The following is a 141,258-nucleotide window of genomic DNA, read 5'->3' on the forward strand; positions in this document are numbered from 1 at the left end:
GAGAAACGAATCTGCCCAAAAACGACCGGTCGTTACTGTTCACGACCGGTCGCTCATCACACGTTTATTGAAATTTCGACTCTGCCGAAAAACGACCGGTCGTCACTGTTCACGCGACCGGTCGTCACTGTTCACTGTTCATGTCACTGTTCACGGCACTGTTCACAGGTGATAAACAGGTGATAAAATGGCGATAGAAAGTGCTGTTTGTGTTTTTCTCTAGTTTTCTTGTGTTGTTCCATTTCTTTTACACTTCTTTACTCATTTCTAGTTTCCCTCTTTCATTTGTGCATTTGTGGTGTGTTAAATAAGTGTTCTTTATGTACTCAAATTAGAACTTATAGGAAGCCGACAAGTTCTTCGTGGGATCGACCCCGTACTTACATAATCTATACTTCGATAGATTCGTGCACTTGCGGGTATTTTTAATTGGTTGTTTGCACATTAATTTGTGTCCTCTTAGGAATGCAACAGTCCTTGACCTGTAGCCTACTTCACCCCCCCTCTGTAGGCTTTTAGAGCTTAGGGCTGGTTTTTCAATTGGTATCAGAGCGGGCACTACACCTTAAGTAGTGTAGATCCGACTCTAAGTCATCTCTATGGAAAGAGATAGAGCTCATGACTCTGTGGCTCACCCACCATTATTTAATGGTGAATACTACTCTGCTTGGAAACACAAGATGCGTGCCTTCTTACTTGCCTTAGATTCTAAGGCTTGGAAAATGACTACAGATGGTTGGAATCCTCCAACCACCATTAATCCCTTTGGGGAACGTGAATTAAAAGAGGAGGATGACTGGACTATTGAAGAACAGACTCTAGCAAACTCAAATAGGAAAGCCTTGAATGCCTTGTTTGTTGTTGTGAACCCTGAACAATTTGCCTATATTGAAAACTGTGAAACTTCTAAAGAAGCTTGGGATATTCTCAGGCTCACTCATGAAGGAGATGCAAAAGTAAAAGAAGCTAAGTTAGATATGGTTAGCGTTGAGTTTGAGAGTCTTAGAATGCAAGACTCGGAAACTATCCAAGAATTCTATGCTAAGTTCAGTGCCCTTGCCAACTCCTCACACAACCTAGGTGAAAAAATCCCCAAAATAAATTTGATAAAGAAATTCCTTAGATCCTTGCCTAATAGCTTCGATGCTAAGAGAACTACTTTTTCTGAAATTAGAGATCTCACAACTGTTAAACTTCATCAGGTCATCGGGTCATTTAGAACCTATGAAATGGAAATGAATATGAACCTCTCTAAGAAAGCCAAAAATATTGCTCTCAAGTCTGTCAAAGAGGAAGAAAGTTCTTCCTCTCTAGATAATCTTGTTACTGAGGACGAGATGGCTCTTTTTAACAGACAGTTTAGGAAGATTCTCAAATTTAGAAAACCAGGGGGTAATCAAAATAATTTTCAATCAAACTCTGGCTTTGACAAAAATAAGAATGCTGCTCATTTTGATTCCAGAGAAAAGAAACCAAGAGGTTCCGTTAAATGTTATGAATGTGGTGGAATAGGTCATATAGCTCCCGAGTGTGCAAACACTCTTAAAAAGAAAAGTCAGTCAAAAGACAAAGCCTTAAAAACCACCTGGAGTGATAGTGACAGTGAGTCTATAAATGACTCAGATGATGATGAAAGTGTCGTTGCCCTTATGGAAAAATCCACCACTGAGCCTTATGAGGATCTTGAGGTAGAACTCATTGATAGTGAAGAAGAGTTAATTCAAAAGTATGAAGAACTTGTGAAAGTTTCTTACAATATAAAGAGGCAAAGTGTGCATCTCTCAAATAAAATCATTATGCTTCAACAAGAAAACTCAGATTTCTCTATTCATGTAAGTCAACTTAAGCAAGAAATTGAACAGTTGAAATTTGATTTAGAGCTGTCTAGAAAGAGAGAAATTAACTTCACTATCGGTGCTGAGAAAATAGACAATATGATAAACTTAGGAAAACCTTATGGTGACAAGTCTGGTCTTGGTTACACCTCAAAAACTGATAAGATGAGTGATAAAGTAAAATTTGTAAAGGCAGTGGATTCTGTTTAGATAATGGATGAGTCCAAAATCTCCATGGATCAATACAAGTCAGCCTCTGTTCAAAACATCAGTTCGACGGGTCAATCCATATATGACAAGTACCAATCCACAAAAGTCAAAAAACCTACAGGTTTTCCCTCTGGATTAGATTCCCCTAAGAGAAACTCCTTCATCCCGGTGTGCCACTTCTGTAACAAAAAGGGGCACATTAGACCAAATTGCTTTAAACTAAGAAAGAATTCTCTTGTCTTGGAAGATCAAATCCAAAGTCTCTTAAATGAAGTAGCTATCATCTCAAAACTTCTAAAGCCTTATCATAAGATTAAATCTCCAACCAAGAGGATATGGGTAAAGAAAAATAATGAAAACTGTCTTGTTGTCTTAAATGCCTTATCTGTTCAAAACTCTAATCTTTGGTATTTTGATAGTGGCTGCTCTAGACACATGACTGGTGATAAGAGCTATTTCTGTGAATTCTCTCCCATATCCAAGGTAGCAAGTCTAAAATCTTAGGTAAGGGAACCATATCTGCTCCAGGGATTGATAAACTTGAGAATGTCTTGCTTGTTGAAAATCTAAAGTCAAATCTAATAAGCATAAGTCAACTCTGTGACCAAGATACTTGTGATGTTCGTTTCACTAGAGAAAGGTGTGCTGTCTCAAATAACGAAGGAAAAACTATCCTGACTGGCTTAAGATCGAGTGATAACTGCTACTGTGTGGAGACTAATCTGTTTCCCAAAAATGTTGCTTGTAATCTCTCAATTGACAACTCTATGACATTGTGGCATCAAAGACTAGGCCATGTCAATCTCAAGGACCTTGAGATTCTGTCTAAAAAGGAAATAGTGAGGGGTATTCCTAAGTTTGTTAGTTCCTCAAGATTCGTGTGTAGTGGGTGCCAACTAGGAAAACAAACAAAGTCTGGTCATGGAATTGTTAACTCCATGACTACCACTAAACTCCTGGAACTCGTTCACATTGACTTGGTTGGACCTATTCAAACCATTAGTCTAGGAGGAAAGAAGTACATCTTGGTAATTGTTGATGATTTCTCTAGATTTACTTGGATAGCTTTTCTAAAAGATAAAGGAGAAACTTTTGTTCACTTTAAATCTATCATGAATAAAATGCAAAATGAAAAAAAATAGAAAAGTGAAACTCTTGTCTAGAATTAGGAGTGATCATGGAACTGAGTTTGATAACTTATCCTTCATTGATTACTGTGATGAGTTAGGAATTAGGCATGAGTTCTCATCTCCTATCACACCTCAACAAAATGGTGTAGTTGAAAGAAAGAATAGGGTCTTAATTGAGATGGCTAGGGTAATGCTCTCTAGTAAGGAATTGCCCAAACATTTTTGGGCTGAGGCTATTAACACTGCTTGCTATGTAATAAATAGAGTGTATCTAAGGCCAATGTCTAGCAAAACTCCCTATGAGTTATGGAATGATAAGAAACCTAACTTAAAGTACTTTAGGGTCTTTGGCAGTGTGTGTTATATTTTGAGAGATAGGGAGCATCTAGCAAAATTTGATTCCAAGAGTGATGAAGGTATCTTCCTTGGTTACTCTTCCAATAGTAGAGCTTATAGAGTTTTTAACAAACGAACAAAGACTATGATGGAATCTAGTAATGTTGTTATTGATGACTCTTTGAAAACTTCAATGCCTTGTTATGATGATGATGTTAGCTTGTTTGAAATGGAAAAGGAAAACCCCGTGTCAGTTGTCAATGAACCACCTCCACCTAAATCTATTGAGGCTATATCTCATGAGGTTGTTCACACAGAACCTGTGGAACCTAGTCCTGCTCCTTCGGTTGGTAGGAACCATCCTAGTGATGTCGTCGTAGGTGACCCCACTACTGGAGTTAAAACAAGAGAACAATTAGTTGAAGAAATCAGTCATGTGTGTTTTATGTCCCAAACTGAACCAAAGAACATTAAGGAAGCTCTCTCCCTTGATGATTGGGTAATTGCCATGCAAGAGGAACTAAATCAATTCAAAAGGAATGATGTGTGGGATTTAGTCAAAAGGACAAAAGAGAAAAACATAATTGGAACAAAATGGCTATTAAAAAATAAATCAAATGATGAAGGAAAAGTTGTGAGAAACAAGGCTAGACTTGTTGCTCAAGGCTATACTCAAGTCGAGGGTATAGATTTTGAGGAGACCTATGCTCCGGTTGCTAGATTAGAATCCATTAGACTTCTGCTTGCTGTTTCCTGTTACATGAATTTCAAATTATTTCAAATGGATGTCAAAACAGCGTTTTTAAATGGCATTATTAATGAGGAAGTCTATGTTGAACAGCCAAAGGGATTTGAAGATTTAGATTATTCCGATCATGTTTATAAACTGAAAAAGGCTCTCTATTAGGCCTGGGCACAGTCCGGTTCGGCCCAATTTTGAGGCCAAACTGGAACTGGAACTGGTACTGTGCATACAGTCCGGTCCGGTCCGGTTTTTGTACAAAACTGATAGTAGAACCGAACCAAACCAGACTGGTTACAGTCCAGTTCGGTTCCCGGTTCTGAACGGTTTGGGCCTGCTTGAAGGCCCATTTGAGTTTTTTGGGTTTTTAAACTTTAAAACAACCTGAATTTTTAAATTGTTGGGCTTACATCATAATTGGCCCAATTTTTACACCACAATTGGCCTAAATATTGAAACTTTAACAAAATAAAGACATAAAATGATAAGTTCAGCAGTTATCAAGTCTGCCAAATTAAATTACAGCAAAGTTCAGCAGTAATCAAGTCTGCCAAATTAAACTACAGCAAAGTTCAGCAGCAAATTAAATTACACAAAGTTGGCAAAGTTGAGCAGCAATTTAAATTACACAAAGTTGAGCAGCAAATTAAATTACACAAAACAAATACACAATTGGCTCCATTATGTCATCCATTATCAAGTTGCCAAAAATTTGAGTAGCAAATCTCATATCACAAGGTTTACCAAGCTTTGCTCTAGTTGGATGAACTGCATTCATTCAAACAAAATCTTAAATTAACACAATTATTTTCTTGTTTTATAATACCATGGACAGATAAAAAAACATACCTCAAGACAGAAACCACACTCAAACAACCATGTAGTCTCATTGGAAAGTTGCATGAGTTGAATTGGTTGGTGTGCATGGCCTCCTAAGATCTAGAAAATATAAACATAAAAACATAAATCATATATCCACCACTAAATCACATTAAAAAAAAACAGAAAAATATATCATTAAATCACAAAAAGAGAAAGAAAAATAATACCTGTCTCAATCGATTCATAAAACTCCATCTCTTGAATGCTTGGCTCATACTCTAAAGAAGAGATGTCATCGGACCGCATTCCTCTAACCTTTGTGGAGAGGATCTTACATACTTAACCGCATTCCTAATACACAATATGCTTTTGTCCAATCTTTTCAAGCCATCTCTCACAATCAAGTTCACTATATGAGCACAACACCTAACATGCAAATACTTTCCCCCCAACACAACCTTACCATTTCTCCAATGAATCATCTTCGACTTCAAGTACTCTAGGGCCTTTGTGTTTGAAGAAGCATTATCAGCTGTGATTGTTAGTATCCTTGTCAAACCCCAATCAAACAAACAAGTCTCAAGAAGCTTACCAATTGAGTTCCCTTTGTGATTAGAAATCACACAAAAGTTCAAAACTCTTTTGTGCAAGTTCCACTCACTATCTATAAAGTGTGCCGTAATCACCATGTAGTTGATGTTTTGAACGCTTGTCCAAGTGTCCGTTGTAAGACATACCCTATGTGGTGCTAAATCTTCTTTCAATTTTTCTTTCATGGCATAATACATGGTCATAAAATGCCTCACAAGTGTCCTACGAGATGGCACTTGGAAATAAGGATTCAAGGATTCACAAAACTTCCTAAACCCCTTACCTTCAACCACGCTAAAAGGTAACTCATCCATGACTACCCATTCCACACAACTTCTTAACCAATCCTCTTTAGTATGACCCATTGATGTAAGACCAAGTGCTTGGTCGAAAGACAACGTCTTTTGCCTTTTATCCTTACTAACCCTATGGGGGTATTTCTTACATTGAAACTCAATATGCTTCCTCAAAGTTGAGGTCCCATTTAGTGAGGGGTCAGCAGCATAATTAACAAGGCAATACTTGCACCTAGCTCTCTTTTTAGAGATTGAAGATTTGCTCCCATCTTCCTTGACAAACTCTACTACATCCTCATACTTATCATAGTGATCCCATACATCCGATTTATGAGGAATTGGTTTTCTCACCAATGGAGGTAACCCACAATCGAGTGGTGTTTGGGCTTGAGGTTGATTTTGAGATGGTGTTTGGATTTGAGGTTGAGTTTCAGTTGATATTTGGCATTGAGGTATGAGATTAGGTGCTGTTTCTGATATAGTAGGTGACGGTGATGAAGCGGATGCGGAAGAAGAAGTCGGATTATCACCACAAGTCAGATTATCAACAAACGCGTCCATTTATCACTTAAAAACTGACATTAATAAACAAAAACAGAAACTAATAAATACAAATAGCCATAAGTAAATCATCCATAATAACAACATAAACTAAAAATTAAAAAACAGCCTACCTAAATAAAAATAAAAAAAACAGCAATTGATAATCTAATAAAGGCCTATATTGCTAAGTATGATTATTTGGTGGAATTTAAAAAAAAAAAACAGCAATTGATAATCTAATAAAGTCCTATATTACTAAGTATGATTATTTGGTGGAATTAAAAAATAAACAGCAACTGATAATCTAATAAATATAAAAATGAAAGTTGGAAAGGCTACCCCTCGTTCAATCTTCTTCTTCACATTTTTTTAACATATTACCAGTTTGCCTAAATAAATATAAAAACAACACGACCCATAAATCATCGCATTAAAGGGGCAAATCAACACAGCCATAAGTAATAGAGAAAGAAGCAATGTATAGAGATAAACCCTACATAATAGATTACTAAAGGTGGAATCCATGTAAATAGATTACTAAATTTTTTAACAAAAGATAAACCCTACATAATACTTCAGATCACAGTAAGGATGAAAAGTAGATTTCAAATTAGCATGCACAGGCTCATGCATAGAGAGAGAGAGAGACAGAGAGAGAGAGAGAGAGAGAGAGAATAGAGTACTTACTCACATATAAGCTCTTGGTGTTCAATTATATACTTCAGAAGAATCCGGAGAAACTGCCGTCTTTGCTTGAAGCTACTCTTTGCCCATATTTTCTGTGCCTTCCTTGCTTGTGCTACCCGCTCCTTGACCTGAGAATACATATTTACAAAGCGAATTTCCCAATAGTTGTGATATATCATTAGAGCTCTGTGTCAAAATGCCTAACCAGGTGCTATGTAGGCACAAAATCAAGTTCATCACTTTAATGCCAAACAGCAGAGAAAGAAGCATATGGCTATGACAAAATCAAGTTCATCACTTTAATGCCAAACAGCAGAGAAAGAAGCATATGGCTATGACTAAGCCTCATTTCACATGTGCGTTTATATATATGTATATTTATATGGACCCATAATAAGTTTAATTGTATTAATGTTTACAGGAAGGCTACACCATCAAACCACGAGGGCTTACCAATCCTCTTTAGTTCCCTAGTTTGCTACTGAGTACTGAAATATCTTCATATAATTTCCCCTGTTGCTCTCTAACTTCAAATATCTGAACCCCTAAAACAAAACAATGCAACCCTAATTTTAAAAATCCCTAATTGAGATGAGATGAGATGAGATTTAACTTACCACCAGACAGAGGCGCCGACGACGAGAAGAACGGCTGTGACGTCGACAACTGAGAGGCGGAGCAGTGACTGGGGAGAGTGGAGGAAGAATTGGAGGCGCTATTGTCGATGGCTGAGAGAGTTTGAAAGGGAGGAGAAAAAATGTATCGCTAGAGAAAGAAAGCCCTAAGTGTTTAACACGGGCTAAAATCAAGTGTAGAAGTTCTATGTTAATTCTTTGCAACCTCCAATTATATAGCACCATGTGTATAATATAAATAAATTAATATAAATTTAATTATGCCCGATCCGGTTCGGCGCAGTCCGATTTTTTAAGTTGAAGAACCGGAACTGGAACTGGACAGCACCGGTCTGGTTCGGTTTTTTGCACTGGTGTTGACTTTTTGGTCAACACGGTTTTTTTTCGATTTTTTTGGGCCCGGTTTGGTTCGGTTGTCCGGTTCTTCGGTCCATATGCCCACCCCTACTCTCTATGGTCTTAAACAAGCCCCTAGAGCTTGGTATGAAAGGTTGTCTAGTTTTCTCTTGGCAGAAGGTTTTATTAGAGGATCTGCTGATAAAACCTTATTTGTAAAAACTTGCAACTTAGATAGAATCATTGCTCAGGTTTATGTTAATGACATTGTTTTTGGGGCCACTTTGGAAAAATTAGTAAATAACTTTACTAAACTGATGGAGAGTGAATTTGAAATGTCCATGGTTGGTGAACTCACCTATTTTCTCGGTCTTCAAGTAAAACAATGCAATGATGGTATATTTATCTGCCAATCCTAGTATGCTAAAGATCTTGTCAAAACATTTCACTTGGATAATGCTAAGAAAGCTAGAACTCCCATGTGTAGCAAAGCTAAAATCAGTGCAGACTCAAATGGTGAGTCAGTTGATCAAAAAACTTATAGGAGTATGATAGGAAGTTTGCTTTACTTAACTGCCAGTAGACCAGACATTGCTTTCAATGTTGGACTATGCGCTAGATTTCAAGCTAATCCAAAAGAATCACATCACAAAGCTGTGAAAAGGATCATCAAGTATGTAAACTCTACCATTGATCATGGTCTTTGGTATTCTAGGCAATCCAACACCTCTCTTATAGGCTACTGTGATTCAGACTATGCTGGGTGTGTTGATGATCGAAAAAGCACCTCTGGTGGGTGTTTCTTTGTAGGATAGAACCTAGTCTCTTGGTTAAGTAAAAAACAAACCAGTGTTGCCCTTTCCTCCACTGAATCTGAATATATTGTTGCAGGAAACTGTTGTACTCAATTAATGTGGATGAAACAAATGCTAAGAGATTACGGTATTTTTTAGAACACCTTTCTTGTGTACTGTGATAATGTGTCTGCCATGTGTCTTGCCAAAAATCCCATACAACATACAATAACCAAACACATTGACATCAGACACCATTTCATCAGGGATCTTGTAGAAGATAGTATTTTGAAACTAACTTATTGTCCTACTGAGCATCAACTTGCATATCTATTAACCAAGCCTCTTGATTCTCCAAGATTTGAGTTCCCACGAAAATCTTTAGGTATTGGACCACAGGATTAAAACTGCACTCTCTTCTTTTTGTTTTTTTTTTTCTTCTCTTCTTTCTACGTTCCTTTCTTTCACTTATTTCTATTTATATCTACATATTCTCTCAAAAAAAAATTTTAAAAAAAAAAAAACAAACAAAAAAATTAAAATAAAATGGTGCAGTTCTGGTTCTTAATCCTTACCTAAACTCAATGTTTCGTATAGTTTCCATTGGGCTTCATATCAAAATTTCAGTCCTGGCTATTACTGGATTAATACAGTACAAGTTGTATTAATACTCTCATCAGGACTGACACATTCCCCCCCTCTTTATTATTGTTTGGTCTCTCTCTCTCTCGTTCTTTTTTTATTCTGAGCTCTTCTGTCCTTTTTTTTTCTCTTGCGTGCTGTCCTCTTCGACTTGCGTTTGCGTTTTTTTATTTATTATTATTCTTTTTTTGTGTTTCCTTACTTGTGTCAGTTTGGTGTTCCCTAGGTCAGGCGTGTGTTTTTTTTGGGGTTTCTTCTCCTTAGTTTTCTCCGCCTCTCTTCTCACGCACTCTCTTTCCTCTTCGCTTCTCACTTCTCTTCTCTCTGCTTCAATGGAAGAAACTGCTTATGGCCCCTCTCACGTCACACACTCGGCTCCCTCAGGCTCTCAAGAGCCTCCTCCCGCTGGTCCATCCACTCATCCTTCTGCTCCGAGCGATCCTACCGCTCTGATCGTTAAAAGGTTTTCTTCTTCCTCTGTGCAAACTCGTTACGACTCTGTCACTATCTTTTAAAAAATTCTGTCTGAATGTGTGTTTGTTCTCCGCTCTATGCCTAAATATTTTCTAGCACTTATCAATAAGCTCTCTCTCAAACTTCTGTGCACACACATTCACCAATTTAATGAACACATTGTGAAGGAATTTTATGCAAATATTCCCTCTGATATTGACATAGATGATCAATATCAATCCATATCTGTCCTTTGTAGAGGAAAATATGTCTCTGTCAGTGTCCCTATCATCGATTCCTTCTTCAAACTACCCCACACCTCTGCTGCCCAATCTCTTGTGTTCTGGAATAAAGTCGAGTCAGTTCCCTTAGAGCAAATCAATTCTGCTCTATTCAAACCTGATAGTCCTGTCAAACCTAAAGGTCCCTTCACCATTGGCAATATGACCCCTTTAGGTAGATGTCTGTGTTATCTGTTAAAATCCATGTCTTTGCTTCTACCAACTGTTGTTTGGATTTCAGCTGCACCAAAATGGATTAAGCTGCATCCTCAACTTGTGATACTCGCAAGTGCACGAGCCGTTCGGTAGTATAGCGTATGTAAGTGCGAGGTCGATCCCACGAGGATTGGTGATTGAATGATCCAATTCATTTTCCCTACACAAAACAGAAATGAAAAAAAAGCAAGGAAGAAAGAAATAACTAACTCAAGCAGATAAGTTCCCAAGTTCAATTAGATTAACGGATTGATTCTAGCTAATGTATGATTAAGCCATGGTGTGTGGTCATAACCTTGTGTTCCTAATTCCCTAATTTGATCATTTGTTGTCTAACCTAAAATTAAGCATTAGGAACCCATTAAGCATAGAAGAACAATTTAAACAACCAAGCATGTATCTAATCCCTGTTGTCGAATGTCCATGCATACTCTTCCTATTCATAGTTCAATTCGAATTAAAGCATGGTGTATACTCTTAATTCAAACCAAGATAGCTAACATGCAAGTCTTAATGGTGATCAATCATTCAAACTAGCATATTAACTTATAAGCATAATGAATAAGAACATGAACCATAATTGAAACTTGGAAACTAATCAAACTTGAGACTAAAGAAAAGAATTTACATAATGAAAAGTAAAGTGGAACTAAGAAAAACTTAAGGAAAATTTCAACACAAAAGATTTCATTACAACAATTGAAAACTAGAAAGAGAAACTAAGAGAATTTGAGGGAGAGAAGGGAAGGGAGCTCTAGAGAAGTGTTTGAGAGCTCCCCCCCTTGGGGTGTGTTTACAAGCTTAGAGAACCTCCCTATTTATAGGCCTAAGGAAGTGAAAAATCTGAATTCAATATGGCTAATGCATACAACACTTGTTTTATAAAATCTGAAATGGTTGATGCACTTGTATTAGAAAATTTGAATTGGTTGATGCACTTCACCAATAAATCCCACCAGCAGCCCTAGCTCATCTTCATGTCACCATGACCAAGCTTCCAACCAGCTCAATAGCTCATGCCTAGCTCACCATGACCAAGCTTCCAACCAGAAACAATAGCTCATCCTGAGGTCAGCATGACCAGCAACTTCAAGGGCTTACTAATTGGGCTTCCCTTAAGCAAATTAAGACTTTAAGCACTCAAACTTGAAGTTCAGAATGTCTTCTTTCCAGCCATATATCATTTGGGCCAATCCAAGGTCGGAGGAGGAAGTTAAGGCCAAAACAAATTGCTAACTCGTTTTTGCGCGCTGATAAAATCCATCCTGAGCATGGCTCTGTGTTTGCTAGGTAACAGACTCCATATTTATCCAATGGGGCTGAATTTTGGATATGTTATAGTACACACCCATTGGAACAACTTTCATGAAGAATACGGCCTCATCCGAGCTGTGTAGGTTGCTGAAACAAATCTTGTAATGTGACCTACGGAACTGGACTGGCAGGGGGCTGTAGCCAAAATGAGTTTGTCTTTAAGCTCTTCATCCCTTCATCCAAATTAGGCCTTAACATGCTTGAATTGCATGAATTATGCTCTCATGCTCCTTTGGCCTATAAAACACACAAAGGGAGGCAAATAACATAGAAATCTAGGAAACTAAGCAAAAGAAGTAAGTAAATAGGGCATGTATATTTATGAAATTATGAGCTTAACACCAACAAATCCAGAATGCCGAAATCCCTTGTTGGCATGGCATATCTCATGACTTCTTCCTCAGACCCTGTGCCCATCAGCCGACTCATTTTTTACAGTATCTTACATGCTAGAGTTCAAAACAAGGATGACAAATCTACTTGGCTTGTCTTTCCCTCCTTAATTACATCTCTTGCTCTTCAAGCCGGGTGTCCTGTGTTTTTCTCTGACTCCAGACGTCTTCCTCTCACTGTGGATGCCACCACTTTCAAATGCAGTGATGCTGCTTCCACCAGATCAAAATGCCCGCCTACCACTGCTCCTTCTTCCATCTGACACTGCAATTCTTGCACTACAATCCAAACTGGACACCATGCATGATCTATTAAAAGAAATGTCCAATGCCATTTTTGCCAACCAAGCCTCCATCATTGCCATTCAAAACTTGTTGGTGTCTCATGGTCTCCAGGGTGTTGTTCCCTCTTCAATAACTGTTGTCCCTTCTTCTTCTCTTGATTCCTATGATCCTACCAACTCTGTTGAGGAAGACATTGCTGATTTTGCCTCGGATGAGGACTTCATTAGCACGCTTCTCAAATCTCACAAACGAAAATCTACTGAAGAAGCTCCTGGTGAATCTGGTAATCCTTCCCCAACTCCTGCTGCTTCTCCAAACATTCCTACGGTGAGGAGGAAGCTTCCTGCTAGGAAATGTCGGGTCTAATACTAAGGGGGAGCTATGTGCACATACTAAGGGGGCGCTATGTCCACCTGCTAAGTTGGAGCTGTTGTCCCTTTGTCTTTTCTAAGACAAAAATGGGGAGAATTTTGGGGGAGAATTTCAATTCTGTGTTGCTTTTCTTAAACTATCTGTTAAACTTATATTTAATGGCTTCTATGGATTGTGTGTATATGTTGGAATCATTTAACTCTTCTTGTGAAGGTTGTGCAGGTACTTTGTCGAAATCAATAGGTTAATACTGTTGTTGTACTAGAATTGAATCTTATGGTTTTGTTTAAGAAAAGGCCAAAGGGGCAGATTGTAAGGATTGTATTTTTAAGTTTGGCTCTTCTCTTGTAACGTTACAAAACCATTGTATTAATTCTTAGTTTCTAAGATAGATTAGAGGTTAAGCATGAAATAGATTGAAGATCATCCCAGTCCTCACGTTGCTGCCAAAGGTAAAACTCATATGCATTTTTCACTAGATTAATACATGTTCACGTGTATTGATCCAACTTTCATTTTTGCGTGTTTGCTGCAGTATTTCTCTTTATTTCAGCTTTAACGCTTTTCTAATCCTTCCTTTCCAAAAAGGGCTGACAAACACGTGAGAATAATTTACTTACTCTCAAACGGTTTTGTTCTCTAAAGATTCAAGCACATTTCATTTGTTTATTAGTTTTTAACCCATACCTCTTGGTTGTTATCTTCTTGTCTACCACCTTCTCCATGAGATGGGTTATAAACTATTCTTTTAATCCCACTCTTCAGACCTTGATTCAAAGTGCGGCTCCTTGGGTTTATTAAAAAGACAAACACATGCCTTCTGTTTTATTCTCTGAGCTTGCTGTTTGTGTCTTGCACCGCTCCTTGGTTGAAATGCTTAGGACAATAGCTTTAAATTAAAATATATTTTTAAAACTCTCTATATAAGCTACGTGTCGGACAGAATTGGGTTTTTCAAGGGAAAATCATGCATTCTGAATATATGTCACTTGCCTTCCTACTAGTCATGCTTTTCAACTAAAAACCGAGTGGGAATAAAACTTTGAAAAGAGTTTCTTTCCTTTCAGCCTAAGTTCATATTCTTGAGGGTTATGAGAATGATTGCATTCACATAAGTGCTTCCCCAAGATGACTTTAAATCTTTAATGGCTGACTGTTTTTCCTTACTTCAATCTTTATAATTGTTTTGGCTAGTATATGTTACTTGAGAGTATACGATTGATAGTATACATATAAACTTCTCCAAGTATACATTTACAAGATTTCGGCTGTAAACTATTTTTATGTTATTGTTATGTTGAATTAAACTTTATGCTTCAAATACATTACTTCTAGTTTATTCAGCACAACAATTATGTTTCATTCATCTAGCTCAATCATGCTCTATGATTGAGATAGATGAATTTGTGAAACCATAACTCACTCCATACATCAAATTACATAAAACTAGAGCTTGGTGGTCTTTAGAGGATTTGCTGCTAAGAGATGAAGAAATGGTGCTTTCTGAAAGGTTGATTGAAGCTGCCTATAGGTGATAGATTGAGCTAAGTCTTCATTCATTTTCTTGTATTTCTTAATGAGTGGATTGGATCTCTCCTAGCTTGGTACTCCCAGTTTTTTACCCACTTAGGTTTTCTGGGTCAACAACTCTTGTGTGTTGTTTACTTTCAGCTGTTAATTGTCTTACCTTGTTAATCACTTAATTGTTTGTATGTGTGTGTGTATGAATTAACAAGAACTTTTTAAATTGGTTGGTCCTTGACCTGTAGCCTACTTCACCCCCCCCCCCCCCCCTCTGTAGGCTTTTAGAGCTTAGAGCTAGTTTTACAATCTTAGATATTAGTTCATAAAAACAGGGACTTTGTAACCCATCATTAGACATGGGTTTCGAAGCCCTGTCTTTTCTCTCGCAGAATGTGTGAGCTCTCGTCTCCCTCAGCACTTCTTCTTGGTCTATTCTCTTCTCTTCTATGCTCTCATCTTTCTCTTCTCTCCTCTTCTCTTCGTTTTTGGTCCATGTGTTTAATCTAATAAAGAAAATATACTGAAAGAATCTAATAAAGAAATAAAAAATTTCAAAATTATTATGTTTTCCAGTCCAATCCAAAGTTAAGTATACCAAACAATAGAAACAAAGTTTGATCCAGTTGGGTTGCCTCAAGATTGTCTCCTAAGAGCATCCACAGTGGGGAGGTATAAATTCGGAGGTGTAAAGCCACGTTTATATCTCCTTTACACCTTCGAGAGATGCAAATGTCATTTTTGCTCCAATAGGTTGGATGCAAATTCAAAGATGTAGATCCGATTTTTTGTGTTAAATTTTTTTATGTTAATTTTTTGTGTATTAGGTTTAATTATTTTTTTCTAAGCAAATCGACCTAATTTTTTTAAAATTCCGATAAGATATAATTTAATTCAATATGATGTAAATAAAATTAATCTGAACTGTCGGCTTTGATATGAATTTATTCTTCACCACTGATCAGTGTAGTTGTTTTAGTTTCATATTTCAATTTAAATGAAATCTGGCCATACGTTAGAGAGTTGTTGGAGAAGAACTTAGTACATTTGTATCATTTTTAATGACTTCCCCATATTAATAAATCTCAGCCACGCCCTGGGCCCACCATTTTAATAACTTCCCCATCTTTTGGGCAGATTTCCTCTCTCTTCTCTTTTGGCTTTCCTGCTATGGGACTCACTTGGCTGAGTGTAAAATTAGATGTACATTTGCATCTTTTTTCCCATCTCACGGTTATGATGTATATTTACAACCATATACACCTCCCTATTGCAGGACATTCCGGCAACCAAATGTGTATATTTGACATACACCTCCATATACACCTTACAATTGTGGATGCTCTAAGTGAATTGAACTCGAATGCACTTGGGGGGGAGGAGGAGTGTTTGGCCCACGTTTCCACTCTAGTGCCACCCATGTGCATTTATTTTTGTATTCAATTGAGTCTAAAAGTTCTTCAAAAGTTTAAGTGCATTAAAAACAAAAGTTCATTGACTTTAAAGGAAATACAAAAAGAGTGGATTTCCATTTATTCTACATATATTTGCTTTCCTCTCCTTATATTTTGATAGAGATTCTTTTTCTTCGTGTCAAGATATGATTTCATCGTACATCTACTTCAACCATCTTGTCATGGCTAACACCACCATCACCACCACCTCGCCATAGCCATTTACCATCACTATCGTTACTCCCACCATCGTGCCCACAACCACCTTCACCATAATCTTAACTACAACCACCACCACCACCACTTTACCATGGTAACTACCACCATCATAGCCAACACTAGCACAACCACCTTGCCACCACCACTTTACCATGGTAACTTCAAATTTCGAGTACTAATTTGAAATTGATATGCCCCAAAAATTTGAAGGATTTATGCAGCTAACCAAAAAAAATGGTTTATTTTACTATATGTTTTTTTCATCTAAATAGCACAAACTAGAGAAGGTTCGGGAATAGTTAAAATGTCAAAATTCTCCATTGCAAAAGATATAGTTGTATATGCCATGCCTACTTACTGATTAGTGAGGATCCAATTAGTGAAATCCAACTGTTTAAGATGCGATGAAATTATATAATGTCAGATTTTGAATTTTATGCAAACTAGATATAATAATCCGATGGATGATATTAAATCTACTTTATTTGATCCAATGGTCGGTTTGAGATGAAACCTTATGTTGTCAGAATCTTATATTTTGTTCAAATACGCGATAAAGAAAACCCAACAATTCATATCAATTTTACTTTATGATCCAAGGGTTTGTATTGGATAAATAATATCTTATCATAATTAAAAAGAAATTAGGTCAATTTGTTTGGACAAAAGATTAAAACTAACACAAAATAAAAAGGGTATACTAGTAATTTACCCCCTGAACTTGTACCTAACTTTTGATTTGCCCCTTATCCTTTTTTTTAAAAGAAAATTAAGGATATGAATTTTTTTTCTTCTCCAATTTCCCCCCTGCCATCTAAATCGTCAACATTTCATCTAATTGCTGTTAAATATAAGGGCAAATTGGTCAATTTGTACATTAAAAATAAAGAAATACTAAAAAATAAAATAACATTAAATATAAAATACAAAAAATAAAAGAATTTTAATAAAAATAAACCCACCACTCCCACAGCCTTCTCTCTCTCTCTTCCTATCCTCCTCCCCCAAATTCCATCCAATTCCACTAGCCACTTCCCTAATTTAACATAAAATTGGATGAAATGTTGAGACCCGGAAAGGGGGGGGGGGGAGGCAGGGGAAATTGAAGAAAAAAAAGTTTGTATTCTTAATTTTCTAAAAAAAAGGGATAAAGGGTAAATCAAAAGTTAGGTACAAATTTAGGGGTTAAATCACTAGTATACCCAAATAAAAATTAAGACAAAAAAAACTTAATACATGAAAATATAAATTTACATCTTTCCCATTGAAATAAAAATTATGGGGTGTGTATTTATTATTAGTTCATACTTTTGTGAACTTTTAAACACTTTTATGGAACTAAAATGCAATTTAAATTTTTGAAGACTTATTAAAAGTGATGGTATTCAATTATGACTTTTAAAAATCATTAATAGTTTGGTGGTATCCAAAAAACTTATCAATTCTAAGAACTTTGTTAAATAATTGACTTTTGTAGACTTTTGAAGGTAAAATCTTGTCAATTTGCTAGAGACTTTCTAGTGACTTTGTCATATTAATGGTGGGAAGCTAAACATACAAAACAAACTTCTCCCATTCTCTTTATATCATACATATAAAGTGAGAAGCAACTTCTACACTTTTAGATATTCATTCATCTCATTTTCAGATTAGCAAATAATCTTACTGGTCTTCATGTTGAATGTTTTTTTTCTTCTCCAAAACTTGCTTCACGAAGCTCATCAGTTTTGATATCAGGACAAAGTGAGACACAAAATATTAATAAAACGGTAAAATGCGTAATCATGACTTTGCGAGGAGTAATATGAAATTTTACCATAACTTCATAGGCGCTAATATAATTAAGCATACATGTACGTGTCCCCCACCACTAGTCAGAAATATGCAAACCTTAATATGATCTCAGATATTCCAGTGAGGCATTGGTGAAGTCAATAAGACCGAAGGTACCAGCCGCTGCTTGCTGCACAGACTCACTTGAGGAGGCCACAAATCATGCTTGATCAAATTTACAATCCACTTCTCAGAAGTAATTGAAGAGATTCAGGACAGTATGATGGAATGATTGTGGTTGTCACTGTAAAAAAGACTTTGATTTGCATATTAACGTCGTGATGTGATAATGTGTGTGAGAAACCTCATTTTCAACCAATAATATACTAAAAATGTACAACAAACATCAAAGTGCCGAGCATCTGCCTGCCACCCTTACTTTCGTTCATCCCAACACAACCCCACTATGCTTTGCCTTCTACCAATTAGCAGCAAGTTGAAAATCCAAAAATCCAAAAATAAAAATAAAAGTTAAATTAAAAAAATAATAGCAATAGAATATTAACGAATCATCACATACACACACCCAAAATCAGCTAAAGCGATACAATCCTAATTCTTCATTTCTTTCTAAAAACCACAGATGCACATGTTCCTTCCTGCAACCCAATCATTCATTATCTGAGTGGTCCCCATCCTTAAAGCTAAACACAACACGTGACTGCACAGGTCAGCAGCAGCAGCGGCAGCAGCCAAGTCACCCAGAATAATGTGACTTCTTTCCATGTTCATCATGTCTTAAAAAAATCACCCAACCTACTCACACGCGGTGAATATAATCGGTTGTATACAACTATGCGTCTATTTTTCTCATAATCGATCCGTTAAGACCCATATAGCTTAGAAATCAATCATCCAAAATGCTGATATGATTTTCAATAGACCCCATAGACGTGAATTTAGGGTAATAATTTGTTTGGAGACCACATGATGAGATTTCATTAGGCCCTTAATCAACCATACTAGAGGAAATTAAATGATTATTAGGAGGAAACATTGAGGAGCTGTTCTTTTTCAGGAGTGTCTGAGGGTGTTGTTGGTGATTGAGCAACATTCTCCATCTTCTTGAGGTTTTGTTGGTGATACACTTGCCTTAGCCTCTCTATTTCCCTCTTCAATGCTTCTTGATGAGCTGCATTTTTTTTATACATAAAAAAAAATAAAAAAAAACCAAATATAAGGTTAAAATCATTCCATCATTACATGTGACTTGTGACAACCCAACCCACATTATTAAAATTTTGCACATGAGAAGTACACATGTAAACACATGCCTATAAGTTAGAGACCATTATTAAATTACCTTATCCCTAATCACTTCTCTTCCCTCCTAAACTTGTATAAAAAATAAAAATAAAAATAAAAATCATACATGTTCATGGAGCTCACCTAACACCCCTAAAAAGAATATGAAACTTTATTTTCCGCTTAAAACTATGTAATGTATTATGTATCACAATTATTGTGGACTATATTTATAATTTGATTCATAAATGTGATCTATCTAACATTACTCGTATCTTCGTCCCACCACTCTAATATGATCCTCTTTTCTACTTGCAGAGTAGAAAGAGCCACATGATATGCATCACCTCCTTAATTTTCTTCCTACTCTTAGCATGCATGGATGACCTTTTTGAGGCTGCTTTGCGCTGTGCATTGATTGTTGGTGGATCAAATAAGTCTATCTAATCTAGAGGTCTTTTTCCATTTTCATAGTTTTTGAGTTCCAAGCATAACCACCCTTTTATGGCTTGCAGCGCTTAATTTTTTTCCTAACACGGCTGAGGGAATTAATTAGATCTCAGTACACCAGTCAAAAAAGTTGGTGGCTAAGAGCTCAACTGACTGATGAAGGACAATAATGTTCTTCATTCAATTAAGAGAAATTAAAATTGATAAAAATAAATTTATTATAAAATTTGATATTTGGACACATGTGACCTAGATTGAAATTGATCCTATATGTACAATCGATAAATTTCTCTAAATTAATCTAATCTACAAGAATGGGGACTCGGAACTTGGGTGTAAGGAGTCGACTCACACCTAGCCAACTAGCCTAACCCAAGTCTGCATATGCCATGAATTTGGATTATTTACAAATATTACTAATTATGTAATTTTGTGAAGTTAAATAATTGATGATATAAAAGTGTAATTATATATACGTACCATCTTTGAAAATCTTATCCTGCGCCAATGCTGCAATTCTTTGTTTGAGAGCACTGTTGTCGACATTTAGAAGCAAGCGTTGATGGTCAAGAAACGCAACCCGCGGTGACAAAACTGAAACTTCAGCCTTCGTTTTGCAACCAAAAAAAAAAAAAAAAAAGAGTCAGTAAAATTTAGTCTAATTAAATTAATTAATCAGCTAGTAATTAAGGTATAATTTCACAACAAAATTAATTAATTAAATTCAGAATTTACATAGTTAACCTACTTGTAGAGAGTTAACGCTGCGTTCGAGTTCTGATATGTATTGCAGCTTCCTCACCCGTGATCTTTGTGCAGATTGTCTGTTTGCCAAGATTCTAATGCAAACACAAAAACACGTAATTAAAAATTTAATTCAACATATTTTTACAAAATTACAAAAGGGTAATTACGTTATTGGAAAATGACTCTGTGTTGCATGATTTACCTCTTGACCCTTTTTGGATCAATTTTCCTGTCATTGGACGTGCTCTTTGTTGCATTGTTGGGATTTGTTTGTTCGCATTGGCTTTCCACCTCTTCAGATTCGTTCTTCAGCTGCTTGTGATCAGGCGCCTCCGTTTCTTTCTCGTCCTCATTAATGCTGTTATGGTCCGAAGGCGTGGACGGGTTCGAGGACGAGCCGGTGGGGCCTGCCGCGGCGGCGGCGGCAGCAGAGATTTCATCGGTTGTGAACATGGACATGAATTGTTCGTCGTCAAACCTATCAAACTCGTGGTTGTTGGGATGTGAACCATGCGGTGCACGGCATTCGTCCTGCATTGGTGCCTCGAGGAAGGTAATGGAGTCGCTGACCGATCTCCGGTGTGACCCGCGTCTCGCCGAAGAGAAGTCGAGGAATTCGTCAACCCAACAAGGGTTTTGAGATGCGGTGGTGGCATTGACTGCGGCGGCATTTCCATTGGGTGCAAAATGGCCCATGGGAAGCATCTTTTGGTGAGAAAAGTCAGGCCAACTGGGTGTCATGCTTGGGATTTTTGGAGGTAATTGTGCCATAATGTACACAAATTAACCACAATCTCAATCAAACTTGGAATGTTAAAATGATTAAGAGAGAGAAAGGGAGGGAGAGGGAGAGGGAGAGAGAGAGAGAGAGAGAATGAAAGAGAGGAGATTAGGGATATGAGTCTGGGAAGAAACCAAACAAAGTTACAAGCTCCAACAAAGGCTCCTATATATATATACCCAAAAAAAAATACACACAAACCAGGGAATGTTGAAGGTTCAATCATGAATATTGTAGAGGAGGGGGGGTTAAGAAAGAAACCCACGAGACAACATGATTATATTTTGAGCTTCTTCTTTAATTTTTAATTTATTATTATTATTATTTATTTAATGAAATATTTTTTCTCTCGATCTCTATGGTGCAGTGGGGTCACATGGGGGGAGGGAGGGATCGGACAGCTATCGCCAGCTGGGAGGGGGTTGGGGCTCAACGGTTTTACTGGAAAGTCGCCAGTACTAGTTTTAATAACTAGCGGAATCAGCCACCACGTGCCCTCGTGCCCGTCTCTTTAGTGGGGGAGCTTATAATAATAGCCTCATTATTTTTATTTTTTCTTTCTTTCTTTCTTTTTTGCACTCTGCATCCGAAGGAACTGACCGTCTGATCCATCCACATGGGGTGGGGGAATGATCCATCCAAGTACCAACCAACCCCCATTGCTCCTAGTTGGATTCACGGCCATTCTTTCGTAAATGTGAGTTAAATTAGTTGATCAAGACTGATTGGTTAAAAAAGATTGTTAGGACTTTGGACCGATGACCCAATTATTAGTTTATGTCATTTTGTGTTATCAAAGTGACTCTAGGGGAGGTAAATAATTAACTGAAGAATATCACAAAATGTAGGTTTCATAATAAAGAGAAGTAGGGTTTAATAATCACATCTCTCCGAGTTCGGGATCCACATAAAATTGATCTCTAATTTTAGTAACATCTCTATGAGTTTGGGATACCCATGTGAAATTAAACTCTAACAAATTTTACTAACGTACGTACGTAATCGATTAACCAAAGGAAGAAAACACGAAAACCCATTCGCATTGAAGCTTGTTGGTGTGAGGGTTATGCACAGGAGGTGGAACTAGTATTATATATATATATATGTGTAGTATTAAAAGGCTGAATTAGCAGTTGTAAGATAATCTTAATATATTACTGGGATTAGGGGATTTGGGCATGATGCATGAAGGAAAGGGTGGATAGAGAAACTGTAGGGAATCACGTCACAGCTCCCATGTGAATTGTTCGGATGGATGCTGTAATTAAGCTTCCTTTGCTTTGTCCCCAAACCATACCCACATGAAGCTATATGTCCTCTTCTTCTTCTTCTTCTCTCTTTCTCTCTCCCTCTCTTTGTTTCGTGGTACCTTCCATCTGTACCTCAACTGGAATTTATGTAGTTTTTAATGAATGAGGATAAAATAAAAGTACTTGGGAGGCACTAATTATGATTAGAGGGGTGTTTAGAATATACATTAATTTGCTGCCTTTATCAAGGAAGTGCCTGCCATATTCACGGATGTACTTAATTCATATGAAAAATGAACATGGTAGCCAGTACTTCATTTGCTCTCTCTCTCTCTCTCTCTCTCTTATGTACAATTGATTTGTTTACACAAAATCAACATATTTTAGTTAGTCCAATCTAAGTGAGAGGTATGATATCAGTAAATATGGTAATAATACAGTTTTATTCAAAGATATATGTGATTGTTTATTTTCTTGTTCTTTTTAAACATGGATATAGTAACATAGTTCTCAAAACTATTCTTTAAGAAATGAAATGAGTTGCAAATGTGAGTTATGCCATTTGGTCAATGTAATGAGTTTGTCTCCCTATACCCAAGTTCGAGTTCCCCTCTCTTTAAATAAGATTACTTTAGAATAATTTTAGACTATCGCATATATATATTAGAAATGGAATGATCTTATTACAAGCTAAAACCTAAAGCAAAAGACTTAAAACACAATTGATGAAAAGTTGGGGCCGACCTGGTTTCCCATGGAATATTGAGTTATATTATCCCAGAAATTTTGAGACATATATCATCCTTATATTGATTGATGCTGATGTCCAAATCTGGTTTCAACTTTTGATGATGAAGTATGGGGTCTTCGGCAGAGATGGGAAGGTGTGGATCTTCAGCAGGGAGACTTTCGGTAGAAAAGTTGACCTGCACAAGAGGGATAAAATAAGCAGTCATCAAACTTCGAGCACCAGTGTGGTACTTACTGAAGGCTCTCCGACGCTTAAGTCAGCAAGTATGGGAGACATAGTAATTTTGGCACTATTCCCCTTTTATAGAGGAATGGAAGTGAGTATTTGCACAAAGTTTCGATGTGGGACTTTGTGCAAATCACTATGGGGGTGACGTGTGTCCAAGACTTAGGTTCTATAAACTGAACCTTCGGCAACCGCCTTCAACAGGCTATTACTACATTGGAGGAAGACGTATCTTCGAAAGCTGAGATCATGATCGGCACGGAGCCTATCAATTGGTAGGGTGAGTGTGTGTGTTGCACAAGGAGCTCTCCCTACACAATTAGCACGGTGCTTGTCGATCGACATGGGGTGATTTCGCGCATATTTCGCGAGAGTCTCCTGCACGATCGACAAGGTGCTTGCCGATCGACACAGGGTGATTTCGCATCTGTCGTGTGAGAGTCTTCGGCATGATTGGCACAGTGATTGCCGATCGGTAGAGGGTGATTTCATGTGTGTCAAGTGACAGGACCCGCCCCGAATTCCTCGAAATCCATGACGAACCCTGTGATTTTTCCGACATCAAACCGATACCCGGCCCACTTACTAACAACATCCTCTTCTTCGAAAACAAAGGAAAAGAGGGTCAAGACTTTGTAACACGTTACCTTGTAAATAGGGGTAGTTTTGGAATCCGAAAAATAGAATAAATCAGATTTTAAGCTAGATTAGGTAACTTGCTTACTTGGATCTTAGTCATCAGGTTTTATTTGAAAAAATTGGGTATTTTAAATAGAAAAATAAAGGAAAGGGTTGTAGGTGATTAAAAATGAATTTTATGGGTCTAAGCTCAATTTACTATATATTGTATTTTTTTTAGTCGACACGTGTCCAAGGCTTAGGTTCTATAAGCTGAAGCTTTGGCAACCGCCATCGGAGGGAAGACATATCTTTGGTAGCTGAGATCATGATGATGTCATCAGTATTTAGAGTTTTTCTAGGAGTATTTTCCCTTCAGCAGGCTGTGGGTCTGTCTGCGCGCTAGTCCCCTAGAGTCGAATGTGCTGGATTGATTATGTTACAAACAATTGAGTTGCTACGTGAATTAGTATCTGATGCCTGTCGTAGTATATAACTTTCCCAATGTGAATCAAATCTTTTATCAATTCTGACTTGTTGGGACTTTTGGTGTAATTGAAGTACTCCCTTTCCTTTTCTTTTTTTTTGGATAGAGCCCTTTTATTAGGAAAAAAAGAGAAAGAAAAAGAGAAAGAAAGAAATTGCCATCAGAACAGGGACATGCCAACCCCATGCAAATTAGCTATTACGTACGGTCAGCATAATACGTTAGGCTAGTACACACAATTGCAAGATTCATTATAAATAATGAGTTGCATGCGCATACATTCTTAAGAATTTTCGCACCCAAACGATACCAAGTAAATGATCAATGTTAGTTACCTCGTGGTAAAACAATTGTACATGTATCATGTAGTGTAGGTACACAACGTACTCTTTGGCTGGCCCCCCTTGGTAATAATGCTAGCTACGTATATATGTACGTACTGGACGTATATACCAAGAAGAACAAAACGCTTTGTCACGAAAACGACGTAAGCAGTCAGCAGGCCAGTGCATGAGCATGGGAAGCACGGCACTTGTCTTTGTCATGCATGAGTTAGCTTAATTACATTACATTCAAGCCCGATCTTTCTTATTCCAAAATGTTCATAGAGAGGCTAATGGTGTAGCGCATAGACTAGACAAAGTTTGGTTTATATAAAGAGGTTTCGTTGGTTTGGGGACATATGTGTTTCCTGATTTTATTTAGAACGTTCTTTTGGTAAATTCTATGTGTCGGGGGGGTTAGGCTTCATATCCCCCCATTGCAATTCTTGATTCAATAAATTTCCTCCCTTGGTCTAGTTAGGCAGATCGCGGATTGACCACGTGATCTGCCTAAATAGTGTCGATCTCACCACAAAACCCTTTTGTTTTTTGGGGTCCATGGCACTAAACCTATTGTAGGAAAGTGGGAATGCTAGGGGATCTATGATCTGCTCTTGGCCTCATAGATTCAAAAAGTACTGAGAGTTGGTCAGGTAAAAATGGCAGGTGTATAAATAAATCATCAGCATTTCTGTGGGGCTTGTTGCATGTGGCAATGGGTTTCCCATATAATCTTGCTAGCTCCTGTTCACTACACACGTTTCATGGACAATGACTTTGCCAAAGTGTGTAAGTGTAAAAGTTAGTGATCCTTGCGATGGCAGGTGAGATGGATCATACTGCACATGGCATAATTGGGGAGAGTTCTGTTCATATCAAGGACGGACTCTGGATTTCAAAAGAGGGTAGATTCAATTTACCTTATGTACAAAATTTAATTGCAAATTCCTAATTGATATTTCATAACACTGAATTGAAAATCCCTAATTTATACTTCTTGAATCTTAAAAAATCTCCAAATTTCAATAACAATAAATTAAGAAAAGAAAATTGTAAGATTCCACCAATAAAATATAATCCACCAAGAAAATTGAACACGTTGAAGGGCCGATGCGTAAAGTAGGAAAGGCTGTAGGGTGGGCTATATGTGACTTTGGGCGGGAAAATAATAAAAGCCACCTAGGCTAGCCTGTGATTGGGTCCGTCCTTGGTTCACACTTTCCATATACTCACCCAATTATATTTCTTTCTAATCAGTGACAACTCCCAGTAACTTTTCATATATACATCAAATTATTTACTATTGTTATAGAAACAAAATAAGCAAGAGAGAAATGTTTGAGGGAATTTAGAGAGTGTTTTTCCCTTTTTTTAATTATTTATTTTTATTAAACTCTTATTTTATAGGTGACCAAGTGACTAAATAGGTCATCAAGTCTTCGTCCAAAAAAAAAAGGTCATTAAGTCTCTAGTTATATATATCAAATAGAACCCTAAGCATACTACTAAGATGATTTATCTTAAATAAATACATGAAAATATTAGATGTTCACGCATCAATGATAAGCAGTGTCGGCCCTGGACAAGGACAATCAGTGCGACTGCCCTAGACTCACTGTCTAGGAGGCCCAAATTTTTTTTTAATTTTTTTTTTTATAAAGAGGTATATTATATTTATTATATATTGTTTTAATATTTTTAAAAAAAGTAACATGGGGTGTTTCAACTCTTTTAAGCTCTAATTGATTGCAAATTTGGAAGTTTTAAGTTTGTTGTTATGGAGGGGGTCAAATTCCAAGTTACGTTGTTCTTTGTTTATTATTTGAAGTATTAAAATTTCATTGGATTTCTGATTTCAAATATCAATGATTCTTGAAGAAACAACAATATGGAAGTCAAAAAAGAAAAAGAAATGATTGAATTGTTACAAGTATATATCTTGTTTATGCATTAGATTTGAATGTATCAAGCGTAGCTTCTTATTTTAGATTTTTATATATTGAAGTTTGAATTTATATAAATGATTTGTCTTGAATGGTAAATTTTTAGTTAATTTGAATAAGTTAAATCTTGATTGAAAAATGAGAATGAGTCTAGCACTTAAGTGAAAAAATATATTATATATATATAAGGGTATAATTTTTTACATTTGCCCTAGGCCCTGATGATAATTTGCATGATTAAAACATTTGCTAGGGAAACTCAGTGAGAGAAAGCCATAGTGAAGGGAAAATAGTACAACTTTGGACTGAATCATTGACATCATATTGGACGCGCTTATTGTTGCCTTGTTCACAGGAAAACCATATGAGACAAAACCCGGGTCATACAGTGCACATATATGTTCGATACATACTTTGGGTTGATTGATATCTCTCTCTCCCTAAAGCTCATGTGTATATAGAAGAAATCTAAAAATTATAGATTATCTTGCAATAAGGTTTGTTTGGCTTCGCACGTTTGACTTTCTAAAGCTCAAGTGTATATAGAAGAAATTTGCTACCCTTGATGAAACCTTCTTTGATTTGGGATGTACAATCATCATTTTATACATGATTGTTGGAGTATTGGTTGTTGAAAACTGATCATAAGTGCTTCAGATAAGATCTTAACCAAACAAATTTTCTACTCGCTTCATGGAGCGCAAGAGCTTCCAAATGATTAGAGGATAGCAACCAAAGTTTGTTTTGTAGATCGTCATGCGATCAATGTATTGCCAGAAGCACATACATACCCAGTTTGAGAGCAATCCTTGTATAGACTGGAGAGATATCTAGATAAAATTTGTAAAATTACAATTGGTTAGATTTCAAATCAAACCTTTTTACCCTCCTTTAGGTCATTTTAATGATATGGATATACAACTTTAGAATTAATAAGTGAAAGTTCGAACTAGTTTGTTATGCATGAAGGATGACATAACAACTCAAATCTAGTTTGTTATGCATGATTTAATTCATTTTATATGTTATTGAGTGTAAACAATGGTGGTTGGGTGTGCTTTAAAATGCCAAGGCATAAAGTGAACCGTTTTATACACCGTTGTGTATCTTGATCGCCTTGACTGCGCCTCGCTACGCCTTTTCGGTGAAATGCTCCGTGTGGCATGTGGAAGCCGCCTCACAGAAAGGCGTACATTTTTCGGTGAAATTCTCTGGTGGCATGTGGAGGCCCCCTCCCAGAAGACTCGCCTCATGCGCACCGTACACTGGTTGGAGCGCTTGAGAGGGCAGATATGCTAGTTTGGTTGGTTTATTCAACAATATACAAATTTTAAAACTATCTGTGAATTGCCGTCTCCAATTCAGTTTTCATTTTACAAATCTACAAATCTACAAATCTACAACCAATTGACAAGCTAAAGCTGAAGTTACAAAACACTATAACAACAAAATCACCATCCTGCAACCAACTAGTTCTTAATCTAGTCGTATTTCTTCTTTGAATCTACTTTAAAACAAGTTTCAAGTTGAAATCCATCCCATATTGTTTAAAGAAAAACCCCCCATCTTTGCATAACACTTCATGCCCATTCATCAACCTCTGACAGACTGGCACACAATCTCAAAGAACACAATCACAATTAGGGTGTAATTACTTTGTTGTATATTACTTGGAAAATAATTTATATTACCTACACTTCAGATAGAAAACAAACCACAACAAGTTCTCATTCAAATATCATGTCGTCACTCAATTCCTTACGTGTTGGGAGATTTAGCATGATCACAGCTTTTGCATGAACCTTAGCTTAATCACTTGTTAACTCCACTCGTACATGAATCTCCTTGGGACAACTTTTGTTGTTTTGGACCGAATATTGGTTTGGTACACAATATGAGGAGTATGAACACCTGTAACAATAAAACTATTTGTATCATTTCAACTCAATCGCTATCTAATGTGCCATTTGTCTAAGAAGAGAACGATCTCAATTAAAGAAATGATACATTAGATGGTCAGCAGAAATAGTACAAAATAGCAACATTCAGTCCGTAGGTTAGCATATTTAACACATCACTACAATATAACAAACTTTCCTTAACAAATTCATAAGCACCAAAGACGTGAACAAAACAATGCTTCTAAACTACCTTGAGTAGTAGTAGTATAAACAAGGCCGGAACTAAAATACCTAGAAAATGCAAACTTGAAATCCAGATTGCACTTGAGAAGAATATCTACAAGCAAACATCTTAGGCATAAGATAGTCCCAGTCTTCACCAGCATTCCAAAGGGAGACATGGAGACATCTATGGTGTTGACGCGTGCTAGCTTAACATTTTTTATGGTTTGGATTTTCTGTATATCATCTACAGCATGTTCCGAAACGTACAAGCCTCTAAGGACAGACCCGAAAGCTATGAAGGAGAGGTACGAAAGGTGGCTGCAAAAATATGGCCGGATATATAAAAATAGAGAGGAAGCGAAATACCGTTTTGGGGTTTACAAATCCAACATTGAGTTTGTTGATTTCGTAAATTCTCAAAATCTATCATACAAACTCACTGACAACAAATTTGCAGATATCACAAACTTAGAGTTTACAAACACCTTCATGGGTTTCCAAACTAGGAGTTATCCGAAAATGAGGTTCAGTTATGACAAGGATGAGGATCTTCCGACTGCAGTAGATTGGAGAAAGAATGGTGCGGTAACTCCAATCAAGAATCAAGGCCAATGTGGTATAAATTGAAACAGGCATTCAAAAAATGGATGCTCATTATTTTTCTCTCCTTTATTGCGCTCCTGAACTAGATGTTTGCTATGTTTTTTTTTATTCAGTTTTGACTTATAATAATTTTCCACTAGAAGATGGATTAGTTATTATATGCTACATGTGGACATATGATGTCTTGATTTTAGACACATCCCTGAGCTCTCTTCACACAACCAAAAAGACAGGGTAAATATGTACTTTTCTAGATTTAGGTTCAAACTTATTTAGAATTACTCAACCATGAAAATGTATATTCTATCACATTCCAAGTAAACACCAAGACGCCCAAGCCTTAAATTCAATTTTGGCTTTATGATATACACACAATTATTAAAAGTTGGGTTTGTAGGTAGTACTTACATGTCCTTATTGTTCTGCTTGCTGAAAAGGAAATATTGCAGATTAAGTAGCAACTTCTGATACTATTACACTTTCAATACACAGGAAGTTGTTGGGCATTCTCTGCGGTAGCAGCTGTGGAAGGCATTAACCAAATCAAAACTGGAAAATTGGTGTCACTATCAGAACAAGAGCTTGTGGACTGCGATGTGAAAACCGGGAATGAAGGCTGCAATGGTGGATACATGGAAAAAGCGTTTAGTTTCATAAAAGATAACGGACTCTCCACCGAAAAGGATTATCCTTACAAAGGGTCAGATGGCATATGTGATGAAGATAGTTTGAAAAACCGTGCTGTGAACATAAGTGGCTATGAAAGCATACCTGCCAATAGTGAGAAAAGTCTCCAAGCTGCAGTTGCACACCAACCTGTCTCTGTTGCAGTTGACGCTGCTGGTTATGCTTTTCAACTCTATTCTTCAGGTATCTTCACTGGCCAATGTGGTAAGAATCTCAACCACGGAGTCACAGCGGTCGGCTATGGGGAAGATAGTGGTAAGAAGTACTGGATTGTAAAGAATTCTTGGGGTCCTGACTGGGGTGAATCTGGTTATATAAGAATGACACGTGATTCGGTTGATAAGAAAGGTACCTGTGGCATTGCCATGCAGGCTAGCTACCCTGTTAAGGGTTAAGCAGTGTTGATGGGAAATTAACCTTTTCGGGAAGTACCATAGAAAGGTAGCTAAACAAGTTCCTTTTGTGTAGTAATTTCATGTAAAATCAAGGTTAAATATGCAAGTGTGGAATTCCAATAAATAACAAGTAAGGTTTATACAAAGAAAAGAGGGAAACTAAAAAAAAGGAACAACAAAGGCCACCCAAAACATAGGTCATTTCAAAAGGAGAAGAGAACTACTATTGAAGATGTTAGCAAAATCTTTGTATTAGAAACTTCGTTTCAATGGAAAAAGAGGAGCATTTCTTATTCTGTCAATCCCACCTTTATTCTGTCAACTAAAAAAAAACTTATTTAAATTTTGTTGATAATTGTTTACATTTATAGTGCTAATTTAAAATTCTGTTACATTTGGGTCCAGAAAAGTTTAAACATGCAAATTTGTTCAGTTGTAAGAAGAAGTAATTTTTCATCTCGAACACAATTTTGGCCCTTGTATGGAGAATTAACCACCATGAATTTACCATCAAATTAAAACAGACTTTTAAGAAGCTGAATAGCAGAACAAAGCAACATTGAACAAGCCAGCTCTTCTGTGCGACATAGGCAATGGTCTAAGTACCAGCTGCCTTCTATGCAAAGAACTTGAATCCATGGACCCAAAGAATAAATACAAGGAGCTAAGACCTCAAATCTCCAAATCTTTGCCTCACGGAACAAGCCAGCTTCCATTCACCAGCACCAGCCAACCTCTCAACAACCTTCTGCCTGGTCCTAATATAAGGTATAAAACCTCTCTCCGTCATCCCCATCACCACTTTCCCAGCCAGAATATACTCACCACAATCCAAGCACCCATTAACCACCAACTCATAGCTCTCAAAGCCGACAGGGTAGCCATCCCTCTCTAAGAACTCAATCATATCAACTGCTCTCCATATATCTCCGTTTGCTCGCAATGCTGCTGCCACTTTTGCAATCGTCCCCTGCCTTGGTGTCAACCCAACTTTCTCTACCATTTGCTTAATCATATCTACTGCCTCAGCTGTTCTTCTGACAGTGCACATTGCACCAATTACCGTGTCAAAACTCTCCAAATCCGGAACACATCCTGCCCTACTCATTTCCTTTAAGACTTTCACTGCCTCATTCAACTGATCAACAGAACACAAAGACGATATAAGGTAGTTGCATGTACCACAGTCCGGATGATATCCAATTGACTGCATTTCTAATAGGATCTTAGAGACAGAGTGAGATTCATTCCGGCAGTTCAGCCAAGCAGAAGAGAGGAGAAGAAGGGTTTGGGGGACAGGAGTGCAACCAGAGCGAAGAGTTCGTTGGAGGATGGCAAGAGCAAGAGGGAAGGGATTGGAGCATTGCAGTGTAAAGGACAGGAGGTAGGAATAGGTAATCTGAGGCCGAGAGCGAGGTCTTAGAGGGATGAAAGACTGCAAAATTTCATCAACCACTTGCGTTCTAAGGTTGTGGGGAAAGGTTGAAAGGAATGAGAAAGGATTCGGGTTTTGGCAAGCTTGAGCAGAGGAAATGAGAAGATCGGGAATTTTCTGGTAGGTTTTGGCTTCAACTGCATTTTTTATAGTTTCTTGGAGCATCTGTGATGAAGAGATTGAGTTGATGGAACAATATTGGAGGAGATGACAATGTAGAGGAAGAAAGGATCTGCAAAACTTTGCTGCTCTGATAGCCATGTTGTACTTCTAGAGTGTAAGACATCAACATTTGCAAGACATTGGAAGCATCTGGATTACAACAGGAAACCTGAAGAATTTGATCATCGCAACAATGTTAACATAAGGTAGCTGGAGAATCGATGACATGGTCAGCTTTTCACGTACTGAAGATGAAACCTAAATATATAAGTGTTAACATCTGGATTACAAAATGAAACCTAAAGCTGGGAACCAAATAACTTGGATAACTTTCCACAGATTTGAAGATTACCAAATATATTGAAAAGAGAGCATTGGTACATAAAATTAATGAACGAATTTGAAGATTTTGGGTCCAATTTAAGATATAAAAGTTACTTGTAAATCAACATCTTACTCTGTTAAGTACATGAATCTCAGAAAGCTTTGCTCACTAGTAATCAAAATAATATTGGCATAGGCAATTCCCCTAATCTACAAGCACGTTTTACCTCTTATTTCAATCATGGGCCATGGCTAACTACAATATAAGCTAAAACCACTGTAAATGCCATTGCTACTTTCAAAATGACCTACACACTCGTATTAACTTATTTCAAGATAATATATATGGCATTAACATAACCTGCCCTTCACACTCCTTGTCCTTTCAAATACCTCCATCCAAACGGAGCCTAAGAGAATTGATTACACAAAGATTAACAAAAAGAAGAGAACACAAAAAAAAGAAGCCCATTTCTCTCATAGGAATATTGTCAAACAGGAAACGTGCATTCAATGAATAATAACATTCAGTGACAAAGAGCAGAGCATACCAGCATCACCAAGCCTGGAAATGGGTTACAAAGAACTTGCTGGTATTCTTACTTCATGATTTCTAATGCTGCTAGAGTGCGCACAATGTTCATTTCTGATTAAGATCTTCATGCTTTTACCAGTGCTGGCAAAGATTTCGGTATGGAGACAGGTTGAAGTTTAACCCCAAATCGGGTAGAATTAGGGCTGGGCCATTCTAAATGGGTTTGAAAACCGAGGATAGTGGACTTTGGGTGCTGTCCAACAACTTTGTTTCCTGTTTTTTTTTTTTTTTTTTTTTAATTTATAAATTTAATTATTTAATTATATATATATATTTACAAACTACAATATGGTTAGAAAACTATGTCACCATAATGAGTGGCCCGTCTGGTAACGTTTTCGGAGAATGTTTTCTTAGAATATTTTCAGAGAATGAAAACAAGAAAACGAATTTGCATTTTCAGGAAATGAAAATGCGTCTGGTAGATTAATTAGAAAACATCTTCAGAAAACAAAAACAATGAAAACGTGTCTAGTAGTATAATTTGAAATAATAATATATGAGTTATTTTTATGAAAACGTTTCCCACTAGAATGAAAACAACTTTTTTATGTTTTCTACAAGTACACATGAACTTATTTTCATTTTATGAAAACATTCTCAGTGTTTTCTGTTTTTGGGCCACCGAACGTGTTTTTGCCTCATTTTTGTTCTCTGAAAATGAAAACAATCTCTTAAAACTTTACCGAACGGGCCCTCCAACTCACCAAAAATATATATTGTTCTCAAATTTATAGGAGTTGAATCGAGAATTCATAACTAAGTGGAAACAATTACTACTAGATCAAAAGTTAATTGGTTCATTTTAAGACAGAGAATGAAACGACACTTTTTTTTCTTCTTTTCTTTTTATTGATCAATGAGGGTTGGGAGTTTTAAACTTAGAACCTTTTCCAACATTGGGAAGAGAAGTACGTACCACTAGACCAAGAGCTAGTTGGTAAAACAACGCTTTCTTTTATATATGATTCAAACAAAGTGAGGGATGAGTGGCTGCAGATTTTATTCAGAAAGTTATTAGTATATATGTAATTTGCTCAAATAAATCCTAAGCTTATCATATATGTTGACCACATGATGTTTTTCAAAACCAATTTCTCTATTAAATCCCCTCAATACGCAGTTAACATTTGCTCTGTATTCGTAGATCCACTTTTGATCCTTCCTCACTGCAAAAACTTTGACATACACTTAGAAAAGTTGATGCTAATTTTCTCTACAGCCAAGCTTCCTGAAAGGTGGGAAACTACGAATTCTTCTTCATTCTTAATAACACCAGGACTCATTCCTTCTTTAAGACAAAAACGAAAACGAGGGACTTGTTGCAAGTTATGTATAGGTCATTACAAAACTTTCCATATCTTTATCCACAGAGCATTATGCGTAAATCATTCGTTGCCTAAATAGAACATCTTTCAAGGTTCAAGGCAAACAAGAAGAGTTGCCCTTAAGAATAGATTTTGAATTAGCAATATTTCTATTTACAGGCTCAGATACAACTTCGAGCATACTTTTATTTATGCCAAGTGGATCATCGATGACAGGAACCCCTACGACATCTTGTATAGTGTGTGTTGAGCTTCAGCATTTGCCGGACGAAAAAATACAAGCACAGTTGTAAACTCTTGCTATGGAACTTTTGGATCAGTGTGAAGCTTCCCAAAACTTTGTAGATTTGAGGCTCTTTTAAGGAACAAAAAACCCTCCTAGGCAAGTCAACTTCATGTATTGAAATCCTTAGACATACTTGGGAGGAACCCATGAGAAAATCAGCCATCATGCTGGTATAAAACCTGAGAAAATATTACAAAATCCCATTTTTGTAAGGTATTGATGAAAGAATAACTGGAGAAGTCGTGGATAGTATTACCAAAAGCAGAATAACAAATGTTGAATTACTTTTAGTGGTAACGCCTTCTTTTAGATCTGGCACGACGACGGAGTATCCGGAAAACTATGACAATAATAGTAATAACTACTTGTATGATTAGTAATATCTTCAAACCTGGAAACACAGAAGTGTCAACTAATGTTTACATATAATTTCAGCTATACAAAAACATAGTCGGAAACAAGAGAATACCTTTAAGCTTCTGAATCAAGTCATCCAAACTAACTCCACTTTTGGCTTGTTTTGCACCGACATGCCCTAGATCCCCAACTAGACCCCCAACTCTTGAGAAGTGATGGTCAGTTTTGTACTCAATATTCCCGCCCATTATGCATGTGTTTGGACAATTGATACTACCATCATACTCGTCGCTTCCATCACAGCAATCTACAAAGATGGTGAATAACAACAAATATTGGAAGTGGACAACACAAGAAAACACAAGAAAACACTTAAGCATCATATATCAAAATACAAAGTAGGACTATATACGGAAAGCGTACACATGATGAGACCAGAAAAATTAGAGATAAATTGGATTATTGCCATGGATTTTCTGGTCGTATTAGTGCAAAAATTTGTCTACTGGGCCAGCAAGACTTCTTGAATGGAGACAAAGGACCTGATATTTATAAGGAAGCAATAGGACTGAAGAATGCGGCCATGCCATACCAAGGAGCCATTTCATAAGAAATTCCACCATAAATTTCTGATTTGGTCCTCCATTGAACTGGCTTGCACAATGGATGTTATTCAAGTAAACACACCATCTTAGTCATCCAAAAACAATTGTAAAAAATTCTAATAATACCATTCACAGACCCACCAAGCAAGGCATCAACTCAATCCTATTTAAGGGCACATTCCCAGTATAAATTAAGCTGTTAACTCCATGAGCCATGTATAGCATACAATTAATTAAGAAAAGCCTAACTAGTTATGTGAACGAGCATTGAAGGAAAGAGGTAATCATACAGATGATACTTACCACAAAAATGATCGTTAACTCGAGATGAAAATAGGAATTGTGGTGTACTTCCTATATTTCTACAATAAAATTTGCCTGCAGGACAAGCGGAAGTTCCTGAAAATACAAAGAAGCCCAATTGAATCACCAAGACACAAACAGGGGGATCTGAAAAACTAAAACATCCAGGGTAAAACCTCGGCAAATGCAAACACAGAATGTATGAAAACCCAAGTAAAGTAGAAGTTTAGCATTATCACTAATCACTCAAGGTTGGACTCGACTCGCTTTACTGTCAAAATGGAAGCTGGATGCATCTGCTTCTACACAAATAAATCATATGACTTTGATGATTTTATGATTCACATTTTAAAAAACAAAATAAAGAAAGACAATTCAGAAACTTATATGCAAATGGTTCCAAGAAAACATGAAATCAAATTCAATGGCTAACAACTAATCTAAGTGATGTGAGTTCAGGACATTCAAAGCGACCCAATAGGCAGTAAGTAATATGACATTAAAAACCTAAACAAAAATTGAAACACGTGCAAGAGATATTATGAAAAGAAAGAAAATAAATAAACTCAAAAACTTGTACATCTCAGATGAACCGAAAGTAATATATTAATGGCTGCACAGATTAAAACACGAAAAGAGTAACCATACCAGGCTCGTCGGTTCCGTCAACACAATCACAGAAATTGTCATTGAGGCGATCTCTGCTGAAGGACTTGGAGTTGTCCTTGCACTTGATCACCTCTGAAGCAAAGTACTGCTCATCTGCATCCACAGAAACCATTTCAATTCAATAATTTAAGAAGAAAATGATAAACGAGCATCTGGGTATGTCTCAAATGGCTCTCCAGACCCACTTCCTACTGGGATTAAGAGACCCATCTCAAATTTTCTGCTTGTTTTGTGCCAGAGTAACAGAGAGAGAGAGAGAATTACCGAGTGGGTGAACTCCAAGAAGAGGTGGTTTGGAGAGAGAGCGAACAATGGTGAAGGACGAGGCCAGAAGGAAACAGGCGATGAGTAGAGTTATGAAACACGCATCCATGAGTTGGGGTCTCCTTCACCTGAGGAAGGATGGAAAAAGAAGAAAAACCTTGTTACTGTGCTGAAACTGAAACACTGACTTCCAAATGAAAGTTCATTCCACTGTGAAAGTCAAGGTCAATGAAACGCGGTCCCTAATTTTATACGAGAGCATTTTTTGGGTTAAAGTGTCCATAATTTTATACGGGTTAATTACTGTAGACGTACTTGAACTATGGCCCCAGTTGCAATTGGATTCGTGAACTAATTTTTGAGGCAATGAAATCCTTTAATTAGACAATCAGTTGCAATTAGGTCCTGCCGTAACAGAATCCGTTGAGTTTGACCATGTGAATGGCACGTGTTCTTATTGTGAGGGGTATATTGGAAATTTCATGATGGTCAGCTCTGTGTCTTGTTGTAAACCTCACGATGGCCAGCTTCATTTGCAGATCGGATGGTGCGCAACCTCATAGTAAACATTCATTTGCATATTGGGGTTCTTTAACCTCCTTTTCTCATTAAAAAGAAAAAAAAATCCAAAATTTGATTCTGACTAATGGGTTTTGTTTTTTCTCACCAAAAAAATAAAACAAAATCAGCTTGTTGTTTTCTATCTGGATTTCAAGCTTGATGAGAGCTATACACCTTGTAAGATCTCAATTCGTGCCGTGATGGCTTGCGCTTCTTGTCAAAGAAAGAAGATCGACTAGCCGAAGAACTTCTCGATCTTCTCCACGTTGCTTGTGCTTCCGTGGGTTCAAGAGACCTTTCAGTTTTACACACAGCGAGAGAGAGAGAGAGAGAGAGAGAGAGTGAGTGAGTAAATGGGGGAGTAAAGGGAGGCAAAGGGGTTGGGTTGGGTGGGTGGTCCCACTGCTGGCCTCTTCTATGTTGTCCTCGGGGAGATGGGTTGTAGGTTGGGTTGGGATCTGGGTTTTGAGGGGGTGGGATAAGGAGGGGGAAATGGGTTGCGAGAGAGAGGGAAAGACAGAGGGATTTGGGTTTTAAGTTCAAGGACGTCTACAGTAATTAACTCTTTTATACGAGAGCATTTTATATGAAAGCAGTTTTAGGAGTTATTTTCATCATATTTTTCAACACTTGACATATGTTCATATATATATATAAGAGAATCATGGTTTCATAAATATGAAATAAAAAGTTAACAATGGTTATACATGTGAACACGTGTTAAGTGTTAAGAATGATAGTGATGATAGGTTAAAATGGTGAGCAAAAATATTTCCAATTTTATACACACTATTTGTTGACCCTGAAATTTTCATCTGCACGGCTCGAAATTGGCCGTAGGATTGTTCACGTGTTGTTGTTTGCTTAGGCGTGCCATGCAATGTAAAATGCGCACTAATATAGAGTTGATTTAAATTGGCTCGGGAACTAGCCAAATATATGTTCTTCTCTATGCCTCAATGAAGAGAACTTCAATATTTTTCTAGTGCGAAAGATAGGAACCAGCAGAAAATAAAAAACAGAAATGAAAATGATAGATATTTATATGAAGATTTCATAAACATTAAACCAAGAGCAATACATGAACATTAAATAAAGTCTGAAGATTTCTCTATTCGGACAACTTGAAATAAAGAGCAAAAGTAAATGACAACAAAAAGTTTGAAGATTTTTCTATTCAGACTTGAAATCATACCAAGCAAAGAAAAAGGCAAAGCAATAAAAATAAAGAAATTCCTGAGGAGTTGTCAATTGGAAATTTCAAAGAGAAGGCAAAGTATTTCAATCTTGAGATATTTAAGTTGTTGAAGACATTGAGTCTCTTGAGAGAGTTCAGTTGTTGATTATGACTAGAGGTATCAAACGGACCAGGTCGGCGTGCCACTATGTTATTGGGGTCGTGCCAGGCCGACCCATTTAATTAATCGGGCAGTATCGTGCTAGCCCATTTATCAAAACCATTGATCCTGGCCTAACCTAAAGCCCAAGTCCACATTGAACTAGGCGGTGCTTGGGTTGGGCCTGTGCAAAGGTAAAGATCAAAGAAGATGAAACTCAGTTGGGAAGGTCCATACATGGTTAGCCGATCTAGAAGCAGAGGGAACTATACACTTGACACCCTGAAGGGAAAAGAAATTTCGAGACATTTAATGCTCATCACCTCCGAAGGTACTACCCGTGAAGCCTCCTCTTTCAAGCTCAGACCCCAACAGGCGACCAAATCGTCTCCACTACAGTTGAATGAAAGCAATTTCTAGTTTTTTTGTTTTTTTTGTTTTTGTTTTTTCTATTCATCCATTTATTTCCATTCAATAAAGCGATGTAATCACAACAAACATCAATACAAGTTCAAGTTTTTCATTCAACGAAGTGTTCGAGAGAAAACTAAGCGTCCTAAGGGATACGAAGGCCAAGCATGCCACTGTCCACAAGTGTCCTAAGAGAGACGCAGGGCAATTACATTGAAGTGTCCTAAGGGAGACGCAAGCCAAGCAAGCCACTGTCCAAAAGAGTCCTAAGGAAGACGCATATAAACATTCAAGAATTCAAAGGGACAACTCTCGCAGTTACCCAGCCAAGGCGTCAGCAGGTCATTCAAGTAGTTCACAAAACTCAATGCAAATTGAAGTTAAAGAAATAACTACAGTTTTTCATAGCAAAGTGACCGACTGGAAAAATTTTAACAAAAGAAAATGGTCAACCGAGACCAATTATTAAAACAACAAAAAATAGTCACTTTCGCCAGCAACTAGTAGCCGCTGAGATGACAGCCACCTCGCCGCCTAGGTGCAACTAGCCTCAGCTAGTCATGCAGTTGGTCGTACCCACACTAGCCTGTTGGCCCACATGACCCGAGCCGCGACGCAGCTAGGCCCAAGCCATCCTAGTGAGTCACCCGGCTTGGCCTGCGATGCAACCATAGTTAACGAATTTTTTTTTGAAAAAGGGACGTGACAGCACCGTTGCTTGCGGTTCATCACTCCAGGAGCAGTGTCACAACCAAAATCGGCCAACCGAGGTCAACTGGTCCTAATTGAGAAGAGCAAAAAAATAATCACGGAAACAATTGCTGCCTGCCGCCTGCCGCCAGCGACCGCTGTTGGCATCGCAACAGGTCATGCCAGCCACTCCACGCGGTCACGATGACAACCAGCATGGCCCACGTCAGTTGGTCCTTACAGTAAGAAAAAATTGAAGAAAAATAAAAACCCAAGCGTGACCTACCTCAGTGTGCACGACGACTCCTCTCCTCAACAAAGAAGTACACTACTTCAAGATCTCTCCCACAAGCTAGAAAGTAGAGGAAAATAGGTTTGCAATTTGAATAAGAGTGAAGAGAAGCCTTGTATTTATAAAGGTTGGGTATCCTAGGTCAAGAAGGAATCGCAAGTTTATTCCAATTAGGAGCCGAACTCCAAGAAGAAGTCAAATGCCTACTCCAATTAGGGGTCCAACTTATAAAATGTGCTCAACTCACAGAAGGAAGCCTAGATACAGTTGGAAAGCCCGATAAATATTTCTCATCTCCTCCATGTCTCATAAGCGCCATGTAGAAGTTGGGGGGCATTTGTGGGAACACATATTTTAGCAACCAATAAGAAGATGACATGTGGAAAAAGGAATATTCCTTAGGTCAAATAATTATCCTAATTAAATCCTATTTAATTAGGGAATTATTCTTGATTTAAGATAGGAATATCTCCCTTAATTAAGTCAATTTCCAGCAAATCTCTTTGATTAATTCCTATAATCTTTTTGGGGAAGAATAATCCTAATTAAAATAGGGATTATTCTTCAAACCCTAACCTACAAGGAGCTCTATAAATACATGGCTACACAACACACTTGAGGTAAGATTATGAAACCCTAGCAAAACCTTTCTCTCCCTCACGCCACTTTCTCTCTTTCTCCTTCACGGTTATGCGCCAAAACACACACGACTCTGGCCACCCGGCTCTCATCGTGGGAGAAAACTTCCATCCTTTCCGTTACTTTGTCATATCTTTCTCAAGATCCAATTAACTGACTTAGGCATCAGAGGGCCTTTGCCCAACACCCCCCGGTGTGGTCTATTTACTCATGTCTTCTTTGCAGGAACTTAGGGGGAGAGAGAAGGAATCAACGTGTAAATATTCCCCATGTGAAATTTTGCTCAAACATTACCTTCCATTAGCTCATTCTTAAAGCATTTAGTAACAAGACACTGATGAAGGCATTTTAATAGAGTAAGCACCTTTGCTACCAGAACTAAACACATGCCAATTTGACGAGCCCAAAAACAGAAAGGTCTTTGAAAGACACCACACTGGTGTCCCTTCACCTTTGTTAGGTTTTCTCTTTGTAAAAATTTCTTTTTTGTTATAAAGTAAAAAGTGAAGTCCACATAAATAAAGCGAGGGGGTATTAGTCAAAAGATAAAATTATAATGTTGGAAAGAAATCATTATGTCTCCCTTAAGAGCCTTTTGCTTTGCCTATAAATAGGTATTATATCTGCTTGTAAACACACACGAATGAGAATAAAAAGAGAGTGAGAGCAAGAGAAGAAAAGAGAGAGTGAAGTCTATCTGAAGAGAAACTATATTAGTGTAAACACCACAAAGAGCAAATATAATTCCACTCCCAATGTTTAGTGGTACTTCCTATTCTCTGATTATTTTATTTTATAACATTTTTTTAGATTTCCTGTTTATTTATTAATTGTTTACATGCTGGAGGTAGGCTCCACTTTGCCACATCATGTACTTATATTAGTGGGTAAAGGGCCCACATGTATGAAATTACACAAATACCTTTGTCATTTCAGCAATTTTAACAGACTTTTGAATGGAGTTAACGATTGGGGCAAAGTGAAACGTAAAATATATGTCAAGGTGGCAAGGTGGGTCACTTTATCTTCCAAGGGGCAACGTTAGATTTGACCATATTGTCAGGAGGCACTGTTGTAAATAAGCTTATATATATAGTTGAGGGATCCCTCAAATAAGCAGAACACATTTATAGGGCTTACTCACATTGTATTTCAATAATCCAAACCATCCATCTTTTAGGCATTCCTTTAAAGATCATCTCTCCAAGAAAAAAAAAATTCACTTGAATTTGAATCCATTTGACAACTAAATTAATAGTTGTTATTTTTGTGTTTTCTTGAATTACCATGTTCGTGTATTTTGTTGATCACAATTAGATGCCTTAATAACGTTCAATTTGTCTAATTTTATATAAAAATGATCTATGAATGAAAACTAAAAAAACAAACCATTCAAATTGTTGAAATACAATTCGTAGTGGGTTCAAAGGGTGTCCTTGAAATAAGAATCCTTCAATAATAAAAGCGGAGGTTTTTGGTTCAATACTTCTGGCCCACAGCTCTCTCTTGCTCTCCATGTTCGGGTATCATGTGATGAGAGATGCACATGCACAAGGTTTATCTTTTGAACGTTGATCCAACACGAGGATATAGTTGAATGCTCACTCCAAGTTATTTTCCCTCATCCAAATGGAGAGCAAGGGATTTCCTTTTTACAACAAGATCAACCAGCGAATGTATAAGGCTAAGATTCAGCAATATTTTAGTGCCTAATTCTTTTTAAATGTAGTGCCTAATTCTGATTACTTATTATTAAGATGAATTTGATTGTTGATTGGCTGCTCTGTTCTCAAATCCCATTTTTAAATTTCAAACAACCACCATTCAAATGTCAATTTATCTATAAAAATAAGGAAGATCAAGTGAATTAAACCTTATTTGATTAGACAAAGATGATATCCAATTTGCTGTTATGAAGCATAATTTCAAGTCTCTTCATGGGTGAGCATTGGCAAAAAGGGGGAGTTTATTATGTTTTGCGAAAAAACTCTTGCTGCAGGAGAGCTCCTCCTCTAACAACTCTGTATATAATCTACTCAGTGTGGGTAGGCAGGCACGTGTGCTCGCCCACACACTGCATTTTGACGACTTAGGAAACATTACTGTAGAGACACAAGTAAACTTTCACCATGCGTGATTAAATGAGGTGTATTTTCATTCTAATTGCTCAAGTTAAAGAGTTTCTCATCACAAGAGTCCCTCACTACAACCCCTCAAAAAATTCAAAAAAGGCCAATGATTTCCAAACACATCACATATCTTGATGCATTCGTGCCTAATACTTCTCAAAGCAAGTCGTCATTAGCCTACATTAAAAACTAAACTAAACATCTGTGATATCTCTGACGACAAGATTTATGCATCTTAGAAAGTTCAAAACATAAAAATAAAACAAAATAAAATAGCATGTTGAACATCAACATCCAATTTTATCATCAATTTCCTATGTTATACAGAAAAAGATTTTGCAAAAACAGACACAAGGGAAAGAACTACGAATGTCATGTCCATGATCAACTCAGTACATTGGTAAATTGTAGCAAATGCAAGCTCAAATTGATTCAGTCAATCAACACTAAACATACTTGATACCAAATACTTAAGGTAATAAATGCATGTATCCAAAAGATAGTCACAGTTGAAACAAGTAATAAGCAACTTACACACAGTTGAAACAACTAATAAGCAACTTACACAGCTTCATCCAACAACAAACACTTTCAGAAACTTGACACAGGAAAAATTTATACGAACCTTGAATATTTTATGACGAGTAACATCTAAGTGTGACTTTTATTGCTATCCGAACTCATCAAAAAGCCAAACTCCACAGCAGTGTCAAAACAAAGAGAATGATAGAACACTATTTTCTACGCTTGTTGGGACCAGTCTTGTACCCACCCTTTGTAGGCTTGCCCCAAGGTGTTCGAGAACCCTTTCCGTGAGAACCACTACTCTTGCTCTTACCCTCGCCTCCACCATGAGGATGATCTACTGGATTCATTGCCACTCCTCGAACTGTCGGTCTGCGGCCTAACCACCGGTTTTGCCCAGCCTTGTAGAGCTTCTTCGGCTTATTTCCTTCACTGGGGACCGTACCAATCGTGGCCCGGCACTTAGAATCAATCCACTTTTCAACACCCGAAGGCAGTCTCACTAGACACCTTGAAGTGGGTTCTTTCAAAATCTTTGCATAAGTGCCTGGTGCTCGAACTAACTTGCCACCTTGACCTGGGTGCATCTCGATGCTGTGTATTTTGGCTTGAATGTGCATATCGGCAAGCGGCATGCACCTTCCATATTGTGAATTGATATCATAGTGAAACAACTGATTACTTGCCCCACCTACATCTGTGGAAAGTGTAACAATATCAGTAAGATTCATTTTGGCAGCAACAATGTCATGAAAATACAGCTTAGTTCAACAATTCATTTATAATCTCCTCTTGGTCAAATTAACTCAAGTCAGCAGACATATCCACTTTGTAGAAAACCAAGCAACAGCACCACTTTCAAATTGGGTGCTCCTATATTCATTCGGGCATAAAAACCATCTTTTGGTAAGCTTAATACAGTAGCAATGGACAAAAGAATTAGAGTTTTTGCCCCCTCATATTTCCCCAAAAAAGAAATAGTGAAAATTAAAATCCTCATTTTTATTTGCTCCTACATTTCAGAGCAATCAAACGGCATTTTGGCTTAAATCTTGTCCTCAATGTGTTCAAAGCAAAAGCAACATTATATACTGACGAATTTTAACAGCTCCACTCAGCTAATTTAAATTGAGCTGCACATGATTTTTCCAACTGTACGATAAACAAAAAGAACACAAGGAGTTGTTTTTCTGGTTAAGGAAGATGTAATGAGGAAATATGACGAAATACCAGTGGAGAGAGTGCGACAGGCAATGGTGGTGCTGCTGATGGCGTTGAAGTGGCCGCCGAGGAGCCTATTGACCAAGGTCGAAGAAACCGCTCGAGCTCTCCACAGAGCCATTCGATCCGCTTATTCTAGCCTTTATGAAAATTTTCCGGCTGTTGTATGGGCTGGAGATGGGGTGATTAGGAGGAGGAGCAGAAGAATTTCCGGCAAAAACCGTCTGAAATGGTGGCAGGAGGGGGCCAATTTCTAGCCGAGAAGTGGAAACGTCGCGGCTGTAGAGAGAGAGAGAGAGAGAGAGAGAGGGTCGGGGCCTACGAGAGGGAAGGAGAGAGAAAATGAAGGGGTCTAGTCTAGGAGGATATGGGGTTTTATTTAGGGGGTGTATTCAATTTTGATTTTAATGGATTATTTTGAAGCTTAAAAGTACATCGGTATTCAATTAGGACTTTTAAGTAATCAATAAAAATCTGGTGGTATTCAATTAGGATTTTTAAATAATCAATACAAGTCCGGTGATATTCAATTAGGACTTTTAAATGATAAGAAAAAGTACCGTGGTATTTAAAAACTTACTGATTTTGAGGTATTTCATTAAATAATGTATTGTGTGAGACTTTTGAGTGTGTAATATAAATACCAAATCACATAACAAATCTCATCTTCCTATGCATGATTCTCATATACGCTCTCATACTTTTTTTTCCCACTATTTTTGTATGCTTTCGACTGTACATAAAAAAAAACTTTTCATAAGAGAGACGATAAAGAAACATTAACAAGAAAGACGATATTGCCTTTTCTGGAGCTAATGGGCATTTTCCAATAGCTCTTCTTTCCTTGTAGACAAGCTTATTTGGAGCAAAATTATATTTGATGGCCTTTATGCGTAGCTGCTGCACATACAGCGTACATGGCTAAATATTTTTTCTAATTCCCTGTCCCAAAACGTTTGGGACTAGGACAAAACAAAAAAAGAAAGAAGAAGCCTTACCCACAATCTAGAAGAAACGTTGATAAGGTGCAAGGTGTTTTTTTCACTCCACAGTTTTGGTCCATGCTTTGACAAAAACTAGGAGTAGTCATCGGGTTGGGCTAGGAGTTTTCAGTATGTTTCGTTATTTGTATTTCTGGTGCTATCTGTTTTGCATTAGGTGTTGGTGGTTTTGGATGTAGCTTCTAGCCTCTGCTTAAGCTTTTGTATTTCTATTGTTGGTTTCTCAATTGTGTTGTGTTTCTTTAACGTATTCATTCTGGCAATGTGTGGTTATGTTGGGACATTGTTGATGTCGGTGTACTCTCCCTAGACTAACCTTTGATGGTTATTGTGCCTCCATCTTTGTATTAACCCTGAAATTTGGGTATCTGTATCCTAAAAATTGGATATATTCCTTCAGGTTATGTATTTAGATGAATGATGATGGGTGATAGAGTTCAAGCTTGTATAGAAATATAAGCAAAATCATGTAATTGCAATCTATTAAAATCATAAGTAAAATCCTAAGTGAATTAAAATCATAAGTAAAATCATGTAATTACAATCTATTAAAATCATGAGTAAAATCATATAATTACAAATCCGCCTGAAATCCATTACATTAAAATCATGCAATTAAAATCTATTAAAATCTCAATTGAATACCCTTGGCATGATTCCGAAACTACATTGATCAAAATTCTCAATAGAGTTTATTTAAACAACATTGATCAAAATTCCGAAACTACCCTTGGCATGAAAGGGCTTTTTAGTTACCACTCCGATTCCGATTTGTGCACCGTTGGCTTTAGCAAGACTGTGAAATGAAAATGATGAGTTCCAAAGGCTCCGGCCCTGCTGCAATCTGGGAAGAAGAAATTGAGCGTTCTGAGAGGTCAATTATGCTTTAAATTCATTACCCATTTCATGCAACTGTATCATCTACCTTTCTGTCTCCAATTTGTTTTGTTTCTTGTGATTATATCCAGCTACCTTTTTTGCTCATTGTATGAGGAGGCAGCCTCATCAGCCTCCTCCATTCTGAAGCGGCTTTCTAAGCATAGTGAAGACCTTGAAGCCGGAAACCTTTTGAATTGTATGACATGTTGGAATCTGCTGGTATGGTACTTGTCCAATCCTTCAAACAACTTGGAAGGTATGTTTATATATTCTTGAAATTGCAGCTTCAATTTTTGTGGGATTTATGTAAATTACTGTGCCTGAGATTTTTATAAATTTCCATGAAAGTTAATTATTTAGTAGGCTTCATATGTGGTTCAAAAGTAATGTGTTCTTTGGAATACATACATTCATCCAGCTGTTTTACCCAACTCTAGATTCTTTGTCATTTTATTTATCATGGATGTGACTTTATTTGGGTTAATGCAGGACATCAGAAATTCTGAACGAGCTCAAACTATTATTTGCCTCTGTTCCTACTATCCCTGTTCAACTTCTTCTCACTGGGTACTCTTATCTCCAGCTGAGGTTATCCTTGTTCGGATTCTTTGCTTGACAAGTATTTAATATGCCTATTTGGAAGGTTTGTCCATTTCATATTGTTTGATTCTAAACTCTCAACTATTCATATCAATTGTCAAATTCTACCTGAGTTAAAATAATCTTCGCTGGACTTAGACTGCTCATGTTTAGGGAAATGTTTAGACTGTCCAAAAGTGTTTATTGGTTCTGAAAGTCCTTGAAGTCCTCACATGACATATTTTTAATTGAAAAGGAGGCCAACAAAACTTTAAGAAACTAATCTGAAAAGTTCTCCATTCTTTTACTGAATGAGGTTTCCATTGTTTTCTATTCAATATGTAAGTAGAAAAAATCTAGTAGATTGAAGAGTTCCGTTGGTTGGCTTATGTACTCATCCTATAAAAGAACACATAAAAGTGCGAAAGTTAATTGGTTGAAAAGTCTTCTTGTTTTCATGCAGCCTAAAAGATCACCAAATTTGTAGATATTTGCTAAAATCAGCTTTAAGTTTGAGCCAAAATTAAAAAAAAAAAAAAAAAAAAAAAAAAATCCCTTATTCACATTAAGAATATGGTAAAAGCATCAATGGAAATTGTGGTTTTCAAAATTTCTGTCTGAATTTGTTTTTCAGGGCATGCTTTTATATATCAGAAGGGTATTCTCATGGTATTCACGAATTTCTGGAAGAGTTCCTTAGCAGGTGGAGTTTTGTCAATGAACAATATGTTCTTGTTGGTACAGGAGAAAATGCAGATGATGCAGAAAAATGTGATGGGCCTTTTCTTTTGGGAGTTGATAAGTATCTAGAAGTTGTTGAGGTCTATGTTTTGAAACTTCTGGGAACCAATTTGAATGATGTTGACCTTGCATCCTCTTGGGTCGAGAATGCTAAATTACCTGAGGACAGAAGACAGGTAAGTAATCTATGCATCATATGTTTGATTCTGTACCATGAGAATAGATTGAAGTGGTAATATTGGTTAAGTTCACTCTATGTCTTTACACAACTTTTTTTGCTTTCTGTTTTGTTTTTTCTAGAAGACCTTTCTTTGTGAAATTGGATGGAAAAAACTTGCTGTGGGGTTTAGATTATCTTTCTGACGTGTAAGTGAGGTTTACTATATGGTATGGTACTACAAATAGCAGTCTCATGCTAGCAAAACTCTGTTGTCTACATCTGATGTGACTGTGATTCAGAAGATAATATCTCTACAATGTTAGAAGGGCAACTCCTTTTCCGCCTGCTGAAAGGGTCTTTAGACGCAAGTACCCAAGACATTTTCTGGTTGAACTTAATACCTGAAATTGAGCGTGTTTTTATAACAAGTTGAAATCATGTTACATATCCTATTCTTGTTTGATTGTTAAGTAGCGACGCCACTGGATGTTGCAATACATTCAGTGGTCCAAACCTAAGCTATCATTGATTGAATCTCTTAACACATTTCCTGGTGCTAATCATATGCAGTAATTGAGTGACATTTGTTCTTTTTTTTTTTTGACAAAGCAAAAATATCATATGGTTTTAAATTTTTTTGAGAACTGGAAACTTTCCAAATAATGCAAGACCTTTCACTTTTTATATTAGCCTATTTATGGGAGTTACTATGTTTTTGCCTTTTGCACGGTGAGTAGTACTCCTTATTGACTACAATAATTATGGCTCACTCACTTATTGAAGAAATTTTCTTCCCATGTGATATGAGACTGTCCTTTAACTTCTTTCTTTTTCTAATTATTGACATATTGCTGAGTTGTTTGAAATTAACTTAGTTTACAATGGTATATTCAGTTGATTGAATTCGTAAGTTAAAAGAAATCATTACACTTCAGTTTCTTCCATGTCTTTTCCTAGGTACTTCTGAGATACACTCACTGCATTCTGTTAAAGCCACTAACTCATCACAAGGATCCTTCTCATCTTTGCTGGCGAATGAAGCTCATTCAAAATGTTTGAAGCAGATAGCTGTGCTGGATGGATATCCAAAAACCAAATACCCTCCAAATGGAGAGACTGCTAAGAAGCCAGCAGTTTTTAATTCATCTAAAAGATTGGAAGCATGTGTCTGGTGGTTCCGTACCATCACTCTGAAATTTGGTAGTTCTCGGGTGGTAATATCTAATGGAAGGATTGTCCTGGGCTTCTTGATTCTGCTCATATATTATGTTTTCCGGAGAAAACAAGCTACCTTGAAGAGGTGAGATATTCTCTCTTCATAGTCAACATGCATGCATTCAATATCCATGGACGTGATATCTGCTCCATTAACTCATATTCATCATTTAAATAGTTGTTATCTGGAGATGGGTTCGCTTTCTATATGGTGTGAAACACTTGCTTGCATTAAATTAATCAATAGCCTTATTTTGGTAATATGGACCTGTTGTATGAAATTAATCAATAGCCTCTTCTGGTAAAATGGATCTGTTGCATGAACTTAATCAATAGCCTTATTGAAACCAATAGGATAATACTGAAAATGTGTTAATATTTAGGACCTCTTTGAATTTGATTTCCCCTAAGGACAATTGTTTACCAGATATATATGTTGCATCTTCATCTTTGTTTTTCAGTTTACCTAAATGGAGAATGCACTCTCATAGACTTTACCCATTTTTTGGTTAAATTATGTTTCATTTAAATAATTTGTGTTTTTTCTTTCCCCTGAGCATTTTACATTAACACAGAAATTTTGTAAAAATGTATTTCTTTGTCGCAGAATTGTTCAGAGACAAGCTTTGTCAATGAAGAATGCTCTGGTAGACTTATGGCAGCTTGCATTTTCATACCAGGTGAATCCTTTAGCTGCTGTTCAACCTCTCGCAGCTGGAACGAGGGTGGGCCAGTGATAAATTTGTAGACATTTTCCCTTGAGGATTCTTTGCTGTAAAAACCAAGTGATTGTGCAACTATAGTATGAACAAATCCTGGTACGAGTGATTGTGCTCCTGTAGCAGTGCAATGTAGCTTCAGACGTTTGGATTAATAAACCATGTTGTTTTTGCTTTGGTTGGTTTTTTTAGGTCATAGGTAGATGAAAATGATCTCTTGTTCATACGTTTCAGAGATGAACAATTTTAAATTAACGAAACATTATACAGAAAGGCCGCAACATAAAGAAAGAAAGAACATCCATGGCATTTGAAGTGGTAATTCTATTGCATCATATGAATTACCGAAACACACGAAAATGGGGTAATTTAACTCTTACCCCATTATCATTTGTTTGCCAAGTTTTCTTCAGCGCTTCATCTGTTTTTTAAATTTTCAGTGAGCAATTCCCAAATTATATCTCTCTTCAATTCTTTTCTAGATTTGCGAAGTGACCAGAATGCCTTGAACAAGAGCATCTCAATTGTCTAGCAGATAGATAAGGAGGGAGACGGAGAGGGAGAGAGCGAGTGGTGGCGGATAAAAGCCCGATAGAGACAGCCAGCAAACTGAAGGCTCTTGACATTCCCATAGCCGATCCTTTTATGGTTCACCTTGCTTTGAACTCCCTTCCTTCACCATATGGACAACTCAAGGTGATTTATAATGCTCAAAAGGACAAGTTCTCATGAGCTCATAACAGTTTGTGTTCAAGATGAAGCTCGGACAAGAAGGAAAAAAAGGTTAACACCGTTCACCTCAGCACCAATGCTCCTAAATGTCACTTCTCTAAACCAAGCTTGCATACTGCTGCTAACAAAGAGAACTCCCTCCTCCTAAAAGGTCTAGCACTTTAAATGCAAACAAAACTACTATCTTTAAGTGTTACTTCTATGACAAGGCAGGTCATATGAAGAGAGACTACACTAGGTACAAGCGTTGGGTAGAGAAAAAAGGAACTTTGGGTGAGTCTAATTCTGTCCTCATTTGTTTTGAGTCTAGCAATGTCATAGTTCTTGCTAACACATGGTGGATTGACACTGGATTATCAATCCACATTGCCAATTCCTTGTAGGACTTCGTAAGCCAGAAGAAAGCAAGTGGAGACCAAGACCATTTGTTCGTGGGGAATGAGAGTACCAGTTCAAGCAATAGGCTCACTTAGGCTTCAATTAGTTTCAGGTTTTCCTTTAATTTTAAAAGATGTTTCTTATGTACTTTTATGAGAAGGAGTTTGATTTTTATTTCTAGATTAACTAGGGAACTTTTCAGTTTTGTTTTCTCTAAAGTAGGATTTGATTTTATATTCAATAAAAGTTCAATGGGCAATGACGCTTTGATTGATGGTTTGTTTTGCTAGAACCTTACTAGTAACAATGTTGCTTTTACCATTGAATCCATAGGCCAAAAATGATCACTAGATAATGAGAAGTCTGTAAAACTATGACAAAAAAGATTAGGGCATGTGTCTAAGAAAAGAATGAAAACACTGATCCAAGAAGAAATTCTTCATTCCTTGGATTTTTCAGACTTCAGCGAGTGTGTTAAGTGCATTAAGGGAAAAATGACTAACTCAAAGAAACTAGGATCCACACGCAATCAACAACTCCTAGAGATAATTCATACTGACATTTGTGGCCCATTTCCAATTTAAACTCAGGGACATAGGTACTTTCATTGATGATTTCTCAAGATTTTGCTATCTCTACCTAATCCCAACCAAATCCAACACATTTGGAGTCTTCAAAGTGTTTAAAACTAGGGTTGAAAACCAACTTGAGTTAAATATTAAAGTGTTAAGATCTGATAAGGGAGGAGAATATTGTGACATGTATGATGAGCAAGGTAGACATCCATCATGATTGGCTCGATATCTTTAAGATTGTGGGATAGTTGCACAATGCACAAACCATGGGACTCCTCAAGAAAATGGAGTATCTGAAAGAAGGAATAGAACTTCCAAGGTTTCTATGGGAGATGCTACCAAGACAACTAACTATATCCTAAATAGGTGTCAAAGTAAGTCAGTGCCTAAGACACCTTTTGAGCTATGGAACAAGAGGGAGCCTAGCTTAAATCCTAGCTTAAATCATATGCATATATGGGGTTGTAAAGCTGAGGCCAAGGTTTACAATCTAGACTTGGGAAAATTAGATCCCAAGACTGTGAGCTGCAGGTTCAATGGATATGAAGAGAGATTTTGTTACTATTGTCCCAATCACACCAATATAAGTGTTGAGACAAGGAAGGCTAGATTTCTAGAGTATGATGAGGACAGTGAAGGGGCAAACAAGAACTTTGTTTTTGAAGAAGAATGAGAAATATGAACCAAACCTTGCAATGCAAGCAGTCCAGTTATAACCTATCCATTAACTCAAACCTTGTCACAAACGGAGGCACCAATTGAGCCTAGGAATGAAGAACAAGATGTTGGAGATATACAAGAAGAATTGAATGAAGAACAGATGCCTATAGAACCACAACCATATTAGAAGATCCACATGGGAAATGAGGACCAATACAATGCCAGATTTTGTCTATTTGAATGAAATAGACATTGAGGATTGTGACTTTGAAGATCCACTGAGTTACAAGCAGGCTATAGCTAGTGAACATATTGAAAAATAGCTTGAGAAAATGCAAAGTGAACTGGAGTATATGAAAGCCAATAATGTGCGGGAGCTAGTTGAGTTGCAGCAAGAAATGAAGCGTATAGGGTGTAAGTGGGTGTTCAAGACCAAAAGAGACTCGAAGGACTATATTGAGAGGTATAAGGCTAGACTAGTAGCTAAGGCTTTCACACAGCAAGAGGGAATCGTTTATAATGAAACTTTCTCACCAGTTTCAACCAAAGATGCCTTTAGGATCATTATGGCACTTGTGGTACACTTTGATATGTTCTTACATCAAATGGATGTAAAAACATCCTTTCTAAATGATGAATTGAGTGAGGAGATCTTTATGCAGCAACTAGAAGGATTTGTAGCATAAGACAATGAGCAGTTAGTATGCAAACTGAAGAAATCAATCTATGGTTTGAAACAAGCGCTATGTCTTAGTACATCAAAAAAGCATAATTTCCAAATCATGTTGTGTTGCCATTGCTCACAAAAAAAAATATTATATAAATAGTAATTTAAATATATCCATAATTGTCTATATATAAGCAAAATACTAGCTAGAAAGACATGTAAAATGAAGGAATGTTTAGGTCAATCAAAAAGCCATTCCAGGACATGAGTTGCCAATTCTTCTCGCAACTCATCCAATTCCATTTGGGTGTACGTGTCCTTCTGTCTAGCTCTATATTGAAAAGAGAAAACAAAAAACATGTAGAATGTAAACACAAACAATGTGTAATATGAACATAAGCTTAAAAAGTGTAAGATACTAAATTTGCATAAGATATGTTGTCACTTCAAATTAACCAATATGCAAATTTACCAAATCATATTGGTGAACATGAAAATCTAATTTGTCAGCCAATCTAATTAGATAACAAGAAGTCATTAAATAGATCCCACTTCATGTTTCAACTAGCAATTAAATGATCATGTGATGGGGTAGAGAGCTGGACAAGCACATCTAGCATTTCTTCTTAATTAACATAGACCCAGCTACCAAAAAAAACACAGACTCACATTGCTCATTCTCTAAACAACTGGTTATTTGCAAATATAGGATTTTATGCTACACAAAAGGCATATTTAAAATTAGGTGTTCACACACTAGAAGCTTATTTAGGACTATGCAAAGTTTATATGTACTATGATCAGGCTTCATCATTGAGTCTAGTTACTCAATGTGAAGCAAAGTAGACAAATGCATTACTGTGAGTATTCTACATTTGGGATAACGTATATCACTTCATTTAACATAATAGAAATGTAAGAATATTTCATGAAAATTGGTTTAATGCATATAGCACAAACACAAAATGCAAAAGCCTCTAACGCAGGAACAAATTACCACATTCCAAAATCAGATTACATTATAGTCCAAAAAACATAAGTTGCATAATTTCCATAAGTAACTTATTTCAAAATCAAAGGGAGGAATCTTCACAAATCTCCTTCATGTATCTCATCACGAAATAGCAACATGACTTGCCATGCCATATCCAATCCTTATAGGTTTGGTCAACCCCATTGAAATACAAATGCTCCCTTATTACTCTAATAGTAAACTTTCTTGTATTCCTACATCTATGGCATGGCCAATGAATGCGCCTATGATCAATAGCATTCGCTAATGCTATCCTTAGAAATTCTTCAACCCCATCTTCATACTCTTTACTTCTTCTATCTTCATGCATCCAAGATTTATCCATATCCCTTTAACCCGTTCATTTCATAAACACAAAAAATATTATAAAAAAACTTTAGCTCACATTTCAAATAATGAGGGCAGCTGCCTATTATATGAGAGCATATCAAGTTGCTTGAGATAGGAGTAGCAAGGTATACTCGGTCATTTCTTTAATATTGCAAATTAAAAACAAATATGGCCAAACAATGTAATATAAATTGAACCCTAACTAAATGTGTAACATCCCGACCCAAATTAATTATTATTTAATTATTAATTGTGAAATTACATTTTTGCCCTTAAGGGTAAGGGTGTTTTGGTCACTTTTTTTGTCCGAAAGGATTTTTGGGAATTATGAAGCAAGCACCGTTGAGTAGAGCTCATCGAAACGGGTCTGTAGACAGGTGGCACGCTTGATTCCAAATGATAATGAAGGAGGAAAGGTCTGAAAACATAAAGGGCATTTTGGATATTTGAAAATTTGTTTAAAATAGTCAAAATCTAGGTGGGTCCCAGATTGGGGTCTTTTTTTTTCCCCCCTCAGCTCTCTCTCTCTCTCTCTCTCTCTCTCTCTCTCTCTCTCTCTCTCTCTCTCTCTCTCTCTCTCTCTCTCTCTCTCTCTCCCTCTTTGCGCTGTGCGACGATCGCACATTCCAGACGACGGAACGGCGCCATCCGGCCACCAAAGTCGATGGGACCGCCTGCAAAAGGACTGGCCAGGGTAGGCGAACACGCCTTGGGGAATCTCCGACAATCCCAGTCACTCTCGGCGACGCATGAGCTCGAGAAAGCTCAGGTTTTCTCTAAGATTTCCGACAGCGTTTACGGCGGCTCCCATGATGGATTCTGTTTGAGGTATGCTTCTTCACCCATTTTTCGTGTTCTAGCTACCTGTGTAAGTGGTTTGGGTCAATTTGGAGTCTTCGAGTGTTCGAGTAGAAACCTAAAAATTTCCGATTTTTGAATTAGTTTTCCGGCCACTTCCCGACCAAATTGGGGGTTGACTCAGTTGTAAAAGTTGATCCCCTAGGTGTACTGAACATTTTGGTTTAGATATTGTTCAGTGTTTCGAGAAATTTCTATCTCCGAAAATTTCTCAAGACACTCACGTGTTGCCGGCACGTGTGGCAGAGCGTAGGCCATTGCATGGTGGCTCATTGTGTTTTAGAATTGTTCCCTCTTCGTCCCGAGCATGACGATATGCTTAGATTACAAATTGGATACCGTTTGACTATCAAACAAATATTACGCCTATTAGGCGATATCCGGATTTGATAGGTTCGGACAATTCGATCGGTCCCATTTTCTAATATGTCGTTCCTTGTATTTCTAGGATCGAGTGGGAATTGATTGATCGAGAATCGAAATCCTGGATACTCCGAACCAATGAGTTTAGGGTTAAGTAAATTGATTACCGTCTGATCGGGCGATCGAGTGTGATTCAACTGCTCGATCGAGACCAAACTCTTGGGACTTGTTGTGTAGACCTTGTGGGACCTTTAGGAACGTTCGGATTGGAAATTTGAGGTCGTGGGCCGAGTGGGCTCGGATGACCAAAATCGGGAAGTTTGACCAACTGTTGACCACAGGTCTTTTGAGATTGTCTCGTCCATTAGGAAGGTACTAGAATGGCTTTAGGACTTTTCAAAAGTTGTGTACACACGTTAAGTTTCCGGGAACTAGGGTTTGAATTTAAATTCTCAATTGAGGTTGACTAAGGAGTAGTATTGGTAGGAAACTGACTTATTTGATATTTTGGTTAATGAGGTTTTACAAACGTGCTATCGGTTCGGTTTCGGCCTTTACCATGTGACCTGAGATTTTCCGTGTGTATCTTATTATTATTATTAATATTATTATTGTTCTATTATTGTGATGGTTATTATCATTCAATTATGGTTGAAATTATTAAAATATGAATACCAATCTCTGATTAGTAATTTGTAGTCGTTGGTGGTTATTATTGCATATATGTTTTTCCTTGTTTTTATATATCGTGATAGTGTTACCCATTATTTATGAATAATTTAGTCGCTTGTATTATCAAGGAAGGTGTATTTATATTTATTTATTATTGAGTTAAGGTTTAGAATGAATTTAAAGGTTAGAGTTATGACCTCGTGAGCTGTTTAGATTGATACATGATGATTACTCATTTGAACCTCGGCTTACAGTAAGACCTCAGTGTTTGCTGGTAATCTGGAGTATGTTTCCGTTTCAGAGCTTTGACGTGCGGTTTTAATAAGTTTATGGATTCAGTTTCGATGTTTACGTTTTAGCTCGATTTTGGTACATATCCATTGGATACGCTTTTGATGTTCCATACGGCTTGAGTAGGCTGGATTTGGTTGAGTTTGGATTAGTGGGGGTTTGAGTTAAAGTTGTGGGAAAATTTAGAATTTGTTTTCAGTTGTAAGTTACCCATACGTGGCGTTGGATTTTCCAACATGTGGTAAAGAATCTGGACAGTGAATTGCTTGTCCCTACTGTGGTAGGTGTTCGGCTAGTAGATATTGCCTATACCTACGTGGGTAGGTGTCTGGCCAGTGTATCGCTTGTACCTGCAGTAAGGCCATACTACAGGTGTTCGGCCAGTGGTTTGCCTATACTTATATGGAGATTACTCTGTAGGTGTCCGACCAGTATATTGCATGTACATGTGTTTACTACGCAGGTGTTCGGCCATTGGTTTGCCTGTACCCGCTTATGTGGGTGTCCGGCCAGTGGATATTGCATGAACCTACATGGAGATCACTCTGTAGGTGTCCAGCCAGTGTATTGCATGTACCTGCTTATGTAGGTATACGACCAGTGATTTGATTGTACCTGCATTGAGATTACTCTACAGGTGTCCTGCCACGATTTTCCCCAACCACCTGCCCGATTTGTCTACATAGGTGGTTGGCTAGTTTCCCCCATCCCTTGGTGGCCTTCGAAAAACGTATTGGTTGCCTTTGGAAAACATATAGGTTTCCTTCGAAAAACATATTGGTTGCCTTTTGAAAACATATTGGTTGCCTTAGGAAAACATATCGGTCGCCTTTAGATTTGATGATATATCCCTTGGTGGGTGATAGCAGGATATGCGTTATGCGGATGGTTGCAGGTATGGTTTCAGGTACAAGGTTACTTAGTTTATTTTGGATTCGGATTGTGTTGTAATATAAAGATAAAGAATATAATGGTCAGTTACAAACTCAAGTTTGATTCTTTTTGGTATGAACGTGTGGCTTGATCCCTCGGTACGGGTACGTAGGTAACGTAGGTTAACCTAGGTGTAGCCGCAAATTAAACGGTTGAGTTATGCTTTGGAATTTTGTGGCTATTTATAAAGTAAGAAACAAATTAGTAGATTACGTTGATATTTCCCTAGTAAGGTTAAATTTGAGGTTGGAGGCCTATCTGGTAAATTGTGTGTGTTAGCCTTGTGCATGCTGAAGTTTGGTAAATGTCCGTTTTTCAGGGGAGACTTTGTCGAAATTTTGGTAGATCTCTTAACCCTTTTATCTTTATGATTGCAGGGAAAATGGTAAAATAGTATGTGAGTCCGGCATTGGTTGGATGCTGAACATGTAACAAGGTTTGACATGGATTTCGAGGGGGAATTCGGGTCAGGTCATGAGAAAATGAGCAAGGAAAATAAATAAATACTCACTTTTAAATGATGCATATCCAGTTTATCCTATAGCTAGCATTTAGAGTACTTCACAAAAAAAACCCACATTTTAAGCATGTTTATCATGAACTACATGATTCTCCTTTGGAGTTATACACATAAATAAACACTAATTAGAAGCAGCACATAAAGTTATGAGAGTGATAGTCTCTCAATTTATTGGTGGTGGACATGTAGTCGACTGCGCTAATTTTAAGCAATTATTTCATACATGATCAAGTGGCATATTTGGTCACTTTTACTACTACCAAAATAGCATGTTCCTAAACAAAAATAATAATACTGAGCTACCCTACATTAGCATGAATCTGGATACTACCAAAAGAAAATTATCATGAAAGATTATACCAAACCTTGTGAGGAATAGTAGCAGAGACAACTGCTCCAAAGGGAATGCGATAGCTGGAATTAGATTGGACTCATGCTAGACTTGTAAAAAGAGATTGTTGTAATTTTACCTAATCTCTGAAATAAGGAAACCAATTTCAACAAAGAGAATCTTAAATTTGCAACTTCCAACAAACTACCCAAACTGATATTATCTATCTTAGATAAAAGACAATCAAAACCTAAACTGACAAATTATACTTATAAAATAGCAAAACCACTTGTCAAACTAATTACATAACAAACTAAACATATTAGAAACTAAGCTAGCATAGATGAAGATCGCATTCCCAAAAACCTCGATGGCCCTGAAACTGCTGCATATGAAAGAGTTGACTGAAGTCACATGACTAAAGGTTTCTTATGGACTCTGCTAATAAGAAACCTCGATGACCCTAAAACTGATGCATACATAGGCAATAATCCCCTTGACTGAAGGATATGGACTCAATATTCCCCTTTGACTGAAGGATATGGACTCAATGCCCAAGTAACAACAACAATAGACATTACAAATTTCCACAGTTCTCGCCTTTTCTAAAAGTTACGGCTCTGCAACTCCAAAAAATTTGAAGATTTTCCTAGTATTGAGAGAGAAAGAATGTTTAACCTTAAATTTTAGTTGTGAAGATAGAAGAAAAACTTACAAGAAGAGGAGGTGTGGGGTGTGATCAAAACCCTAACTTTTGGGGGAAAAGGAAATGCTTCACTGATAGATGAAATCACACAATTGTTGACTTAAACTTCCGTCTGAGCGTCTGGGCTTGAGAAATTGTGTGAGCTGGCTTGAGAATCGTCGAATGGAAGAATGATTCTCACTATGAATCGTAATGGTTGAGCATCTGGTGGTTTTAGTAAGAATGGGGCAATGATGGAGGAGAGTGAAGAAAGAGAGAATTTCAGAGGGACTGAAAAAAATGAGAGGGCGAGGAGAGATTTTTTCAGGAGATGAAGTTTAGGGTGACAATTTGAGAGGGAGTGAAAAAATTGAGAGGTTGCTGGAAGTAATTGGGGCGAGAGTTTGAGAGGGAGATGAAGTTTCAGGCAGGGTTTATGAGGGAGAGCATGAAAATTTTGGGTTAGGGTTGACTCGACTTTAGGCATCAGAGGGATGTTACCAAAAAAATGTCCCTCTTAAAAACAAAAACTAATCACTTTAGGCATCTGTGGTTATGTAGATGATGCTAAAGGGGAATAAAGGCATCGTCATAAAATAAAAAAGAAGGTACGAGTGATAAAGAGACCATTGATTAGTGGTGGCCGAGTCATAACCCAATAGAGGCACACTTTTCGTTCAAATATAAAATTTCTTGTTGAATTTGCTTGTTAAGTTGAGTATAGCCTTTGAATATTAGGGTATCTTAGCAACATCTTGGTACAGGCACAACAGTATATAGCTATGTAGGTAAGAAATAAATATGTTTGGTTCTGGGTATATCAACAATCCTGTTGAACAATCTACTAGAATGCGTTTAACACATATAAGACAGTTGGCACGTTTAGATAGGCCGCAATTTCCTGATGGTCTTCAATTAATTTATGCTTCCAATGGTGAGCTCAGTAGATACATATTTTAAACACATTAGTACTACGCAATTTTAAGTTTATAACTAAAATCTTATACTGAAAAACCAATATTGATTAATACAAAACATAAGTGGCCGAGGATACATTACATCATCGTGAAGGCCAACACAACAATGTCATGCATGATTTGCAACATGTAAGGAGAGTGATGAGAAACTACAATTGTGCCAAAAATTATAAGGAGAACATGGGTGTCCTAGGATGTCAATTACCAACTTCCACCACATGTTTGAAGTGCAATGCGCGATTATTCCCACGAGAGACATTTAGTATGTGTTGCTCTGGTGGAAAAATTGTTCTACCTCATATACAATCTCCACCAGAAATGCTGGCTCTTTTCTCTGACCAAACAACTGAGGGCAGACTCTTCAGACAAAACATTCGTGTCTACAACAATGTTTTTTCATTCACTTCAATGGGTGTACATGTTGATGAAAGAATAAATTTTGGTGGATGTGAGATTTATACCTTTCGTGCACAAGGTGCAATATATCATAAGATTGGTGGACTTTTACCCAATGAAGGTGCTACATCGCGATTTCTATAGGCTTACATATACGACACCGAGCATGAAGTTGAAAACAAAATGACTCAAAGTGAAGTTTTAGATAGAATTGTGGTTGAGAAGAGACAACGAATTTTGAATCAACACAATCCTTTTGTGCATACATTAAGAAGTCTCGGACAACTCCAAGATTTGCCAAGGTGTAGACTCATTATAAAAGAGCAACCTTCTAATCGACGTCAATACAATTTACCATCAGCATCACAAGTTGCTGCAATTATAGTAGGAGGGGATGATATGGTGAATCGAAATGGAAGAGATATTATTGTTGAGACAATTAGTGGAAGACTTTGGAACGTCCAAGATTGTGTTGGATTCTATGACCTACTACAATATCCGTTATTGTTACCGTACGGAACATATGGATGAGATATTAATACTCATGATGATAACGGAAGATGTGTATCATGTTGTGACTATTATGCTTACATGTTACAGGTTTGTACTCAAAATATAATTTCTTTTCCAACTAAACATTGAAATATTACATCCTAATCTATAGCTAAAGACTGATTTGCAAATACGTGAGGGTGGATCATCACTTTTGCTTCGAGGGGGTCGTCTCTTACAACAATATATTGTAGATAATTACGTAAAAATTGAATCTCAGAAACTTAGATGGATGCGTTCAAATCAAGAAAAAATACGAGCTGAGCTTTACCAAGACTCTTTAAATAGAGGGGTGAATAATGTAGGTGTTGTGCGAAAACACTTCCAAGACCTTGTCGTTGATGGACTACGCAACAATCACAACACAAGCTACGCAAAGATAAATTGCACACGAAACCACAAAAGTAAACACACATAAGAACACACAAGAATTTATAGAGGTTCGGCGTCGTGCCTACGCCCTCCCCGGTGATCCCCGAGAAAATTCACTAGTATGAGAAAAATCCCTTTGGTTACAATAAAGAACTCCCTTTGATCTCTCTCTCTCTCTCTCTAGATCTCTTTTTCTCTCACCCTAGGTTTGTATATCTTGAATCTCTAACTAAACCCTAGTCTAAAGTACCTATTTATATGTATAGGCCTTTAGCACAATCATACACGGAATAGGAAACTAAGAAACCTCCCAAAAATAGGCCAAAAATCGACCTGTATTAAAACAAGAAATCGCGATCCGCTTGAGCGTCGCAGGCCCGCTCGAGCGCCTACGCCAACATGCCTCTGCCGCTCGAGCACCTGCAGGTTCCGCTCGAGCGCCTGCATGCTGGGCTGCTTCCTTCTTTCCTTCGTTTAATCGAGCCAACTCCAACAATCTCCACCTTGGCGAGCCTAAACACCTTTGTGAAAACCATTGGTCCCTAGAACATCTTCAAACCTCTTGGAAATCGTTCTAGTAACTCCCAAGAGCTCCACCTCAATCTTCAGCATGTAACAAGATTGAGCAAGCTCAAACAATGTCTGAACTTCTCAGCTGTAACTGGCTTGGTCAAGCAATCTGAAGCGTTCTCATCTGTATGAACCTTCTTTATCGCAATGTCCCCATCATTCACCCAATCCCTTATCCGATGGTACCTTACATGAATATGTTTGGATCTTCCATGATACACTTGGTTCTTGGCTAAACATATAGCACTCTGACTGTCACACTCAATCACCACCAGGTCTTGAGCTATCCCGAACTCTTGTGCCAATCTTTGCAACCATAATGCTTCCTTAGAAGCCTCCGTTAGTGCCATATACTCCATTTCAGTAGTAGACAATGCAGTGACTGATTGTAGCACCGCTCTCGAGATAATCGGTCCTCCACAAACGAAAACATACCCTGTGGTGGACCTTCTCTTGTCCAAGTCTCCCGCATAATCTGAATCCACATATCCCAACACACATGCCTTTCTTTGTTGTCTTTCAAACAAAATCCCAAACCTCTTGGTGCCCTTCAAATACCTGAAAATCCACTTCACCGCATTCCAGTGTTGTTTGCCCGGATTTGCCATGTATCTTGAAACTACACTCACAGCTTGAGCCAAGTCGGGGCGTGTGCGAACCATTGCGTACATGAGACACCCTACTGCGCTTGCATACGGAACCTTACTCATATCATCCTTCTCTTTGTCACTAGAAGGACTCTCCTGGGCACTTAGCCTAAAGTGCTCCGCCAAAGGAGTAGATACGGGCTTGCAATCCAATATATTGAATCTTTCAAGTACATTAGCTATGTACTTGCTTTGTGACAGCCACAACTTGCCCTCATCTCGGTCTCTCCTTATTCCCATTCCTAGGATTTTTTGTGCGGGTCCAAGATCCTTCATGTCAAACTCCTTCCCAAGTTGGATCTTCAACTCGTGAACCTTTGACATATCTTGACACGCAATCAGCATATCATCCACATAAAGTAGTAACAGAATGATCTTCCCATCCTTGAACACATGAGAATACACACAGCAATCCGATTCACATCTTCTATACCCAATCCGCAGCATGTAAGTGTCAAAGCGCTTGTACCACTGTCTTGGAGATTGCTTGAGCCCATACAAAGACTTCTTCAACCTGCAAACCAGATTTCCCTTACTTGCTTCAACGAACCCTTGAGGTTGACTCATGTAGATATCTTCCTCTAAGTCTCCATGGAGAAAAGCTGTCTTCACATCCATTTGCTCCACCTCCATGTCCCACTATGCCGCTATGGAGAGCAATAACCGTATAGAAGTATGCTTTACAACCGGGGAAAATATCTCATCATAATCAATTCCTTCCTTCTGTAAGTATCCCTTAGCTACTAGACGAGCTTTGAATCTAGTTGGCTCCTTCTCACATATTACTTCCTTCTTCCTAAACACCCACTTGCAGCCAATCACCTTTCTATCTTTGGGTTTAGGGACCAACTCCCAAACGGAGTTCCGGTGTAGAGATTCCATCTTTCCCGCTTCGCACTCTCAACTGCTTCTTGGAACATAGTTGGGTCTCCTTCACTTATGTTTAGAGCATAGTGAACTGCATCCGTCTCCCATCCAAACCGTTGAGGAGGTTTGATGGTTCTTTTGGGCCTGGACCTTGCTTTGGATGGCGGCTCCACCTGATCTTTAGCCTCTTCTTCTTCTTCTTCTTCTTCTTCTTCTTCTTCTTCTTCTTCTTCTTCTTCTTCATCTTGAGTCTGTTGTTGTTGCCCAAATTCCTCCACTTCAGTGTCGGACTCCACTGCTTCATGGACGTCTCCAATTGGCTGCAAACTAGGAGTACCCCCGAACACTCTACTAGATGATTCTATAATGGTTGTTTCTGTCCCAACAACATTCTCCTTCATCTCTGGTTTCTTGACTTTAATCATAGGCATAGTCTTCTCATCAAAGACAACGTCTCTATTGAGTATCTTCTTCAGGTTCACTGGATCCCCTTCACACCACTCTCAAACCCGAGGAATATGCATTCAAGAGACTTTGGCTTCAACTTGGTTCTCTCATCACTAGGTATAAGAGCATAGGCACTGCATCCAAATACTTTCAAAATAGAATACTCAATAGACTTGTTAGACCATACCTCTTCCGCACACTTGAAATCAAGATACTTTGATGGTGACCGGTTAACCAAATAGGAAGCGTGGTTAACCACCTTCGCCCAAAATGCCTCGGGCAAGCCTACATGAATCCTCATGCACCTCTCACGCTCCATGAGAGTTCTGTTCATTCTCTCTGCGGCTCCATTTTGTTGGGGCGTCTTCTTCACAGTAAAATGCCTCTTGATACCTTCGCTCTTGCAAAACTCCAGAAATTTGCTATCTTTATATTCCCCCCCATTGTCACTCCTAAGGACCTTAATCTTCCTTCCTGTCAAGATCTCTACTTCTGCCTTCCACACCTTGAATTTTGTGAAGACCTCGGATTTCTCCTTCATGAAATATACCCAAACCTTCCTAGAAAAATCATCCAAAAAAGTGATATAGTAGCGAGCTCCACCTAATGATTTAACTGGCGCGGGCCCCCACACATCCGAGTGAATATAGTCAAGCACTCCTGTGCTCCTCTTTTCCTTGTCTTGCAGCTTGAATGTCACTTTTGACTGCTTCCTCATGGTACAATACTTGCAGAACTCAAATTTGCAATTGTGCACGCCCTTTAGAAGCTTCCGTTTGTGCAACTGTTGCATGGCTCGCTCACTCATGTGCCCTAGCCTCAAATGCCAAAGCTAAGTATCATCTTTTGAGTTCTTCTTGGTAGATATAGCTACTCCACTGGTCACTGTTGTACCACATAGTCGATACAGGCAGTTAGGTTGAATCTCCCCTTTCATAATCACGAGTGAACCCTTCGAAACTATGAGCTTTCCTCCCATACATTTGTACGAATAACCATTCTTGTCAAAAGTACCCAGGGAGATGAGATTCTTCTTTAGCTTAGGTATGTACCTAACCATACCCAATGTTCTAACCACGTTGGCATGCATCTTCACCTTGATTGTACCTGTTCCTTTGACTCTACAAACTGAGCCGTCCCCCATCATAACTTCGCCGCCATTGTCCGTCTCATATGTATCAAACCAAGACTTGTTTGAACACATGTGATACAAGCACCCGGAATCCAAAATCCAATCAGAAGCAGAAACCCTAGAAGTAATAGCAAGTGCATCAGTATTAACAATGCTATTAGTAAGTAAAAGCTCACCGTCGCTCTCTTCTGCGACCTCGGCTTCATCCGGCTTCTTCCCTTTGTTTCTCTTCTCTCGCCATGTAGGGCAATTCTTCTTCCAATGATCCTTTGACCCACACTCGAAACAACCATCTTTCGCCTTGGATTTTGACCTTCCCTTATTGCTCTTCTTGCCCTCACGCTTGCTCGATCTACCTCTCTCCGGACTTGACCACAAGACCTTCACCTTGAGAGACTCCACCGGAACGTTGAACCATTCTGTCATGCATCAGGATGTCTTGCATGACCTCTTCATACTTCAAGGTTCCCTTCCTGAACATAAGCGTCGTGCGAAAGTGTTTATAAGACTGTGGCAGGGATGTCAACAACATCACGGCCTTGTCTTCCGACTTATAAACCTCATCCATTCTCTGCAAGTCAGCAATACACCTATTAAAGGCACTCACGTGCTCCATCATGCTTGCGCCCTCCTCTATCTTAAGAGAGTGAAGCTCTTCCTTCAAGAAAAGCTTGTTGGACAATGATTTTGACGCAAACATCTCTTCTAGCTTTTCCCATGTTTGCTTTGCGGTGTCTTCCATCGCATTACACAACACCTCATCGGTTAGATGTTGTTCGATGGACCCTCTAGCAAGCTTGTCTAGGTCATCCCACTCTGCATCTGTCATGGTTACCGGCTTCTTTTCCTTGCCTTCCAAAACTTTGCTGAGACCCTGCTGCTTAAGAATATGCTTCATTCTTCTTTGCCAAAGCGTGAAGTTCTCCTTGCCGGTGAACGACTTTAACTCCACCTTTGTGCTTGATACCCGTTGTGACTTAGTGCTGGAAAATTCTTCGTCCTTGTCGCCTGCCATCTTCAACACACCGTCGCTCTTAAAGTTATAAGAGCACTTGGGCATAAACCAACGCCCGCCGCAACCGCGGCTCTGATACCACTTGTTGTGCGAAAACACTTCCAAGACCTTGTCGTTGATGGACTACGCAACAATCACAACACAAGCTACGCAAAGATAAATCGCACATGAAACCACAAAAGTAAACACACACAAGAATTTATAGAGGTTCGGCGTCGTGCCTACGTCCTCTCCAGTGATCCCCGAGAAAATTCACTAGTATGAGAAAAATCCCTTTGGTTACAATAAAGAACTCCCTTTGATCTCTCTCTCTCTCTAGATCTCTTTTTCTCTCACCCTAGGTTTGTATATCTTGAATCTCTAACTAAACCCTAGTCTAAAGTACCTATTTATATGTATAGGCCTTTAGCACAATCATACAAGGAATAGGAAACTAAAAAACCTCCCAAAAATAGGCCAAAAACCGACCTGTATTAAAACAGGAAATCGCGATCCGCTCGAGCGCCTGCATGCTGGGCTGCTTCCTTCTTTCCTTCGTTTAGTCGAGCCAACTCCAACAGCAGGTACATATTTAATATCAATTGTTTTAAAAAAATATATATAAATATACAGTTCCAGGTTTGTGTAAAACATTTATTAAGTGGAAATGACAATGGATCAGGTAACATCGGTTGTAGAACCATTCTGCCATCATCCTTTGTTGGAACCCCACATGACATGTACCAACGGTATCAAGATGCGATGACTTTGGTTCAAATATTTGGCAGGCTAGATCTATTCATTACCATGACATGCAACCCAAATTGGGAAGAAATTAAGAGAGAATTACTCCCTGGACAAACGCCACAAGATCGTCCCGACTTACTCACTAGAGTATTTCGTGCAAAATTGGAGGAACTAAAAGAAGACATCAATGGGAAAGGGGTATTAGGTACTGTTTTTGCTTATGCAGACGTTATTGAGTTTCAAAAATGGGGTCTTCCACATGTGCATATGTTGGTTGTGTTAGATGAAAATGACAAGCTCAATAACCCTAATGATTATGACCAAATTGTTAAAGCTGAAAGACCAAACGAACATGAAGAGCCTCAACTTTACAATGTGGTATTAAAACATATGATGCACGGTCCATGTGGAATTCAAAATCCAGAATCTCCCTGTATGAAAAATGGAAGGTGTGAAAGAAATTACCCTAAATCATTTGCTGCATCCACTATTCAAGGGAATGATTCATATCCAATTTATCGAAGGTGAGGAAATCGCTTGCCTGTCCCACTTGATCGACAAAGAAATATAACGGTTGATAATAGTTGGGTTATTCCATATAATCCTTGGTTGTTGTTGAGGTATGACTGCCACATTAATGTTGAAATATGTGCAATCATAAAAAGCGTCAAATATTTATATAAGTATGTTTACAAAGGTCCAGACAGAGTGGCACTCAAGGTTCAGCCAGATCCTGTTTGTGATGAAATATGACAGTTTGTTGATGAAAGATGGGTTTGTGCACCAAAAGCGTTGTGGAGGATATTCAAGTTTGTAATCAATCGGATATACCCAACTGTGGAGTGCTTACAAATACATCTTCCTAATATGCATCAAGTTCGATTTCAATCTGACCAGACTATTGAAAATATTCTGACAGACGAGAGACTTAACAAGACAATGCTCACAAAATTTTTCACTTTGAATCGTAATGATGCAGAAGCAAGGAGATATTTGTACAGGGAGATCCTTGAGCATTATAGATGGATTCATTATGAAAGAGGTTGGTTTAAAAGAAAGAATCATCTCAGGGTTATTGGGCGAATATACACAATCTCACCTGCTGAAGGTGAGAAATTTTACCTACGTATACTTCTGCATCATGTCAGAGGAGCCACATCATTTCTAAATTTAATGACAGTTGGTGGCATTTTGCAACCAACGTTTAAGGAGGCAGCAGAACAACAAGGTTTGTTAGAAGGAGATGATAGTATTCGACAATGTTTGCTTGAGGCCTCTACAATTCGGATGCCATTGGCCTTAAGAAGATTATTTGTCACAATTTTGGTATATTGTGAACCAGTTGGTGTCCGAACATTGTGGGATGAATTCTATCCATGCATGATTGAATATTATGCTTTCCCGAGTAACTTAAGTTGCAATGTTGTTGTGAACAGACTTTTACGTGACTTAAACACACTTCTGGTACAGTTTAACAAGAATATCAAGGACTTTGATTTGCCTCAAATGACAACAAAAGTAGTTTCTGCAATGCCTAGATGTATTGAAGACGAACTCTCAATAGGTATTTCACAAGAAGATCTTCTTGCAATTGAACGTCTTAATGACAACCAAAAGTCTGCATTTAACATAATAATGGACACAATTGAACGATGTCAGAATTCAATTTTTTTTGTGGATGGTCCAGGTGGAACTGGAAAAACTTACTTATACCATGCATTGTTAGCAAACTTGAGAAGGTTGGGCCATATAGTATTAGCAACAACAACATCTGGAATAGCAGCTACAATATTACCTGGTAGGAGAACAACACATTCTAGATTCAAGATACCACTTAGCACATATTCATCATCTACATGTTCGATTAGTAAACAATCTGATTTGGCAAAGTTAATACAAAAGGCAAAGGCAATTATTTGGGATGAAGCAACGATGGCACATTGTCATGCCTTTGAAGCACTAGATTGAACTTTTAGAGACATAATTGATGTTGACTTACCATTTGGGGGGAAAACAATGATCTTTGGGGGAGATTTTCGACAAGTACTTCCTGTTATTCCTAAAGGAACAAAGTCGGAACTGTTCCAGGCCAGTGTGGTGAAAGCATCATTTTGGTCACAAGTAAAGATTTTGAAACTTAGACAAAACATGAGATCCAGGAATGATCAACAATTTTCACAATTTTTACTTCGTGTTGGTGATGGGGAAGAACCTGTTGTTGGAGATGATATGATAAGAGTACCTAAATGCCTGGTAATACCATGGGAGAATGAGCTATCCATCAATGAATTTATTTATCAAGTTTTCCCTAATTTGGAGGATCATATAAATGATGCAAGTTACATGGTGGAAAGGGCAGTGATAACTCCTACAAATGAAGATGTTGACATGTTGAATGAAAAGATGATCAATATGTTTCCAAGCGAAGAAGAGACAATGTATTCGTTTGATTCAGTTGAGGATGACATGAGGAATTTGTATCAGCCGAAATTCTTGAACTCAATTTGCATTGGTGCACTACATAAGTTAACTTTGAAGAGAGGTGCTCCAATCATGCTTCTCAGAAATACTGACCCAAAATTGGGATTGTGTAATGGAACAAGATTATTATGTCGTGGGTTGTACCAAAATCTCATTGATGCTGAAATTCTAACTGGACAATATGTTGGGACCAGGGTTTTTCTACCACGTATCCCTCTAAAGACAACTGAGACTGCTGGGCTACCATTTGAACTAACAAGAAAATAATTTCCAGTGAAGTTGAGTTTGCTCTCACTATAAATAAATCTCAAGGTCAAACAATACCACATGTGGGTATTTTTCTTTGAGATCACGTTTTCAGTCATGGACAATTATACGTGGGTTTATCGAGGGGTGTTTCAAAGTCGACTACAAAAGTGTTAGTGAAAAAAGGGTCAATAACCGGTCAAGAAGGCGTTTTCACTCGGAATGTGGTAGAACCAATGATGTCGATTAAAAATAAGTAAGCATAATTTTAATCACGAATACCTTTTCAAATAACCACAACATGTTTTTATCATTTATTGTTGTAACTGTTTGTTTGTTGTTACTTGACTCAAAGAGTTATATTAGTTACATATACCTATTTTGTAATTTAAAATATATATATGCTTTTTAAGAGTTAGACAATGCACATAATGCCCTTCTTTTTAGAACCTCAAGATAAATGCGATGTTTTGTACATGCTTTGGTTATTAAATTTATTTAATTTTAATTTTCATGTTATATCAATCATTTTGTATTCCAATTTTGATAGGAAAAGTGGAGTGTCATGGGCTTACAAATAGAGTTCATAGTGGGTTGGTTCAGCGTGTTAATACAATAAATGATGATAACAAGGTAAATTTTTTTAACTTTTCAATTAGTACAACATTAAAGTTATGTTTTTATAATTTATTTAAATCCTTATTTAAGAGTATGTAACCTTCCTATTGCTTATGGTTGTACATGAAAATAGTATTTTGACAAAATTGAATACTAGAATGCAGAGTGTAATAGGCATGTTTCAGTTGTCTCATCGAGTTGGAGTTATTAAGTTACAATAAACAACAGTGATCTTAGTCTTCTAATTTTGAAAGAATGGAAAAAAAAAAAAAACAGGGCATTAAGTATTGTTTTATTGGAGAAATATTTACTTTACCTACCTATAAGTTAATGATGACAAGTGACAAATATAGGTGGCGTAAAAATCGTGCACTTGAACAACTCAGACATGCAAATGTTCATCATATCATTTGGACCTACAAAACAGTTTGTCGGATTAGGTATTGTTTTTATTTAAAATTAGAAAGAAATAAAAAATCATAACCTTGATGATGATACTCTAATTTTCTAACAACATTTTTCTTTTGGTATAGGAGAAAACTTAATCAAAGACATAAAGACTTTCTATGCTAGGTACTTTATCATCACTTTAGCATCTCAAGTGAGTGAGTTTACACTTTAATTTACTTTTATACTAATTTTTGTACCAGTTTTACAAACATCATACCCGTTGCTATGTGGAGAAATTAGAGCACAAAATTAAGGTAGCAAATCATGAAACTGTTCCTTCAATCCTCTACCAATTTCTTATTAATTGTTTTATTGTTAAACTTGGCTTCTTATATAGGAACGAAATGATTTTCCCTTTGTCTCTTGACTTTTGAAAATGACTGTATTTTTTGGTACAGTTTTCTTCCAATAATTGGAGTAGGCATGTAGCAAAGGATAAACTATCAAAATTGAAGGTGAGTATACGTGTTCCCAAATAATGCTAAAATTTGTCAATTACAAATTTAAAGGTGTATGTTTAAACTTGGTCTCATCTCATGTTATTTATGTATAGTTTGACAATAAAAAAGTGAAAGATCAATTAGAGAGGAACGGGTGGCGCCAGTGGTCTTGATCGTTGCATGTCTTCCTCCTATGTGCGTATTATGTAAAACTTTATGTCCATAATCTAAAACTACGATGTTGTGTAGAATGAAAATATTATTTTACTTAAATTATTTTTGACATTTTCCTATTAATGTTGGATTTGCTTGGGATAATATTAACATGTGAGTAATTAATTGAATAAGAATCCACCTAGCTCCTAAAGTTCATTAGACTAGCCTCCCTGCACGCGCTTCCGCGCGTGTGAGAGGTTTTTTTTAATCACGTGCGCTACACACGACATCCAAAGTTTCGTAAATATTTTTTCGCAATTGTATTTATATAGATGTCCATTTCAACAGTTTCATATTTTAATTGCGCGCGTGTGATAAATCGTCGTCTTAAAAGTTTTCCTTTATCACCCGTATCTTTCTAAAAGTCCATCTTAGCAGTTTTTTTTTTCTTTTATAGCGTGTAAATTGTTAAGATGGACTTCTAGAAAGATACGGGTGATAAAGGAAAACTTTTAAGAAGACGATTTATCACACGCGCGCGATTAAAATATGAAACTGTTGAAATGGACATCTGTATAAATACAATGGCGAAAAAATATTTACGAAACTTTGGATGTCGCGCGTAGCGTGTGTGATTAAAAAAAAGCCTCTCGCACGTGCGGAAGTGCGTGCAGGGAGGCTAGTGTAGATGATGCTAAAGGGGAATAAAGGCATCGTCATAAAATAAAAAAATAAAATATATATATTTGTGCTGATGTCTTTATACATGTTTAGTATCATAATTTTTGAAATTGATGCCTAATACTAATAGCATCGATTTTACTATTTACTGATGCATATGAAGTGTTGCTGAAAGTAAAATTTGGCATAGTGAAGCCTCAAGACAATGGTATTTGAAGTTTGACAAGATAGTTACATCATATGGTTTCATTGAGAGTAGGTTGGATGAGTGCATATACTTGAAAAGCAGTGGGAGTAGGTTTATCTTTCTTGTTCTCAATGTAGATGACATTCTACTTTCTAGCAGTGATGAAAGATCTTCTCTCTTTCTTGTACTCTTTCTGTAGATGACATTCTACTTTCTAGCAGTTTTTCTTTCAACAAATTCTCAATGTCTTTCTGATTTCAGTGATGAAGCAAGGTTTTTCTGTCTATGAATTTTGAGATGAAAGATCTTGGAGAGGCTTCTTATGTCTTAGGGACTAAGATTCACAGAGACCACCCTCTTAAATCTGGCATCTCCTTTGTGCTCAATGCATCCTCTTTGTCTTTAATAATTGAGTCCGACTCCTTGACTGCAACCCAATTGCTTCTCAAGGAGGAGGCATGTTATGCGGTGGAAGGGGTCCTTGTTAAGGAAATCCGACGACTTCTTGCCTCAACATCGTCCTGTTTTGTTCATTTTATACTTCGTACTGCTAATGGTGTTGTAGATCGTATTGTGCGCTTCAATCTTAGTTAGGAGGACCTGTCTTTTTGGTTTGATGATCCACCCCCTTGGTTGAGGGAATGTCTTCTCGAGGACTGTCTTCTTAGTTTTGTTGATGTTTGACTCTCCTATGGTCTATGGTATGTGTGGTATTCTTTCCTCCTCTGGGATTTTGTCCCTCTGAATTTTGCTCAGATAAGTTTTAATGAGACCACATATATACATGTTGATGCATCTTATAATGACTTGATTATCTAATGAAATCTTATCTTCTAAAAAAAAAACAACTTTGAACCATACCTAATCAGAAGGTAAAACTGAAGCTCACATATGACTAGCGTTTTACCTAATGAAGAGGTGGACAAATGCAAACTATATACATGTGTTGGTTGGTGGTAAATGATCGAGTAGACAATCAAGATTAATTGATATGAAAGTTAGTCAAATAATCCTCCATACATCTCGTCAAAATAATAATAATAATAATAATTCTCCATAGATATGATCTTGAGAGACAAGCCTTACCAAAACCTTTGCTTACCACAAATAGTTGCAGCAACTAATGCTTTACAAATTATTGAGAGATAGAGGCAATAATAATATCCATAATCAATTACAATATAAGTAGAATATCGCTTGTATAAAAAGAAAAATACAATTGTAAAAAATAAAAAAAAATAAAAATTTAGTCCTGCGTAGCGCACCTGAAGGCCTCTCATGCATGCAGAGAGGCTAGTACTTAATAAGTGTAGGGCAAAACCCAATCTATAGGCTAACTTATCAATACACATATGTAGTGGCGGACCCACAGAAGCACAAGGAGGTGCAGTTGCACCTCTCCTCGCCGGAAAATGCATTAGAGATGCCGGAATCTGCTTGTGCCCACTAAGTGTTTGATTAAAAGCCTCAAAGAAGCTATTTTGTTGCTACTGTGTGAGACCCTGAATATTTACCTTAGATTGTTGGGCTCGATCTCACGATCATGTAGGAGAAAAAGGTTCGTCAATTGGACCTCCACAAGCAAAGTTATAAATTTGAGAAGATTTTGAAATTTGTTCACTTAAGTTGCAGACTAAGTCGAAGAAGAAGACGACTGGACATGTTTGAAGTTCGAATCCCGTGCTTCTCAACTTTAATTCCTTTTTAATATGGTCCACTATCAAGGCACCATGTGTCAAATTTTAAATAGACTAACTTTTAAAATTTATTAAAAAATCATTTGTGCTCCGAAAAATTCACCGAAAATTACCCCGAACTCGTAATCACATGTACTTTTATCTCATGACTTCCAAATAATATGTACTTTGGGTTAGATTAATTGGTATTGATTTTGGTTAGATTAATAGATGATTTCATATGAATTTTGGTAGACTAATTGTGTAATTGACATGCATTTTATTCATATTTGATATGAATTAATTGTGTAACATTATAAATTTTGTGCATATTAATTGATATACAAAATAAACTATAATCAATTAGTGTTAGACGTAAAACTCTTATTTATTTTAATTATGAATAACATTAGTATTGTTTAAATTGTAAGGCTATTTGGTTGTTTAAATTTTTTGTGTTGACCTTTATTTTAGCCTTCTTAATATTACCCCTTCCCTCTAAAAATTCTTGAATCCACCGCTGTGTTTGCTTACGTGTAATGGGTCAATGGGTTATTCCTAATAAACACTACTCATTTTGAGTTTATACCTACTTTTCTATTCTTTTATCACAACATCGATATTTGGAGAATATTTTTCGCATTTTTGAACCCCCCCCCCCCCCCCCCCCCCTAATTGCATAGCAGAACGGCTCACCTGAGGACCGTACTACATATATATTGGAAATTTATTTATTTTAGTGATAAATATGGCAATGGCTATATATATCTTGTGTTATAATATAATTGAAATATCGGAATTGCCAATTGTGACTAAATTACTGTTTACGTATCATGAAAACTCTTTTGTAAATAATTTCCTCAACCCTTACACGTCTACCTCCCATAGAAGACTGTTGCCCAATTATTTTATTCTTTCCATAGAACTCTTTTTCTTCTCATGAACTACCTAAAACCCTATTCAACCCTTACACAACTCATTCTTTTTATACCATAGGCGTGCCATCTTTACATGCTGCTTTTTAGATAGAATTAAACTTTCTTCCATTCTACCCACTTGTATTTCTTCTTATTACTTATACCAACATTGTCTTTTCATTTCAACATCAATTATATATATATATAGCACAAGGTTTGTAAAGCTTCTTGTTCCAATCTTTGTTTATGTTACTTGAATGACTTTTCGTTGTGTTTAGTTTTGTTTTTTCATTCACATTCGTATAATTTAACAAATTGTTCTTGGTGTGGTACGTATTATCTTGATTTGTTTTAATTAATAGAAGTACTTGATCTATATGTTAGGATGCAGAGGAAGAATAATGACACACCAGGAACGCAACCAGCATGTGCAGCATGCAAGCATCAAAGGAAAAAGTGTCACGATGGGTGTGTATTGGCGCCTTACTTTCCTGCTGATAGAACCCGGGAATTCCTCGCTGTGCACAAAGTTTTCGGGGTAAGCAACGTAACAAAGATGGTGAAGAATGCCAATGAAGCGAATCGGAGAAAGGTGGTTGATTCGTTGGTCTGGGAAGCTCTTTGTAGGCAAAAAGATCCGGTGCTGGGTCCTTACGGGGAGTACAGGATGGTTTTTGATGAGCTAAAGCGGTATAAAAACCATGAAATTCAAATGGTTCATCCTTCACAAGTGCAAAAGGGAATGTGTTTTAGTAAATCTTTGTCGGATTTTGTTGGTTGGAATGGTGGAGGAGCTAATGGAATCACTAATCACAACATTAATTTGGGTGGTTATCTTCATGAGAACGAGAATGTGATAATAGATTCAGCCTCATATGGTTATCCTTCAAATTGTGAGTTACAAAGTCCAGAGAAGATCATAAAGCAAGCAAAACTGGTTGATTCTGTTGTTCTTCCACTAAGCCAGCACCAGCAGCGTTCAATCAACAACATTAATCAGCAGTATTATCTTTCAGGTAATTTTCAATTCTTATTTATAATATATATAATACAATTAATAATACTTTAGACTAGGAATGAGGAAGCTGATGATATATGCAGATCAAAACATTTTTGCTTTGCTTGGCTTTGTTTGTTATATCCCAGAAAACCATTCACATCTCTCAACAGGACTTGAATTTTAATCGTGACACTCAAAAGTTATTGTTGTTTACCATTGACATCCATGGAAAACTAGGGTTTACCAAGGCATCATATATAAGAAATTGGGGGCTGAAAATACAAATTATATGGCAATATTTCTTCATAACTAATTTTCTATCCTTTTCGTTTTATTATTATTTTTTCTGGGTCAAGTTTTGTTTTATTATTCAAAATTAATGTTGTAATTTATTTGGTTTTTTTTTTTGGTTTCTTTTTGTAGGTCAACTTAATCAAATCATTAGCAAGCCCATAGAAGGCACAATATGGGAAGGAGGATCATAATACTTCGCATATATAGTGAAATCGTTTTTCTTCTGTTTTTAGTTACCACCTTCCTTCATCTTGCGCTGGACTGCTTGAGGATAGAACAAAATCAATTATGTCATTTTCTTCTTTTAATCATTCACCTAACCTGTATCAGGCATATTTCTCCTCAAGTGATAATTAAACGTTGTTAGCTATATATATCATTACATTCTTGGCCAAAAAAAGAAAAATAAGCTATATTACCTGCAAAACAAATAAACAATATTGTGTGTACATATGATATAATATAGGAAGATATATTTTTGTCATGATTGTGAATGTAGACTATTAATTAGGTCCACTGCTGCATGTTAAATTCACAATTTAGCAAGAGGACATTACAATACATATACTGGGATATGCTATTTTTGTTAAAATGTCTGGCAACATAAAATACTATCGTTTTCAAACTACGAATTTGAACCATTACCATTGATCATTTTAATTTTTACTAATGTAAGATCTATATTCACATTGGGCAACATAAATATGTGTCTCACAAAGTTATATGTCTAATAAGAGAACATTATAATATTAATATATTTTAAGGGATCCCTAAGCTTATTTGAAGAACACTCTTGTAGGGTCCACAACGCATTCTATTTCAATTATTTGAACGTTCTTTTAGGGATCCCCATTTTTGTGAAGAGTGTTGCTAAATGAACACTAAAATTAACTGAGTACATCATATGATCTAAGTACGCCCTAATATTTTAATCAAAATGTAAAATTAACTAAGTACATCCTATTTAACTAACAAAAATACCATTGGAACACCCTATTACACTCTATCACACAACACCGTAATATCAATCCTAAGTAGTTAATTTTGAGTAGTTAATTCAACAAATGATTGATAGTAGGGGTGAGTTAATTTCGTCCTGCTTACGGGTAGATTTGATTGCAGGCTTTTCCCCTTCTCACAATTCTCTCAGCCAAGGCGAGTTCAAACTCTCGCTCTTGGGTTTTTTCCTATGAATTCCAGGTTTCGACCTGAATACATGAATTAAAATTCCAATTTGATGTTAAAAAGGGTAATAAATGTATTTAATTTGATTAATTAAATTAAAAATTTTACAAACGTCCAATTTTGTGTGTGTTTTTTTGGGTTTGTTTATAGAAATGAAATGGTTTTGAGTTTCTTTTATAGTAGTAGTGGCCTAAACGGTTATGGTTATAAATTTCTATAAAAAAAATTTTGTTTTTAATTTTTTTCTGTTCCTTTAATTTTTTTTTAATGGTTTATACTTTTCCAAATACTTTTTAAAATGTATTTTTTATTTAATACATGTATGATGTGTCGTCATATCATTGGATATGTGAGGCTCACATGTGTGCAACATCATCAATTTAAGAAATTTTTGGACAGAACCTGACGGCATGTACTATTTGTGAGCACATATGTTAACTTCGAGGACCACGAATGATGCAAAAAAATAATAAGGATGCAACCTGATAGTTACATGAACCTCATGGACGTTTTGTGATAAAAAGCCTACAAAATAATGTACAACTCATTCAAGCTCGCTTTTGCTACTTTATGTACCATTTCACCTTAGGACTACAGATGGACTGATACAAAAATCATTTTTGTGGTAGATTCATTTTTTTGGCACAAAACGTACTACTTTGTGGTGTTTTCCATGATTAAAGTGGTAAATGGGTTGCAAACTAAGAAAACTAGGGCCTATTTGGTATCCTATCCAAATAGGGAACTCAAAAATTGTTATTTTTCTTAAAAACAAGGAGTTCTCAAATCCATTTTTTAAGATTCAAAAAGTTGTTTGGTATGCAACTTGAAAACTGTTTTTGAATCTTTAAAATTGTTTTGTTTTTAATAATAGGGGTCTTTTTAAGTTTGTTTTGAGATTGGGTTTTTAAAAAATGGGCTTACCAAATGAGTTTTTGGGCCTTTGGATTTAAAATCTGTTTTTGAGTTTATAAAATTGGACTCAAATCAAATACCAAACAAGCCCTTACTTTTTCTACAAACCTCCCAATTCCCTTGCATAGTCACCACTAGCGGAGCCAGCTAAGGCTTAGGTTAGCTAACCCATCTACCATATTAAGTTTATTCTTTGAAAAAACATTTTGACTCTTCTAAAGTGTTTTTGACATGTGTATTGACAAGATCCGACCCAAATTCCACTTTGGAATCCGAGCCGAACCCTGTGCGTGTCCAACACCTGGCAAGTGCCAGACACAATTGACCTGATTGCCATTTTTGTTGAAATTCCAATAAACTAGGGCTTTGACTTCATCCGAAAATTCAGCAGAGACTCCCCTGTAAAAAGACCAATCCCAAAAAAAAATCCCACCTGTCAGACAAGCACAAGAATAAAACACCAACTGCCAGCATGCAAAAATTTACATTCTAATAGTTGAATATACTTCAAGGGCAATATCAGAGCTCTAAACAGAAGATTACAAGTAGTTTAATTATACAAAACCCTACGTTCGTACAAAGAGGTGGCGGAAGGTGGGCTCGGCCCGGTGGTGGCGAACTAAAGCACGTCTACTGCCTGGGGGCGCAAAACATTAAAAGGGTGAGTGGACCAAAAACAAAGTTAGAAATAGCATATGAACATACTAACCCCTCTGTAAAAACAGTTAAGAAACTATAACATTTCCTTATTTATAATCGTACTGAAATAAATGCAAACATATTTATATATGTATCAATCATATACTTGATCACACATTAAGTCTTTGAAAACATTGAAAACACTTTAATCTACCACCTAGGTGTACCCATTTATTATTCCGTCAATTCCTTTTAATCCTTCAATTCCACTAGTTTCCGTCAATTCCATCCTCGTGCCACCGAAGTGACACGTCCTCGCGCCACCGGAGTGACACGTCCTAGCATACCTCGGGAAACACAAAGTAACCCGAGCCGCAATCCTCATGGGATTCAAGGGACATTTAGTCGACCTGACCCGCGTACCTCACTCTCACGGTCCCTGGTACCTCTTAGGATTCGCAGAGCGTAAGTCAAGCATGTTGACATATCTGAAGGCAACTGGATGTCTGTAGACATCTTTAAAACCGAAGGCAACCTTTAAAATCCGAAGGCAACATATTTAATCTTGGGTACTGTCTGCCGCGCAAATTTCACGGCCTGGAGTTCCGGGCCGAGGGGATGTGCGTTAACACGTGGTTTCCTGCTTTTGGGTGCGGTGCGGTTGTGCGCGGGCGTGCTAGCACGGTCTACCGTGTGTCGATGTGTTGATGAGTGTTGAATGGATAAGTGGTGCGCCTGTTTGATCTGTCTTCCTAGTCAAACGATTGTAGCCGAGAGAGGAACTGGTCTCAGCTGTTAGGTTCACGGCCTGAACTACAAGGCCGTTGAGTGATGGTGTTGGTGGTGGGTTTTGGGCGGTGCTCCGGCGCGCTGCTCAGGGAGCGACGGTCGTGTGATATATGGGGTGAGTGAACGAACAACAAGGATGGTGCTCCGGCGCCTTGAAAATCAAGGGTCGTATGATATATTGATGAATGGATTTTCCTTACAATCTACCACTACTCCTAGGAAAGCAAGTAAAGATATTGAAAGTGCATTACAGGAAAAAATAAGTTGCTCTGTGGGAGGCTTTGTTTTGGTGTTGAACCCTTTGAATGTAGCTCGAGTCTTGTATTTATAGGAAGAGTCCCCGGATGAGTAATCGAGGCTGAATTTACGCATAGTGGAGTCTGATAAGCGCAAGTGGGCAGTCCAATCGACATTTGGGATCGTGAAGTATGGTGGTGAGACCCCAAAAATCCCGGTGAATCTCGGCCGCCGCTCTTGATCGTGGGTTCTGAGCCTCTGGCCGTGGAGACGCATTTATGGCCTGGATAGCTGGTGAACCAATATCTCAGGCTGTCAGAATTCTTGTGAGAATGTCCACGTCTAATCACTCTGATCTCCATCACCAAATCCTGACTTCAGTCACTTCCCACCTTCCCTCATGCATTAAATGCTTCTTTGTGGCCAATGGGTTTGCTGCATTAAACAGGCACTACTTCATTAAATGAAGCCTGGGACCCTACTGCCACGTGATGATTTGCCTTTAATGCCTTGACCGTGATTTTGTTCGGCCTCGGCCTCGGCCTGCGCTTGAGGCCGAGATGATAATGCCTTAGAATTTCTTCTTTTATCTTTAGGAAGGCGAAGTACCCTGGCGAAACGCTGCGTTTCAGATTTTACGAACAAGTGCCAGGGCCGAGAGAAGGGGCTCCTTCGGCCAGCTTATGGCTGTGATTCATCAGGCACAAACATTGCCCCCACATCCCTGGATTCTTCGGCCTCGGCATGGGTAGGGGCCGAATGGATTCCAAGGGATGGACCCTTTGCATTCCTTTCTGAAGTGATTGACAACTGGGGCATTAAATGCGCAGGCCAGTCGGCGCATTTAATGCCTCAAGCATGTCGCGCAGACCATCATTGCCCAGGGCGTCGCTTCGCCTCGTCAAACGAAACGACGGTCACCATGTCTCTGTCATAACTTCGCGTGCTCTGAGTGCGCTGTCAGGCCGTTTCATCTTTCGAGACCATACCTCTATTTTGAACTCTAGCGCCAGTATAAAACCCAAACTCCTTCACATTTTCCTTCACACTCCCAAGATTTCTGAGTTCATTTTCCTCGAAGGTTCATACTGTTCTTCCCCAGTTTCATACCCCTCGTTCTTCTTGCTTTAATCGCTCTGGAACCCTTCTTCGATTCCTAGGCTTCGCCCTCCCTTATTTCGAACTGCCCTAATGATCCTTATTGCAGTTTCCTCAAAAACCAGGGCACCAAACCTGCTGAGTCACATGACTTGGCAATTTGGCCTGGTCCAGATGTCTTGGCAGTTTGATGAGGGTGAGAAGATCTGGGATAATGACCTCGACGTCGCCGAAATTATACGGCCGAATACTCGAGTCACATCCATGGCCGGAGTGACGGCCTTCACCAAGGCTGAAGTGATGGCTCCTACCATAACCGGAATGACGACCACTTACCATGTCCAAAGTGATGGCCGCTACCACGACCTGAACGACGGCCGCTGCCACTGTAGGAATGGCGACTGCTTACCACGGCTAGAGTGGCAGTGGCCTTCCGTGTCCAGAGTGACGACCCTTGCGCTTTCCACGGCCGGGAGTGAAACCCTGGCTTTAGGCTGGCCGTGGCTGATTGTGATATAGATGGCGAAGGCCCTGCCTCGGGGGAATGCATCGGCTTGTCTCGCAAGAAGACCAAGGAGTCGAAGCGCGTAAATTTAGGATGTGATTTTTCTTATGTGTGTTTGTACTCGGCCAGGACCTGGCCGTCTTCCTTGTAAACGCACCCCCCTTTTCAACCTAAATGAATAAAATGAAGTATGATTTCCTTTAGTTTGTCTTTGTTATGTTGCATACTCCACTTTGGTATTTGCCAATCTCATAACCTTTCCGCGGCCGTCTCCCACAATGACGGGATATATTTCTTCAAATATTGGCCGTTGATCGGCAAGTTGTGCCGTTCCCCATCTCTATCTTTTAACTGAAATGCACCTCGGCCAAGAATTCGTTCGATAATGAACGGTCCTTCCCAGTTGGGCGAAAATTTGCCGAACCGAGGGTCCTTTGTCCCAATAGGAAGTACGGCTCGCCATACTAGGTCGCCTTTGGCGAAAGCCTTTTGCTTAACCCTTTTGTTGTAAGCCCTCGCCGCGATTTGCTTTTGTGCCTGCATCAGGTTATAGGCATCGAGTCTAGATTGCTCCAAATCTTCCAACTCCTGAGCCATGGCATGTGCATAACCCTCCCCTTCACGCTCAGGCTGCTCGGCCACACGAAGAGACCGAACCTTTAATTCCATCGGGACGATGGCGTCGTGACCGTAGGTTAAGGCGTAAGGAGATGTGCCCGTGGCCGACCGCTTTGAGGTTCGGTAAGCCCAAAGAGCTTCGGGGAGCAAGTCGTGCCACGCCCTAGGTTTTTCCTCGATCATCTTCTCAAGGATGCCCTTGATCACTTTGTTACTTGCCTCGGCCTGTCCGTTAGATTGAGGGTAGTAAGGTGTTGAGTGGATCAATTTGATCCCCATTTTCTCAGTGTACTCCCGTGTCTCGGCCGATGCGAATACCGGGCCGTTGTCGGCCGTGATAGTTTCTGGAATACCGAACCGATGAACGATATGATTGTCAAAGAATTTGACCACCTGTGCGCTGGATATTGACCGATAGGACTCGGCCTCGACCCATTTGGTGAAATAGTCGGTCGCCACCAAAATCCAAGCGTGTTGGTTGGATGCGGCCGGATGGACTTTGCCGATGATATCCACATCCCATCCTCTGAATGGCCATGGTTTGGTAACCGGGTGAAAGGCTTTGGCCGGTACCCTTTGTATGGGGCCGTAGATTTGACACTTGATACATCCCTTTGCATACTCTATGCAATCTTTCAAAATGGTCGGCCAGTAATAGCCGTGCCTCCGAACCAACCACCTCATCTTGACCCCAGACTGGTGAGCACCACAAATCCCCTCGTGAGACTCATTCATGATGACCTTGATGTCCTCGGCACTGGGACATAGGAGTAACAAACCATCTGATCCCTTTCGGTATAGCTCATTCTGATAAATCAAATAACACTGAGCTTGGAACCGTGTAGTCCTTTCATGGCTGCCAGAAGGGTTACGCAGATACTTCACTATGGGGTAGCGCCAGTCGGCTTCGGCCGTGTCGATCTCGTCGGTGATGTCAGCCGAAGATACTTGCGCTGTCATTCCTCGCTCGGTCAAGGCTGGCAAGGTCCGCCTCTTGATTCTTATCACGCGATCATGGTCGGTGCTTGGGATGTTTACGCCAGACGCTACCTGGGCCATCTCATTGGCCTCACCGTTTTCGATGCGCGGTATATGAACAAAGGAAATTCTAGAAAATCCATCGGTCGTGTTGAGGGCCGTCACATAATACACGGCCAAATTCTCGCTCGTGCATTGGTATTCCCCAGTTAACTGGTTAATCACTAGCTGAGAGTCGCCGTAGACCAAAACACGGGTTGCCTTCATTTCTTTTAAAATCTCGAGACCAATGATGAGCGCTTCGTACTCAGCTTGATTATTAGTGCATTTGAAATCGAGTTGGAAAGCGAACTGCCACTTCTGCCCTTGAGGAGATTCAATCACAACTCCGGCTCCTGACCTGGCCTCGGTGCTGGAACCGTCAAAGTACATGGTCCAAAAATTCTTTTCCATGCGGGCCATACCGATCTCGACCTCCAACTCCTCTTCTTGTCCCTGGGCCGGGTGATGAGCCAGAAAATCAGCCAAAGCCTGACCCTTGACTGATTTCTGAGCCACGTATTGAAAAGTAAATTCGGACAATGCCATCGTCCATTTCCCAATTCGGCCGCATATGATCGGCCGGGTAAGCATATATTTGATGAGATCGGTCTTAGAGATGATTTGAACAACCGAAGGAAGCATATAATGCCGCAACTTGGTGGCCGCGAAATAAAGGGCTAGGCATAGTTTTTCGATTGGTGAATAGTTCAATTCGGCCGTGTTGAGGGTGCGGCTTAGATAGTGCACTGCTTGTTCGCATCCAGACTCGTTGTTCTGAGCCAGTAGACAGTCGATAGAGCCCTCTGAAGCCGAAATGTAAAGCCTCAATGGTTTCCCCCTTTTCGGCGGCATAAGGACCGGCGGTTGGGACAAATATTTCTTGATGTCGTCGAGGGCCGCCTAGTGCTCTGCTCCCCATACGAACCGCTCAGTGTCCTTGAGTTTGAGTAAGGGAGACAACGGCCAAATTTTTCCCGCCAGATTGGATATGAAACGCCGTAAAAAGTTCACCTTACCGAGGAAGGACTGGAGCTCCTTCTTAGTCCTCGGCGGAGGGGCCGCCATAATGGCCGTAGCCTTATTTTTATCTACCTCGATTCCTCGTTGGTGAACCAAGAAACCGAGGAAATTCCCAGCGGTGACACCAAAAGCACATTTCTTCGGGTTCATTTTTGGGCCGTGCGCTCGCATCCGGTCAAAAGCCTGTCGAAGATGTCCTACGTGGTCGACTCTGGACGGGGACTTTACAACCACATCGTCGATGTAGACTTCAACGGTTCGGCCTATAAGGTCGTGAAAAATAAGGTTCATGGCTCTCTGGTATGTCGCGCCGGCATTTTTCAGGCCGAACGGCATGACCACCCACTCATAGGTTCCGATTGCTCCTGGACATCTGAACGCCGTTTTGTGAACATCTTCCTCGGCCACAAAAATCTGGTTGTAACCCGCATGGCCGTCCATGAAAGACAGGAGTTCGTGCTTTGCGGCTCCGTCCACCAGGAGATCTAACATAGGCATGGGATATTCGTCTTTGGGGGTCGCGAGGTTCAGATTTCGGTAATCGGTGCAAACCCTCAAAGCCCCAGACCTCTTCAAAACTGGTACAATGTTGGCCAGCCATTCAACGTACCGGGCCGTTCGTATGAAGCCGGCTTTAAGGAGCCGTTCAATCTCCTCCTTGACCCTAAGCTGTACCTCGGTCGAGAAACGCCTTGGCGGCTGTTGGAAAGGCTTGAACCCCTCCTTGATTCTTAATTCATGCTTGACCAAACTTCTTGGCAAACCAGGCATCTCATGATAATCCCAAGCAAAACAGTCCTTATATTCATGGAGCAAGCCGATAACCTCGGCCGCTAATTTAGGATCCAACAGATGGCTTACAAAAAGAGGCCGTGGTTCGGCCTCGGACCCTACATTAATTTCTAACAAAGGGTCCTGGACTTCAGGGTAGTCATCCTCCATTTCGGCGGGCGCCGTTTCTAGGTCGTCCAAAGTCAACACGTCCGTTTCGTCCGCTTCGTGGAGGAATTCGATCAGGTTGATTGGTGAATTTGGCCGTAAGGACTCCGCCGCCCAGTGTTCCAGCAGACGCTCTACTAAATTCCTCACGGCCGCTACCCCCTCTTCTTTAGTGGCCTTGTCTGTCATTTAAAGACTGGTGAGGTCGATAAACACTTCGCGCGCCGAATCCTGTCGGATATTCTCGGCGCCTAACTCCAGCACTTTCTGGGCCGTCGTTCTGGTTGGACGGCCGTTTGCATCGTGGCCGGTGAGGATAACCCATCCAACATCGTCGTCGTAAATCCGAGCTTGCACGGCGTTGGCTTCAAAAGGTTTTTCGTCGGCCGGGTGTATAGACACCCTTTGGCCGTCCCAGAAGAATAACAATTGGAAAAGGGAAGACGGTATACACCCAGATTGATGGATCCAATCACGGCCGAGTAATACGTTGTAGTCGACGCTTGATTCGACCACGTAGAAGGCCGCGACCCTCGTCTGATCGGCCACGGTAATCTTTAAGGGCAATACGCCAATGGTTTTTGACTTATCGCCGACAAAACTACTCATGACCACGTCGCTGGGGATGAGGTCCTCCTTCGACTTGTCCAGCTTTCTCATTAAGGAATAGGAAAGGATGTTGACCGTCGCCCCACAGTCAACGAAAACCTTGGATATGGGCACACCCTCTATGTGAGCCGAGATATACAACGGCTTTAAGTGCCGGTATTTGTTCGGCTCGTCTCTTGGTATTACTTCGTTAAATGCTACGGCCAGCAATTCCTCCTTAGTTTTTGGCCTCTGATCAAATTGCTCCTCGGGCACGTCATCCTCTAAACCGCTGGTCTGCCCTCCCGGGGCTGAAAACTCGAATGGCAGCACCAGGACCATGTTGATGCCGACTTCCTCCGGCTCCTGCGGGTTTCCCCTACCGGCTTCCTCTTCGGTCTTAGAGCCGTCTTTGGTGAGAGCCGTTTCCTCGACCATCCCGAGGATTCCCTCATATTCTTCATCGGAGATTCCTATTGTGGGGTCGTCCTCGGCCTCATGTCCGAAGAGAGGATCTTCGAAACCCTCGTCCATAAGCCTCACGGCCCTCGGACTATCGGTTATGGGCCCTTTGACCTCAGGGGGTTCTGAGGTTTCGACCTCCTTTTTGAGGGTCCATCTAGCCTCTGCCAACGCGTCCCTGGCTGCTAGGTAATCGTCTAGGTGGCTTACTCGGCCCTTTTCCTCAGTTGTCAAACCAAAGAACGTGTCCGTCGGCGTCACAGCAAAGTACCGGCGGAGATATTCCAAATCGCCCCTGCTGAAGGGGATTTTAACCTCCAATCCGCCGAGGTTGGGCTGGTAACTTTGCAGGCCTCTTGCCCTGGACTCCCTGTTCGCCTGATATACGGCCTTAATGGCCGAGTCAGAACCGCTGGTGATGAGGAGCGCTTCTGCCTTTGTGTTCTTGAGGGCCAATTCTACGATTTCTCGGCTCTCAGGGGTCATACCGTATAGATCCACGGCCGAATGATCTTTATGGAATTCTCTGAGGAAGGACAGACCGTTGGACGAAAAAGGGGGATCCCTCCCGCGGTAGATGTCGACGACACCTTCGTCCGTTCTTTTCATGACCGCGTCCTTTGGCTGGGCTGAATTGGTCGACGAACCACGGGGACTTTCGTCTTGCCTAGGGCGCCACGCCCTCAAAGGCTTGGTGCTGGCTGCTCTCGAGGCCGGGGAGACAACCGGTTTGGATGACAGCCCGTCAGCAGTTGCCACTTTCTTTTGGCGTTTGAAGCCTGTTGCATTCCTAAAAGGACACAAATTAATGTGCAAACAACCAATTAAAAATACCCGCAAGTGCACGAATCTAATGAAGTATAGATTAAGTAAGTACGGGGTCGATCCCACGAAGAACTTGTCGGCTCCCTATAAGTTCTAATTTGAGTACGTAAAGAACACTTAATTGACACACCACAAATACGCAAATGCAAAATGGAAACTAAAAATAAGTAAAGAAGTGCAAAAGAAATGAAACAACACAAGAAAACTAAAGAAAAACACAAACAACATTTTCTATCGCCATTTTATCACCTGTTTATCACCTGTGAACAGTGCCGTGAACAGTGAACAGTAACATGAACAGTGCCGTGAACAGTGAACAGTGACGACCGGTCGCGTGAACAGTGACGACCGGTCGTTTTTCGGCAGAGTCGAAATTTCAATAAACGTGTGATGAGCGACCGGTCGTGAACAGTAACGACCGGTCGTTTTTAGGCAGATTCGTTTCTCTGTTTTTCAGTTTCGACCTCTGTCCAGTGTTTTGCCTATAACTTTCCAACCGTACGTCGAAAATTCACGTTCTTTATACGGTTGGATTCAGAACAGAAAATGCAAGAATACAGCGCGGACCAAAAGTCCAAAACAATTACGGAAACAAATAAAATTCAGTATCAAAGACACACCACGTGTCGAACTCACAACTCACACACACATTGGGGGGGGGTTTTGATTTGTTTCAAGTGACCTATTTCTATTGCATGAAAGTAAATGGACTTTGAATTTAAATGAGAAAGGCAGAGATGAATTATCAAATTGTGAAATTAAAATGTAACAAACACTAGGGTTTCGGAATCCACCCTAAACAATTCTACCAATGTTCATGGATACTCAAGTGATGAACTCTAAACGTGTTGATGAAGATGTTCGCAATCAAGACCATGGGTCGTGGCTCAAGACGCATTGATTCTCTCTAATGTATGTAAAGTGCATGGTTCGTGCTACAATACTTGTGCCCTCCCCATAACCGAACCTAGGTATGGTTCGTACTTCGATTCAATTACAAGGAGAACCCATTAAGTTCAAAGAGAATATGAACATCACAAGAATCCTAATAGCATGGTGTTTACATTAGGTATTCAAGAAACCAATTCACATGGATGATTCTTACTTCATCCATTTATTGCTTAGGATAACATGAAGATACACATAATCCCAACAATCTCAAGAAGCATGCTTTCAAAGATGGCCAACCAAGGAAAAACACACATCAAGGATAGATTAATTTGGTGAATTGGAATTCATCAACAATATCTAGAAATTCATACACTCAAGTATCAAAACAATAAGGTAATCATGTTTAGGGCTTCAACCTAAGCCCTAGCTATGGAGTTTAGTTGCTCATACTTATTCCAAATACAAATTCAAAATAAAATTAGAAAGAGTTTACAGATTTTGAGAAAATGATGAAAGCTTCAAGGTCATCAATGGTGGAAGCCTTCTTCTCCACTTTGCTTGGCTGCACCTTGGCTTCTCCTAGCTCCAAACTCTCCAAAATCTGCTCTCAATGTGTAGAATCATAGAATGAATTGGCTACCCACGTTCAAAACCTCTCCCAAAATCTGATTGCACTTTCCTTTCCATTGCCCATCAATTTCCAGCTCACAAATATAATATAAAACTCATACTTTCCTTAAAGCCTTTGCCCTTGTCCCCTTGCCATGATGAAGCTTTGTCCTCACAAAGATGCCAAAAGCTTCAGAAAATATCTCATTTACAAAGGTAATTCCTTGTTACCAAGAGTTATGGTAACAAGAAATTAAGATGACACAAAGGAGGTAAAAGCTGGCCAAATCCGGATTTCCAGAGCTGTGGTAACATGCTGGATTGGTTGGATAGGCAATACTTGTCCAATGGAGCTCAAATTTGGATATGTTGTAGTTAACATCCATTGGAACAAGTCTCATGAAGATCATGACCTCATCCGAGCACCAGAGCATGTTGATCCCAGGCCAAGAAGTTGACCTACGAAAATGAACAAAAACAGAATTTATAACTAATAATGCACTTTTAGCTCATTTTCATCACAACCAAGGTAAAATCTAAGAAAACACAAAAAAGAAGTAAAAAGCTATAAAATGTCAAGAACTAACTCAAAATAGTGGGTGAATAACATGAAAAATCATGTGTAAAAAATGAACCGAACAAAGCCCTCGACCTCGGTTGTCTGCATCCTGGCCTGCTGAACCTGCCTCTGCATTCTCCTCAGCTGGGTTTTCGTTAGTGGTTCGGCCCTGCCCCCAGGCCGTGCATGGTACCAACGGTCATCCTTTATGACTGGTGGTTTGAACGTTTTTATCGACCTTGGGGCGGCCTCTTCTTCGTGGCTGGCCGAGGCGCTGGGGTTTTGTGGCCCTAGTCGGCTGAAACCAGCTCTGTTGGTCGGCTGTCTACCATACTGACCACCGAATCTTTTCACGGTCCTTCGAGATGGCTCGGCGGCCTTCCTCTTGTTCTCCTGCGGCCCGGGCTGACCGATCTTACCCTTGCATCGTTCGCAAAGGGCCGGCTCAAGTTCGGCCAAAGGCTCCTTTCTTTTCGCCGAACCGCGAACTCCTCTATCCCCGGCAGGGAGTTGGGCGTCGACCATGTTCACGACAGGTGGAGGGAACGGCTTGGAGTCGACCTGCATGGCCGCCTTCTCCGGAAACTGGAGCTTCTTCTCGTCTATCAATTTCTGGATAACGTCTCGCAAGACAACGCAGTTGTTGGTGTTATGAGACCAAGAACTGTGGTACTTGCAAAACGTTTTCCCTTTGAGCTCTTCGGGCTTCGGAGTCTTATGGCCGAAGGACAATTTTACCTTCTTCTCGGCCACCAGCAGGTCGAAGATAGCCTCGGCCCTTGTTAAATCAAAAGTGTATGCCTTCGTTTCCCGGGTCGCGAACTTGGCGTCGGGGACTTTTGTGCGGTTATTGTCAGTTTTAACAAGCCCTTTACAAACAAAGGGTTTGTCTATGCTGACTTCGGCCGAACTCATCTCGACCTCATCGCCCTCGGCCTCTGCGGAGCCGTCTGTTTCGGCGTAGCTGACGATGGGATTCCTGTAGTAGGTCCCCTTTGAGGCCGTCTTCTTCTGCATCTCCTGTTTCAACAAGGACGCATATCTGTCCACCTTGTTGGTCAAGTCATGCATGTCCCGAAATTCGATTCCTTGTAATTTCTTCCGGTATTCGAATTCCAATCCTTCCTCGGCCATCTTGACGAACTCCCTCTCTGGTAGGTTCGTGCGGCACCAATTCCTACATGTTTTGAACCGTTGTAGGTAATCGCGAGGTGATTCGTCCGATGCTTGGCTCATTCTTGCCAACTCGGTGACCGTTATCTCTCGGTTGGTCTGATAGAAATGTTCGTGGAACACCCGTTCCATATCAGACCAATCCCTTATTGAATTCGGCGGAAGGTTTATGAACCATGAGAACGCCGCGCCGGTCAAAGAATGAACAAATAGTCGGAGTCTCTGAGCGTCCGAATCAGCCTCTCCACACTGGGCCGTGAAACGGCCGATGTGTTCAATGGAGGAGGTCTGCCCATCCCTAGAAAAAAGCATGAACTCTGGCAATCGATAGTTCCGGGGAAGGAGAATCCGGTCAATTTCTGGCGGGTACGGCCTTGTGTATCTTGGCTTGTCCGGCCGCCTCTGAGCTAAGCCGTCTTCGATCATCCGCCGGACATCTTCGAGCCGGATCCCTTGAGGTGGTGCCTCCTGTTGGGCCGCATACGGCTGCGTGGCCTGTAGCACCTCGTTATGAGGCCTTGCCTGCTGGGCCATTTGAACAAAGGGCTCGGCCGGGATGACCGAGCTGGTTGATGCCAGATGAGCACCGTGGGTTTGACCAAGATGCGTATGCGTTGTTGCTGGAACGGCCGACCCATAGTGAAGGTGAGAGCCCAACGGACACGACGACGCCTGCAAAGGTGGTGAGATGGTCAGGCTGCCCTGACCGTACTGTTGTGACGATACGGCGGACGCGTTGCTTGGGCCAGGATGGGTGTGGACCGCGGCAGTATGAACAGGGCTGAGTGGGTGGATCGCAGGATGCGTGAAGCTGCCGTGCCCTAGTGATACGGCCAAAGCATGGAGCGGTCCACACGCTGTCTTTGCCGAGTAGGTTGGTCCAGAATTCGTCCATACGGGCTGGGATTGCCCCCAGCTGTTTGTCGGTGGTAAAGAATGCTGGCCGTAACCTGATGCTTGGGTGTGGGCCGAGACGCCGAGGCTGCTGCTTTCGCCGTAAGGCTCGATTCTGTCGCGCTCTTGGCTCCTCGGTCTGGCTCTGGGAGGTGTGGCGGGCGAGGCCACCGGCATCCTCTCTTGAAAGAGCATTCGCAGTTCTGAGGAGAACCTGTCCATCGCGGCCATGAAGGATGTTTCTATCCTGTAGGCCTGCTTGGACATCAGTTCCTCCACCACTGCCTGTTCCTGCATGGATTCGGCCGTGCGATCCGTTGTTACTGGAGCGCCGGCCGAGATCCCGACCGTATATTCGGTCTCGATACTTGTGATTGGTGAGGTGGACTCAGGAGTCTCAGAAGTCATTTCGACTGCTTTGTTTTTGAGCTTTGCCTGTGCCCTAGTTTCCACCATAAGTTTTTGACAGTGTCCCACTGGGCGTGCCAAAAGTGTTTGCCGCGCAAATCTCACGGCCTGGAGTTCCGGGCCGAGGGGATGTGCGTTAACACGTGGTTTCCTGCTTTTGGGTGCGGTGCGGTTGTGCGCCGGCGTGCCAGCACGGTCTACCGTGCGTCGATGTGTTGATGAGTGTTGATGGATAAGTGGTGCGCCTGTTTGATCTGTCTTCCTAGTCAAACGATTGTAGCCGAGAGAGGAACTGGTCTCGCCTGTTAGGTTCACGGCCTGAACTACAAGGCCGTTGAGTGATGGTGTTGGTGGTGGGTTTTGGGCGGTGCTCCGGCGCGCTGCTCAGGGAGCGACGATCGTGTGATATATGGGGTGAGTGAACGAACAACAAGGATGGTGCTCCGACGCCTTGAAAATCAAGGGTCGTATGATATATTGATGAATGGATTTTCCTTACAATCTACCACTACTCCTAGGAAAGCAAGTAAAGATATTGAAAGTGCATTACAGGAAAAAATAAGTTGCTCCGTGGGAGGCTTTGTTTTGGTGTTGAACCCTTTGAATGTAGCTCGAGTCTTGTATTTATAGGAAGAGTCCCTGGATGAGTAATCGAGGCTGAATTTACGCATAGTGGAGTCTGATTAGCGCAAGTGGGCAGTCCAATCGACATTTGGGATCGTGAAGTATGGTGGTGAGACCCCAGAAATCCCGGTGAATCTCGGCCGCCGCTCTTGATCGTGGGTTCTGAGCCTCTGGCCGTGGAGACGCATTTATGGCCTGGATAGCTGGTGAACCAATATCTCAGGCTGTCAGAATTCTTGTGAGAATGTCCACGTCTAATCACTCTGATCTCCAGCACCAAATCCTGACTTCAGTCACTTCCCACCTTCCCTCATGCATTAAATGCTTCTTTGTGGCCAATGGGTTTGCTGCATTAAACAGGCACTACTTCATTAAATGAAGCCTGGGACCCTGCTGTCACGTGATGATTTGCCTTTAATGCCTTGACCGTGATTTTGTTCGGCCTTAGCCTCGGCCTGCGCTTGAGGCCGAGATGATAATGCCTTAGAATTTCTTCTTTTATCTTTAGGAAGGCGAAGTACACTGGCGAAACGCTGCGTTTCAGATTTTACGAACAAGTGCTAGGGCCGAGAGTAGGGGCTCCTTCGGCCAGCTTATGGCCGTGATTCATCAGGCACAAACAGGTATCTATGGTGGTTTCTAAAAATATGTAAAATTCTGAAAAGATTAGTGAACAAGCAAATTCATGTTTACTTAGAACTCTGCTGCCATTAAACCTGATATTTAATTGGTTTTCCTTTTCCTATATCCCTTAAGGATATCCCCCTCAGCAGCATATAAATGGAAATACTTAAAAGTAATAAGTAAATTCATAGGAATATCGATTCTTTAAATAAACTTATTCAAGGTCAAATAATAGATTAATTTGCATAAAATCATTATAAAACAAAAAGTCCACTCACTGGTGATCTGAGCTAGTTGGACCCTTCGAAGGTCCCTCCTGCGGGTCACCTGGTGCCCGGGTGCCTAATTTGTCCGATTTGGTGGCCGGAAGATGACAAACGGAGCCGACGAAAATCTGTTAAATACTGACGCGATTTCTGGTGTTTTCCGGCGAGCTTGTGGCGGCTGGACGACGGGGAGGGTCTGGGGTGATGTGCGGAGGCGGTGGCGCTCCGTTCTGGTCTGGTCCAGCCGGCTGGGTGGTGGTGTCGTGGTGGCTGGGAGATTGGTGGTGATCGACTGAAGCTGCAGAGGGAGAGAGGTCGCGCGAGGGAGAGGGAGAGTGAGGAGAGAGGTCGCGCGAGGGAGAGGGAGAGTGAGGAGAGAGAAAGGAGAAAACATATTTTAAAAATCTGATTTTCTCAAATTACGATTTTGGCCCTTTTTCTTATTTTGATTGTATTTTCTTCAATACGACTCGGATTTGAGTCCATTGCGTGTCTACGGACTCGTTTCGACGCGCTTTACGCAATGGTACAAACAAAATCTCCAAATTCCATCCCGATCAAAACGTCATCTTAAAACCTAATAAAATATTTTTAGGGTACACTTGTCTTTTCCTCTATTAAAATATTAATTAAATATTAATTAAGTTTTGGGTTGTTACATGTATGGTTGACACTTTTCTACTTGTAGCATCTCTATCTCATAAAATGGTGTTTTCATCTTCTTTATTTCATATTATAGGTTCTATAGTTTAGATATCATATGTTTATGAGAATTCCTTTTCTTAAGTAATTAAAATAGATCTATGGATGATTCCATAATTTACAAATATGATTTATTAGCTTTCCTTTTTTCTTTTAGGTAGCTTGCATGAGGGTTTGTTTTTTGGGCATTGGAGTTCTAAAATAATTTCCATCCAATGTTACAACGTGATTATTATAATTGTTTAAGGTTGACCCTCCTTAACAAAATTTCTGACTATACCACTGATAGTCACCAAAAGAGTGATAAAACAATTATGTTTAAGGTACACTATCTTTTTGTCACCGATTGTACTTATTTGTGGTGTTAATATAATGTTTAGAAAAGTTGATATAGATCCAAATTCATGTTAAGGAGTTGGGTTTAATCCTCGGATTTGGTAACTTTGATCCAAGTCCTCTGACTTATAGGTAGTCTTCTAATTTATGTTTCTAACTTATAGGTAACATGATTTATCACTGAGTATTTTTCGTTGCTAATTTTAACAGTATTTACCTGTATGTCAGGTACATAATTTAATGTGCATGCTTGTCTGATCGATTAGTATAATATGTGGGTCTTTACTTTTTATTGATTAAATTGTATTTTATCCATATATTATGAATATTATCAAGGAAAGAATTCAAAATTTAAATTCTAGAATTCAATTACAAGGAAATAATGCATTAAATTTGGATTTTCAATGTGTTTTCCTTATTTACCTCAAAGGGTAAAATCGACAACAAAAAATAAAAGTAATAAATGTCAAAGAACTTACATCTAAAACCAAAAACGCGATGACTAAACCTAAAGACAGCTAATCGTTTTGGATGTATATCTAAGAAGTCCTATAATGTTTGAAGTTGCACATGGTTTGCAAAAGAAACTAAGTACTATGGTAGATGCTACACCAAAACACTCTGTTACTTTACTTCCCATTGGTTGACAAAGAATTGGAATGGACACTACGGTGTCAATTGAATATTTGGTGGTATGAAAATGTAATTGCAATTCAAGATTGCCAGGCCTTGCCTGGTAATACCATTCTTCCAGTTGCACTTCAACAACCTACTTCTGGTAAAATGCATCCAAAAGAAGTGAAAATCTTGCCTAGGTAAGGGGAGGGGAACCTGATGAAATAAAGCCGAGGAAAATAACCAATTCGTGAAACTTAATTATAAAGAAAAATGGTAGTAAAAACGGATGCGTGGATGTTGCTAATTAAATTCGTGAATGAACTTATCATCTCAATTAGGGGCATGCATGCATGCTTTCTCTCAATATTATATAAATACCTCTATATGGTGAACAAAGGAGCAAAGTCACACACCAGTAAAAACTTTTCAACTACACACTTGTACTGTTAGTTTTTCTCTAACACTTGTACTAAAAGTTCCCAAACAAAAAACAACCAAATCCTAAAGAGAGAAAACCCTAAGAAAGGAAAGTTCACACTAATACAAAAAGTGAAAAAGACGACCAGAAAAAGATGACAGTAGAACAAAAAACCGTCATTGTGTTTAGAAAGACGACGGTAACAGAAAACCGTCGTGGATAAGTAACTTAAACAACTGAAAAATGGAGGTCTTGTATCTTTAAAAGATTCAAGACTTCTTGGCCTTAAATCTCATGATTGTCATACCTCGATGCAACAATTGCTCCCTGTGGCAATTTGTTCTGTTTTGGAGAAGCCTGCAAGGTATGCAATAACTCGATTGTGCTTCTTCTTCAATGCTATATGTGCAAAGACGGTAGATGCTTCCAAGCTAGATAAGTTGGAAGAAGATGTAGTAGTTACTTTGTGTTTGCTTGAGAAGTACTTTCCCCCTTCATTCTTTGATATCATGGTTCATCTAGTAGTACATCTTGTCAGAGAAGTTCGACTATGTGGGCCAGTATATTTTAGGTGGATGTATCCGTTTGAAAGATATATGAAAGTGCTAAAGGGGTACGTTCAGAATCGTACTCGTCTCGAAGGTTGCATTGTTGAGCGGTATATAGCTGAAGAAGCTGTAGAGTTGTGTACTGAGCATTTATCTGATGTTAGTACAATTGGAGTGCCTTCAAGCCAGAAGATGGGAGTTTCAAAGTCATTATCAGGTTGCACAGTGAGCTTAGTTGATCTGGACTTGTTGAACCAGGCACATCTATATGTCTTGGAGAATACGGAGGAAGTCCTACCTTATATTGAGTACGTATGAGTTTAATTTTTCATATTTAGCCATTTTAAATATTATTATTCATTATGTTTATCTTATATACAAGGGACTGTAATGCTTGATTTTTTCGTGTCAATTGTAGGGAATATATGATCCACATCAAGACCACTTATCCAAAATTTAGAAAGAGAACAAAGTGGCCACAAGATAAGCACAATAGCACTTTCATTCAATGGCTACGCTTTAAGGTATATATGTTATTGAATGACATATTGAACTTTTAATTTTCTTTCTTTCTATATGTTAGATTGAATTAAGATATATTATTAATTTGCATGTTCAAAGTGAACTTAATGGAGAAGAGAATAATGGTGTATCAGATTACTTGAGGTGGCTAGCAGCTGGTCCAAGCATGGTAGTGCCATCATATAGGAGCTATCTTATTAATGGTGTTAAATTTAACACCAAGGCACAAGATGATGTGTGAACTGTCCAAAATAGTGGAGTTTATTTACTTGCACATACTATGCAAGTTGCTAGTGCCAAGGATAAAAACCCTATTGTCTCCAATATGGGTTTTTATGGGGTTATTCAAGAAATTTGGGACATTGACTACCAAAAGTTTAGAATCTCAGTCTTGAGGTGTGATTGGATAGATAACACTTCGGGTTTTGTAGTCGACGAACTTGGATTTACCCTTGTAGATCTGAGTAAAATTGGACATAGGAACGACCAATTTGTTATGGCTTCTCAAGTCAAACAAGTATTTTACGTTGACGACCCAATGCATCGTGGTTGGTCGGTAGTGTTATCAATGCCTAATAGAGAATATAATGATGTTATTGGTGATGATGTGCTAGGTGATATTAGAATTGAGTGTGAGCCATTTACTAGAGGGATACCAAATGTTGACACATTTGATGACCTAGTGGGTGAGTTTGGGAGTGAGAATGTTAGAGATGGGTGTGAAGATATATGATCAGTTCATAATTGTATATCATTTTGTACCCTTCTAGCTTATGATTTGGTTATGTTATTGAGTTAAACTTGTGCTTTTAATCCCTTTTCTATTTATCATTAAGTTCATTGGGCCTTAGGTAGCAATGGTGGCTTTGGATAGGAAAAGATGCAAAATGGTGCAAAAACGAGCAGACTGAGTTAGCAATTTGTTTCGGCCTTAACTTCTTCCTTCCAACTTGTATTGGCCCAAATAATATGTGGTTGGAAAGAGGAGATTTTGAGCTGCAAGATGGACTGCTAAAACGTATCAATTGATGAAGCCAAGCCCAATCTGTGGGCCCATCAAAATGCACACCATGCTCAGGATTGCAGCTGCCAGCTGTTGAGCCTTGTCACCTCCTTTAAGCCATGTGCCTCACCCCAGCTGTAACTGACTTTGGACCCAACTTATTGAGTAAAGTAGGGAGACATTCCAGCTATGAAAGTCTAAAGGAGCAAAAAAAAGGCATTGTGGGAAACGTGTTTGGATAAATCCAGAAGCACTTTCTAGGCTGCTGGTAGAATTAGTTGGTACATGCTGGAGCTATTAAAGAGAAAGAATGTGCATGCATGTGAAGAAAGCTTGAGGTGCAGTAGCAAAAGAAGTATAGGATGGAATTGATTCCAACCACACTAACATAGACAAGATGAAGTGAGAGTTATGGATTGTGAAGCATGGTGGTGTGACCCCATAATCGAGGTTGAAAATCTGCATGATGGAGCCTGATCAGAGCAAGTGGGTAGTCCAATCGACATTTGGGATCGTGAAGCATGGTGGTGTGACCCCATAAATCCTAGTAAATCTCGGCCGCCGCCCTGATTGTGGGTTCTGCGCCTCTGGCCATGGGGACGCATTTAATGCCCTGGTCTGGTGGTTGGTTGATCTGACCTCAAGTTGTAAGAATATTTGTAAGAATGTTTGCGCCTAACCACTCTGATTTTTATCACCAAATTCTGACTTTAGTCACTTCCCTTCTTCCCTCGTGCATTAAATGCCTTCTTGCGGCTAGTGGGTTTGCTAGTCAGAGGCGTTACTTCATTAAATGAAGCGTGGGACCCTGCTGCCACGTGGCGATTTGACTATAATATCTTTGGCCGTGTCTCTTTCGTCATTCGGCCTCGGCCCATAATGCCGCGGTCGAGGCTGAGATGATTATGCCTTTGCAGCTTTTCCTTTGTCTCTGGGAAGACAAAAACGCCACGTTCTAGTTCATGAATAGGTGCTAGGGCCGAGCGGAAACTCCTTCGGTCATTTTTATTACCGTGATTTATTAGGCACAAACAATCATTTAGAGTGAATTGAAGAAAATAAATTGGGATGAGAAATAGAAACATTTTAAACCCTCTCAAGAAAGCAATTAGGCTCAATATAGCTCACTAGGGTAGTCTCCACTATTGTCCTTCGAGAATTTGAGCATGGTACTTTAGCCACTAGAATTCTAAGAGCCAAAGCTTTGTGAAGTGAAAAAATTGTTGTATTATTAATTGACACAAATTAATGTGCTAATCATACAATTAAAAATACCCGCAAGTTCACGAATCTATTGAGGTATTGATTATGTAAGTACGGGTTCGATCCCACGAGGAATTGTCGGCTTCCTACAAGTTCTAATTTGAGTACGTAAAGAACACTAATTTTAACACAACACAAAATCAAGAAGCAAATTGGAAACTAAAAAAAATGAGTAAAGAAATGTAAAAGAAATGAAACAACACAAGAAACCAAAGAAAAACACAAACAGCAATTTCTATCACCCTACTATCACCACTGTATCACCTGTTTATCACCATTTGGACATATTCGTTTCTCTGTTTTTCAGTTTCGACCTCTGTTTAGTGTTTGGCCTATAACTTTCCAACCGTTTGTCCAAATTTCATGTTCTTTATATGGTTGGATTTAGCACAGGAAAACAAAGAACTCAATGCGGACCGAATGTTAAAAACAGTTACAGAATAAACAGAATTCAGTGAAGAAAACACACAATGTTTCAAACATACACATTGGGGGGGGGGGGGGTGGTTTGTGTTGAATTGAGTGACCTAATTCTAATGCTTGAAAGTAAATGAACTTTAAATTTAAATGAGAATGGCAGAGATGAGTTATCAAAGTGTGAAAGTACAAAGTAACAAACACTAGGGTTTCGGAATTCACCCTAAACAATTCTACCAATGTTCATGGATACTCAAGTAATGAACTCTAAACATATTGATGAAGATGTTCGCAATCAAGACCGGGATTAGTGGCTCAAGACGCATTGATTCTCTCTAATATACGTAAAATGCAGGGTTAGTGCTACAATACTTGTGCTTTCCCTATAACCAAATCTAGGTGTGCTTAGTATTTCGATTCAATTACAAGAAAAACGCATTAAGTTTAAAGAGAAAATGAACATCACAAGAACCCTAATAGTATGATGTTTACATTAGGCATTCAAGAAACCAATTCACATGGATGATTCTTACTTCATCCATTTGTTGCTTAGGAAAACATGAGGATACACATAATCCCAACAACCTCAAGAAGCATGCTTTCAAAGGTGATCAATCAAAGAAAAACATACATAAGGATAGATTATTTTAGTGAAGAGGAATTCATCAATTGTTGTCAAGAAACCAATTCACATGATGCTCACTTAAACAAGTTCAATCATTTGTTGCTAATGAGAAATTATGTTCTTGGGTATCTTACACAACTTCTCAAATTTAGCTGCATGCATACAACCTAAGGTGATCAATCAAAGGAAGCAAACACATATCATAAGATTCAATTAGTGAATGGGATCCATCAACAACACCTAAAAATTCAGAAACTCAAAGCATCAAAACGAAAGTGTAATCATGTTTAGGGCTTCAACCAAAGCCCTATAAATATAAGAAGTTACATTGAAACTAAGAAAATACAAGAAATAATTCAAATGAAAGAAACTAAGAACAAAGAGGAGAAAGAGAATGACATCTTTAACCCCTTGGATCCTTGCCTCAAGGCTCCCCAGGCTCCCCAAGGTTCTCTCCAATTGTTATGCCATTCTCCCCTCTCTTGTTCTCCAAAAACCTCTTGTCTTCCTCTAGCTCTCTAGCTCCAATCTTCAAAATCTGCCCCCAATGAATTCTGCAAAACCGATTGATTCCTCTGCCCAAATGGCTGATTGCCTTTCATCTTTTGCTTTCCTCTCTCTCTCTCTCTCTCCTCCTTTCCAACTCACACTTTTGTCTTTGTCCCCTCCTTTGTCTCCTCCTTGTCCCCTTGCCATGATGTGTTTTTGTCTTCACAAATATGCTCTTTGTCTCAGAAAATCCCACTTAACTAAAGTAATTTATTGTTACCAAATGGCATGGTAACAAGTAGAAATAAGATGACATCAAGTGGAGGTAAAACTGGCCCAAAACAGATTTTCAGAGTTGTGATAACATGCTGGATCAGTTGGATAGGCCATACTTGTCCAATGGAGTTCAAATTTGGATATGTTGTAGTCAACATCCATTGGAACAAGTTTCATGAAGATCATCACCTCATCCGAGCACCTTAGCATGCTGATCCAAGGCCAAGAAGTTGACCTACGAAAATTAACAAAATCTGAATTTATAACCAATAATGCACTTTTAGTTCATTTTCATTCTAATCAAGGTAAAACCTATGAAAACACAAAAAGGAAGTAAAAAAGCTATAAAATGTCAAGAACTAACTCAAAATAATGAGTGAATAACATGATAAATCATGTGTAAAAATGAACCCAACAATATATGGATTGGTTGATTGTTGTAATGTATGACATTAGTTATGCAGTTAGTTGTATGACATTAATTAATAGCTCTGTATATCATTTTAATTCTGATCACATTTTCATTATGTAGGTTTTGGGCACGACAAATCAAAAATTTAAAATACTGGATTAAAGGTGGAAAATAAGACGGTCCAGTTAAAAAACCGGAAAAACAGACGTCTACAATAAAACCAACGTTGTATTTTTACAAACGTCATGGAAAGAAAATGCAAAAGACCGTAAAGAAATTAAAAGCGACATATGAAAATGAAAACATGTCGGTTTATTAAAAATTAAATCACAAGCGGGTGTAATAAACATCAACGACAGCCTACAAAACAATGCACGACGTATATTACACTATAACACGACGTTTTAGTACTCCAATCGACGAATTTGTAAAACAGACCATCCACAATTAAAATCTACCCTCATCTAAAGAAGAAATAAAGGCATCTCTGTTCCATTAATTGCCGTGACAGATCTTCTGCACGTCGGTTATTCTCAAATATCTGACATCTAAGAGAACACATACGTCAAGGAGGGTAACACAAGCGACTTTTAAAACACTAACCACGTCAATATCTTGTAGAAACCGCCGTGGTAGATTAGTACGACGTCATACAATTGAATACTCGTGACGTAGGGAGAACTAACCACGTCCTTTATTTTAAAAAAAAGCGACGTTCAAAATATAATCCACGTTGTTTCTTTTCCTCTACAGGCCTTCAATATTATTTGTAACGTCAGCCTTTAACAAAAGTAGTCGTGGATATGACTTTTTACTACGGTATTCAGTAATATTGCGACATTTTAAAGTATTCACACATCTGTTCGTAGAAAAAGCGACGTCTAAATCTAACATTTAAACGATGATTCTCGTAAGAGATGGACATGGAATATATTTAAAAAGTCATTTTTCTTTATAGTCCGACGTGGATAATATTATAAGCGACGTTTTTTCCACCAATGTATTGTTTTTAATACATTTTACGTCGATTATTCCGTGATTAATGACATGTTATATGATTTAAATGGTTGTTCTTTTGTATATACGACGTTTTTTAAAAGTTAAACGTCGGTTTGTTTATTTAGTTAACATAGTATATGTTAACCACGACGGTTTCTGTTTTATACAAATCTTTATTCCTTCAATTAGGGACGTGGATAATTATCTGTATGTCGTTTCCTTTGTGAATATTGACATGTAATATACTTTAAACGTCTGTTCTTCTGTGGTTTGTCGTCTGTTATTAGTTAGACGTCGGTTTTTTATTTATTCAAGGTAGTATAAGTTAAACACGACCATTCTTTTGTGTTTGTGTCGTCTTTTGTCTGTGTGACGGCAGTTTGTTTATTTATTTAACGCAGTATACGTTAACCACGACGGTTTCTATGTTATTCAAGTCATATTCCTTCATTTAGGGATGTGGATAATTATCTGTACATCGGTTTTTGTTTTAATATTGACATGTAACACAATTTAGACGTTTGGGTTTTAATAAAACTGTCGTCTATGTTTGTTGAAGGTTTCATTTTACGATATAAGTATCGTAATTAGACGTCAGTTTGTAAATTTTTTTGATGTTGCATGTTTTAATGACGTCGGTTATTAGCCGACGTTGTTTTATATACCAAAAGATGGCGATCAATTTCACGACGGTTTGAAAACCTTCTAGACGATGGTGGATTCCCGTTGTCTATTTCAATTTTTGTAGTAGTGTCAGCGTCGTGGGGCTCGGTGGCCTCCATCCCTCTCCTTACCTTCCCCTGCTTTCTCCACTTACAATCTTCTCTCATTGCCTCTAATGCTTCCGTCATTGCTGAGTTTGGTGGCTATTTGGCTGTCTTGGCAACAACGTGGTAGTAGATCATGTTTTATTTTACTTGTTTTGTGTTGAAGTTTTTTGAGTTGTAATAAGTGCATCAACTCCTTCTGAGTTTGTTGTGTGTTTCTAGTCTTTACTTCAATTTTTTACTTGTGAGAGTTAAAAAGTTGTAGTTGTAGTTTGGTGCGATGAGTTATATGTTCTGTTTTTCCAATCTTGTAACTTTTTGCCCTAATTTCTTAGGCCATATGTAGCTATGAGTGGAGGTACACCTTGTGCGACTATTGTTGCTAGTGGACTCCTCTGTAGTTGGATTAAACCCTTGTGATTACTGTGCTTCCATATTTGTATTAACCCTATGAGCTTATTTGTATTTGTATAGTCCTTATGATTGATGGCATTTCGACTTGAATTATGAATGCAATCTATCACCTTTCTCTTAAAAAAAAACATAAACCATATGTTATTTAGTTTGAAAAGTGTGGCATAATAAACTGCAACTCAAATTGACGATTTATAGCATGTATGCATTTGCTAAGTTTCCACACAAGTTATCTAGATAGAATAACAAACGCTATATAGTATTAGTACATTCATAACTAAATGTAGGATAATACTAAATTAATGTATCACTAATTAAATACTAATTGAAGTAATTAATGACAGGACCCGACCCAAATTCCACTTTGGAATCTGAGCCGAACCCTGTGCGTGTCCAACACCTGACAGGTGCCGAACACACTTGATCAAACTGCCCTTCTAAAACTTAAAATTCTTTTAGGGTTAGACTTCTGCCGGAAATTTGGTAGAGTCTCCCTTGTAAAATGCTCGTTTCCCAGTAATTTTCCACCTATAAATATATAATTAACATTGAAAAACAAATCCTAGTCGTTCAACATACAACAGACAAATAACTTGAATGGCCTCAGGTCTCCATAAATCAAATAAAACATTCCACCCCTTTGAATAAGAACTCAACTCTTAGAATAATGTGAATCCTTTATCAACTTCCAATATAATCCAACTGAACAAACTTTCAGCACTTAATCTTGTGGCTGCATTTAGTAACTCTAGGTTGCCTACGTACCCTTTCAAAGGGATCAAGCCATACGTAGTTCTTTCTTTTTGTTTAAATGACAAGTTATGTAATCAACTTTTATATTTACCACATGTTTTGCAAAATCAAATATGAAAAGAAATTAAAAAGGAAAAGAAAATAATGAAAGGAGAATAACTTTTAAATTAGAAAAGAAACACAAAGAGAACAAAACGGATATATAAAATTAAGTAACGACATGGTAAAATAAAACTTCACTGAAGAAAATAATCGTGAATTATACAAAATCCTTAAAACTTAGAAAACTCTTAATCCTTGTCTCTTAAGTCGGAAAACATATATTAAAACCTTCGCCCATAGATACCAAGATAAAATCCTCAATTTTTAATTGAAAACATCTCAAAACTTAAATACGCATACCCCCACTCGTGATCCGTCAATTCCACCAAATTTCCATCATTTCCAATAATGTACCGTCAATTCCTTGTGTCACATAATGTGACACATTCTCGTAGGCCTCAGAAACACCAAGTCAACCCGAACCGCATTCCTCGCAAGCCTCGGCGACACTGTTGTGTAGATACAGCTTCACCAAAATGGATTCAGTTGCATCCTCAACTTGTGATACTCGCAAGTGCACGAACCGTTCGGTAGTATAGCGTATGTAAGTGCGAGGTCGATCCCACGAGGATTGGTGATTGAATGATTCAATTCATTTTCCCTACACAAAACAGAAATGAAAAAGAAGGGAAATAAATAAAACAAGGAAGAAAGAAAATAACTAACTCAAGCAGATAAGTTCCCAAGTTCAATTAGATTAACGGATTGATTCTAGCTAATGTATGATTAAGCCATGGTGTGTGGTCATAACCTTGTGTTCCTAATTCCCTAATTTGATCATTTGTTGTCTAACCTAAAATTAAGCATTAGGAACCCATTAAGCATAGAAGAACAATTTAAACAACCAAGCATGTATCTAATCCCTGTTGTCGAATGTCCATACATACTCTTCCTATTCATAGTTCAATTCGAATTAAAGTATGGTGTCTACTCTTAATTCAAACCAAGATAGCTAACATGCAAGCCTAAATGGTGATCAATCATTCAAACTAGCATATTAACTTATAAGCATAATGAATAAGAACAAAAATCATAATTGAAACTTGGAAACTAATCAAACTTGAAACTAAAGAAAAGAATTTACATAACAATGAAAATTAAAGTAGAACTTGGAAAGACTTGAAGGAAAATTTCAGCACAAAGATCTCATTATAACAATTGAAAACTAGAAAGAGAAACTAAGAGAATTTGAGGGAGAAAAGTGAAGGGAGCTCTAGAGAAGTGTTTGAGAGCTCCCCCCCTTGGGGTGTGTTTACAAGCTTGGGAAACCTCACTATATATAGGCCTAAGGAAGCTGAAAATCTGAATTAAGTATGGCTAATGCATACAACACTTGTTTTATAAAATCTGAAATGGTTGATGCACTTCACTAATGCATACAACACTTCCATTATAAAATCTGAAATGGTTGATGCACTTGTATTAGAAAATCTTGAATTGGTTGATGCACCAATAGATCCCACCAGCAGCCCTAGCTCATCTTCATGTCACCATGACCAAGCTTCCAACCAGAAATGATAGCTCATACCTAGCTCACCATGACCAAGCATCCAACCAGCACATGCTGAGGTCAGCATGACCAGAAACTTCAAGGGCTTACAACTTGGGCTTCTCTTAATCAAATTAGGACTTTAAGCAGTCAAACTTGAAGTTCAGAATGTCTTCTTTCCAGCCATATATCATTTGGGCCAATCCAAGGTCGGAGGAGGAAGTTAAGGCCAAAACAAATTGCTAACTCATTTTGCGCGCTGATAAAATCCATCCTGAGCATGGCTCTGTGTTTGCTAGGTAACAGACTCCATATTTATCCAATGGGGCTGAATTTTGGATATGTTATATTACACACCCATTGGAACAACTTTCATGAAGAATGTGGCCTCATCCGAGCTATGTAGGTTGCTGAAACAAAGCTTGCAATATGACCTACGAAACTGGGCTGGCAGGGGACTGTAGCCAAAATTGAGTTTGTCTTTAAGCTCTTCATCCATTCATCCAAATTAGGCCCTAACATGCATGGATTGCATCATTTACTATCCAAAGCCATCATTATTACCTAAAGCTCAATGAACTGAAAGATAAACACAAAAAGGATTAAAAGCACAAGTTTAACTCAAAAACATAACCAAATCATAAGCTAGAAGGGTACAAAATGATATGTAAATATGCACCGATCAGACACCAAGTCAACCCGAGCTGCATTCCTCGCAGAACTTGGGGGACATGTTGTCAGCTCGAGAATGCACATCCTCGCACCACATGGTTCATGCGTCCTTGAAACTCATGGGGCATTGTTGTAAATGACAAAACTGTTTCATGGAAATTGGGGGGGGGGGGGGTACTCCCGTGGTGGGTTTGAAAACCATATTCCGAACTTATCATAAACTTTTCCAAAATCAGTTCTCAACTATACTTAAAATATGTACCACATTCTGTTAAGAACTAGTGTCCATGATTCATCATTTTCAAGCCACTGAGTATATATATATATATAAAATTTAAACATATAATAAGATATTTAATTAATATCTCGTCCACATCAAAATCCAATATCACCCAATCATAAACTTTAATAATACTCATAATAATAATAAATAAATAAATAACAAGATAACCTTCGAATAACATAATAACACCCAAGAATAACATAAAACACTATAACACAAACTCATAATCCAACATAATCAAAATAGTTCACAAACAGTCAAGCCTCGTTTACACGGTCAATCTAGCACTTCTCGAAGGGTGGAACTACCTCGGAAGACTCGCGGTCAACCGAGAGTCAAACTTTCTAAGTCGGGTCAATCGGGCTTGCGGGGCCCACGACCTCCCATTTCTGATTCGAGAGTTCCTACGGGTTCAACAAGGTTTAATAAACATGTCCTACCAGTTTGGTCCGAATTGCACGATCAGACAATTATCGATAATCTAAACTTCGAATTAGTGTATCGAAGTATCCGGGATTCCGATTCTCGATCTGCGAATTCCTACACGATCCTAGAGGTGTCTAAATCAACATATTTTAAATTGGAAACGATCCAACAGTCCGAACAAATCAAACCCGGATAACGCCTAATATGCGATATCTGATTGACAATCAAACAATAACCAAATTGAAATCCAAGAATACCGTCGTGCTCGAGATAACATGAGAATCATTTTAGGACCAAGAAAGACACCCAAATAGTGCCCACGTGCCGCCACACTCGTGGTTATCCAATGCGATTTCGACGATCGGAAAATCTCCAAACCGTCGGTCAAAACCTATACCTACATGATCAGGACATTGAGTGGAGTAACTTTTGTACTTGGACCAACCCCAAAAAGTGGCCAAAAGTCGAAAGTGGCCGGAATCGCAACCCGAAAATCGGCCACATTTCAGTCGCTTAATTGAGTTACGAAACACAGAAATTAGTCCTAAACAACCCAACCAACAGCTAGAGCATATTGAGATGATGAAAAAGCATACCTAGATCGCAAGATTTGGTGGCCAGAATCATCGGAACGAGCTGTGGAATTTTTGGGTTTAAATAGGCCGAATTTTTGCAATTTGCCGACAATATCGGCAACTCCAGTGGCGAAGAAGAGGCAAGGCTAGAAGAGGGAGCAGAGTCGGTCACTTTGGTATCGATCTTGGAGCCGGGGGTGGGCCGTGGCGGTGGTGGGAAGCCAAAAAGGCTGTCGGTGAACAGTAAGAGGGAGGGGGTTTCGCGTGGGAGAAGAAGACCAGAGAGAGAGAGAGAGAGAGAGAGAGAGAGAGAGAGAGAGAGAAATATGAGTTTAAAAAAAAAATCCCTTTTCTAAATAATTACAGTTTTGCCATTGGACTATTTTTTATCGTTACTTCCTCATTACAACTCCGATTTGAGCGCACTACGTGTCTACAGAATAGTATTGCTAAAATCCCCAAATTCTTACCCGAATGAAAAGTCAACTTTTAAACCTATTAAAATATTCCCAGGGCAAAATTGTCTTTTCTTTGAATATTTTATTAATTAAATATTTATTTAGGATCGGGTTATTACAATTAAATAAGTCTAAAATATTAATGAAGTACAAAATTAGACTAAATAAACCAATTTATGCAATTATAAAATTAATTAACCAAATTAAATTCAAAATAATAATTAAAACACTTTTCTTTTTTCCCAAATTCTGGGATTGCATTCATAATTCATTCAAAAGGCCAATACAATTAGCCATAAGAGCACTTCTACCCATTTGACATCGCAAAGGGCAAGGGCAAGGCAAAGGTTGTTACTATTCAAGTGAATAGTGGCAGCCCTTGCAAAAGGCTTGTGGTGTTTCAACCCATTGTCATGGCTACCACTATTTACATGAGATATGAGGAGAGGAATTTGTATAGGGTTTTGCTGTAGGAAGTAAAGAATATGACTAAGTATTTATTAAAAAATTTCTTGAAACTTTCAGTATTTTTTAAGATTTTTTTTTCGATTTTTTTTCTTTGCTTATGTCAGTAAACCTAAGCTAGAGCATGGGCTCGTTTTGCCTTTGGGCTGGCCTGGTTTCGTGGGACCCAGCTGCTGCTTGGGTAGCTCAAGCCCACTTGAAGCGAAAAACGGGGCTTGGGCCCCCTCTTGCCTTAGCAAAGGCAACTGCTGGAGTTGCTCTAAAGAGCCATTACAATAACAGAGTGATCTAACATCAAAATTAAGACAATCTAGTGCGCCTCCACTAATGATCACGTTGGATCGAAAAAACTCTAGCTTAGATATCCCAACTAAGATTGCAAACTAAGAACAACCAAAAAGAGATAAAGCTTGAAAAAAAATGAAGCCATTACAATACATATAAAACTCAAACAAAAGAGAGGTGAAAAACTCTCACAAAAGGAGAGGTGAAAAACTATCACAAAGGGAAAGGTGAAAACTGCACAGAAAACCCAAAGAGTCTCCACGGGTTATTCCAAATGTAAAGAAACCAAAAAAAGAATGGTGGTAGAGATCTAATACTGAAACGTAGGTAGAGTTCCAACGCCAAATGCAGCCGCTTGTGATGGGTAGAGGAAAGTCGTAACAAAACGAAGACAAATAGGGGAAAGCTTTTGTCTCTGAAAATGGGGGAAGAGAGGAGAACGGACGAAGGGAGAAGAGGAGAACAGGAGAAGGGTGAAGGGGAGGTGGGGAGTTGGGAGGAATAGATGAGGGGAGAGGGGAGGAAGAATAGTGGCTTCCTCCCCCCTCAAAGTGAAAACGACTCTAGAGTGTTTTTTGGGAGAAAAGGAACTAGAGTTTTTTGCTTCACTTGATTTGGGTTGGTCTTCACTAACTGTTAAGAATAATTAAAACACATTTAAAAAGTAAAATAGGTAGCACTTCCGGTCCTTCATGTATTTAAAATTAATTAAACTAATAGTAGAATGTGATATAGTTAATTGTACTAAAATTTAGATGGGTTGAATTTTATTTTTAGAGTGTTGCTATTTCCATCCCTTTGTCTTATTTTCCCACTTACCTTATCTTCAAAATTTTAAAGACAAATTTATCGCTTTGTAAAATGACTTCCAAGGACCATTCTCAAAATTTGACATGTGTCCATTGCTATAACCATAGTAAAAATAAAGTAAAATAATATAAAGAAATAACATTTTTTGAAAATAAAAAAAACTATCTCCCTCCCTCATCTCCTAGCCCGACTTACCCAAACCCTCCATGCATAAGGGTCAAAATGAGTTTGTAAAACGTACTGGCTCTGTAAACCCACACTCACCAACCTGTTAGGAGCTATTTGGCCCGGTCACAATCTATCACCACATCATGGAACACAACCATAAACATGCCAAATAAACATGCAATGCCAAGCAAAAAGACCGTTATTCTAATACCAAGCCACGCTACAAGTTCAAGTGGGCCCAAGCCACATGAATATCCGGGGCTTGCTGAGGAGGTTGTGGTATGGATGGTTACAAGTATTCACGAGGCCCATTGAAGGTTCAAGGGATAGAAGTTTTTGGGCTGCTTGGAAGCCCTAAAACTCAGGCCCATTTCTTGAGCCCAAACACATGGGTAAGCAATAGAGAGAGAGAAGAGGTGGCCCAATGCCTTAAAAGAATATTTAAGGGTCTGCAACGCTTACGAAAGCCCCATATCAATTAAAGTGGCTGGCACCTCGTCAAAAGATGGGGCAAATAAGCTATTTCCAGCAGCCTAACGAAACCTTAGCTGACTGCTGGAAATAGGAAGCCAACGACCCAATGCCTTAGGAAAAGTCCAGCCCAGCACTTAATAAAATATCTAGCATCGAGTTCAGCCATTGTCAAAGCTCCAGAACCAAGTCAAACAGAGGTCATTGCAAAAACCAAAGGAAATTCATATGTGTAGGAGGAATACCCATTAGGCAAACACTTTATCCATTCTCCTTTCCTTTGCAAGCTCTAATAGGAAACCAAGAAGAAAAGTGGGTGGCGCCTCAACCACATGGAGAAGTCCAGCTGCGTAAAAACCTTGGAACCCCAAAGGACTTGTTATCTATGCGCTCTGGTTAGGGAAATTTCACCAAATAAGAGTGAATGGAAGAGAGTGAAGGAAAAGGAAGAAGGGGGCTTGATGAAATTAAGGGGTCCAACGCCTATAAAAGGAGGATGTTGCTACCCAACAAAGACACCACGATCCAGGGCGCGGCCAAGCTTTGTCAAGCGGCTGGAAATTTACTCAATACACCATATCTTCTACTTTCCTTGCTTTCTCTCTTCCTGAGATAGAAATCCTCCTAATTTTCCTCTCCCCCCACTCTGAACCTGTTCTTTCTCTGTAAAAAATTCAGCTTTTGTCTCTCTCTCAAATTGCTAAACTTGTGAAGGCTTAGCTCCCACGCCGCAAGCTCCTCAAGCAAGGCATATTATTAATTTTCCATGTGCATTTGGCTTACTGGTGAAAGGAATCCAATGTGCTTTCTAAGGTTCTCACAAACTTTTCAAAGCCCTCTTGGAGCTTGGTTCTCGAACTCAGATACAAGGGGCAGATCTACCCATTTCTCTTTACGACAGCCCAAGCCCATTTGTCAGGCTGCTAGAATAAAAAGACCCCTACATAAATTGGCGACTCTGCTGGGGACCAGGCTGCCATCTTCACCAATGCCTCCAAAGAAGAAGACTAGAACCAATAACATGGCTTCCCAAGACGGACTAGACCATGAATCGAGGCAAAATGCCTCCTCTAGAGAGGAAGGGCGTGCAAGTGAGGGAGCTTTTACCCTCTTAGAACTCATTGCAGCCATCCATGCTATGGGGGAAACCCAGAGGGAAATGGCAGACACAATCAAAGAGCTGAAAAGCTCGGTCTCCAAGCCAAACAATGAAAACGAAAGACCTCCCCAAGAGGAGTCTGCTGCTGCTGGAAAGGGGTCTGAACAAAAGGGACCATCTTTCGTTACCCAAGAAGATATCATTGCCATGCTGGAAAAGGAATTAAGTTGGAGCCAAGAGGATTGGAAGTATATTCCTTAGCCACCATACCCGTCGAGCTTACTGCAGCAACCATATCCTAAAGGCTATGAACAAGGTCTAAAATATCGATGATATCGGAAATATCGGTAGTCCCAAAACACGAAAATTTCGATAGAAATATCGAGATATTATCAATATCAATAAAAATTGAATAAAAGCCACGGAAATTGTAAGAAAAACTTGGAAATTTTTATTGAAACTTTGGAGAATGTTTATTTAGTCAATTATCTATTAGTTTATCACAAAAAATTAGAAGGAAATGCATTGCATGATGGATTTAATTGATTTAAGTTGATTATACAGCGAGCTGGCAAACACTATGAGTGTAGAAAATATGCAGCAGAGATTCCGTTATCTAAAATAGTGCAATCTCAAACAAGTATCAACGGTTTCAGGAATAAGAGTGAGGTTACGGTTGGCCACATGCAAATAAACTTGAAGGGAGGGCCAATCCAGTCACTCACTAAGTTTTATGTGGTAGATGTGGATGTAGCTTACCACGCTTTACTCGGAAGGTCATGGCTCAACAAGCACAAGCTTGTGGTCTCGACTTACCATCAATGCGTAAAAGGAAGGATTGGGCTGAGACCACTTTGCATACCCAGGAAATCAGGTGCCGTTCAACCAAAACGAAGCACACTATTTGGAGGCGGAATTCTACACCGAATGCATAGGTGCTAAAAGCAACCCATCTAAGGATTTCGGAACCTACCTACCTTCGTGGACTGAAATTCGTGATCTTAGTAATGAGGAACTCATAACAATCGTTGATCGAGAAAGAAAGAGACACTTGGAGGTCAACAACCATGCTTACGATTAGCCCCAATGCTCGAAAGTAACGCTGTCGAACGGACGTATGGTATACCGCTTGTGACGGGTTTGGGGGCTCAACTGTGTTCTACGGGAAAGCCCCAAGTACGGAGGAGAAGTAATGCAAGCAGGCAGCCGTAAAGGTCCATGCAATGAAACACCCATGCCTTGCGCTTTCCAGGAGCCTATGACGGCACCAAGGCACATGCAAGACGATAAAATGGCAGTGGCTGAGCATCTGGAAACAATCGATTTAAGTAATGACCCCTCTGCCCAAAGACCCATCTCCATTAGCGTGCACTTAACGAGCGAAGAAAAGGGAGCTTTGACTTCTCTATTAAAAGAATTCCGAGATGTGTTTGCTTGGAGCTATGAGGAGATGCCCGGTTTGGATCCCAATCTAGTGAGTCACACTTTGAATATTGAGCTTGGTACAAAACCTGTTGTGCAGCCAAGAAGGAACTTCCATCCTGAGGTTGAAATGCAAATCAAAGTGGAAATTGAAAAGCTTTTGGCTGCTGGATTCATCAAGCCGTTCAAGCACCCGACTTGGCTAGCAAATATAGTCCCAGTAAAAAAGAAGACCGGCGTGATTAGGGTATGCACAGACTATCGAGACCTCAATCGAGCTTGCCCAATGGACGAGTTCCTACTGCCCAACATGGACATTTTGATCGACTCAACCTCAGGGCATGGCTTGCTATCATTCATGGATGGGTTTAGTGGCTACAACCAAATAAAGATGTCTTCCAAGGATGCCAAGAAGACAGCCTTTCAAACACCATACGGTAATTTCTACTACACTATCATGCCATTTGGTCTCAAAAATGCCGAAGCCACCTACCAAAGGGCTATGACAGCTGTGTTCCATGACATGATGGGGAATGAGGTAGAAGACTCTGTGGATGATCTTGGGGTGAAGTCAAGAACCAGAGAAAGCCATCGAGAAGTTTTGAGGAAGGTGTTGGAAAGGTGTCGGCTGTACGGGTTGAAGATGAACCCGAAAGTTTCATCCGGCAAGTTTTTAGGGTTCCAAGTGCACCAATGCGGCATAGATGTGGATCTTGAGAAAACCAGAGCCATGAACTCTCTTGCACCACCTAGGAATCCAAGGGAATTGAAGAGTCTCATGGGAAGACTGTCATACATTCAACACTTCATCCCAGGTGTCGCTACCACAATGATGTTTGTGCCTAAAAAGATCTCGGCCTGTGAGGCTGACAGAAGGAACAACCGCTCGGCCAAGGCACTTGCCCAAAAGCTGAGCGCGACGGGTTGTCATTCGGTTGTCATTCACTCTCCCTCGTAGAATGAGGGAGATCTAGGAAGCCGAGGTCTTCACGACCACGGTGAACTTTGAACGAAGAAAATGATAACCCCTCAAATACACGACTAATGTGAAAAGGTCAAGGGGCGTTGCCACGTGTCATTGGGGTCCCACGTTTCATTTAATGAGACAATGCTCCTAACTGCAGCAGAAGACCCATGATCCGCGCAGGAGAATTTAATGCATAAGGGAATAAGGGAAGTGATTGAAGTCAGTATATGGTGAGTAAAATCAGGATGATTAGGTGCGAAATCTTATGACTTGTAAGATTAGGCCACCAACCATCAGACCAGAACATTAAATGCCCGAGACGCAAAACAGATGATCAGGGCGGCGACCGAGATTTATGGGGGTCACACCACCATACTTCACATTCCCAAATGTTATCCAGACTACCCACTGTCTATGATCGACCACATTATGCGGATGTCAGCCTCACTCTCCCCCAGAGTCTTTTCTATAAATACCAAGCTCCAACTACGTTTATGAGGTCGACACCAAAAACACAAGCCTCCCACGGAGCAAATTATATTTTCTTGTCATTTATCTTTCTGTAATGCACTCTCAATACATTTACCTGCTTTCCCAGGAGTAGTGGCAGATTGTAAGAAAATCCGTTCATCAATATATCAAACGACCCTTGATTTTTCAAGGCACCGAAACACCATCCTTGTTACTTTTTCGTTCTTTCCACATATCATACGACCATTGCACTCCAGCAACGTTCTGGAGCACCACCTCAAAATCCACCACTAACACCACCATTAACGACCTTGTAGCTCAGGCCGTGAACCTGACGACCATGACCAGTTCCTCTCTCAGTCACAGTCGCTTTGATTGGAAGTCAAACTCAAACAGGCACGCAACTCATACATCCATCCACTCGCATCACCCTCGAATGCACGGTAGACCGTGCTGGCACGCTCGCTTACAAACGCACCGCACCAAAGAAGGACGACCCGTGTTGACGCGGATACCCTCGGCCCGGAGCACCAGGTTGTGAGATTTGCGGAGATCAACATCATTGGCACGCCCGGTGGGACATATTGTCTAAACCTTATGGTGGAAACTAGGTCACAGACGAAGCTCAAGAACAAGAGAATCGAAATGATTTCTGAGACTCCTGAGTCAACCTCACTAATAATGGCCGTCGAGACTGAGCAAACGGTCAGCATCTCGGCCAGCGTTCTAGTGACGACGGCCTGTGGGGCCGAATCCGTACAAGAGCGATCTCAGATGGAAGATTTGATGGCTAGGCAGGCCTACAGGATAGAAACGTCATTTATGGCCGCGATGGATAAAATCTCGACAGACTTGCAAACGTTCTTTCAAGAGAGAATGCCGATTACCTCACCTTTGACACCCCACAGAGTCGGACAAAGAGGCCACGACTGAGAGAGGGTTGAGCCCTACGGTGAAGGCAGTAGCCTCGGTGCTGCTAGCCACGCACTGGCGTCAAGCTGTGGTCAGCATTCCCAGCCACCGATGAACAGCTGGGGGCAGTCCCAGCAAACATGGGCAAATCTCAGCCCAACCTATCCGGCGGAGACGCTGCACGGCCAGCTCCAAACAGCTGTACTATTAGGGCAGAATAGCCCCACGTATTCCACTGCCCAACAACTCGGCCCTATCCATACTCTAGCCGTACAAACGCAGGCCAGCCCAAGCAACGTGGCCGCGATGCCATAATAGCGGTACGGTCAAAATAGTCTGACTGTTGCGCAACCGTTACAGGCACCGATCTTTCCATTTGGATCCCAGTTTCAGAGCGATCCGATCGTCCCGATGGCAACCCAGACGCATTTGGGTTGTCAATTTCAGAGTGGCCCAGTCCGGCAGAGTCAGACGGCCACACCTGTACAGCAGACGGACCGAATGTACCCCGGCCAAGCCCACAACGCTTACCAAGTTCAATTCGGCTCAGTTACCACGACCGAACCCCTCGCTCAAATAGCCCAGCAGATGAGACCATAGAACGATGCGCAGCAGGTCCAGCAGCCGTTTGCAGCACAGTTGGAACCGCCCACTCAGGGGTTTCGGGTCGAAGATGTTCGGCGAATGATCAAGGATGGCCTGGCTAAAAGACGGCCGAAGGCACCGAGGTATACCAAGCCTTACCCACCAGAGATTGACTGTACCCCTCTTCCCCGGAACTAACGGTTGCCAGAATTCATGCTATTTTTCGGGGATGGGCACACCTCCTATATCAAACACATAGGCCGTTTCACGGCCCAATGTGGGGAGACCTACTCAGACGCCAATAAGCTCTGATTGTTTGTTCACTCCCTGACCGGTGCAGCGTTCTCATGGTTTATAAACCTTTTACCGAATTCGGTAAGGGACTGGTTTAATATGGAGAGGATATTCCATGAACACTTCAACCAGACCAATCGAGAGATAACCATCGCCGAGCTAGCAAGAATGAGCCAGGCATCAGACAAGGCGCCCCGCGATTACCTACAGCGGTTTAAGACATGCAGGAATTGGTGCCGAACTAACCTACCGGAGAGGGAGTTCATCAAAATGGCTGAAGAAGGGCTAAAATTCGAGTACTGGAAGAACTTCCAGGGGATCGAATTCAGGGACATGCATGACCTAACCAACAAAGTGGATATGTATGCCTCCCTGTTGAAAGAAGATATGCAGAAGAAAACGGCCACAAAAGGGACTTATTACAAGAATCCCGTCGTCGGTTACACCGAGGCAGACAGCCCCGCCGAGGCTGAGAACGCTGAAGTTGAGGTAAGCTCAATCGAAGTCAGCATAGACAAACCATTTGTCTGCAAAGAACTTGTCAAGGCTGACAACAACTGAACGAAGATCCCTAACGCCAAGTTTGCGGCCTGGGCAATGAAGGCCTACACCTTTGATTTAACATGGGCCGAAGCTATTTTTGATCTATTATTGGCCGAGAAGAAGGTCAAATTGTCCTTCGGTCATAAGATTCCCAAAGCCGAGGAGCTCAAAGGCAAGACTTTTTGTAAATACCACAGCTCGTGGTCTCACATCACCAACAACTATGTCGTCCTACAGGACGTTATTCAGAAACTGATAGACGAGAAGAAACTCCAGTTCCAAGAGAAGACTGCCATGAAGGTGGACACCAAGCCATTCCCTCCACCCATCATCAACATGGTCAACGCCCAGTTTCCAGCCGAATGTAGGGAAGTTCAGCAGCCTAGTAAGACCACGGTGAGAGGATCGGTGTCAATGCCCGAACCAGAACTGGTAATCTGAGACCGATGCAAGAATAAGATCGGCCAACCAAGGCCACAGGAGAATAAGAGGAAGGCCGTCGAACCTTCTCGATCGACCGTGAATAAGTCTACCGACCGGTTAACAGGGCCGTGTTTGATCAGTTGGGGGCATGGAGTCCCAGTGTCTCGTTAAGGCAAGAGGAGGAGACTGTCCCAAGGCAGGCCAAAACTTTCAGACCTCTAGCACAGAGGCAACGATCGCTCCCCAAAAATCGAAGGCTGTGACCCCAGAGGAGTCTAACGAGGGTGTCGTCGATGTTTACCGTGGAAGGGACCCCCCATTTTCGACCAACGGTTTGTCCTTCCTCATGGAGTTCCACAAAGATTACTCTGCCACTGACCTGTACAGCATGGTTCCTAAGATCCAGAAAATCGTAGAGTTGGCCCTTAAGAACGCTAAGGCAGAAGGGCTCCTCATTACCAAAGTCTCCGACTCAGCCATTAAAGCTGTATACCAAGCAAACCATGAGGCCAGGGCGAAAGGGATGGTGGCATACCAGCCTGACTTGAAAAGGTTGGAGGCCAAGGCCCCTTTCAACAAGGGCGACCTGGATTACCTTCGACAGTACTTTACCGTAACCCCAGCCAAAGCCATCTTTGGTTTAATGGTCGAGGAGAAGGTCCGGCGACCGATTAGATGAATACCTCATGGCCAGAGATGCATTGACTAGGGCTAGACGGGTCCTTGAAGGAAAGTCCAAGGTCCCGAGCCTCTCTACGATCAAAGCTTCCACAAACGACAACCATGAGCCCGCGGAGCTTGTAATCGACGGCTTCGGCGATCCCTTCCTTGGGAATGAGGCCGAAGACGAACCCGCATTAGGGTTGCCTGATGAAGAATGCGGGGGGATTCTCGGGATGGTCGAAGAGAGGGTCTTTGCCGAGGATGACTGCACGGCCGAAGAAGAAGCTGACAAAGGAAACCTGCGTGGACCAAGTGAGGTGAACATAAACATGGTATTGGTTTTACCTGCCGAGTTTTCAACCCTAGATGGTCAGAACAGCGGCCTTGACAATGACGTGCTTGGAGAGCGGCTCGATCAGAGACCAAAGACGAAGGAGGAATTACTAGTCGTGGCCTTTAACGAGGTCATACCCAGGGATGAACCAAACAAGTACCGGCACCTGAAGCCATTATACATCTCGGCTCACGTAGAGGGGATACCCGTGTCTAAAGTCTTCGTTGACTGTGGTGCAATGGTCAATATCCTCCCCTATTCCTTGATGTGGTCATGAGTAGTTTCGTCGGTGATAAATCTAGGACCAATGGGGTATTGCCGTTGAGAATAACCGTGGCCGATCAGACGAGAGTGGCGGCCTTTTACGTGGTCGAATCCAGTGTAGACTACAATATACTGCTCGGTCGCAATTGGATTCACCAATCCGGATGCATACCGTCTTCCCTTTTCCAGTTATTGTTCTTCTGGGACAGCCAGAAAGTATCCATACACCCGGCCGATGAAAGGCCGTTTGAAGCCAGCGCCGTACAAGCACGGATTTATGACAACAACGTCGGATGGGTCGTCCTCATCGGCCACGATGCAAGCGGCTGACCAACCAAGATGACGGCCCAGAAAGTCCTAGAGTTAGGCGCCGAAAATGTGCGACAGAACTCGGCGCGCGAAGTTTTGATCGACCTTACTAGCCTTTATTAAATGTCTGACAAAGCAACCAAAGAAGAAGGGGCAGCGGCCGTGACCGACTTGCTGGAAAGACTACTGGAGCACTGGGCGGGAGAATCTTTACGGCCAAACTCACCAATCAACCTAATCGAGTTCCTCCACGAGTCAGATGACGTAGACGTTTTGACCACCAATGACTTGGAAACGGCACCTGCTGAAATGGAAGACGATTACCCTGAGGTCTAGGACCCCTTGTTAGAAATAAATGTAGGCATGGAGGCCGAAACACGGCCTCTTTTTGTAAGCCAACTTTTAAATTCGGAGTTAAAGGCCAAGATTATCGGCCTGCTCCATGAATATAAAGACTGTTTTGCTTGCGATTATCATGAGATGCCTGGATTGCCAAGGAGTTTGGTCGAGCATGAGTTAAAAATTAAGGAGGGTTTTAAACCTTTCCAACAACCACTGAGGCGATTCTCGACCGACGTACAACTAAAAGTCAAGGAAGAAACTGAACAGCTCCTTAAAGCCGGCTTTATCCATACGGCTCGGTACGTTGAATGGCTGGCTAACATCGTACCAGTTTTGAAAAAGACCGGGGCTTTGAGGGTTTGCACCGAATATAGAAATCTAAACCTTGCGACCCCCAAAGACGAGTATCCCATGCCTATGTCCAATTTTTTGGTTGACGGGGCCGCAAAGCACGAACTCCTCTCCTTTATGAACGGCCATGCTGGTTACAACCAGATCTTCATCATCGAGAGTGACGTCCACAAGACGACGTTCAGATGTCCGGGGGCTATCGGAACTTACGAGTGGGTAGTCATGCTGTTCGGCTTGAAGAACGCCGGCGCAACACACCAACGGGCATTCACTTACAACCGTAGGGGGACCTTCCCCCTCGTCTTTGCCTTCTGAGAGGACGAGGAGGAGCCTTTTCCTCGGCGACTCCACTACCTCTTCCTCGGCCGCGACGCCTTCAGCCTGCACGCCTTTGCCTTCTTCGACCGCGGTCTCTGCCACTTCCGCTTCACGAGCAGTCTCAGTATCCGTGACCACCCTGCTCCTCTTGCAACCTTGAGCTATAAAACAAACAGACGGTCAGGCATAGGCAGAAACATTGAAAAGAAACACAAAAGGCCAAGTGTTTTACCGTCAGCACGGTACGGTCTTAAGCGCCAAAGTTCTTGGCGTTGTCATCACGGTCGTTGCCCCTGGGGTTGGGTGTGGGGTTGATGTTGCGGCTAACGTCTTCGGCCTGGCTACGGTTTGGACGGTTGGCCGAACTGCTGGCGCACAGTGTTGCTCGGCCACCGTAGGCCGAGGTGCGAGGATCGCTGCCCCCGCCGGTGCCTTCTTTCCCCTGCTGGTTTTCAGGGGGAGGGGGGTCCCAATCTGCATTCGTTAAAGCCCCCCTCACGGCCTCCTCGATTGGTCAAATAAACCTGGTCGAGATGAAATCCTTGTATCAAGTCCCTCTATCTTCGTCCACCGCGTTAAGACATCTCCATGGCGTGAGAGTGAGGAAGGTCATCCCCTTCTAGAGCTGGAAAGTAATCCTGGTCATGCCGTGATTTTGACTAACGTCGGCCCTCTAGGACGAAAGCCGGTTGATTGACAGCTGGGGGAGGGGAACCGTCTGGATTTGACCAAACTGCCTCGCCACAAAGTTCGGCAGATAAACTTCGACCCCAGCCTTGGAGAGACCACAGTGAAGGTCGCGCACGACCAAAAAGGAGCCCCAGATCTCCTTCAAGTCGTTCTCTGTTTCACCGTCAGGGACTATGGAGAGGCCATATGCCAGGAAAAGAGGGAACGGCCTTGTAAGGACACACAAAATTGCGACCCAGTCCTCTCGGCCAAGTTGTAGAAAAACTTAAAGCAATAGGCCGGTGTGTTATGTTTTCTAGGGGGCCGAGCGAATGCGTTGGCAAGGGGCTTGGTATCGATGATCGTTGCATTCACCCTCAGCTCTGGGAAGTAGGCCTGGAGCCAGAATTGGAAGGCCCAGAGCGGACCACCGTGCTTCGGCTTCATCCCGTCGGTCACGACGTCGTGAAGCATTTGGTAGATATGGCCGAGGAGGAATGGGCCGAGCGCTAATTTTCCACCTTGTGCAAGGTAATTGGCCAGGTGGGCGAACTCCTAGGTGACTGATCGGTTCATAATTGTATATTATTTCTTACCCTTCTAGCTTATGATTTGGTTATGTTTTTGAGTTAAACTTGTGCTTTTAATCCTTTTTTGTGTTTATCTTTCAGTTAATTGAGCTTTAGGTAACAATGATGGCTTTGGAGAACATAATTCATGCAATTCAAGCATGTTAAGACCTAATTTGGATGAATTGATGAAGAGCTTAAAGACAAATTCATTATGGCTACAGCCCCCTGCCAGTCCAGTTCCGTAGGTCATATTGCAAGCTTTGTTTCAGCAACCTACATAGCTCGGCTGAGGCCACATTCTTCATGAAAGTTTCTCCAATTGGTGTGTACTATAACATATCCCAAATTCAGCCCCATTAGATAAATCTGGAGTCCGTTACCTAGCAAACACAGAACCATGCTCAGGATGGATCTTATCAGCGCGGAAAATGAGTTAGCAATTGGTTTCGGCCTTAACTTCTTCCTCCGACCTTGGATTGGACCAAATAACATATGGCTGGAAAGAAGACATTCTGAACTTCAATTTAGAGTGCTTAAAGTCCTAATTTGATTAAGAGAAGCCCAAGTTGTAAGCCCTTGAAGTTGCTGGTCATGCTGACCTCAGCATGTGCTGGTTGGATGCTTGGTCATGGTGAGCTAGGTATGAGCTATCATTTCTGGTTGGAAGCTTGGTCATGGTGACATGAAGATGATCTAGGGCTGCTGGTGGGATTTAGTGGTGAAGTGCATCACCCATTTCAGATTTTCTAATACAAGTGTTGTATCAACCATTTCAGATTTTATAATTCAAGTGTTGTATGCATTAGTCTTATTGAATTCTGATTTTCACTTCCCCTAGGCCTATAAATAGGGAAGTTCTCTAAGCTTGTAAACACACCCCAAGGGGGGAGCTCTCAAACACTTCTCTAGAGCTCCCTTCCCTTCTCTCCCTCAAATTCTCTTAGTTTCCCTTTGTAGTTCTCAATTGTTGTAATAAGATCATTCTATTAAATTTTCTTTGTACTAAATATCAAACACTTTTCCTTTCTCTTCTTCTAAATTCTTCAAATACTCTCTTCTCCAAACACTTCACAAACACATTTCTCTTCCTTCCCTAAGTTCTCAAATTCTCCAAGTTCACAAACATCCTCCAAGTTCTCAACCACTCTCTTCCAAATTCTCAAAGTTCCTAAACACTCTCTTCCAAAATCCACAAAGCTCTCAAAACACCTCTCTACTTTCTTCTCCAAATCCTCCAAGTTCTCAAACACTCTCTTCCAAATTCCCCATGTCTTAAACACATTCCCTTCCAAAATCCTCAAAGCTCTCAAACACATGTTCTTCCAAAATTCTCTAAAGTTCCCAAACACTTTCTTCTCCCTCCTCAAAGTTCTCAAACACTTCCCTTCTCTCCCTCAAATTCTCTTAGTTTCATTTTCTAGTTTTCAATTGTTATAATGAGATCTTTGTGTTGAAATTCTCCTTAAGTTTTTCCAAGTTCTACTTAATTTTCATTGTTATGTAAATTCTTTTCTTTAGTTTCAAGTTTGATTAGTTTCCAAGTTTCAATTATGATTTTTGTTCTTATTCATTATGCTTATAAGTTAATATGCTAGTTTGAATGATTGATCACCATTTAGGCTTGCATGTTAGCTATCTTGGTTTGAATTAAGAGTAGACACCATGCTTTAATTCGAATTGAACTATGAATAGGAAGAGTATGTATGGACATTCGACAACAGGGATTAGATACATGCTTGGTTGTTTAAATTGTTCTTCTATGCTTAATGGGTTCCTAATGCTTAATTTTAGGTTAGACAACAAATGATCAAATTAGGGAATTAGGAACACAAGGTTATGACCAAACACCATGGCTTAATCATACTTTAGCTAGAATCAATCCGTTAATCTAATTGAACTTGGGAACTTATCTGCTTGAGTTAGTTATTTCTTTCTTCCTTGTTTTATTTATTTCCTTTCTTTTTCATTTCTGTTTTGTGTAGGGAAACTAAATTGGATCATTCAATCACCAATCCCTGTGGAATCGACCTCGCACTTACATACGCTAAACTACCAACGGCTCGTGCACTTGCGAGTATCACAAGTTGAGGATGCAGTTGAACCCATTTTGGTGCAGCTGAAATCCACACACAAGTTTTTGGCGCCGTTGCCGGGGATCGGTAACATTGTTTGATTATATTTGGCTTTCCTACTTTATTTTTTTTTTTCTTAACTGGACAATTTCTTGTTTTAAAGTTAATGACGTAATGGACAAGTTGTGTTTGTAGTCCAACAGAAAAGGACAATTGCCCAACAAGCAAAAGAACTGGGTTTAAGTCCCAGCTTACACAACCCATTGGTGCTTGTTGCTTTGAAGCATGGAATTGGACGTGTGTTGATTTTTCCTTTTCATTTTTAGTTTTTTTTTTATATTTCGTAATCCTTTAATTCCGTTTCAAGTTTTTGTATGTGTTTGTTTTAGCAATGTAAATAGCTCAATAATAAATGGAGGGAGATGGCAACCTCAATCATAAGAATGGGAAGTGTGGAGCAGTGGGAGAAGTCGCGACCTCCAAGTGCATCCATGCTCGACCTAATCGCTTCAAGGGGGAGCATTTCAATCCTTTCTCTTCTTTGAATTCTGTTTATTTCCGTAGTTGTTTTTGCCTTTTGGTCCGCGGTGAGTTATTTGTTTTTCTATGCTGAATCCAACCATATAAAGAACGTAAAATTTGGACTTACGGTTGGAAAGTTATAGCCTAAAAACTGAACATAGGTCGAAGCTGAAAAACATAGAAACGAATCTGTCCAAATGGTGATAAAAGGGTGATAGAAAGTGCTGTTTGTTTGTTTTTTTCTTTGGTTTCTTGGTTTGTTTCTTTTAGTACAATAATTTATATCGTTTGTTTGAGTTTGTTTAGAGTACTTAGTTCATTTTCGTTTATGGTTTGTTGTTTCATGTTATCTTAATTTGTTTTTGTTTCTTTTTCTTACGAGAATATATTTTTAAAAAAATTTAAAAAAAAAAAATTTTATTTTTCATATGAGCCGACTTATGGTAACCCCAGTGAGCACTTCCGTTAATACAGTGTCTAGGAGTTCTTTAGGCGACACCTTCGGTGTCTAAGAAGTTTGGGTTTTAAGCGGGACCATTGTGACCCCTCCAACCTTCCCGGATCCCCTGGCTGTGTTTTCTGAGGCCCTTAACTGGTCATCCGTGAGTTGCTTGTATATTCGTGTGTTTTTAAATTAAGTTTTATTTATTTATTTATTTTCTTTGTTTTCTTTTCTGTATAGTCTTTGTTTTTGTTTTGTTAAGTTAGTTTATTTATTTATTTACGTGGTATGGTTAGTTAGTTTATTTCTGAGTGTTAAAACACATTTTTATTTCAAACGCTGCATTAAAAACAAAAAAAAAACAAAAACAAAAAAAAAACAAAAAAACAAAAAAAAAAACTTCTTCTTCTTCTTCTTCTTCTTCTTCATCTTCATCATCATCATGGTTTGCCTCTATTTTCTCTTACTTGCAGAATCTGCAGCAGCTCGACATGGTCCTCATTTTTCCTCTGCAGTGCTTCCACGTGCTGATTGGCACAGTAGAGCCGCTTCTGCAAGTCCGCCACCATAGCCTTCAAGGAAGCTATTTCCTCGCTCATCGCGGCACACTCCCTTGTCCTCGCTAGTAGGCGCATGCCCAAATTGGTAGCCGAGACCGCGTGTAGTACAGTTAAATTGTGGGACTCCTCCACCGCTGCTTTGTCAGACCTCTGTGCCACATGCAGATGATCTGTCGGTGTGAGCTTGCTGCCAATCATGCCTCCAAGCAGCGCTGCTCTGTTCGGCATTGCCTCAGAAAAGTTCGGTATTACCTCAGCAAAGTTTGAGGCCGTACCGTGATGATATGTGGAGTTTGGGAAGACATGGTTTTGAGGAGCCCTTATCTGCGCATTCGGTGGTGCAAGGGACAGTTCAAGGCTAAGATCATCAAGGTGAGTGCATGAGGATGCCATTGTTTTGTTTTTGGATTTTTTGATGTTTTTCTCTGAATTTGCAGGAAGAAATGCGGGGTACTCTTCTACTTCACCGAGATGAGTTTAAATAGACTTATACAGACGAGGGAGCCGAAAGCACTTCGGATCTCGAGGGTGCTATCCTGTGCTCTTTTCTCTCGGATCCCTTCATTTCTGGCGCAAATTGCGAGCACGTTTTTTTTTAAAAGGGAGCATGTCTACACTTTCACTTACTTTTGCCTCCCTGTTTTCTGATGTTTGTGTTTTTGCTTTTTCAGTTTTTATTTTATTTTATTTTATTTTATTTTATTTTCAATTATTTTCTTCTTGTTTGACAGGTTTCTTAATAATGTAGTTGGAAGAAGAGACAAAATTAAAGATGCGTCTTGGACACCTAGTGCAAGAATCCCAACTCTTCTTTTAAATTCTTGTTTGAATTGCGTGTTTATTTCAGTTTATTTATTTATTTTGTTTTTTATTTAATTAGGTAGTATAATTTAAAACTCATAGGATATTCTTTGAAGGAGCTAAATTTTTGGTAACTCCAGTGAGCAACCGCAGTCTATACAGTGTCTAGGAGTTCTTTAAGGCGACACCTTCGGTGTCTAAGAAGTTAGGGTTTTAAGCGGGACCATTGTGACCCCTCCAACCTTCCCGGAACCCCTGGCTGTGTTTTCTGAGGCCCTTAACTGGTCATCCTTAAGTTTTTCTCTTAAAAGAAGAAGCAGTTATTTGTGTATTTACTTAACTAAAAAAAAAAATAATAATTATAAAAAAAAAAAAAAATCTTGTTTGGGTCTTCGTGTTTTTGTTTGATTGTCGTTCTTTACATTTAGGGTCAATCGTTTCTTTGAGATAGCTAACGTTTTTATTTCCCAATTAAAGAAAAAAAAAAACACACATACACTTTAAAATTAAATAAATACTGAAATCATTTCTTCTTGGCGCTCGGTGTCTCGACCATAGGAGCTTTGAGTTTGGCCCTCTGGCTGTCCTCTTCCGGGGCTTCACGCACAGCCTCTTGGGGCTCATCACTTGAGCTCCCAAAGATCGCAATCTTAGCTTGAGAGTAACTACTCTCGCGATCCGCTTGCTTGCGTTTACCCGGTCGGTCTAGGTCCTCCAGTTGCTTTCGCATGTCGCGAGAATACAACTCTACCATCTTTGATAGATTTTTATTCTCGTCTCGCAATACTTCTAGCTGGTGTCGATTCACCTCCACAATCCTTGACCTCTCCCTTTTCAAGCTTTTTATAGCACTCTGACAGTCTTCAACCAAACTTCGCTCCGCCGCCAACTGAGCTTTAAGCACCTCTACCTCATGGGACTTCGCAAGTAGGCGATGACCCAAACTTGCGACACATGCTGTACTCTGCACGCTCAGTGCCAGGGCATCACTCGTGACCCGGTTGTCATCCCTTGTCCCGAACACACGTATATCTTTGGGAGTCACTAAATTTCTGCAAACTCCAATGGCAACATCGTTGTCCAGGAGTATTGAGTCATTGACAGTCACAGGCCCCCGTGCGGAGGCAAAGTAGGGCATCCATACTGGTGCTACTGCTTGGCCTCGTGTCTGAGTCGGTGGAGCTAGGTTGAGATCCAACGAAAAGGGGTAGGAAGAGGCCATTTGATTTCTCACTTCTTATCTTCTTTCTTTTCTCTTTTGTGTGTTTCTGAGTTTGTGTTTTTTTACCCTTTCTTTTTTTTACCTTTTATAGACTTAGTTTTTGCTAACCCTAGCCATTGCGGTTCTGAGTTCTGTGCGGCCCTTACGGCTTATCTCTATATGTCGCCGCACCCGTTTCCCAACCCCCTTAATTGCATTTTCACCTTTCACCACCTTCAAGTGAAAAAGTGGTCGCGCCTTCCTACGAGTCTAATAATTCTAGCTTGGGGGATGTGAAAGCGGCCTCTGCACGCCGACACGTCCCTCACCTATTTTCCCCGTGACTTCCCAGGAACCAAGGCATCAAGGACCACACTTTTTCTGTTTCGTAAATACCCGCCTTCGCACTCCCAATTCACGTTTCATTAAATTAAAATAAATAAAAAAATAAAAAAAATTAAATTTAAACGTGTGGGCTTCAGATTTCATGTTGGGTCGGGTTTTACCGTTGTTGGGTTAATTTCATTTTGGGTTGGGCTTTCAATTGTTTGGGTTTCAGTTTGTGTAAGACTATCTGTTAGGGCTTACTGTTTTGAGTGTTTTACTGTTTCGTGTTTTTTTATTTATTTATTTTATTTTATTTTATTTGATTGTTTGTTTTGTAATTTTTATTTTGTAATTGTTTTATTTTATTTTTGTATGTTTTGTGATTTTTATTTGCTTTAATACCCTTCATTTGTTGTTATGACATTGGTTGTGGCTAATTTTTAAACATTGAGGACAATGTTCATTTCTAGGTTTGGGGGTATTGGAGTTTAGCAAGTAAATTTGGTTTTTCTTAAAATTTTTAAAAAAAAATAATTGAAAAAAAAAAAAATTATTTATTTTTTTGCTTGTTTTTATTTTAAGTATTGTTTTGTTTTGTTTTTGTTTTGAGTCACTTTCCGAACACTTATGATGAGATAGTGATAAATGTTTGCATGACTTAAATAAAAATTGGATTTCATTTTATTTTAGTGTTTTTTTTTCTTTATTAAAAAATAAAAAATAAAAAATAAAAATTTGGCATTGTTCTAGCATGATATGTTTGAAACCTTCTTTACACTTGCCATTTGTTTCATAATTTTCCAATTAAAGGATTTGCATGACCCAAAGAATTGTATCAAGCACAAATTAGACTTATATAACCATATAAAGTGAGCTTTTGAGCCTTGTACTTCAATTCATGAGTGTTATATACATACTCTTATTTTCTTGTCATCAAAGTTGTTGTTTGATCTCATTATTTATTGATTTGGTTGAACACTTAAAAGTCATTCATTCTTATGCAATTTGACTTCACGACATTTAAGAAGTGATATTAAGGCCCTCTTTGGATCGTTTGTGCCTTTCAAGCTAACCTTATGCATGCTTAAGCATGATTTTCCATTGTTAACCATTTTGAGCCTACATGTAAACCTTTTCTTTCATTTAACCAATTATATTTCCTCGCCTTAGCCTGAAAAACAAATATTTACCTTTCTAAAGAACTCATGAGCTTTAATTGGGATGTGTTTTTCATACTAAGTTTGGGAATTTCGAAGAAAAAAAAAAATCACACAATTGGTGAAAGAAAAGAGAAAAGTTGTGATTAAGTGGTGGTTGAATGAAATTTCATTTTTGGGTTTCATTTTTGGGCCTTCAAAATAAATTGGTGGTTGTTCAGGAAAGGAGTGAATCAATGTAAATGAAGGGTATAAGGAGTTTTGATCAGGTAAAAGAAAAAAAATCTAATCGTGATGATTCGAAGTCTTGTAAACAATTATTTTATGCTCTTGCATTGCGAGTTCCTTGGACTTTGTATTATCCATATCCTTCATTTCTTACTCACCTTACACCCTTGGCCCCATTACAACCCATGTTAAAGACCTAAATTGATCTTAAATGTCATGTGGTTGAATTGCATTCATTTTTCTACTTTTAAGTGTTTGACATCCTTCTTGAGATCATATTAATGCAAGTTCTTCATATTTCTATTGCAAGTTAAGTCCCTTATGGTTTAACTCTATTCTCATGTTTATAACTGAGTGTGCATTATAGCCCTCTTCTGAGTGATTCATTTGTGAGAGGACAACTTTGGTGAGATTTGAAGTTGAACTTATGCTTTGTATGATTTTTGAAATTGTGTGAAAACTAAGATTGGGGAATTTGTTGCATTTGGCTATCACACTACTACACTTTTAGCATATTGTGTTTAGAACTTTGCCGCTTTGTAAATAAAAATTGAGCTTTTATTGTTAAAACGTTTAAGTCATGTGCATGAGTCATTTCTCTTCAGAAAATGTTCGGAAAAAATTGTTTTAAGTTCTTTGTGTTTTTGTGTTTGTTTTTGTTTTTGGTTTTGCTTAAGGACTAACAATCTTTAAGTTTTCTAATTACTTTGTTTTACAGAGTCAGTAAAACGTTTGTGGGTATCGTATCTGTTAAACCCTCAGGAGACACAACTCCTCCTACTAGGGATGCCTAGAGGTTTAAAGGCTTGTTGCATATGCTAAATGCAATCGAGTTACCTACGAAATTGGTTTAGTTAACTTCTAGTTTTGTTTTTAACTTTGTTTTGTGTTGTTTTGCTCGAGGACTAGCAAAATCTAGGTTTGGGGGTATTTGATCGGTTCATAATTGTATATTATTTCTTACCCTTCTAGCTTATGATTTGGTTATGTTTTTTAGTTAAACTTGTGCTTTTAATCCTTTTTTGTGTTTATCTTTCAGTTAATTGAGCTTTAGGTAACAATGATGGCTTTGGAGAACATAATTCATGCAATTCAAGCATGTTAAGACCTAATTTGGATGAATTGATGAAGAGCTTAAAGACAAATTCATCATGGCTACAGCCCCCTGCCAGTCCAGTTCCATAGGTCATATTGCAAGCTTTGTTTCAGCAACCTACATAGCTCGGATGAGGCCACATTCTTCATGAAAGTTGCTCCAATTGGTGTGTACTATAACATATCCAAACTTCAGCCCCATTAGATAACTCTGGAGTCCGTTACCTAGCAAACACAGAACCATGCTCAGGATGGATCTTATCAGCGCGGAAAATGAGTTAGCAATTTGTTTCGGCCTTAACTTCTTCCTCCGACCTTGGATTGGCCCAAATAACATATGGCTGGAAGGAAGACATTCTGAACTTCAATTTAGAGTGCTTAAAGTCCTAATTTGATTAAGAGAAGCCCAAGTTGTAAGCCCTTGAAGTTGCTGGTCATGCTGACCTCAGCATGTGCTGGTTGGATGCTTGGTCATGGTGAGCTAGGTATGAGCTATCATTTCTGGTTGGAAGCTTGGTCATGGTGACATGAAGATGATCTAGGGCTGCTGGTGGGATTTAGTGGTGAAGTGCATCACCCATTTCAGATTTTCTAATACAAGTGCATCAACCATTTCAGATTTTATAATTCAAGTGTTGTATGCATTAGTCTTATTGAATTCTGATTTTCACTTCCCCTAGGCCTATAAATAGGGAAGTTCTCTAAGCTTGTAAACACACCCCAAGGGGGGAGCTCTCAAACACTTCTCTAGAGCTCCCTTCCCTTCTCTCCCTCAAATTCTCTTAGTTTCCCTTTGTAGTTCTCAATTGTTGTAATAAGATCATTCTATTAAATTTTCTTTGTACTAAATATCAAACACTTTTCCTTTCTCTTCTTCTAAATTCTTCAAATACTCTCTTCTCCAAACACTTCACAAACACATTTCTCTTCCTTCCCTAAGTTCTCAAATTCTCCAAGTTCACAAACATCCTCCAAGTTCTCAACCACTCTCTTCCAAATTCTCAAAGTTCCTAAACACTCTCTTCCAAAATCCACAAAGCTCTCAAAACACCTCTCTACTTTCTTCTCCAAATCCTCCAAGTTCTCAAACACTCTCTTCCAAATTCCCCATGTCTTAAACACATTCCCTTCCAAAATCCTCAAAGCTCTCAAACACATGTTCTTCCAAAATTCTCTAAAGTTCCCAAACACTTTCTTCTCCCTCCTCAAAGTTCTCAAACACTTCCCTTCTCTCCCTCAAATTCTCTTAGTTTCATTTTCTAGTTTTCAATTGTTATAATGAGATCTTTGTGTTGAAATTCTCCTTAAGTTTTTCCAAGTTCTACTTAATTTTCATTGTTATGTAAATTCTTTTCTTTAGTTTCAAGTTTGATTAGTTTCCAAGTTTCAATTATGATTTTTGTTCTTATTCATTATGCTTATAAGTTAATATGCTAGTTTGAATGATTGATCACCATTTAGGCTTGCATGTTAGCTATCTTGGTTTGAATTAAGAGTAGACACCATGCTTTAATTCGAATTGAACTATGAATAGGAAGAGTATGTATGGACATTCGACAACAGGGATTAGATACATGCTTGGTTGTTTAAATTGTTCTTCTATGCTTAATGGGTTCCTAATGCTTAATTTTAGGTTAGACAACAAATGATCAAATTAGGGAATTAGGAACACAAGGTTATGACCAAACACCATGGCTTAATCATACTTTAGCTAGAATCAATCCGTTAATCTAATTGAACTTGGGAACTTATCTGCTTGAGTTAGTTATTTCTTTCTTCCTTGTTTTATTTATTTCCTTTCTTTTTCATTTCTGTTTTGTGTAGGGAAACTAAATTGGATCATTCAATCACCAATCCCTGTGGAATCGACCTCGCACTTACATACGCTAAACTACCAACGGCTCGTGCACTTGCGAGTATCACAAGTTGAGGATGCAGTTGAACCCATTTTGGTGCAGCTGAAATCCACACAACAGTGACCTTGTTCGCCTGCGTGCAGAACACGAACTTGCATAGCCAGTATAGCAAGAACACGGCATGTTCAACTTCGCCGAGAGGGGCGATGAAGTCATCTTCGGCGCTATCCTCCATGCCGAAATTGTTGTAAAAGCTGGAGTAATTGAGCATGTTTTTCGCCTTGCCCCCAGCAAGTCTGGCCACCGTGGGCCAGGCGGCCTTCAAACTCCCCTCGGCCTCGGGAGCAATCAGTGCGGCGTTCACCTCCACTCCTAGGGGAGAAAGACCGAATAGAGCGGCCATGTCAAGAATGATCAGCGTCATCATGCCAAATTGAAGATTCATCGTATTCGTGGCCGAGGACCAGAAGCTCAAGGCCACGGCCAGGAGCGAAGAAGTGTTCCATCCTCGATAGCCATTTCTCCTAGTCTGAGGTCAAGGTCGACCATTGTTGTTGCGGCAGAGTGGCGTTCCAATCTTGGTAATCTCCCTTTTCAAAGGCCGAGAGGTCCAGCAAATTGTCCTTGAGGTGAACTGCCAGCCTCTTTGGCATGCCACCCTCCAGAACAGGGCTGAGGAGGCAAGAGTCAATGGCAGTGACGTCCTCGAACCAAGGAACGATAATGTTGGGCTTGACCGAACCTTGGATTTCTCAGCAAATGTCTTCCAATTCGGTTTGGAAGGTTTGGGACTGAGTTTCAACAGACGAAGAGGTGTTGGGAGCCATTAGAACCGATCGAAGTTGGGTGTTTGAAGGAAAAAGTTTGAGGAAAGAACGATGAACACGAAGAACACTGAGGAACTGGGAATCCAAAAATCGGCTAAAAGAAAAACTTGTGATTTTTTGGGAAGGAAACAAACAAAGTCATCGTTTACACAAGAAATCGTTGAACAAAAGAGGGAAAAGCTGGGATTCAGGTTCAAGGAATTTGGAAGTTTGAGGGAGAATTTTGGCAGATCTTGGGCGTTTGAGAGCTTTGAAAGCGTGAGGAGGAACGAAGAAGGCTGGTTTTTTATATTGGCTCTCGAATTCAAAATGAACGGGCATGTCTTTCTCGAACAATGTAACGGCGAACAAGCGTGGTTGTGTCGAACAACGTAATGACCTGACAGCATACTCAAGCACGCAATGACGTGTCAAAACCCTAGAGTCCGTCGTTTCAGTTGATGAGACGAAGCGACGGCTCGCACGAATCAAGGTAATAATGACCTAAACGACGTGCTTGAGTGTTAAAGGCGTCAACTGCCAAAGGTCACTTCAAAGGAATACGGAGGGTCCATTCCCTGAAATCCATTCAGCCTTTGCCCATACCATGACCGAAGAATCCGGGAATGTGGGGGCAATGTTTGTTTCTAAAAAGATCTCGGCATGTGAGGCCGACCGAAGGAACAACCGCTCGGCCAAGGAACCTGCCCAAAAGCCGAGCACGACGGGTTGTCATTCGGTTATCATTCGCTCTCTCTCGTAGAATGAGGGAGATCTATGAAGCCGAGGTCTTCATGACCACGGTGAACTTTGAACGAAGAAAATGGTAACCCCTCAAATACACACTACTACAATTTTCCCCTGTCCTAGCAACGCTTTGTGGTCAGTAAAAACCCCAATACTGACGGAAATTCGTCAGTAATGGCTTCCTGACGAGTGCAGCGACGAAAATAAGTATAGTTAGTAAAAGTCCCGTCAGTATTACTATTACTGACCAACTTTTGCAACTTATTCGTCAGTAGAGGTGTGTCTCTGACACAAGTCATAAAGTGTTTTACTGACAAAACAAATAGCCACTATTAAGCAAGCTTTTGTCAGGATTATTATTTTAGGATTGAGTACTAGTGGCCAAAGATTTGTCAGTATTATTTTTAACCAAAAAAAAAAATTGTCAGTCAGTTTCAAGACCTTTCATCTCTATCGAATGCATACCTCTTGCAAAAGCTCTTTAGCCAGTACCTTGTATGTTTTCAGCGATGCTTTACAAAGAGAAGTTAAAATGACAATGACAAGTTCTTGCTCTTCTGTAAGAGGTTGCAGGAGAAGGTTACAGACTTATAGGCTCAAATTTTTATAGTAAGATGCCGAATTCCTAATATAATATGGGCATTTTTCTTTCATAAAAATTTAATGGATACTGAAAATGTAATAACAATTATAAATACTCATAGATTGAACCATTCAACCACCATCCTTATAAAATATAAAGTACCAATGTCGATTACAATAGCCCAAATATTACAAAGGTCTGCCTACATCAGTAGAGTTCAAAAACTTTAGTTGCCCTTACTATATAAAAGTATGCAATGCCAAATATTCAACAAATACACTACAAAAGTATGCATACACCATTAGGGTCCAAAATACAAAGTCAGAAACTATACCAAAAATGCATAACACTAAGTAACTGCATCTATTCAAGTCCATGAGTACCTTGATCTGATTCTAAAAAGTCAGTCGCACTGGGGTCTGCATCCCCCCTCAATAATCCAGTTAACCCACCAGTAGGAGTAACTGACTTGGCTTGATAAGGCATTTGATGGAACATTTGCGGCGAGTAATACGACATATGGAATGGGTTTGGCAGCTGCTGGTACAATGGATGATGCGAAGCCGATGAGCGCAATAACATCTGCCTCATTTCCTTAATCTCTTGCTGGTTATGCTTCAGCAACTCCTGTGTTGCCTTCAATTCAGAACGCCAATGATCCTGGTCATGTTTGTACCTTTCTTGTAACTCTACAGACTGTGACTCAAGGTGAACATAGTCGTGCCCTCGTAATCTCTTGGATGACCCTGCCTTCGTTTGAATCCAAGGCACCTGATGGGGTTTCACCCCAAGTCCTTCACCACGAACACTATTATTTGTCTCAGGACCCATTGCCTCGACATAAGCCCTTCTTCGTGTCTCTAAATTATCAGGACATTCATCTTCAACCAATTCCTTCAACTTTTCCTTTATTTCAGCCTAACAAAAAAGATATATATATATATATCCTTCTCCATCAAATTGCGGTCATCATAGAACTAGCCCAATAAACTCTACAATGATGAATTGCATTATGTAATAAAAAAATTAGGCCAATTAGTCTTCTGGACCTCTACTATTTTGTTTTTCATGTGCTTAAAAGAATAAAAGAACATAAAGAATGGTGAACAAGAAAAAAAACTACCTCCAAACAACTTTCCATATGCTTTTTAAAAAAAATAATAAGTCAACAAAACAAAATAAGAGAAACATCCTGGACTATGGCTAACAATTGCTCATGAAAATGAACTTATACATAATTATTCCAATAGATAGTCCATATGCTTACATATTTCTGCTCAGCCACCGAGTTAACCCATGATCGATCTTCGTCACGCCGAGTATGCTTATCTTGGAAAAACCAAATAGGATCGGGGTCTTCACCATGTTTCTTATTCTTAGCATGCAATCAATAAAATAAAAAAAGATAATCAATTAGCTAACACAACCTCATATGCTCAGTATTTAAATATAGTAAAGAGTAAACATTCAAGTGCATCATCAAAACTTACATATTGTGCTTTGCTGCGAGCGTAAGACTTTGTGCCAGATGTGTGATTCAATGTTTGTTTACTCCGATTTTCAGCATTTCTTTTAGCTTGTTCCTTTTATTAGCAAAAACAAAACAGACTTAATCATTGCACATATTATATATACTGAGTGTTGTGTAATAATACGTACTACAATCTCGTCTTTTTCCCAATGTTCAACCAACACCCGCCATTGATCTGGGTCTACACGAGAATCCCCACATTGCCACCGTCTTTTGCTTCCTATGGAAGGCTTATAATAAGCTTTCTTCAAATCACTCTTGAAACTTCTCCACAATTTTTCAATATTCTTCATTGTTACATCCTTGAAGACATGAATCATAGGTTGTTGTTCAGGACGAAATTCAATGGGGCCCTACATCCACAATAAGGTAGTCTTACATCAACCTGAAATATACCTATTAAACTCAATAATTTTAGGAATAACAAACCCGTAGAGTGTCCCAAACATCAAGTTTGCAGGAGTCTGGTACTTTTTCCCATTTTAAATACTTGATCGGAATTAGATTGGCATCCCGCGCTAGAATACCCATGTATCTAGAAAAATGGGGACTATTATCAATGATAACTCTGCCAAATGGAGATAAATCAACCGACTCTATTTTGTTATTTAGAAACCAGTTGCATTTCCCTTGACCCCGACCTTGCTTCGCCTCCTTTCCTACATGAAAAGTTAATTTTAACTAATCAATACAATAAGAAAATAATAAGAAACTGTAAGGTAATAAGTTTCTCACACATTATTCACATGAAAAATACTCATAGCTATTTGGACATTATGTGACTGTGAAACGTCCCATATTCAATATATTTGTCTATGATTAAAACATACCAGTTTATTAAAATAAAAATAAAAAATAAAAAAACAAACAGACCAGTAGCACTTCTAGAACCATCTCCCTCTAGACCATCCCCCAAGTCAGCATTGGGCCCTTCTTGTGAACTATCTCGAGAACTGTTCATCTAAAAAATTTGATATACATAACAGTGAAGGGGCACTACTACAAAAAACGAAATAGACGACGGGGATCCACCGTCGTTGTAATGCTTTGAAATCCGTCGTTAAATTGACCGCTGTCTATTTGGGTGTCAAACTACGACGGCTTTTCACCGTCGTTGTTTATCTGTAAAGACGACGGTTTTTAAAGAAAATCGTCATTGTTTAAAGGTAAAGATCGTTAATTATAGGATGAAAGACGACGGTTTTAAAAACCGTCGTGTATTGTATGTAAAGATGACGGTTTTTTATGAAAACTGTCATCTTTACATATAATAGATGACCATTTTTTTTAAAAACAGTCATCTTTACTTCACAATAGACGACCCTTTTTAAAAAAAACCGTCATCTTTACATATAATAGATGACCCTTTTTAAAAAAAAAAACCGTCATCTTTACATATAATAGACGACTCTTTTTTAAAAAAAAACGTCATCTTTACCTATAATAGACGACCTTTTTTTATAAAAACCGTCGTTAATTATCTGTAAAGATCATGATTTATTATAAAAACCGTCGTCTAATAAGTTCCCAAATTGCTACATTTTAGTTCTTTTTGACTTCCTATGATGCTATACAACGATTTTAACTAGAAAACCAACCATAATGCTTTATTAATGAATATATACACTCAAAAATAGTTTCTTTCATAACACTTGAAGATTCAATAGTTATTACATAGTTAACCAATCTTTATTTTACAACAAACATAATTCCTAACAAGACCTACGTACTCCTAATCCAAGCCTTCCTCATCCAAACATACAAATGATGCACAACTTCTCCATCATCCCTGTAAATAAATCAAAATGACAAAGAGAGAGAAAAAAAAGCTAAGATTATAAACATTAAAAATTAGGTGGAAGAGAAATTTTACCATTGGACCATATTTCCATAGAAAACTTGTAAAATGAGCATAAAAAAGACCATCGAGAACCTGCAAAAGAAAAAATATATAAATAAAATGATAGTGAAACGAGAAGGTAACAAATTTTCAACAACAAAAAAACATACGACTCACATAGAAAACCTGCAAAAGAAAAAGTTATAAATATGCAAGCTTCCTCCTCATCTCCTGATAATAAAATCAGAAAATCTAAAAAGAAACCAGAAATATAAAAATAAAAAAAAAAGTAAACAAACTAGACAAATCAAGAGAGACAGAAAATTTGAAATCAGGGAGACAAAGAACATACTAGAAACGCAAAGAGACTAATCCAGAATTCACTAGCAAGATATAGAAGGGTATTGAGAGATTAGGTGACTTTCAAACACTACTACAAAAAGGGCAAAAGACGACGGAAATTCACCATCGTGTATCGGGTTTTCAAACCGTTGTAAAATCGACCGACATCTTTTGCAAAGTAAAACCACGACGCAAAATCACCGTCGTTGTAATGACAAACAACGTCATGAACAAAAAAAAAACCGACGTCTGTATACTGAAAAATGAACCAAAAAATTGTCGTGGAAAAGAATAGACAACCTATTTTATACAAACTCCGTCGTTTAAATAAATACAATACGTCTTTAAATAAATTAAATCCGACGTTATTTAAACATACGACGTCCAATGTATTTATATAACCGTCGTGAAATACTTTTTCCACTTCGTTTTTTCCATTAATATTGACGTGGAAATAGCAGTTAGGGTACATCACCGTCGTTGTTCTAACAAACAACGTCATTACAAAAAAAAAACCGACGTCTGTATACTGAAAAATGAGCCAAAAAATTGTCAAGGATAAGAATAGACGACCTATTTTATACAAACTCCTTCGTGTAAATAAATACAATACGTCTTTAAATAAATAAAATATGACGTTATTAAACTATACGACGTCGGGAATATTTATATAACCGTCGTGAAATGGTTTTTCCACTTCATTGTATATAAAATAAACGACGTGGAAAATATGTTAGGCTCATGACTTACGACATATTTATTTCTATAAACGTCGTCGTATTTTATATACAACGTCGTGATCATGTAAAAGACAACCGTATTTCTCTATTTATACGTCGTCTTTACCAAAATAATAGTCGTCTAATATATCTGAGACGGCGAAGTTTTTCAGCCAATCGACGTGGAAAATATATGTAACGACATAAGAATAAAAAAAGAGACGTGGATATTTAATATAACGTTGTTTTTGTAAAAGAACGACGTCAAAATATCTTTTTACGTCAACAAATTTACCTCTGGATATCAAATTATGTCGTGAATTGTTTATTTTTTACTTCGTTTTTTATATAACAAGCGACGTGGTAAAATTTTAAGACGACGATTTTTGATTTGTTACGGACGAGTTCATGCTCTAAGACGTCGTCTTTTGTAACGTTCAGGTTCGATATCTGTCCTTTTAGACGTCGATATTATGGTACTGGAGTCGTGTTATTTGTAATTACATGTCGGCTCTTTATGCTTCTCCGACGTGATATCGTTAATAACTGTTTCACAATACCGTCATCTTTCTTCAATTTTACTTCGCTTTTAGACATCGGTAAATTCAATGCCGTCGTTGAATGCTCCAAAACGTCATTTTTTATTGACAATTTTATGAAAACAGACATCTGTTTTTCACAGTTTTATGAGGACCGTCGTTTTATAATACTGAACCAGTATTTTATGTACTGATTGTTTTGTGGGCAAAACCTGCATAATGAAAGTGAAGAAAACACATTACAATTTATTACAAAACTAATGTCATATAGTAGTGCTGTTTAGGGCATAAGTAATTTCATAAATTACAAGAGCATCATTCAATCCATATATCTTCACACCCATCTCGAATATTTTGACTCCCAAACTCACCCACTAGTTCATCAAATGTGTCAACATTTGGCATCCCTCTAGTAAATGGTTCACACTCAATTCTCACATCACCTAAGACATCATTACCAATAACATCATTATATTCTCTATTAGGCGCTGATAACACTACCGACCAACCATGATGCATCAGGTCGTCAACAAAAAATACTTGTTTACTTGAGAAGCCAAAACAAATTGGTCATTCCTATGTCCAATTTTACTCAAATCTACAAGGGTAAATCCAAGTTCGTCGACTACAAGGCCAGAAGTACTATCTATCCAATCACACCTAAAGACTGGGATTGTAAACTTTTGGTAGTCAAGGTCCCAAATTTCTTGAATGACACCATAAAAACCCATATTTGAGAGAATTGGGTTTTATCCTTGGCACTAGCAACTTGCATGGTATGTGCAAGTAAATAAACTCCACTATTTTGAACTGTCCGCACATCATCTTGTGCCTTGATGTTAAATTTAACACCTTTAATAAGATAGCTCCTATATAATGGCACTGCCATGTTTGGACCAGCTGCTAGCCACCTTAAATTTTCTGATACCCCATAATTGCCTCCCTCATCAAGTTCACTTTGAACCTGCAAATTAATCATATCTTAATTCAATCTAACATAGAAAGAAGAAAATTAAAAGTCCAATATGTTATTGAATGACATATACCTTGAAGTGTAGCCATTAAATAAAAGTGCTATTGTGCTTATCTTGCAGCCACTTTGTTCTCTTTCTAAATTTTGGATAAGCGGCCTTAATGTGGATCATATGTTCCCTACATGACACGAAAAATTCAAGCATTACGGTCCCAATCAATTATTGCATACCTTAAATTTAACATAAGGAATAATTTAAAATGGAAACTTAAAAAATAAAACTCATACTCGATATAAGGTAGGACTTCCTCCGTATTCTCCAAGACATATAGATGTGCTTGGTTCAACAGGTCCCGATCAACTACGGTCACTGTGCAACCTGATAATGGCTTTGAAACTCCTATCTTCTGACTTGATGGCACTCTAATTGTACTAATATCATATAAATGTTCAGTGCAAAATTCTACAGCTTCTTCAGCTATATAACGCTCCGCAATGCAACCTTCGGGATGAGTACGGTTTTGAACATACCCCTTTAGAACTTTCATTTATCTTTCAAACGGATACATCCATCTAAAATATACTGGCCCACATAGACGAACTTCTCTGACAAGATGTACTACTAGATGAACCATGATATCGAAGAATGAAGGTGGAAAGTATTTTTCAAGCAAACACAAAGTAACTACTACATCTTCTTCCAACTTATCTAGCTTGGAAACATCAACCGTCTTTGCACATATAGCATTGAAGAAGAAGCACAAACGAGTTATTGCATACCTTGCAGGCTTCTCCAAAACAGAACGAATTGCCACAGGGAGCAATTGTTGCATTAAGGTATGACAATCATGTGATTTAAGGCCAAGAAGTCTTGAATCTTGTAAAGATACAAGATTTTTTATATTTGAAGAATAACCTTCAGGGACCTTCATACCATAGAAAGAATTGCAAACCGCTCTCTTCTCTGCTCTTGACAAATTCCAAGGCCCTGGAGGCAAATGAGTACTCCTTTCTCCATACTCGGGTTGCAAATCAGTTTTGACCCCCATGTTCAATAAATCTAACCGAGCAGCAATCCCATCTTTATTTTTTCCAGGGATCTCCAACAATGTACCAATGATACTATCACAAACATTCTTCTCAATGTGTATAACATCTAAGACATGCCTCACTGGAAGGTATTTCCAATACTCAAGATCAAAGAATTTTGACTTCTTCTTCCAACAAACTCTGTCACCATCATTTTCACCTCCACCTCCCCCTTTTTTCGAGCCCCATATGTAATTAATATCTTCAACCATATGCAGCACTTCTTCTCCCGTTAATGGCTCCAGAGGCGTGCCATATTCAGGTTTCCCATTAAAAGCTGCACGTTGCCTCCTATATGGATGATTGATTGGTAACCATTTTTTATGCCCAATGTAACAAATTTTGTGGCCATTTTTCAACCTGTGACTAGGTGTATCATCGCCGCATATTGGACAAGCTTTATATCCTTTAACAACACAACCAGATAAGTTTCCATAAACGGGAAAATCATTAATGGTCCACAGTAATGCAGCTCTGAGTGTAAAGTATTCTCCTATGTGTGCATCATACACTCCTCTAATCCCATCCCACAAAGATTTTAAATCATCAATCAAAGGCTCCAAGTAGACGTCTATATCATTTCCGGGTTGTTTAGGACCGGAAATCAATAAAGTCAACATCATGAACTTTCGTTTCATGCACAGCCATGGTGGGAGATTATATGTAACTAAGATAACTGGCCAGCAACTATATCTGCTACTTAGAGAACTGTGGGGATTGAATCCATCAGATGAAAGAGCCAATCTCAAGTTTCTCGGCTCATTACCAAACTCGGGCCATTTATCATCAACAAGTTTCCAAGACGGGGAATCCGCCGGATGAGACATCTGACCGTCAATTGATTTTCTAGCAGCATGCCAAGTCAAATTCTTAGCTGTCTCATGTGATTGAAACATCCTTTTAAACCTTGGAATTGGAGGAAAATACCACAACACCTTTGCTGCCACACCCTCTTTCAAGAATCCATCTTTGGTTTCCTTCCACCTTGAGATACCACAAGTAGGACAATTAGTTGAATCTTCATACTCCTTCCTATACAAGATGCAATCATTGGGGCATGCGTGGATTTTCTCATAACTCAGCCCCAATGCACACAAAGTCTTTTTTGCCTCATACATAGAGGCCGGTATTGTATTTCCTTCTGGAAGCAACTCGCCCTGAAGTATCAATGATTCTGTAAAACATACATCACTCATCCCATATTTTGCCTTCAAATTATACAACTTCACTAATGCCGATAACTTGGTGTGCTTTCTACAACCAGGGTACAATGGTTGATCTCCATCCCCAATCACATTAGCAAACTCATAAGGATTGGATCCAAAATCACCAAAATCATTATCATCCATCTCTATTTCTTCAGACACAAAACTGTACCTACTATGGTCATCATCTTCTTCAACATTTCTACTAGCATTAGTAGTTGGTTCCCAAGGTTCTCCATGAAATGTCCAATTCTTATAGCTTTGGTCAACTCCATTAAAGTATAAGTGATCCCTTATAATTCCAACCCCAAACAATTTCAAATTCGCACATTTAACACATGGACAACGGATATGCGTTGTAGTTAGAAGATTTTCTACAAAAAATTGCAAAAATGCTTCCACCCCTAACTCATATGCCTTCGATCTTCTATCCGAGTGCATCCATGACTTATCCATCTCCGACACTATATCCTATTATCTATAATAAGGTGAAAAGACAAGCAATGACTATCACTATAGCAGATTATATAAGGTTTTAATAGCAAATAATATAGTAAAC

At 39.3% G+C, this 141,258-nt stretch overlaps 9 protein-coding genes, 1 long non-coding RNA gene and 2 pseudogenes across 14 annotated transcripts; 6 read left to right on the forward strand and 6 right to left on the reverse strand.

Annotated features, from left to right (window-relative positions):
* Positions 1 to 4,571: 4,571 nt before the first annotated feature.
* LOC148295658 (uncharacterized) lies at positions 4,572 to 5,376 on the reverse strand. The gene is made up of 3 exons (XR_015834787.1): positions 5,303 to 5,376; positions 5,103 to 5,192; positions 4,572 to 5,021 (listed from the first exon to the last, which is right to left on the reverse strand). It is a non-coding gene; the product is annotated as an uncharacterized LOC148295658 (long non-coding RNA).
* A 13,034-nt stretch (positions 5,377 to 18,410) lies between these two features.
* Positions 18,411 to 21,412, reverse strand: BZIP34 (Basic-leucine zipper (bZIP) transcription factor family protein). The gene is made up of 4 exons (XM_021978245.2): positions 20,584 to 21,412; positions 20,383 to 20,473; positions 20,115 to 20,241; positions 18,411 to 19,071 (listed from the first exon to the last, which is right to left on the reverse strand). The coding sequence occupies exons 1-4, from the start codon at positions 21,150 to 21,152 to the stop codon at positions 18,923 to 18,925; spliced, it is 936 nt and encodes a 311-aa protein (XP_021833937.2). The 5' UTR covers positions 21,153 to 21,412; the 3' UTR covers positions 18,411 to 18,922.
* A 6,987-nt stretch (positions 21,413 to 28,399) lies between these two features.
* LOC110773726 (Pentatricopeptide repeat (PPR) superfamily protein) lies at positions 28,400 to 33,253 on the reverse strand. 2 transcript variants are annotated; one of them, XM_088250410.1, is made up of 4 exons: positions 33,043 to 33,253; positions 30,260 to 32,336; positions 29,897 to 30,104; positions 28,400 to 28,670 (listed from the first exon to the last, which is right to left on the reverse strand). In XM_088250410.1, exon 2 carries the CDS (start codon positions 32,264 to 32,266, stop codon positions 31,235 to 31,237), a length of 1,032 nt encoding a protein of 343 aa, XP_088106536.1. In that variant the 5' UTR covers positions 32,267 to 32,336; positions 33,043 to 33,253; the 3' UTR covers positions 28,400 to 28,670; positions 29,897 to 30,104; positions 30,260 to 31,234. The 2 variants fall into 2 exon arrangements, with proteins under 2 accessions (XP_088106536.1, XP_088106537.1); XM_088250411.1 differs by having other exon boundaries at positions 30,260 to 32,425.
* Positions 29,060 to 30,570, forward strand: LOC110773725 (Cysteine proteinases superfamily protein). Its single transcript, XM_021978249.2, has 2 exons — positions 29,060 to 29,501; positions 29,981 to 30,570. Exons 1-2 carry the CDS (start codon positions 29,060 to 29,062, stop codon positions 30,568 to 30,570), a joined length of 1,032 nt encoding a protein of 343 aa, XP_021833941.1.
* A 1,122-nt stretch (positions 33,254 to 34,375) lies between the features above and the next one.
* LOC110773718 (kinase C substrate, heavy chain-like protein) lies at positions 34,376 to 37,118 on the reverse strand. 3 transcript variants are annotated; one of them, XM_088250412.1, is made up of 6 exons: positions 36,899 to 37,117; positions 36,614 to 36,727; positions 35,966 to 36,061; positions 35,170 to 35,364; positions 34,957 to 35,091; positions 34,376 to 34,879 (listed from the first exon to the last, which is right to left on the reverse strand). In XM_088250412.1, exons 1-5 carry the CDS (start codon positions 37,005 to 37,007, stop codon positions 34,988 to 34,990), a joined length of 618 nt encoding a protein of 205 aa, XP_088106538.1. In that variant the 5' UTR covers positions 37,008 to 37,117; the 3' UTR covers positions 34,376 to 34,879; positions 34,957 to 34,987. The 3 variants fall into 3 exon arrangements, with proteins under 3 accessions (XP_088106538.1, XP_021833936.1, XP_088106539.1); XM_021978244.2 differs by having other exon boundaries at positions 34,986 to 35,091; positions 36,899 to 37,116; XM_088250413.1 differs by lacking the exon at positions 34,957 to 35,091 and having other exon boundaries at positions 36,899 to 37,118.
* Positions 37,119 to 43,590: 6,472 nt separating this feature from the next.
* Positions 43,591 to 44,970, reverse strand: LOC110773717 (large ribosomal subunit protein uL2my, C-terminal part-like). The gene is made up of 2 exons (XM_021978242.2): positions 44,713 to 44,970; positions 43,591 to 44,179 (listed from the first exon to the last, which is right to left on the reverse strand). The coding sequence occupies exons 1-2, from the start codon at positions 44,822 to 44,824 to the stop codon at positions 43,692 to 43,694; spliced, it is 600 nt and encodes a 199-aa protein (XP_021833934.1). The 5' UTR covers positions 44,825 to 44,970; the 3' UTR covers positions 43,591 to 43,691.
* A 1,522-nt stretch (positions 44,971 to 46,492) lies between these two features.
* On the forward strand, positions 46,493 to 51,360 carry LOC110773719 (protein APEM9-like; annotated as a pseudogene). The gene is made up of 9 exons (XR_015834310.1): positions 46,493 to 46,578; positions 46,673 to 46,839; positions 47,073 to 47,150; positions 47,797 to 48,079; positions 48,999 to 49,363; positions 49,886 to 50,096; positions 50,190 to 50,361; positions 50,480 to 51,002; positions 51,113 to 51,360. The product of XR_015834310.1 is annotated as a protein APEM9-like (transcript).
* An 8,753-nt stretch (positions 51,361 to 60,113) lies between these two features.
* On the forward strand, positions 60,114 to 61,368 carry LOC148295659 (uncharacterized; annotated as a pseudogene).
* Positions 61,369 to 66,741: 5,373 nt separating this feature from the next.
* Positions 66,742 to 68,694, forward strand: LOC148295660 (uncharacterized). Its single transcript, XM_088250557.1, has 2 exons — positions 66,742 to 67,104; positions 67,483 to 68,694. The coding sequence occupies exons 1-2, from the start codon at positions 66,742 to 66,744 to the stop codon at positions 68,692 to 68,694; spliced, it is 1,575 nt and encodes a 524-aa protein (XP_088106683.1).
* Positions 68,695 to 70,072: 1,378 nt separating this feature from the next.
* Positions 70,073 to 71,134, forward strand: LOC110773721 (uncharacterized). Its single transcript, XM_088250558.1, has 6 exons — positions 70,073 to 70,086; positions 70,300 to 70,346; positions 70,421 to 70,497; positions 70,722 to 70,775; positions 70,920 to 70,976; positions 71,075 to 71,134. Exons 1-6 carry the CDS (start codon positions 70,073 to 70,075, stop codon positions 71,132 to 71,134), a joined length of 309 nt encoding a protein of 102 aa, XP_088106684.1.
* Positions 71,135 to 74,836: 3,702 nt separating this feature from the next.
* On the forward strand, positions 74,837 to 76,256 carry LBD2 (LOB domain-containing protein 2). Its single transcript, XM_021978241.2, has 2 exons — positions 74,837 to 75,594; positions 76,002 to 76,256. The coding sequence occupies exons 1-2, from the start codon at positions 74,964 to 74,966 to the stop codon at positions 76,061 to 76,063; spliced, it is 693 nt and encodes a 230-aa protein (XP_021833933.2). The 5' UTR covers positions 74,837 to 74,963; the 3' UTR covers positions 76,064 to 76,256.
* Positions 76,257 to 134,033: 57,777 nt separating this feature from the next.
* LOC110747114 (uncharacterized) lies at positions 134,034 to 134,953 on the reverse strand. Its single transcript, XM_088250234.1, has 3 exons — positions 134,866 to 134,953; positions 134,422 to 134,651; positions 134,034 to 134,345 (listed from the first exon to the last, which is right to left on the reverse strand). The coding sequence occupies exons 1-3, from the start codon at positions 134,951 to 134,953 to the stop codon at positions 134,034 to 134,036; spliced, it is 630 nt and encodes a 209-aa protein (XP_088106360.1).
* Positions 134,954 to 141,258: the final 6,305 nt, after the last annotated feature.

Source organism: Prunus avium, chromosome 3 (assembly GCF_965620075.1).
Source record: "Prunus avium chromosome 3, drPruAviu1.hap1.1, whole genome shotgun sequence".
Lineage (NCBI taxonomy): Eukaryota > Viridiplantae > Streptophyta > Magnoliopsida > Rosales > Rosaceae > Prunus > Prunus avium.

Excerpts from the sequence above, each read along its gene's own strand:
- LOC110747114 (XM_088250234.1), bottom strand. The coding sequence starts at position 134,953 with ATGAACAGTTCTCGAGATAGTTCACAAGAAGGGCCCAATGCTGACTTG. Across the intron at positions 134,652-134,865 it reads TGGTTCTAGAAGTGCTACTG|GAAAGGAGGCGAAGCAAGGT; the intron begins GTCTGTTTGTTT and ends CTTTTCATGTAG. Across the intron at positions 134,346-134,421 it reads ATGTTTGGGACACTCTACGG|GGCCCCATTGAATTTCGTCC; the intron begins GTTTGTTATTCC and ends TTGTGGATGTAG.
- LOC110773721 (XM_088250558.1), top strand. Across the intron at positions 70,498-70,721 it reads TCATTTGGACCTACAAAACA|TTTTACAAACATCATACCCG; the intron begins GTTTGTCGGATT and ends TTTTTGTACCAG. Across the intron at positions 70,977-71,074 it reads ATAAACTATCAAAATTGAAG|TTTGACAATAAAAAAGTGAA; the intron begins GTGAGTATACGT and ends ATTTATGTATAG.
- LOC148295660 (XM_088250557.1), top strand. The coding sequence starts at position 66,742 with ATGACTTTGGTTCAAATATTTGGCAGGCTAGATCTATTCATTACCATG. Across the intron at positions 67,105-67,482 it reads AGCCTCAACTTTACAATGTG|TTTGTTGATGAAAGATGGGT; the intron begins GTATTAAAACAT and ends GAAATATGACAG.
- LOC110773717 (XM_021978242.2), bottom strand. The coding sequence starts at position 44,824 with ATGGCTCTGTGGAGAGCTCGAGCGGTTTCTTCGACCTTGGTCAATAGG. Across the intron at positions 44,180-44,712 it reads CTGTCGCACTCTCTCCACTG|ATGTAGGTGGGGCAAGTAAT; the intron begins GTATTTCGTCAT and ends CACTTTCCACAG.
- LBD2 (XM_021978241.2), top strand. The coding sequence starts at position 74,964 with ATGCAGAGGAAGAATAATGACACACCAGGAACGCAACCAGCATGTGCA. Across the intron at positions 75,595-76,001 it reads TCAGCAGTATTATCTTTCAG|GTCAACTTAATCAAATCATT; the intron begins GTAATTTTCAAT and ends TTCTTTTTGTAG.
- LOC110773718 (XM_088250412.1), bottom strand. The coding sequence starts at position 37,007 with ATGGATGCGTGTTTCATAACTCTACTCATCGCCTGTTTCCTTCTGGCC. Across the intron at positions 36,062-36,613 it reads TGACGGAACCGACGAGCCTG|GAACTTCCGCTTGTCCTGCA; the intron begins GTATGGTTACTC and ends TTGTATTTTCAG. Across the intron at positions 35,365-35,965 it reads AGTTAACGATCATTTTTGTG|ATTGCTGTGATGGAAGCGAC; the intron begins GTAAGTATCATC and ends CCATCTTTGTAG.
- LOC110773725 (XM_021978249.2), top strand. The coding sequence starts at position 29,060 with ATGGAGACATCTATGGTGTTGACGCGTGCTAGCTTAACATTTTTTATG. Across the intron at positions 29,502-29,980 it reads CAAGAATCAAGGCCAATGTG|GAAGTTGTTGGGCATTCTCT; the intron begins GTATAAATTGAA and ends TTCAATACACAG.
- LOC110773726 (XM_088250410.1), bottom strand. The coding sequence starts at position 32,266 with ATGGCTATCAGAGCAGCAAAGTTTTGCAGATCCTTTCTTCCTCTACAT.
- BZIP34 (XM_021978245.2), bottom strand. The coding sequence starts at position 21,152 with ATGGCACAATTACCTCCAAAAATCCCAAGCATGACACCCAGTTGGCCT. Across the intron at positions 20,474-20,583 it reads GATCCAAAAAGGGTCAAGAG|AATCTTGGCAAACAGACAAT; the intron begins GTAAATCATGCA and ends TGTTTGCATTAG. Across the intron at positions 20,242-20,382 it reads GCAGCGTTAACTCTCTACAA|GCTGAAGTTTCAGTTTTGTC; the intron begins GTAGGTTAACTA and ends TGCAAAACGAAG.